The 138,948-nt window shown below is 59.6% G+C and overlaps 3 protein-coding genes across 4 annotated transcripts; 2 read left to right on the top strand and 1 right to left on the bottom strand.

The window, feature by feature from the left end:
• Positions 1 to 7,485: 7,485 nt before the first annotated feature.
• Positions 7,486 to 79,196, top strand: MYO7B (myosin VIIB; the record flags this gene model as incomplete). The annotated part of the gene is made up of 47 exons (XM_081095342.1): positions 7,486 to 7,503; positions 12,380 to 12,493; positions 13,202 to 13,354; positions 14,582 to 14,766; positions 17,966 to 18,087; positions 23,220 to 23,362; positions 24,133 to 24,246; positions 25,705 to 25,858; positions 27,699 to 27,775; positions 28,921 to 29,040; positions 29,292 to 29,434; positions 31,946 to 32,156; positions 32,809 to 32,944; positions 37,182 to 37,345; positions 40,352 to 40,489; positions 41,851 to 42,003; positions 42,291 to 42,389; positions 43,792 to 43,886; positions 52,292 to 52,376; positions 52,537 to 52,755; positions 54,495 to 54,662; positions 55,589 to 55,798; positions 55,935 to 56,060; positions 60,612 to 60,689; positions 60,822 to 60,949; positions 63,690 to 63,816; positions 65,438 to 65,557; positions 65,936 to 66,109; positions 66,964 to 67,191; positions 68,050 to 68,217; positions 70,083 to 70,188; positions 70,654 to 70,780; positions 71,720 to 71,886; positions 72,663 to 72,844; positions 73,261 to 73,391; positions 73,699 to 73,856; positions 73,984 to 74,143; positions 74,490 to 74,645; positions 75,242 to 75,347; positions 76,059 to 76,172; positions 76,399 to 76,486; positions 77,036 to 77,142; positions 77,505 to 77,690; positions 77,959 to 78,075; positions 78,234 to 78,317; positions 78,461 to 78,580; positions 78,906 to 79,196. The coding sequence occupies 47 exons, from the start codon at positions 7,486 to 7,488 to the stop codon at positions 79,002 to 79,004; spliced, it is 6,378 nt and encodes a 2,125-aa protein (XP_080951468.1). The 3' UTR covers positions 79,005 to 79,196.
• Positions 79,197 to 80,233: 1,037 nt separating this feature from the next.
• LIMS2 (LIM zinc finger domain containing 2) lies at positions 80,234 to 107,466 on the bottom strand. Of its 2 annotated transcripts, none has more exons than XM_081095706.1 (9): positions 107,385 to 107,466; positions 105,468 to 105,534; positions 104,975 to 105,095; positions 89,955 to 90,104; positions 86,556 to 86,706; positions 85,744 to 85,836; positions 85,208 to 85,256; positions 84,978 to 85,053; positions 80,234 to 80,791 (listed from the first exon to the last, which is right to left on the bottom strand). In XM_081095706.1, exons 2-9 carry the CDS (start codon positions 105,496 to 105,498, stop codon positions 80,659 to 80,661), a joined length of 804 nt encoding a protein of 267 aa, XP_080951832.1. In that variant the 5' UTR covers positions 105,499 to 105,534; positions 107,385 to 107,466; the 3' UTR covers positions 80,234 to 80,658. The 2 variants fall into 2 exon arrangements, with proteins under 2 accessions (XP_080951832.1, XP_080951831.1); XM_081095705.1 differs by lacking the exon at positions 107,385 to 107,466 and adding an exon at positions 106,957 to 107,087.
• Positions 100,303 to 101,331, top strand: GPR17 (G protein-coupled receptor 17; the record flags this gene model as incomplete). Its single annotated transcript, XM_081095475.1, has 1 exon — positions 100,303 to 101,331. Exon 1 carries the CDS (start codon positions 100,318 to 100,320, stop codon positions 101,329 to 101,331), a length of 1,014 nt encoding a protein of 337 aa, XP_080951601.1. The 5' UTR covers positions 100,303 to 100,317.
• Positions 107,467 to 138,948: the final 31,482 nt, after the last annotated feature.

A 138,948-nucleotide genomic window follows, 5' to 3' on the forward strand; every position in this document is an offset into this window, starting at 1 on the left:
ATGGTCACCATCAGAAAAACAGTATAGAGAAGGGGAGGAGAATTTTCCTAAAAGGAATCAGAGGGAGGCATGCCAGACAGAAAAAAAAACAAAACACAACAATTAGCATATCCCTCAGACACCAAGAGGCCAAGGCGAGGGAAAGGTCCTTAGGGCAGGATTGAAGGTGTCCCAGAGGCAAAAGGAAGGCAGGGAAATGAAGTCATTTAGAAGCCAAGGGGATGTGGGTAGGAAAGAGCACATGGTGAGCAAGAACAAGTGAAGCTATAGGACTGGACAACATTGGCCCTGGAGGGGTCAGTGTCATGTTTGTGGGTACAGGCATGTGACCCAGGGCTGGGAAGGCAAGAGGGGTGAGATAGTGGAGGCAGCATGATGGGCCAATGTTTTCTTTTTCCCCCCTCTCCTTTTCATTAAGTTTTTTTGGGTGACACAGGTTAACAAATTTACACGGGTTTCAGGTACACAATTTCATATCATCTGTGCACTGTGTGTGTGTTCACCACCCAAGTCAAGTCTTTGTCCATCACCATTTATCCCCCTGTACCCTCTTCCACATCCCCCCACCCATTCCCAGCAGTCACCACACTGTTGTCCATGTCCATGAGTTCTTTCCCTTTTATTCTTTCTTGCTCAATCCCTCCACTCGCCCCAAAACAGCCACCCCATGCACCCCAACAGCTGTCAGCCTGCTCTCTATCTGAGTCCGTCTCTATTTTGCTTGTTAGTTCACACTGTTCATTAGATTCCACAAAGGAGTGAAATCATATGGTACTTGCCACCTTTCTCTGACTGGCTTATACCACAGCTGTTTTATTCACTCATCTACTGATGGACACGGGCTGCTTCCAAATCTTAGCTATTGTAAATAACAGTGCAATGAACATAGGGGTGCATACATTCTTTTAAATTAGAATTTTGGGTTTATTTTGGTAAATTCCAAGAAATGGAATCAATGTGTCATAAGAGAGTTCCATTTTAAAATTTTTGAGGAAACTCCATGTTGCTTTCCACAGTGGCTACATCCCACCAACAGCACATGAAGGTTCCCTTTCCTCCACATCCTCATCAGCATTTGTTTGTTGATTTACTGATGATAGCCATTCTGACACGTGTGAGGTGACACCTCATTATGATATTAATTTGCATTTATCTAATGGTTAGTGATGTTGAGCATCTTTCATATGTCTACTGACCATCAGTTTGTCTTCTTTAGAGAAGTGTCTATTTAGGTCCTTTGCCCATTTTTTTAAATTGGATTGTTTGTTTTCTTGGTGTTGAGCTATATAAGTTCTTTATAAGTTTTGGATATTAACCTTTATCAGATGTATCATTGGCAAATATGTTCTCCCATTCAATGGGCCGTCTTTTCATTTTGTGGATGGTTTCCTTTGCTGAGCAGAAACTTTTTATTTTGATGGAGTCCCATTGTTTATTTGGGTCTTTTCTATTTTTTTTTTTTCTTGATGAGTCTGGCTAAAGGCTTGTTAATCTTGCTTATCTTTATAATGAAACAACTATTGATCTTTTGTATTTTTTAGGCTCTATTTTGTTTATTTCTGTTCTGATCTTTATTATTTCCTTCCTTCTGGTCACTTTAGACTCTGTTTGTTGTTCTTTTTCAAGTTCCTTTAATGTAAAGTCATTTTATTTTTTTGAGATTTTTCTTGTTTCTTGAGGTAGGCTTGTAATGCTGTGAATGTTCCCCCTAGGACTGCTTTCCTGGTGTCCCATAGATTTGGGGTTGTTATTTCTCATTTTCATTTATTTCAAAATGTCGTTATATTTATTCCCTGATCTCATTGTTTAGTAAAATGTTATTTAGCCTTCATGTCTTGTGTGTTTTTCAGGTTTTTTGTTTTTTCTTTGTGACTGATTTCTAGTTTCATAGCATTATGGTCAGAGAAAATGCTTGATATGATTTCAATCTTCTTAAATTTATTGAGACTTCTTTTGTGTCCTAACATGTGGCCTATCCTAGAAAATGTTTCATGTGCACCTGAAAAGAATGTGTATTCTGCTGCTTGAGGGTGAAATGCTCTGAAGATGGCAATGGAAACATCTGACGTAGTGAGTCATTTGAGGCTGCCATCTCCTTGTTGTGTTGCCTGGAAGATCTATCCACTGATGTCAATTGGGTGTTACCATCCTCTTGTTCGATCGCTCCCTTTATCATTATGTATCCTCTTTGTCTTTCACTACAGCCTTTGATTGAAAGCATGTTTTGTCGGATATAAGTATTACTACCCCAGGTTTTTTTCCTTTTCCATTTGCATGGAATGTCTTTTTCCATCTCTTTACTTTTAGTCTGTGTGTATCTTTAGTTCTGAAGTGGGTCTCTTGTAGACAGCATATATATGGGTCTTGTTTTCTTTTTTAAAAAAATATTTTATTGATTTTTTTTATAGAGAGGAAGGGAGAGGGATAGAGAGTTAGAAACATCGATGAGAGAGAAACATCGATCAGCTGCTTCCTGCACACCCCCTACTGGGGATGTGCCCGCAACCAAGGTACATGCCCTTGACCAGAATCGAACCTGGGACCCTTCCGTCCGCAGGCCAACACTCTATTCACTGAGCCAAACTGGTTAGGGCAAGGGTCTTGTTTTCTTAACCATTCAGCTACCATATGATTTTTTTTTATTGGAACATTTAAGCCATGTACATTTAAAGTGATTAATGATAGGAACATATTTATTGCCATTTATTCATCTTCTTCTAGAAGGCTCTTTAACATTTCTTACAATACTGGTTTGGTGGTAACAAACTCCTTTAACTTTTTTTTTTTTTGGTCTGGGAAGCTCTTTATTTTTCCTCCTTTTAAAAATGATGGCCTTACTGGGTAAACTAGTCTTGGTTGTAGGTCCTTGCTTTTTATCACTTTGAATTTTTCATGCCAATCCCTTCTGGCATGAAATGTTTCCATGGAAAAATCAGCTGACAGTCTTATGGGCGCTCCCTTGTAGGTAACTAACTGCCTTTCTCGTGCAGCTTTTAAGATGCTCTCTTAGTCTTTAATCTTTGCCATTTTCATTATGATATGTCTTGGTGTGGGCTTCTTTGGGTTGATCTTGTTTGGGACTCTCCACACTTCCTAGACTTGTGTGTCTTTTTTCTTCACCGAGTTAGGAAAGTTTTCAGTCATTTCTTCAAATAGGTTCTTAATTTCTTGTTCTCTCTTTTCCCTTTCTAGTACCCCTATGATGTGGATATTGTTATGCTTCATGTTGTCCCAAATGTCCCTTAAAATATTCATATATACATATTTTTTCTTTTTGCTGCTCTCATTGGGGGTTTCCCCCCTACTTTGTCTTTCAAATTGCCAATTTGATCTTCTGCTTCATCCAACCTACTGTTTATTCCTTCTAGTGTATTCTTCATTTCAGATATTGTATTATTAATTTATTGTCCTTTTTTATAATATCTACTAGAGGCCCGGTGCACAAAAATTTGTGCACTCGGTGGGGTGGGAGGGGGGGCACGGGGGGGAGTCTGGGACCCTTCAGGGGATGACCACCGGCTGGCTTAGGCCCACTCCCCAGGGGATTGGGCCTAAGATGGCAATCAGCTATCCCTCTGGCAGCCCGGCAGCCCTCGGAGGATGTCCACTTGCCAGCGGGGAGCAGGCCTAAGCTGCAGTCGAACATCCTTAGCGCTGCTGAGGAGGCAGGAGAGGCTCCCACCACCACCGCTGTACTGGCAGCCATCAGCCTGACTTGTGGTTGAGCAGAGCTCCTCCCATGTGAGAGCGACCTGACCACCAGAGGGCAGCTCCTGCATTGAGCGTCTGCCCCCTGGTGGTCAGTATGTGTCATAGTGACCAGTCATTCCCAGTCTTTCTGCTGTTAGGGTCAGTTTTCATATTACCCTTTTACTATATAGGATAGAGGCCTGGTGCATGGGTGGGGACTGGCTGGTTTGCCCTGAAGGATGTCCCAGATCAGGGTGGGGCTCCCGCTTGGGTGCCTGGCCAGCCTGGATGAGGCGATGATGGCTGTTTGCAGCTGGTCACACCCCCTTCAGGGTGGGGGTCCCCACTGGGGTGCCTGGCCAGTCTGGGTGAGGGGCTGAGGGCCGTTTTCAGGCTGGTGGGTGACTGAAGCTCCCAACCTTTCCTTTTTTACTTTTTTTTTTATTCTGGGATTTATTTACCTTCTATGGCTGTCACTGGAGCTGAGAGCTGGCTTTAGCTCTGAGGCTCAGCTCCAGCTCTGAGACCTTGGCTGCTGAAAGCAGGTATCTGGGTTTGTTTGGGTTCTATAATTGTAACACTGTTGCAGCTCCAGCTTGGCCAGCTCTGACGGCTGAAAGCTGGTTTCTGGGGTTTATTTAGCTTCTATAATTGCAACATTGTTACTTAGAGTGCAGCTCAGATGCCAGCAGCGGCAGGCGTGGAACATTGGCTTCCTCCGTCACTGGAGCAAGCAAGCCTCCTGTTCACTTCAGCTGCCTGGCTGCCCTGCCGGCCGCCATCTTGGTTGGCAGTTAATTTGCATATCTCACTGATTAGCCAATGGGAAGGGTAGCAAAGTTACGGTTAATTACCATGTTTCTCTGTTATTAGATAGGATGTCCATTTTAAGCTGTTAAGCATCCTTATAACCATTACTTTGAAATTTATATCTGATAAATTGTTTTCCTTCATTTCATTTAGCTCTTTTTCTGGGGAATTCTCTTGTTCTTTAATTTAGGGCCTGTTTCTTTATCTCCCCATTTTGGCTGTCTCTTTGTGTTTGTTTCTATGTATTAGGTAGATCTGCTATGACTCCCAGTCATGGTAGGGTGGCCTTATGTAGTAGGTGTCCTGTGGGATCCAGGGGAACAGTCTCCTTGATCTCCTGAGCTGGGTGCTCTCAGGATGTCCTTTGTGTGGGTTATATGAGCCCTCCTGTTAAAATTGCATCTTGATTGCTATTGGCCCACTTGTGCATGGGATTGACCCTCAGGCTGGCTGACTGTGAGGCTTAACCCCCAGCATGGCAGGCAAGCTGCTGTGCAAGTGCTGACCACACGGAGCAGAATCCGCCTCATCAGGGATGGTGCCTGCTGAGATCTCCCTGTGGATGTGCTGCTTGGGAAGCTTACTGGGTCCTGCTCTGTACTGTCTGAAGCTAGCCACTGGGTGTGTTGGTTCAGGGGCTCTTGGGAAGGACTCTGATGCAAGCCAATGTCATATGCTGCCTGTGGCTGACCCTGGGCACCTGAGTGGAGGTATCAGTGATCCACAGTTTGTGGCTGCCTCTTCTGGCTCTGGGTGCACACAGGAAGGACCAAGCTGTGCACCAAGGCTGACTTTTACCAGCACCGGGCTCAGGGTTGTTCAGCAAAAGACCCAAAGCACCCAGAGATCTGGCTCTACCTGCCTCCACCTGCTGGCTGCCTGTTAGGCTGTCATGGAAAGAGCTCCTGGCTGAACTTCTCAGCAGGGTGTAAAGTCCACAGGGTGAAGTGAGAGAAATTCTGGGGGGTGGGGCTATTGCTTCCCTCCATGCCGATGCCCTGTGGATGGGAGTGCTCTGCCCGGGAAGGATGGTGTCTCTGGTGTGAGGGAATGACTCCACATGGATCTGAGTGGCTGACCCTTCAGCTGTCTCCCCAGGGCCACAAACCCCAGACTCTTCTTCTGAAACTCTAGTCCGCTCTGCCCTCCTTCTGCTGAAGCCCAGGGTGAGTGGCTGTGAATGGAATTTTGTGCACTGGCCCTTTAAGAGGGTGCCTGTGTCTCTAGCCATCTCCACCTGGCAGACAGAAACCCTGCTTCTTTTCACAGCTGGATATCATGTGGCTGCTTCTTCCTGGCTCTCATGCACTGGGTTGGGGAGCCCATGTTGGGGTTTAGGCCCCACCCTTCTCAGGGGGAACTCCCCTCAGCTGAGATATTCCTCCTGCCCCTCAGCCGCTGCCTGTGGAGCCTGGCCAGCCCTTGCTGCCAATCTTGATGTGACTTCTGTAAATCCCTGGTTATGCGGCTTCTCTTCGGCTAGTCTTCGGTTGGTTATTGAGGATGATTTTTATATAATTTAGTTGTAATTCCAGTTTGATCCTGGGAAGGGGTTAGTGTAGCTTCTACCTACCCTGCTACCATCTTGGATCTTGGGCAACTTTTTCAAGCAACTCAGCTCTGGGGCAAAAACAAGAGGAGGACAGTAACTGGGAGGTGTCAATGAGGCCAAGAAAATTCATTTTAGAATAGACAAGGCCTGAATTTATCTCTCTGCGGGGAGGAAAGTCCAGAAGAGTGAGGATGAATGAAGTTGTGAGACCTGTATTAGCTATTTATTGCTGCATCACAAATTACTCCAACATTTTGCAGCTTAAACTACAAATATTTATTCTCTCACACAGTTTCTGAGGGTCACAAATCTAAGAGCAGCTTAGTTGTCATTTCTGGGCCGGGGACCCTCATGAGGTTTGTATAGTTTGCTTGGGCGGAACTTATGTTCTGAGGGTGCGGCAGCTGGAAGCCAAGGCCAAGGTGCTGGGAGGTTGTTTTGTGGAGGCCTCTTCCCGGCTTTCAGACAGCTGCCCGCTGGCTGCTTTGTGCGCATGTGGTCACCCCTCTATGCGTGCGCACCTCTGGTACCTCTTCCTTTTCTGTTGTATTAGGACCCACCCTAGCAGCTTTGCTTTAACTTCGTCACCTCTTTAAAGGCCTTGCCCCCAAATACAGTCCCATTCTGACAAGCGAAGGGTTAGGACTTCAACACAGGAATGTGGGGGGAGTAAAATTCAGACATAACAAGTTTCAGTGATGACCCCTTGCCTGGGGCTGGACGATCTGCTTCGGAGATCGCGATCATTGGCTGTGGACTCGAGACCTCGTTCCTCACCACATGGCCTTTGCTTAGGGCTGCCGATCCTCAGACACGGTAGCCGGGGCGTCTGCGCGAGAGCAGGGAGCACAGAGCCTGTCACTCCCAGCTTAGAAGCTGTGGTCACCGCTCCACCCTGATCACATTTGTCAGAAGTGGATCATTAAGTCCACACTCAAGGTGGGAGTCTCCGGGCCCCAGGCCCCAGACCCCAGACCCCAGGCACCAGGCCCCAGACCCCAGGCTCCAGGCTCCAGGCCCCAGACCCCAGGCTCCAGGCCCCAGGCCCCAGGCCCCAGGCTCCAGGCCCCAGACCCCAGGCACCAGGCCCCAGACCCCAGACCCCAGGCACCAGGCCCCAGACCCCAGGCTCCAGGCTCCAGGCTCCAGGCCCCAGACCCCAGGCTCCAGGCCCCAGGCCCCAGGCTCCAGGCCCCAGACCCCAGGCTCCAGGCTCTAGGCTCCAGGCCCCAGGCCCCAGGCCCCAGGCCCCAGGCTCCAGGCTCCAGGCTCCAGGCCCCAGATCCCTGGCCCGGCCAGGCATCCCACTGGCGCTGGCGGAAGACCACTGGGTCCTGCAGGGCGGTTGGGGCGGAGGACTGATGACCTGCCCTCTCTCTGCACAGGCTTTGAGCTCTGTCGGGCTGTCGCGGGCTGTCGCTGGCTGTCGCAGGATGTCGGCCTTCAGGCTGGTAAGCATTTCACCTGCTCCCCCCCCCCCCCCCCCCCCCCCGGCGGTGGTGGGGAGTCATTTCTCTGCCGGAAAGAAGGGAGGCGATGAGGCCCGGGAGAGATACAGGCCATCCGCGGCCTCAGCGGACCTCGCGTGCTTGGTCATCCCTCGCTGACATCCCGGCTTAACGTGTGGACGAGTCCGGGCGCAGCTGAGAGAGCTGCCGGAGAGAGGGCAGCGCCGGCCTCCCGCCAGGGCCTCCGCCAGCCCAGCCGGCCGCCTGCTGCCGGAGGCAGGAGCCCCCGGGAGAGGAGCTGGGGGCTGGGGACACTGGCACGCCCTGCGGGGGAGCTGGGGCAGGCCCGGCTCACTGGGAGGCTCCTGGGTGGGCGGGGAGCCCAGAGGAGAGCCCCCCACCGGGGAGCCAGAGTCTGCCATGTCCTCCTGGACACAGCCCCGCAGCAGCGGGGGTCTTGGCTGCGGGGTCCACGCGCTGCGAGAGGCAGCCCCCACGCTGGGCCTGGGGCTCCTGTGGCTGAGCCCTCAGTGACCCCGTCCCCCCTGGCGGCCGCTCGGTTTTCGGTTCTCGCTGGAGCTGCTTGGGGGAAGCACGCGGTCTCAGGTTCAGGTTCAAGGCGCGGCTGCTGGCGACCCCGTCACCAAGGCCAGGCGCCGGCAGCTGGGACGCAGGCCCCCGGGCGGGCGCGGGAACGGTGGGCCCGGGCCCTGCTGGCCACGGGGCTCACTTCAAGCAGAGTTTAGATCCGGGGCCTGTCCCCTCCACCCCAGCTCCCGGGGAGGAGCGGCACGGGCGCCTGCACCGCCTCCTGCCGCCCCGAGGCGGCTCGAGGGAGGCCTTGCTGAGCGCATTTCCCCGCGCCCCCCGCGCCCGCCCCGCGCCCCCCGCGCCCGCCCCGCGCCCGCCGCGCTCAGTGCCAGTGGCTCCTCCCCGTGCCCACGCCCCGGCCCGTGGGCGCGCTCACAGGTCCTCGCAGGCCAGGAGCCTGAAGCTCAGAGGCCTCGCGACCTGCCCAAGGTCATAGCCTCACGGAATGGGGTGCGGGGGGGGGGGGCGGCGGTAGAAGCAGGTGTCTGACTTCGGGGCTGTCTGTTCATTAGCCTGCTGGGCGGAATGGAGCCTGGACCACAGGAACCCGTCCCTCACGGCTCCGGGGCTGGAGGGGCGCGGTCAGGACACCCAGGGCTGGTGTGTGGGGAGACCGCACCACCTGGCTGCAGACTCCCGCCTCCTCCCTGTGCGACATGGCCTTCCTTCTGTGTGCTCAGAGAGAGGGAGAGAGAGAGAGAGAGAGAGAGAGAGAGAGAGAGAGAGAAAGGGAGGAAGACAGAGAGATCTGGTATCCCTTCCTCTTCTTATGAGGACCTGATCCTACTGGGTTAGGGCCCTCCTTTTGACCTCATTTAACTTGAATTACCTCTTTAAGGGCCCTGTGTCCAAATACAGTTACATTAGAGGTTAAGGCTCCAACATATCGATTTGGGGGTGATGCAGTTCAGTCCATAAAAGGTTTTAATATTTAATCTCAATTATTAAAAAAATTCAAGCACGCCCAATAACTACTTCATGGAAAGAGTTTTTTAAGCAATTAGCAGTGGACCCCCTCGGCCAGTGAACTTTCTAGTTTAATTAAGATGGGATTTGAGCCCTAACCTGTTTGGCTCAGTGGATAGAGCATCAGCCTGCAGACTCAAGGGTCCCAGGTTCGATTCCGGTCAAAGGCATGTACCTCGGTTGCGGGCACGTCCCCAGTGGGGAGCGTGCAGGTGGCAGCTGATCAATGTTTCTCTCTCATTGATGTTTCTGACTCTCTATCCCTCTCCCATCCTCTCTGTAAAAAATCAATAAAATATATTTTAAAAAAAAGATGGGATTTGAGTACATTCACATTGTGCAACAGATCTAAGAACTTCTTCATCTTGCAAAATTGAACCGCAATACCCATTGCACCTACTGTCCCCCCTCAGCCCTACCTGTTTTCTGTTTCCATGATGGTGACTCCTGTAGAAGCTCCAAACGAGTGGAATCATACAGTATTTTTCCTTTTGTGACTGGCTTATTTTGCTTGGCATAATGTCCTTGAGACCCACCCACACTGCAGCATCTGACAGGAACGCCTTTCTAAGCCTGCGTGATGTCACACTATGTGTACATGCCATGTGGCTTATCTGTGCAAACTGTCAAGGAACATTTGGTTGCTCCCACTTATTGACTATTGTGAATGATAAGGCCACAGTGAACATGGGTGACAACTATTAATTGAGATCCTGTTTTGAAATCTTTTGGATACACTCCTAAAAGTGGAATTGCTGGATCACGAGGTAGCTCTATTTTGGTTATTTAAGGAGCCCTCCGTACCGTGTTCCCCAGTAATGGCACCAATGTCGTTCCCACCACCAGAGCACCACGGTCCCACTTTCTCCACATCCTTACCGATGCGCGTTGTTTTCTGGGCTGTTGACAGCAGCCATTCTAACCGGTGGATTGCTCTTTTCTTGAGATCTTTGAAGCAGTTACTTGGCCCTCATATAGGATCTGAATTTGTCCTAAATTTTCTCCTTATACATGAACTGATCTTCTCATCTGCCTACCCTCCCCCCAAAATTATTTCTTTATTTCTAAAGTCAAATAACCGTTATTAGTATATGTCTCAATTTATTTTTCTTTGTCATTATTTCCTGGTAGCTGGTTTGTTTTCAATCTGTAGATTCAAGGCTTTAATTTCTGGAAAGTTTTCTTAAATTATATCTTTAAATAATCTTTCTCTTTCTTTTTCTAGTTTTTTTCTTTAGGCACTCCAATTACCTGTATTTTTGCTGTCTCCCATATCTATTCTTTTCTTCCTGATCCTAATCTTTTAAAAATTTCTTTGTCATTTTGCTCACTTTTCTTGTTCCTGTTGTTAACCTAAAAATAGAAGGCCAAAGTGAGACAAAACAAGCCTTTATTGAGATCAATAAGAATAGCTGTTCAGGAAGCACTGATTCGGGCAGAAGCCCAAACAGTGTTCTGATTAGGAGCCCAAGGCCAGGGTGTTTATGAGAGGGGAACAATTACATTGAGAGAAGAAAGCTTTTCTATTGGTGCAGATTAATTGGTATGTTTAAGTAATTGCATTTATCATGATGATTTCCATCTTATTCCATCGTTGCCATGAACTCTCTTCCTGCTTCGTTTCACAGCTTCACATGTAAGTCCACTCTGAGCTGCAGTGTGAGGCTGGGTCCAGGAGCAGGTCTGCTGGGTGGAGGCTGCTCGCTGTGTGGAAGGTTCTCCCCTCCACTGAGCTGCCTTTGCACCTGTGTCAGAGCAGCTGCCCTGGCTGGTGGCACTATTTTTGGATTCTCTATTTGTGTCTCTCCCTCCAATACTGTAGCAGTCTTGATTGCTGTGTCTAGATTATAAGCTGGACAGGGACCCTTCCTAATTTATTCTTATTTTCCTAAAGCATTTTAGGTAGTCAGAGTCCTTTCCATATATACTGTTTATCTGTGTCTACCAAAAAAATCAGGCTGGGGTTTTGATAGGAGTTGTGTTTAAACTCTAGGTCCGGAAAATTGACATCTTCTCTGTGTTGAGTCTGCCAATGTGTCTCTTCACGTTTGTAGGTCTTCCTTCATTTCCTTTGTCAGGATTTTATCTCTCATCACAGATCTGGTACAAGGGCTCTATAATTTATAGCTAAGTACTTCACTTTCTTTAGAATTTGTTAACCTAAAAACAAAAGGCCAAAGTTAACACAACAGCAGTTATTTGAGATTTTTTAAAATAGCTATTCAGGAAGCACTGATCCAGGCAGAAGCCCAGAGCGTGTTCTGACCAGGAGCCCAGGCCGGCGTGCGGACTGCTGAGAAGGGCCTTTCCGTGCCTGGCAGGAGGCTTTCCCGTGCGCAGACGCTCAGGGAGCGACGCCGGTTCTAGACCCCGTTTCACGCTCAGTCTGGGCCTCCTCCTGTCTGCTCCCTGGTGTCCCGCACACAGTTCTTCAGCTGCCAGGCTGCTGGGCCGCCCGCAGGCACGCTGCCCGCTTTCCCACCCAGAGGCCGGGCAGTGAGATGGGGGAGGCCGCTCCTCCAGGACGCCGCGCCTGCCTTGTCGAGTGGCTCCTTTTATGCTTTTGTTTGCACAGTCTTCTGTGGCGTCACCGCTTCCGCAGTGCTGGTCTGTCCCCTGGTGTGTTCCCAATGCTGTCATTTCTGACTGGGTTTACTTCTTTTCCTCCATCTGCCTTGGGCTCTGCCAGCCGAAGCTTTATCCTTTAAGTTGTCTCACCGCCTCAGTTTTTGCTGCTGGTCTGCACCCCAGTAAGTGTTTGGAAATCCAAATGAGCTACTTGGTCACAACTCCCCGCTGCTCTGCGGCAGTTCTGTTCTGTTTGCTCCTTCGTTTTTCCTGGTGTGACGCACCTGCTCCATCCCTCCTTGTGGATGTCAGCGTCCTTGCAGGCAGACCTCTGCTGTCCCTTTGCATTCCTCTTCTTTGAAGGGGTGAGCTTTTGTGGCTCACAGGGCGGTGTGTGTGGGCCAAGGCCGTGTTGCAGGCCAGCAGAAACCGAGTGAGGTTTTCGTCTTCACTTCCCCGAGCCAATGGGCTTGGTGCTTCCCGGCTGCTCCCAGGGCGAAGCCTGCGTCCTGCAAACCTGCTTGTCCTTCTCTCAGAACCCAGCTGGCCAGGGACACTTCTGCCGCACTTCCGCCACCGTCCTGGCCTGAGTGACCAGGAGGGGAGGGCGGGCGAGGGGGAGGAGCAGGAGGGTGCAGGGGAGACAGCCCCAGCCGCCTGGGAGCGCTCATGGAGGGGACACCCCAGGCAGGGAAGTCTTGAGCAGAAGGGAAGGTGGGGCAGGGCCCAGCCACAGCGCTCTCCCTCCTTCTAGGGTGACCATGTGTGGCTGAACCCCACCTCTGCCAGCAAAACCAGCATTGCCATCGGGGGCGTCATCAAAGAAACAAAGCCTGGCCGGACCTTGGTTGAAGATGACGAGGGCAAGGTCAGTGTGCCCTGCTCTCCCTCTCAGGGCTGCCCGGCTCTGAGCCCCTCTCCTCGTTGGAAGTTCCAGAGTCCAAGTGAGGCCTGGGTGGCGGGAAGCCTGCGGGGAGCCCGCCACCCACGGGACCGGGCTGGGCTGGCTCCGGACGGTTCTATAATGGAAAAGTGGGAGGTGGTTGGCAGATGGAAAACCAGGACAATTAGGGAGCAGGAAGAAGTGGGCCAGGCTGTGGTGGAGAGGAGGGCGGCAGGGGCGCTGAGCTGGAAAGATGGGGAGCTGAATCCGCAGCCTCCATGGGGCGGGTGGCGGGAGCGTGGCTTCCCAGCAGATCCCTGTGGCCCCTCCTAGGGAAGCGGGTCGCGTGTTAGCCGTTACCTCTCTGTTTGCAAGATGACGTTATGAAGTGAACAGCACTTTCACTCGCAGTTATTCCAGCAATCTGTGAGGCTCCCCGCTGCCGCCTGCCGTCACCCAATCACAGCTGCTCTGACCCTGGTCCGAAACTCACCCCTAGCCCCAGCTGCACACTGACCCTGCCCCAGGCCCGCGGGCCCCAGCCAGGCTGACCTGGTGCGGTCCCAGGTGTTTCCTGGCCTGGACGACAGGCTGACCTGCGGGAGCCAGTGGCGAGGCGGCTGGCCGGCTGAGAAGGTGGACAGGTCGTGGCCACGCGGAGGGTGCCTCAGGGTGGTCTGCCCTTCCTTCCAGGAACACTGGGTCCAAGCAGAGAACCTCGGCACCCTCAGTCCCATGCACCCCAACTCGGCCGAGGGTGTGGACGACATGATCCACCTGGGGGACCTGAATGAGGCGGGCATGGTGCACAACCTCCTGATCCGCTACCAGCAGCACAAGATCTACGTGAGTCCCCAAGCCGCGCGGGCTCCCCACGGGCTCCGTCCCCACGTGCTGGCTTCCGGGCGGAGAGAGACACAGCCGGGTCCATCCCCACGGCCCAGGTCTGCACCCTGCGGCCGGGGCAGGCACATGACCTTCCCCATCTCTGCTCCCTGACTGCAAGATGGTGATGAGGTTTCTGAGGGCACCGCGGAGCTCAATGGGTGCAGCAGAAGGTCTGCTCATGGCCCAGGGAGCCGAGGTCACGGCTGGCACCGTCGCCTGTGAGGCCCCTCCTCGGCTGTGCAGACAGTCCATGCGGCCAGCCTGGCTTCCGTCCAGGGAGCTTGTCACACCAGGAGGGGTGCACTGATGCAGGCCCTTTTCCCGGGTCTGGCATGGACAGAGGTCCACCCAGCAGGGCAGGCTTTCCCAGGACCAGCAGCGTCCCAAATCCACGCCAGCCCTGCCTGAGTGGGCGTGGCCGGGACGTCCCTGCACCCCTGGCCTGTCACAGGGAGATGTGGCTCACTGGGCTCTTCTTCTGGGATGCCCAGAAGAGTGGGGAGGGAGCAGGGCCATGAATGGGAGAGGGCCGAACAAAGACCAGGAGGTGGTCCTGGGGCGGGGCACGGGGCTCTTGAGCCCCTCTGCCTGAAGATATGTGGGAGCTCCTGGTCTGAGAGCAGGGGCGAGCTGCCTTCCCTCTGGCTGTCACCGTCCTCACAGGGGGCTGGCTTAGCCTCTCCGTTCCTAAAACAAAGGCTAAGACGGGATGGTCATGTGACTTGTAGAGGCAGCTGCCCTGTCCCACCCCCAGGGGGCGGGTAGGGCTCTTGGGGTTGCACATGAGCAAGTGGTCCTTAACGGGTCGCAGGGATTAGTGGGGGCTGACATGGCGGACCGCCTCACAGGGGCCCTGTGGGAGACGGGACACTACCTCATACGTCCAGCCCGTCTTTACCCAGCTTCTAACTACCCAGTAGGGCGGTAAACGTTAACAGTGGCCGCCTCACTCAGCCCTCCTGTGAATGCGCCCGCCTGGGAGCCCTCGCTCACTGCTCACCGTGAGCACCTGCCTCTTCAGAGGAAGGACTGAGCAGCTGAGTGTCTTGTTTCCTGGCCAGAATCAGACCCCTCCTCGCCACACCCTCCCCCCTGCCCCCCAGAGCCAGCTACTCCCAGGCCGGGTCAGGGCCCCGCAGTGCTAGCCCTCGGGCGGAGAGCACTGACCTCCTGCTCCTTCCCCAGACATACATGGGCTCCATCCTGGTGGCCGTGAACCCGTTCCAGTTGCTGCCCCTCTACACGCGGGAGCAGGTGCAGCTGTACTACAGCTGCCACATGGGCGAGCTGCCGCCGCATGTCTTCGCCATCGCCAACAGCTGCTACTTCAACATGAAGAGGAACAAGAGGGACCAGTGCTGCATTATCAGGTGGGCGGCCGCCGCGTTCCTGGGACAGGCCAGAGGGCCAGGCACTCCTCTGAGCGTCTTGTAAAGGACCCTCTCCCACAGACAGTGTGTGACTTGGGGCTCCATTCAGCTGCAGACATCCTCCCCCAAAGCCCATGAGCCCTCAGGCATCTGGCCCCTGCTGCCCCTCTGCCCTAAGTCCTTCCAAGCCTGTCTACCTGCCTGTCTTTCTCCCTCCCTCCCTCCCTCCCTCTCTTCCTCCCTTCCTTCTTTCTTTCTTTCCTCCCTCCTTTCCTTCCTTCCTTCCTTCCTTTTCCTTTCTCCAGAACCTGCTCTCCCAGGGCATCTCCAGGGCCTAGAGTGTCCCCACCCCCAGCGACTATTTCCTGAGACAGGACATAGGACGGATGGGATGGCTCATTGAGGAATGGAATGTAGTATAGGCATTTGGGGCTGTGGTCAAACAGGTGAGGTCTCACTAAAAACAACAGAACAACTCAGGGCAGGCCTCAGGTGAGCACAGGGCAGCAGCGGCTCCAGGCGGTAGCCCTCCAGGCACTGGGCTCAGAAGGGATGTGTCCCTCCAGTCCAGGACCCGACCTGATTCAGAGAGTCGTTGCCCACCTCTGCTTCCTGCACAGGCCCTCTGGCACCCAGGCAAGGGAGTGCGAGGGGACAGCAAGGTGGAGGGGGACTTGGCTCCAAGACACATTGCCTGGTGCTCTAGTGGTCTTTCACTCACTCACTCACTCACTCACTCATTCCCTCACTCATTCATTCACTACTCATTCATGCACTCACTCATCAGAGGTGCTGTTGTGCTCCACCTATGCCTCCCCATCCTAGGGTGGGGAGACCACAGCAAGGAAAGGGTCACAGTCCCTGCCTCAAGGAGCTTCCATCTTGGAGAAGGGAGACAGACAGGCAGACAATAAATAAGCAGGTGTTTCCAGCAGGTCATAGGAGCTTTGCCGAAAAGCACTGCAGGAAAATAGAAGAGAGAGACGGGACCCAGGCGGGAGGTGGAGGGGCAGACCAGTCAAGCTCTCAGGGGAGGAGAGGTTGGAGCAGCACCAGAACGAATCCGGTAGCACAGGCTCTCATGCTTCATGTTGCCAGCAACTCTCTGACAGACATGCTATTCCTGTTCTACTGTTGGAAACCTACAGCCAGGGAGGGTGAGACCCCTTTCCAGGGACACGCAACCATCAAGCAGGGGACCGAGACCCTGGGCTCTGGAAAGGAAACGGGGGGTGATGTCCACTTCCCCAGGGAGAGGGTTTCTGTGCCAGGAGCTTGTGTTCTTGTGCCAGAAAGGGGCCGGGCCTGAGCGGGTCTGCCTGGGGCCGGCCAGTAGCGTGTGGGCCTAGACTTCATGCGGGAAAGATTTCACAACCGGAGTCCAGGTGACTGCGAGGCAGCATTTAGAAAGCCCGGACAGTGGGACAGGGAGGGCTTAGCATAGAAGAAGCAACAGGGCGACCAGGCTGGGCTGCCCTCGGTCTCCAGGAAGTCTGAGAAGAGGGGGCCTTGGGAAGAAGCTCAGGGATTAGCCTGTGATGCGCTGCTGTTGTCCGTTGCTGCCCTGGCTGCAAGCCTCGTGAGGTCCCCTAGAGTTTAGGAGATGTTCACCTGTGGGGGAGATGCGGGAAGGAAAGGTGGGTGCTGTCCCTGGGGAGAGCTCTGGGTCCTTTGTCTTGAGGCTTTTATCTCTCTCTTGCAGGCGGGAATCTTAGGGGAGGTCCCAGGGGAGGGTCTTCATAGAATACTCATCGTTTCCAGGTGGGCTCCCCAGGGCATGGTCTCCACCGGGGGGTCAGTGCGAGGGCAGGGGGTCCTCAGTCAGCACAGCTGGTCCTGCTGTCACTCACCTGGTTTTGCTGTTTTTCTGCATCTGGAATGGAAGTACACTGAGGCCTCGATGTTACCTCTAGGGAGGGGCCTCCTGCATCTGCTGGGCATTGCTCTGCCGGCTGGTTCAGCTCTCTGCCTCAGTCTCCCTGGCCCACTCATGCTGGCTCAGTGGTCTGTCTCACTCTGACCTCCCTCAGGCTTTGCCAATCTGCCCCTAGACTGGGGGCAGAGGCCATGGCTGGCTGCGAGGCTCACAGCATCACCTTCACCCCCAGCACTCAGTGCCTAAAAGGAGGGTGGAGTACCAGACTCCCACCTTTTGCATGGACACTCAGCCAGTCAGTCAGACTGCCCCTGTCCTTGCCCCTGCCCCTGCCCCTGCCCCTGCCCCTGCCCCTTCCCCTGCTCCTGCCCCTCCCCCTGCCCCTCCCCCTGCCCCTGCCCCTGCCCCTTCCCCTGCTCCTGCCCCTCCTCCTGCCCCTCCCCCTGCCCCTGCCCCTCCCCCTGCCCCTGCTCCTGCCCCTCCCCCTGCCCCTCCCCCTGCCCCTGCCCCTGCCCCTGCCCCTGCTCCTGCCCCTCCCCCTGCCCCTCCCCCTCCCCCTGCCCCTGCCCCTGCCTCTCCATCTGATTTGGCCGGAGTTCTGGGAGCTGACTGATTTGACTGGCATAGCAAAACTTTTTTAAAAATTAATATTTTCAGATGAAACAATATTTGTCTGGGATTCGCTTCAAAATAGTACAAGAGGGGAAACAAAATCGGCCAGAGGCTGAAGCTGGAAACGGGATTGCGGGAGTTTATCGTCAAACTGCACCGTGCAGGGGCCCCTGGGCTCACAAAGTGGCAGCCGGGGCCCTGCCGCTGTCAGCAGACATCGCACCCCTCTGCTCCATTTGTAATGCCTGACAATGTCCACAGTAAAGAATAATTTACACAAACGTAACATCCCAGCCTTGGCCAGAGCAATAATATTAATCACTACAAATGTGAGTGTTTGCTATGTGCCAGACACAGTATATTTTCTGACTTCATTAAATGTCCTAAGTAATTTTAAAAACTAATTTTCATTTCTCACCACCATGAAATTAATATATATTCACTATGAACATTTTAGAAAAATTCAGGAAAATATTCTTGGGGAAAAAATTGCTGTGCCTGTGACCCTGGAACCGAATTGGGCCTGCCCGCAGGGCTCGCGGGGAGAGGGTGAAAGACGCTCCCCGTAACCGCGCAGCATGGGCGTCGCCCCCCGGGGCGAGGGCCTGGGGGGCTCTTTCAGGCTGCCCAGGAAGCAGGCCTGGGGGTGGCCAGAGAGTTGAGGGGCGGAAAATCTCCTTTTCTATCGACTAACCTCCTCTGTGTCTGCAGCGGCGAGTCCGGGGCCGGGAAGACGGAGACCACCAAGCTCGTCCTGCAGTTCCTGGCCACGGTCAGCGGCCAGCACTCCTGGATCGAGCAGCAGGTGCTGGAGGCCAACCCCATCCTGGAGGGTGAGCAGGCGCCCCCCGGCCTTTGCCCGGCCTCCCTGCAGGAGGAGCCTTCGTCGGCCAGGGGCCCTGGGGGAGGGCGGAGGGGGCACCCCCTTCCAGACTTCTGAGGACTCCTCAGGACACGAGAGATTGGGGCGGGAGAGAGTGTGGGGCCTCGAGGGAGCAGGAAGGGGAGAATGACGACCGTAGAAGCTTCTATTCAGTGTGTTTTCCTCAGGATCGAACAAGTCTTTCAAAAGGGGTCCAAGATGAAATGAACTTGGCCGTGCTGGGTATCGAGTTCGGGTGCTGGGGAAGCAGTCGCCAGCCCGGCTGGGCCTGTGGAGGTTTAGTGAGGGAGGAAGCAGGGTGCCCCCGACAAGCCCCGGGCCGGGGTGCCGCAGGAGCCTTGGGCGAGCAAAGGGCCGTGCAGGCCTGAGGGCAGCCAGCCCCACGGAGCTCTGGGTCAATGCCAGAGCAGGAGTCCTGCCCTGGGCGCGCCAGGCCCCGGCGCCACTCACTCAGCCTCTGGTGGGGGTGGCCGGAGCAGGCGACCTCAACCCCAAGGCTGTCATCCACTGGCCAAGAGGCGCCCTTCTTCTTTGTAACTGAGGTGTGGCTCACGTACAGTAGATATTCACCTTTTTGACGTTCAAACTCATACAATCATACGACCCCCATCATCATCATGATGTAGAATGCTCCCGTCAGCCCCACCTTCCCTCAGGCCCTTTGTCGTTCAGTCTCTCCCAGCCCAGCCCCTGGCAACCACTCAGAAGGTCGTGCAGTTAAAACCGTACAGTGTGTAGCCCTTGGGTCTGGTTGCTGTGTCAGCATCGCGCACCGGGACTGCCTCGCAGCGTTGCCTGCACTGAGTTACTCCTCTCGCTCCTCTCACGGCGGTGCCCAGCTCGCTCAGCGAGCCAAGGACCTCTGGGTTGTTCAGTTTTCAGTGATTATGAAGAAAGCCTCCTCCAGTAGCTGCATACAGGTTTTTGTGTGCATACAGGTTTTTGTGTGCATACAGGTTTTTGTGTAAACACATGTTTTTCTCTTAAATAAACATGCAGGTGTAAAATGGTTGGGTGGTAAGTGAGCACTTTAACTCTGTCAGGAGCTGCCCACAGCCGGTCGGCACTGGGTGCTGTCAGGAGGCGGTCTGCACGTGGGAGCAGAGCTCGCAGCCGGCTCTCACGCACTCCAGTGTGCGAACAGCGCCCTCGCTTTTCACCTGCTCGCTTCCCATCTGTGCAGCTTCTCTGGTGAAGTGTCTGTTCAAGTGTTTGGCCCATTTTTTGACTTAGTTGATTCCTTGTTTATGATTTTGTAAAAGTTAGCAACATGTTCTGGATACAAGCCCATTATAAGACAGGTGTTCTGCAGATACCCACCCTCCCCCGTCTGAGGTTTGTCCTTTCATTCTCTTAACAGTGTTTTTGTAGGGTAGACGTTTTAGATTTTGATAAAGTACAACTTTTCTTTTCTTTTATTGGTTATGCTTTTGGAGTTATATCTAGGAAATCTTTGCGTAACCGAGATTATCCTTTATGTTTTCTTTTAGATGTTGTGTAATTCTAGGTTTTACATTCAGGTGTATGATCCATTTTATGTTAATTTTTCTAGGGTGCAAGGTATAAGTTGAGTCTTTCTTTCTCTTTTCTTTCCTTCCTCTCTCCCTCCCTTAGTTCTTTCCTTCTTTCCCTATAGCTAGCCAATCATTTCAGCTCCATTTGTTGAAAAGACTATTCTTTCTCCATTGAATTGCTTTTGTACTTTTATCTAAAATCAGTTGATCATACACTGGATCTATTTCTGGATTCTCTATTCTTTTTTTAAAATTATTTATTGTTGAAAGTATTACAAATGTCCCTCATTTTCCCCCCATTGCCCGCCTCCACATGCCCCGCCCCAGGCCTTCACCACCCTATTGTCTGTGTCCATAGGTAATGCCTACATGCGTATGAGAAGTTTGGTTAATCACTTCCCATCACACCCGCCCCCCCCCCCCCCCCCGCTTCCCTCTGACATTTGTCAGTCTGTTCCATGTTTCCATGCCTCTGATTCTATTTTATTCATCAGTTTATTTTGTTCATTAGTTTCATTGTTCATTTTATTTTTAGGTTTAATTGTTGATAGATATATATTTATTGGCATTTTATTGTTCATATTTTTTATCTCTTCTTCTCTTTTTCCTTCTCCTTCTCCTTCTTCTCCTTCTTCTTCCTCCTCTTAAAGAATACCCTTTAGCATTTCATATAATACTAGTTGGGTGGTGATGAACTCCTTTAGCTTTTTCTTATCTGTGAAGCTCTTTATCTGACTCTCAATTCTAAATGATAGCTTTTCTGGGTAGAGTAATCTTGGTTGTAGGTCCTTGCTGTTCATTCCTTTGACTATTTCTTGCCACTCCCTTCTGGCCTGCAAAGTTTCTGTTGAGAAATTAGCTGACAGTCATATGGGTGTTTCTTTGTAGGTAACTAACTGCTTTTCTCTTGCTGCTTTTAAGATTCTCTCTTTGTCTTTATCCCTTAGCATTTTAATTATGATGTGTCTTGGTGTGGGGCTCTTTGGGTTCCTCCTGTTTGGGACTCTCTGTGCTTCCTGGACTTGTAAGTCTATTTCTTTCACCAGGTAGGGCAGTGGTTCTCAACCTTCCTAATGCCGCAACCCTTTAATACAGTTCCTCATGTTGTGATGACCCCCAACCATAAAATTATTTTCGTTGCTACTTCATAACTGTAATTTTGCTACTGTTATGAATTGTAATGTAAATATCTGATATGCAGGATGTATTTGCATTGTTACAAATTGAACACAATTAAAGCATAGTGATTAATCACAAAACAATATGTAATTATATATGTGTTTTCCGATGGTCTTAGGCAACCCCTGTGAAAGGGTCATTCAACCCCCAAAGGGGTCGCGACCCACAGGTTGAGAACCGCTGATGTAGGGGAACTTGTCTATTATTATTTCTTCAAATAGGTTTTCAATATCTTGCTCTCTCTCTTCTTCTTCTGGAACTCCCATAATGCGATTGTTGGTATGCTTGAAGTTGTCCCAGAGGCTCCTTACACTATTTTCATATTTTTAAATTCTTTTTTCTTTTTGCTCTTCTGATTGGGTGTTTTTGGCTTCCTCATATTCCAAATCATTAATTTGATTCTCAGACTCCTCTACTCCACTGTTGAATCCCTGTAAATTATTCTTTTTTTTTTTTTTAAATATATTTTTTATTGATTTTTCACAGAGAGGAAGGGAGAGAGAGAGAGTCAGAAACATCGATGAGAGAGAAACATCGATCAGCCGCCTCCTGCACATTTCCCACTGGGGATGTGCCCGCAGCCCAGGCACATGCCCTTGACCGGAATCGAACCTGGGACCCTTCAGTCCGCAGGCCGACACTCTATCCACTGTGCCAAACCGGTTTTGGCCCTGTAAATTATTCTTTTTAAAAAATATTTTTTTATTGATTTCAGAACGGGAGAGAGAGATAGAAACATCAATGATGAGAGAGAATCATGGATCGGCTGCCTTCTGCATGGCCCCTATTGGGGATCAAGCCCACAACCTGGGCATGTGCCCTTGACAGGAATCAAACCCTGAACCCTTCAGTCCACAGGCTGACGTTCTATCCACTGAGCCACACCAGTTGGGCTAAATTATTCTTTATTTCAGTTAGTGTATGCTTAATTTCTGACTGGCCCTTTTTCATGTCTTTGACATGCTCACTAAGATCCTTAAAAGTCTCATGAAGATTCTTGAGTGACCTTGTAACCATTGTTTTTAACTCTGTATTCAGTAGTTTGCTTGCTTTTATTTCTTTCATTTGTAACATGTTTCTTTGTCTTTGCATTTTGGCTGTTTCCCTGGGTTTGTTTCTATGTATTAGGTAGAGCTGCCATGTCTCCTGGAATTGGTAGCTTTGTATAGTAGGTGTCCTGTAGGGCCCAGTGGCTCAGCCTCCCCAGTCACCTGGGCTGGGTACACTAGGTGCACCCATGTGGGATGTGTGCACAGTCTTGTAGTTGAGCCTTGATTGCTGCTGGTGCCACTGGGAGGAATTGGCTTCCAGGCCAATTGGCTGTGAGGACCAGCTGGAACTACAGAAGGAGAGCTGCTGTGCAGGAGACACCCCTATGGAGCAGGACTTGCTTCAGTGGGACCATGGTGCTCACTGAGTCTGCCCCTTGAGTGTGTCACTTGTGGATGTGTAGGGTTGTAATTTGCTATCGTCTGAAACTGTCCACTGGGTTCACTGACCCTAGGGCCTCCAGAGAGGTGCAAAGTCAGCCACTATCTGGGGCCACCCAGCAGGAGCTACAGAGGGATCTGCAGATGGCTGTTATTTGCTATTTGTATTGGGATTAGAGGTGCCCAGGTGAGGCCCAGCTGTGAAGCAATGCAGGCTGGTGCTAGTGCTGGGTCTTAGGCCTTTTATTGATAGGTTTGGAGCATGTTGTCACCAGCTGCAGCTTGTTTGAGAGATTTTAGCAAAGTCTGAAGCCTGAGCCAGGACACGCCATACATATGGAAAAGCTGCTGTAAACAGGTTGGGTGGGGCTGCAAATTGAATGGGGCAGGGTCTCAGGGAACCCCTAAGGCAGAGCAAACAGTGTGCTCCAGGCTGATGGAGACTCAGATAAGGCTGCCAGTCAGCCCTGGGACAGGGTAGGTCCCAGCACAGCACAATGACCCCTGCAAGCACCCTATCTGGGAGATAGCCACCCCTGAGTTCCTTCCCTGATGGCAGACAATCCAGTTCCTCCCTGTATGTGTCTGGGTCCCCCAAAACCCCTGATGCTGGGGCTCAGAGGAAGCAAGTCTGAGTAAGCCTGGCATTCAAGGCTCTGTGCTAAGCCCATCTACTAGTGAGTTCTTTTTGTCTCCCACTGCCTTCCTCCTGGATCCTGTGCTCCAGCCAAAATCCCATTCTACAAGCACACTCCATGCTTTCTGACCTCCAAATCCGCACCTGCACTTTGCCTGCCTCTGAGCATACCCTTGGTTGCCACCACAGTCCAGTGCAATCCTGCCTAGTTTTCAATTCTGGGCTTCGCCACCTCCTCTGAGAAGCCTTCCCAGAAGACCCTGCTAAAAAGTTCATTTTCTCCTCTCTGCTCCCATCATGGGCACCATCCTCTGGCCCTTAGCCTTTGGAAACGCCAAGACAATCCGAAATGACAACTCAAGCCGCTTTGGGAAGTATATTGACATCTACTTCAACCCCAGTGGGGTAATCGAAAGTGCACGCATCGAGCAGTTTCTCCTGGAGAAGTCCCGGGTCTGCCGGCAGGTGAGGGCAATCTCTGTTTGCCCCAAATGGGGATTCAGGATTTGGGAGGCTTCCAGGAGGGGTCTCCTTCCATCGTTCTCACCCCTCCTTCCCTCTCCCCAGGGACCTCCTCAACGCTCCCATAGGTCTTAGTTGCTTCCCCGGAACCCTGGTCCTACCCTGAGATGGGCCAACGATCCCTAGAATCCTATATAATAAAGAGCTAATATGCTAATTAGACTGGATGGTGGAACAACCTTTCGGAATGACCATTGGTGGGGGATGGTGCCACAGGGCTGAGGCAGCGGGGTTGCAAGGGCCTACTCTTGCACGAATTTTGTGCATTGGGCCTCTAGTTGAATAATAATGGTCCTTGGCCAGTTTTCAAAAACAAGAAATGCAGGACTTTTTGTTCTGAATTTTCCATCCATATAATGTTCTCATTCATTGGTGCCTCCTCCTCCTCACCTTTACTGGAATTAATTCTGAGGCCGGCCAGTTGCCTGCTGAGGGCTGTACCCTGAGGTCATGCCCTGGCCTATGACTTCAGGGAGGGTGCATTCAGGGCTTTGAGGAAGTGCCTGAGGGAGGGCTGGAGGCAGGCTGGGCAGCCTTCATGCAGGGCTGCGGGAGCACCTTGGCCTCAAGGCCCAGGATGAGGGCAGCCAGCAGGCCTGCTGCACCTCGGTGAAGGGGGCCCACCTGGCTGAGGTTGCGGAGCAGCCGCCAGGCAGGCGGGATGATCGTCACAGTAGGAGACACTGCCGATTCAGGGGACTGCCTTCCCCCAGGCCCCGCAGGAGCGGAACTTCCACATCTTCTACTGCATGCTCCGGGGCATGCGCTCGGAGGAGAGGGGGCTGCTGCGCCTGGGCTCGCCCTCGGAGTACCGCTACCTGACCTCGGTGAGGCCCCACCCGCCCCGCCCCACTCTCCTCCTTGCCCCGCCTCACTCTCCTCCTTGCCCCGCCCCACTCTCCTCCTTGCCCCGCCCCCGCCCCACTCTCCTCCTTGCTCCGCCCCACCCGCCCCGCCCCACTCTCCTCCTTGCCCCGCCCCACTCTCCTCCTTGCTCCGCCCCACCCGCCCCGCCCCACTCTCCTCCTTGCCCCGCCCCACCCGCCCCGCCCCACTCTCCTCCTTGCTCCGCCCCACTCTCCTCCTTGCCCCGCCCCACTCTCCTCCTTGCCCTGCCCCACTCTCCTCCTTGCCCCGCCCCACTCTCCTCCTTGCCCCTCCCCCGCCCCACTCTCTTCCTGCTCTGTCCCCACCCCTGCACCCCTCCCACCCCTCGGCCCGCCCAGACTCTGGCAGCTCCCGGGGGAGGAAGGAGGTCTGGCGGGCGGGTGGGCGGGTCTTGGTTTCCCCTTCCTGGCTTGCCGAGGCTTCCTTATTCTCACCCAACTGACCTCCTGCCCCACCGGCTCACCTTCCTGTGGAACCAATGAGCAAAAAGGCTGGTCACCCAGCGGTCAGCTGTCTTCACCCCCTCCCGCCATCGCTCCAGACGCCATCCTGTGGGTGCCCCTAGACCGTGAACCCCAGGCGAGCAGCCTGCTTACACTTGTTCGGGCGGCATCCCATCTCTCACGTCCTCTCCCGTGCAGCCCCCCAGGCACTGCCTCTGGCCTTCAGCTCCTGCCTGGACCCTGGCAGGCCCCTGGGCCCCTCCTCTGACCTGGTGCACCGCCCACCCTGCAGACACAGGCCTGCTCAGTCACTCACCCTGCAGACCTCCCCAGGCCAGTCTGCGACCACAGCCCATGGCATGTTTCCAAGTCCCTCCGGATTCCACGGTCGTGGGACCTCTCCCTTCACCACCAACCCACCACCATGTGCCCTGGCTCCTGCCTCCCACCTCCACCCGGTCCGGCTGCTCTCTGCCTGGACATCCCTCTCCCCGGGCCCCTGGGAAGCTCAGCCCGTGGGGCAGCCAGAGGCTCCTCCTGGGGGCTCGCCTCCCTCGCCAGCGCACAGGCGCCGCCTGCCCTGCCCTTGGCGCCTGTGAGACGGCATCTGCCCCCGCCCCTCCGCCTCCAGCACAGCACAGAGCCCGGCACACAGAGCGCCGGCATCTGTCTGCTAAGTGGCCGCAGGGTCCTCCCGGGAGGGCGGCCAGGAGCCACTGTGGGTGGGGAGGCGGGCGGAAGGACTGGGCCGTGTGCCAGCCGCCGTGCGCTGGCCGCGCCTCTGGTTCAGCCTCTGGAGGGACTTGTGTGTTTGGGGCTTGGACGTCCCGTGGCCCCTCAGGGGGAGTCACTCCAGGGCCTGGGCTGAGTCCTCGAGGCTGCTCGCTGGTTGGCCCTACACGAAGGAGGGGGTGGGGGTGGCCCTGCCAGGAGCTGAGGTGCCCCATTCTGCAGGGGAACTGCACCTCCTGCGAGGGGCTGGACGATGCCAAGGACTACGCCCACGTGCGCTCCGCGCTGAAGATCCTCATGTTCTCCGATGCTGAGCACTGGGACCTCAGCAAGCTGCTGGCAGCCATTCTCCACCTGGGGAACGTGGAGTTCATGGGTAATGTTCCCCTCAAGCACCCCTGGGGAGGAAGAGTGGGGGGCAGGGAAAGAGAGAGAAAACCCCTCAGGGCTCTCCCCTGAAGAGCTGCCGAAGTCACGTGGTCTAACCCAGTCCGCAAAAAATACCTGGAAGTTTTAGCTATAATTTTGGAGGCCTTGTGGGGTTAGGGAAAAGATGTTGAAGATTAGGGCACTCCAAAGATGAAGACGCCATCAGTCAGCCCCCACACTTAGCTGGCACCCCAAAGAGCTCCCCCCGAGGTGTGGGTGAAGCAGGCACGGACTTGCAGACCAGCTAGTCGGCATCGGGTGTCCGGGGTGTGCCGGCCTGGACGCCGCCCGAGCCCCTGCGCAGAGGATGCAGAGAGAAGACCAGCATAGGCTGAGCCGGATCCTAATGAGACAGAGTGAGGGATCTCGGAGGGAAGGCGGGGAGGGGGGCGGAGCGGGTAGGTAATCAACCAAAGACCTTGCATATATGGACACAGACAATAGGGTGCTGAAGGCCTAGGGCAGGGGTGGGCGGGAGGAGGGCAAGGGGGGGAAAGGGGACGTATATAATACTTTCAACAATAAAGAATTATTTAAAATTTAAAAAGAAAAAGAATGGGCATAGGCAGTATGTGAAGAGATTATGGCTGGCTCAGAACTCATGACACCCCAGTTCACAGAGCCGTGGGAAAGGACAGACTTTAGTAAACGTCTGGAAAGCATGACCGTGGACCACTGCCTCTCACCCTGCAAGGACACCGACTCCGGGCGATGTGGCCGCCTGCGGCCTGCGGCCACACGGCCTTCTGCAGTGAGAGGGGTGCCGGGCGACCAGCGGGGCGTCAGGACACGGAGGCGTTTAAATGTGACGCTGAGGCACAAAGCGTAGATCGTTACACCACCTTACACAGAACTTAAAAGCAGGGCAAGCTGGATGCTGTTCAGGGATGTAGATCTAGTGGAAAAGTAAGGGAGGGGGGAGGGGGGAGGGCAGGCTCCAGGAGCTGGGAGGGCGGCTGCCTCTGGCGGAGAAGGCGTCCCAGGAAGGACCGACCGCGGGCGCTGTCACTTTGCAATGGCTGCACAGTGCTGACTTAATAATTACCCACTGTAGCATGCCTTAGCGTTCTATGCACTTTTTTATCTCTATGCTTTATTGTACAATTGTTTGTTTATGGCTAATCCTCACCCGAGGATATTTTTCCAATGGTTTTTAGAGAGAGTAGAAGGGAGGGGAGAGACAGAGAGAGAGAAACATCGATGTGAGAGAGACACATTAATTGGTTGCTTCCTGCATCCACCCCGACCAGGGCTGGGATCATGCCTGCAACTGCGGTACATACCCTTGGCTGGAATTCGAACCCAGGACCCTTCAGTCCATGGGCCAACGCTCTATCCACTGAGCCAAACCAGCCAGGACAATTGTACAATTTTTTAAAGTTAAAACACACACACACACACACACACACACACACACACACACAGAAGCAATACTCCCTATTCCCCCAATCTTGGCAGCCCTAAGGTAGAGGCTGACTCACAGAGGCAGACCCTGAGTTAGGGAGGCCTGCTCGCAAGTGCTGGCCCAGGTTTCTATGCACAGCAGTGAGTTAAGGGGCTGATGGCTCCTCTCCTCCTTAATGGACCCCTCTGCCCCCGCCCCGCCGCCCCGCCCAGCCCACCGAGCTTCTCCCCGAACAAACCTGGGTTTCTCCCCTTCCTTTTGGGCCGGGCCCTGATCTGAGGGGCAGAGCAGGAAGGGTGGCCTTGGGGGCACTGGCTCCTGGGGCCTGGACTGTCCGGCACTTGGGGTGCTTTGCCACTCAGCGGTCACCTTCTCCCTGCAGCTGCGGTCTTTGAGAACCTGGATTCCTCCGATGTGATGGAGACGCCTGCCTTCCCCACGGTGGCCACGTTCCTGGAGGTACCTGGCCTGGTGTCTGCCAGCTCCCAGGGGTCAGCTGACAGACCCCTGACCCCTGATTCCCATAACCCTTCCCAGGCTCTCAGCTCAACCCATGCACCTCTGCCATCGCAGGCCGGGGTGGGAGCAGAGGGCCGCAGTGTGAGCTCACCGTTAGCCACGTAGCAGAACGATGGCTCACTCTCCACCCGCTGGGCCACTGGACCCTTCCCCAGATCTTCCCCGGCTCCCACCGAACGCACCTGCCCGCAGCCTCGTCCCCAGGCTGCCCCGGAGCTGCTGCTCTGGAAAGGGAGGCATGCTGGCACCATTGGCCTCCGCAGACCCTGAGAAACGGAGCCTCAGCGCCTCGCTTCAGGAGGCAGCCGGCACGGGCAGGGAAATGCCTTTGCACTGGGGGATTGGGTCACTTCCACGCTGCACCCCACTGGCTGTTCTGGTGGGAAAGTAATGGAATCAGAAGAGAAAAGAAGGGAAGGAAGGCAGAAAAGAAGGGAGGGAGGGAGGGCGGGAGGGAGGGAGAGAGGGAGGAAAGAAGGGAGGGAGGGAGGGAGGGAGGGAGGGAGGGAGGGAGGGAGGGAGGGAGAAAAGATGGGAAGGAAGGCAGAAAAGAAGGAAGGCAGGGAGGGATGCAGGGAGGGAGGGAGGGAGGAAAAGGAGAAAAGCAGTCCCATTAGGCACATCTTGCTGCTCGTGTTCTTCATTTGGAGCAGAGTTCTTAGAAACATCGGGTATTTGCCGGCTTGGTCTCCCTGCCTGGGGGCAGGGCTCCCTCAGGCCTGCAGCCTCCAGGAGTGACGGGGTGGGGCATATCCCACTGCTGCCAAGGCCTTGCCGCAGAGCCCGCCCTGCCCTGGCTCTCCAAGGCCCACCTGGGGGTGGTAACTCCTTCCTGCGCCCCGGAGGCCAGCCCAGGGCTGGTCAGCCGAGCAGCTGGTCTGCTCAGGGCCCAGCTGGTGCACCTGAACGCTCACCAGGCCCTCCCAGGGTGCGACTCTGGTCCCCCGGGCCTGGCCCTAGTCACGGGCATTGCCCTCCCTCAGGCCTGGGGCATATGTGTCGGTCATGAGAGGAAACAAGACATGGCACAAGCATGTCGGAACCCTGGAGCCAGCCCTGCTCCCTCAGCTGCCCCCTCCTCCCAGGTGACGCAGCAGGCGCTCCGGGACTGTCTGGTCAAGCACTCCATCGCCATCCGCGGGGAGCTGGTCGCCAGGCCGCTGAGCACCACCCAGGCTGCCGACCGGAGGGACGCCCTCGTCAAGGTGCGGAGCAGAGGGAGGTGGAGAGCAGGACAGCGTGGGCCGTTGGCCAGTCCCGGCTCTTCTGGCACCCGCCCGCTGACTGTGCCCCCCCCCCCCCCCCCCCCCCGCCTCCCTGGGCGTGACCTCTTGCCTGTACAGCAGGGATGATGCCCTTCAGTAGGTCTGAGCGCAGCCTTTCCGGGTGAGTTTGGGGAAAGGAGCAACCTTCCTCCTGGGCCCACAGCCCATGGGCTGCACCCATGTCTCCTCAGGGCATCTATGGGCACCTCTTCCTGTGGATCGTCAAGAAGATCAACGCTGCGATTTTCACTCCCCCCGCCCAGGACCCGAAACATGTGCGAAGGGCCATTGGCCTCCTGGACATATTTGGCTTTGAAAATTTCCAGAACAATAGGTATGACAGGATGGTCTCTGCCCACCTGCTTTCAGGAAATGGACGATAAGCCCACTCCTCACTGACCACGCGAGCAGGCAGCCATTCCTCCCGCAGGGCTCCCCACTTCCAATCCCAGCGCAGGCTGAGCCCGCTGAGAAGGCGAGTCTTCCTGCAGGGAGCTGGTCTGTGTGCCCCCAGCACCCCCGTGCGTCCAGAGGAGGCACAGAGCGAGAGCACCCGAGAGCCAGGCAGTTGTCACCCCTCTGGGGCCATCTGCTCTCCTCATGAATCAGAGCAAGTAATCAGGTGGGGTTAGTGTGAAAATGAAAGTCAACGACATTGATTGGCTGGCACCTCCAGGTGCTCTGTCATGCTTGGTTAGGGTTAGGGTTAGGATTAAGGTTAGGGTTAGGGCTAGGACTAGGGCTAGGGCTAGCGTTAGGGTCATGATTAGGGTTAGGGCTAGAGTTAGGGTTAGGGCTATGGTTCGGGGTAGGGTTAGGATTAGTTTTAGGGTTAAGGTGAATATAAAGTCAAGGACATTGACTGGCTGGCACCTTCAGGTGCCCTATCATGCTCAGTAAGGTGAAGAGGGCTGTCCCTGCTGTTTTCGTTGGGCAGTGGAAAGGCAGGGCAGGCCTTCTCTGGCCAGGTCCCAGCAACCCTGAATGGAGGCTGAATGGAGCCAGGAGGCAGGTCAGAAGAGTACCCCCCAGTGGTGAAGTGATGAAGGCTGGGGGGAGGGGAGGCTGGGGTGTTGAAGGGCAAGGATAGCTGAGGCTCTGGCACATTAGCAAGTGAGAGAAGTGAGGAGCGAGCAGGAAGCACCTGTATGCAATCTACTAGCAGCTTCTCAGGCGAGCCTGGCTCATCATTGGCAGGGGGCGCCCAGGACTGGTCCCGCGAAGTGGGGCCTTGGGCTGTCAGAGCAGCCTGGACCGGCCCGGCCTTCACAGGCCCTGCCCCGGGCCCATCTCCACAGGAGCCTGAGGGCCCCTTGGTGAGCCGGAGTGTCAGACACAAGCCATTCCCCATGCGAGCCGCTGCGTGGCGGCTCCAGCCGGCTGTGCGGGCAGGGCAGCAGCATGGGCAAGGCTGGCCGAACCGCCCAGTGATGGGAGCTGAGAGGTGGCCAGGCTGTGGTTTCTGTCCTCAGGGGAGACAGTGGGCAAACCAAGCTGGAAACCTTCAGGAGCATGAGTAGTGGGTTGTGGGGGTCAGGCCATTGATGCAAGGAGCCCTCCCGGAAGGGGCCAAGGGGCCTTTGTGACAGGGCTGCAGTCTCAGCCTGGTGACCGGTCACTCAGCCATGCCCCCCACAAGTATCTATGGAGCCCGCTCTGAGCAAAGCGTGGGGAGTGGGGGACATGCCCACCTGTGCCCTCACCTCCTGGGTCAGCAGATGTGGAACAGCCAGTCCAGGTCTGATGAGGTTTTGCAGCGATCGGCAGCCATCCTGAGCAGGACGGCCTGTCTGAGACCGGGGATGCCGTTGGCCTGGGCGGGAGGCAGGAGAGGAGCGACTGCTAATGTGTGAGGACTTGGATGGGGATGGGGAAGCAGCCCGTGGAGAGGAGAGCGGCCCAGCCAGCCGGGGGCCACTCTGGGACAGAGGCAGGCTTCCTGCTGTGTCCCTGGGTCCTGCCCGGGGAGGGGTGAGCTGGGTCTGCAGGTCAGAAAGCTCCTGCTATAGCAGTGGTTCTCAACCTGTGGGTCGCGACCCCTTTGGGGGTCGAATGACCCTTTCACAGGGTCGCCTAAGACCATCGGAAAACACATATATAATTACATATTGTTTTTGTGATTAATCACTATGCTTTAATTATGTTCAATTTGTAACAATGAAATTGGGGGTCACCACAACATGAGGAACTGTATTAAAGGGCCGCGGCATTAGGAAGGTTGAGAACCACTGCTCTATAGCGAGTCCAAAAGGCCCGAGGGACCAGGGGGCAAGTCCAGAAGGACCGTGGGGTGCTCCCTGGAGCAGGGGAGGTGGCTGTGCCGCGGCAGCAGGAGTGGGAAGAGTCAGGGCGCTTGCAGGGCAGAGCGTGCCCAGCTGGATTGGAATGGGGAGGCGGTGGGCGGAGGGGTCAGCATGATTCCTGTTTGCTGACTGCCCCTCGAGGGGAGGGCAGGGGCGGGAGCCCAGCAGCCACTCCTGAGTCTGCAGACGCTCCCCTCATGCCCAGGCCCTTGCCATAAGCCGGGCTGTTACACTGGTTCCCGAGGACCATTTCCCTGTCAGGGTAGGCAGCCCTGGCACAGAGCCCATGGAGGGTGGTGAGGAGCCGAGGCAGGGGTGGATGGCATGCCTTCAGAGCTGCTCCTTCTGTTAGCGTGCTTGCCGCAGAGGGAGGTGAGGTGGGGGGCGGAGCAGAGAGGAGGGAGGGTGTGTGCCAGGTGCACACAGCTGGCTGGGAATGGGGATGTGTGTCTGTGGCGCACCCGTGGGCTCTGCGCAAATGCCGGGGAGTGTGCTCAGGGCTGCGCAGGGCAGAGCCAACGCCCTCCCTACCCCGCCCGCAGCTTCGAGCAGCTCTGCATCAACTTCGCCAACGAGCACCTGCAGCAGTTCTTTGTGCAGCACGTGTTCACCCTGGAGCAGGAGGAGTACCGCTCCGAGGGTGTGGCCTGGGACTTCGTGGGCTACACGGACAATCGGCCCACCCTGGACCTGCTGGCCCTGAAGCCCATGAGCATCATCTCCCTCCTGGACGAGGAGAGCCGCCTCCCACAGGTGCGCCCGGAGCCCGCCCTCTGGTGGAGACCCGCCCATCAGTCTCCTCGGCAGTTGGGAAACTCCCTGGGTGGCTCCTTTGCTCTGAAGTGGCTGGAACCTCTGCCAGGAATCAGCAAACCAGCTTCACTCACCTCCCAACCAGACCTGCTCTCCCTCCAGGCCCAGCTCGCTCGGCAACCTGCCCCCCTCCCCACAGAATGACCCACATCTCAGTCATTGGTCAGACTCAAGAGCGCCCCAGGGAGGTCTCCTGGGCACCCACGGGCAAGGCCGCGGCCGGACAGAGAAGGGAAACCCGCCTGTCCCTGGGGAGACCTGCCTGTCCCTGGGGAGACGCCTCTCAGATGCAGCCAGCAGGAGCTCTTCATCCAGAGAACGGGAAGCCAGGCTGGGCGCCTGGACTGTGGTGGGAAGGGTGGAGTCAGAGAGCTGGCCGTGGAGGGTGGCAGACCCAGTATCTGCCAGGGCTCTGCCTGGCTCATGTGACAAGCCCCGCCCCCTCAGTGTCAGTTTCCTGTCCATAGGAAGGCGGCGGGTCATTCTGAGCGGTTGCTTTGGCCAGTGGGAGGCCCTGAGCTCTGTGGGTGCCCCCGCTGCCCCTGTGGCTGGGCTCTGGACCTCAGCCCACAGGGTGTCTGCGTTCTCCCAGGGGACGGATGCCACCATGCTGCAAAAACTGAACAGTGTCCATGCCAACAACAAGGCCTTCCTGCAGCCCAAGAACATCCACGATGCCAGGTTCGGCATTGCCCACTTTGCTGGAGAGGTGTACTACCAGGCGGAAGGTAGGCTCGCTGCAGGCTCCCGGCTGCGCGCTCAGGAAGGCCCCGGGGGGCAGGCTGGGACCTTAGGTCATTCTGCAGAGCAATGGGAAAGAGGGGATTGAATGGGCCAGGCATGTTTTGTTTTGGTTGGGTTGTAATAGTCTATTGAGTTATAATTCACATACCATGCGATTCACCTATTTTTTATTTTTTATTTTTTGGTTTAAATATATGGTTTAAATATATAGAGAGGAAGGAAGGGAGAGGGGGAGAGAGAGATAGAAACATCAATGATGAGAGAGGATCATTGGCCGGCTGCCTCCTGCACGCTCTCACTGGAGCTTGTGCCCACACCCCAGGCCTGTGCCCTGACCAGGAACAGAATGCGACCTCCTCGTTCATAGGTCGATGCTCAACCCCTGAGCCACGCCGGCCGGCACGATTCACCCATTTTAAGCACACAACTCAATGGATTTTAGTATGTTCACCCCGAGTTGTGTAACTGTTGCCACAATTTAAAACATTTCATCACCCCAACAAGAAATCTCCCACTAGCAGTTATTCTGTGTTGCCCCCACCCCTCCCAGCCCCTGGCAGCCACCCCTCCCTCCCTGTGGGTTTGCCTGCTCATCGTATTTCGTACGGACAGAGCCGTGGTCTCTGTGGCTGGCGTCTGGCCCTGAGCACCGTGCTTCCAAGGCTGTCCGTGTGGGCAGGTGCCAGACGTTGTTGCTTCATATCGCAGCGTAACAGCCACGTGAACACGCCGTGTTTTGTTTATTCCTTCATCAGTTGGTGGACATTTGAGTTGCTCCACTTTTCGGCTATTTTGAATGATGCTGCTATGACCACTCATGTGCACGTTGCTATGTGGGCATATGTTTCCACTTCTTTGGGCCCTCTAGTTTAACTTTTTGTATAACCACCAAACTGTTTTCCAAAATGGCCCCCCATTTTACGTCCCCACCACCAACGTATGAGGGTTCCAGTTTCTCCGGGCCCTCGCCGACCCACGGCACCACCTGCGTTTGGTGATGGCCGTCCTGGGCTTAACGTGGTGTCTCAGGTGGTTTGGGTCTGTGCCTCGTGTTGCCTGGTGGTGTCGAGCATCTTTTCACGTGCTCATTGGCCTTTTGCATGTCATCCTTGGAGAAATCTCTCTCCAAATCCTTTGCCCATATTTTAATTGGGTTGTCCTTTTATTGTCAAGTTGTAAGAGTTTGTTATGTATTCTGAATATAAGTACCTTATCAGATATATAATTTGTAAATATTTAATTCTATGGGTTATCTTTTCACTTTCTTAATAGTGTTCTTTGAAGCACAAAATGTTAATTTTGATCAAGTCCAACTTACCTATTTTTTTTATTGATTGATTTTAGAGAAAGAGGAAGTGAGGGGGGGAGAGAGGGAGAGAGAGAGAGAGAGAGAGAGAAACATTGGTTTGTTGTTCCACTTGTTTATGCATTCATTGGCTGATTCTTGTATGTGCCCTGACTGGGGCTTGAACCCACAACCTTGGTGTTTCAGGACGACGCTCTAACCAACTGAGCTACCTCGTCAGGTTACCTATTTTCTTGTTGTTGCTCATGCTTTTGGTTTCATGGCTTAGAAACTACTGTCCAAACCAGGACTTCCCCTGCGTTTTCTTCTAAGAGTTTTTTAACGTTAGCTTTACATTCAGGCCTTTGATCCCTGTGAGTTCCTTGTTGTATAAGTTGAGATAGGATTGAGCAAGGTTCTGACTGAGAAAGCAGGGCCTGGGTGGGCCACCCTTGGGTGAGCCGAGAAGAGGGAGCCGTGTCCAGGGTGCAGCTGCGGCCGGAGAGCGCAGGCAGCACAGTGCAACTCTCGGCTCCGATGCAGGAACAAGGACGTGTCCGGCTGGGTAGCTGGAGCCTCACGGGCACACTGCTCAGTTGGAGAGCTGAGGTGGCACCTGCTCCCCGGCATCATTCCAGCTCTGAGGGCTGTGCCCCGCCAGGCTCCTGGGGCAGCCCCTCTCCCAGGCACTGAGCTCCCTCCCTCCCTCCCACCCTTAGCTCCTCCCCGAGGCCCCCCCCCCAGGCTGTGCAGGGATGCACGGAGCACCACACTAAAAGGTGGGGTGACTTAAAAAAAGGGCAGAGTGGGAGAGGAAAGTCGGGGTCCCGTTCATGCAGAGCCAACCCTCGGAGTCCCCGGAGCAGCCCCTCCAGGCCTGGCTTGCAGGGCAGCCTTGCCAGTGGGTCTGTGCCCACTGGAGAGCGAGCCCACTCTCCATGATGGGGGGGTGTCCTGTCCTCCGGGACCTGCCTTGCTGGTGGCCTGGGGCTGCCACAGGGAAGTCACGCCGACGGGCAGAGGTTAGGTCCTCACGTGTGGAGGCTGGAGTCCAAGATCGGTGTCAGGAGGGCAGCGCTCTCCGAGGCCCCTGCCTGCGGGTGGAAGCTGCTCCGCATCTTTCTGTCTGTGCGTCTGTCCGGCGCTGCTCTTCCTGCGGCTCTGCCCGGGGCTAGGAGCCACCGGAGCAGCTGCACTTCAACCTCCCCACCTCCGACCACTTTACCTCCACACGGAGTCACTCTGGTCCTGCGGTTAGGACTTCAACATGCGGGTTGTGGGGAGACACGACTCAGCCCACAACACTGGCCTCCCCAGGTTCTGGGCACTCAGTCGGAGCCCGGGCCCTGCAGGACCTCCTGAGCCCAGAGCAGGGCTGTGGACGGCCTGGGGGTCCCAGGCTCCCAGGTCCCCGTAGTGAGTTACACATGTGCTTGCTTCCTAAACATGTCTGCTACAACACACATATGCTCATACACACATGCTCACATAGTGCACACACGCGCGCGCACACACACACACAGCACACATATGCTCACACACAAATGCTCACACAGTGCACACAGGCAGCGCACACACATGCACACACACAGCACACACAAATGCTCACACACGTGCACACACACGTGCGTGCAGCACACATATGTTCACACACAAATGCTTACACAGAGACACACATGCAGCACACACGTGTGCACACACAGCACACAAATGCTCACACACAAATTCTCACACAGTGCACACACGCAGCACACACACATGCACACACACAGCACACACAAATGCTCACACACGTGCGCGCACACACGCACACATATGCTCACACACAAATGCTTACACACAGAGACACACGCACCACATGCACACACACAGCGCGTGCGCAGCACACACGCACGTGCACACAGCACACGTGCACACACGCAGCGCACCCACATGCACACACAGCACACACAAATGCTCACACACGTGCACACACACATGCGTGCAGCACACACACACATGCAGCACACAACACAGCTCACACACTCACTGCCTAAGGGAGCGTGCTCCCTCCCAGGCTGCACAGCCTAAAGGCTGACCTGACAGGGAGTAGCCTGCAAGCAGCTGGGGCAGTGAGAGGCCCGACGTCCTGGGAGCCAGGAGGCCAAGGCATTTAACTTCTTCCCTCCTCCATGTGGGTGCAGGAGAAGCAAAGTCGCTGCCACCCCGAGTTAGACCCCGAGGCCCCCAGGGGTTCTGTGGTCAGGCCTGACCGAGGGGACGTGCCCGCAGGGTGCGGACGGCGCAGCAGGTGCGGGTGACGGGGAGCGGTGCGGGCGCTCTGGCCCCTGCTGCCCGCGGCCTGGCCCCGGAAGCCGAGGCTGGGGGAGGAGACGGCAAGGCCTCAGAGCATCCCCGGCTGCACAAAGGGCCGAGAGGTCTGCGCAGGGCTGTGGGCCCGGAGAGCCGCCGGCGGGGACGGGGCGGGGCGGCGCTGGAGCTGGTCTGGGCACCGAGAGGGAGCTGCCGCCTGGGTGGGGAGGAAAGAGCGTCCCAGACGGCATGTGGGGCCAGGGCACGGCCGGGCCGAGGCCGGGTGACGGGGGCCAGGGCCGGGGGCAGAGAAGAGGAGGAAGTGCCCTGGGGGGCAGGGGCAGGGGCAGGGTCCGGTTGGGGTGACTGGGAAGGCCCTCGGCGGATGTGTGGCACAGAGCGGGGCGGCCGCCAGAGTGCGGACAGAGACCGGCCGCTGGGCCAGGGGCCTGGATGGGGTGGAGTTGTGGGGTGGGGTCACCTGTCCATGTGACCTGGCTTGGTGCCGGGTGCAGGCCTCCCGCTGGCCGCACACGAGAGGAGGCGGGGTGCAGGTGCCTCAGGCCCTGTGCCAGGCCCCCGCGCGCCCTCTCGTGGGCTCACAGTGCAGCTGAGCCGGTGGGTGGGCGCCCTGCTGCCCACAGGCTTCTTGGAGAAGAATCGAGACGTGCTGAGCACAGATATCCTCACCCTGGTCCACTCCTCCCAAAACAAGTTCCTGCGGGAAATCTTCAAGTTGGAGTCAGCGGACATCAAGATGGGCCGCGGGACTATCCGCCGGGGGCAGGCGGGGAGCCAGGTCCTCAAGGTGGGCCCCTGGCTCCCCTCCCGCCCCCTCTCCGCCCCCCTCCGCCCCTCTCCCCCCCTCTGCCCCCCTCCACCCTCATCCGCCCCCTTCACCCCTCTCCCCCCCTCTGCCCCCCTCCACCCCCACCTGCCCCCCTCCTCCCCTATCAGCCCCTCTGTCCTCCTCTGCACCCCTCTCCCCCCCTCTGCCCCCCTCCACCCCCATCCACCCCCTCCACCCTTCTCCCCCACTCTCTGCCCCCATCCACCCCAACCTGCCCCCTCCTCCCCTATCAGCCCCTCTCCCCCCCTATCAGCCCCTCTGTCCTCTGCACCCCTCTCCCCCCCTCTGCCCCCCTCCCCCCTATCAGCCCCTCTGTCCTCCTCTGCACCCCTCTGCCCCTCTCTGCCCCTCTGTCCTCCTCTGCACCCCTCCGCCCCTCTCTGCCCCTCTCCCCCATCCCCCCTCTCCTTGCACTTCCCTCTCACCCCTCTCTGCCCCCTCCACCCCCTCCGCCCCTCTCCTCCGCTCTCTGCCCCTCCACCCACCCTGCCCCTCTCCCCCCACTCCCACCCCCCTCTCCCCCTTCCATTCTTTTCTCCCCCTTCCCTCCTCTACCCCCTCTCCTCCTCTCTCCTCCCCTCTCCACTTCTCTCCGCCCCCCTCTCTCTGCCTGGGCCGCCTGTCAGGGCTCTCAGCCGCAGGGGAGGGAGGGACAGAGCGGGTGCCTGCTTCCAAGCATGGGCGGTCTTGCTAAGACACTTCTGCTTGTGTTAATATTGCTACGCGTCTCTATCAGCCTGTGTGTGTGTTCTGAGTGCTGTATGTATTGAGGGTGTGCATGGTTGTGTGTGGCTACTGTAGCATGGGTGTGCATGGGTGCGTGTGCATGTGGCATGCGTGTGGTGTGTGTGGGTGTGGATGTGTGTGTGTGTAGTGTGGCTGGTGAAAAATGAGTTCTTTTGTGGTGTCATGAGGAAAGAAGGTCAAAGGCACCGCATGGAAGAGTTAAAATGTGATGCAGGATTTTATTGTGAGTTCGGGGATGGAGAGCGTGGCCAGGCGCTACAGCACTGCCCTGACAGTCCTCCATCTCTCTTCTTGGTCAGGTAAAGGACCGGCACCATTCACATGCTCCAACCCGGACTCCTGACTTTCCCCAGCAAACTCTGGGGGGTTTCCTGTCCTCTCTCCAATCTGATGCCTTTCCCATGTTCCCAGGCGAGGTCCTGCCCTGTCTCCGCACCCTGACTCCCACGGAGCATGCCCACAAGTGCCATTACAGCAGCCCGCTCCTCTTGAGCATGTGCCCAGCGAGGAGTCTCCTCCTGTCGCTCTGGTACCAGACCGGGCCTCAGCACCCGGGGAGATGGTCCCATCCCTTCTGAGGATGAAGTCTCCTCTCTGGCAGTTCCCTGTAGTGTGTGAGCCTGTCTGGTGACAGTCAGCTGGTGGGAATGCTGCTGCCCTGCTCCCTGCTCCAGCTTCCCCGTTTAAGATGATCTAATCCCCTTTGCTTCCTTATGTTAATAACTAGCTCTCTTCCTCACGCTAGTAACTACCTACCTGTGCTGACAGTAGGAGATGGGGTGCACATGTGGTATATGTGTGAGCTTTGAGTGGTGTATGTTACACTGTATGGTGTATGTATGTGTGCTTGTGATATGTGTGTAGCATCTGTGGTGTGTGTGACTGAATGTGGGCGTTGTGTTTTGTGTGGTGTGTGTGGGGTGTGTGTGTATGTGTGTGGGAGGGGTGGGGGTGGCTGTTTCCAGGGAGAAGGGCAGAGCCCGGGTGCCCCCAGGGCAGCCTAGGATCCTGGAAGGGGGTTTGCCTCCCCTCTGCCTCCCCACAGCCAGGGCTGCTCCAGAAAAGCCCTGGAGGCTTCTGGTGAGGGCCCCCCTCCCACCGCAGGAGGCTGAGCCAGCTGATGGCTGAGGAGCTGAGAGAGCAGACAGAGGCCCTCTCTCCATGCCCCAATGAGCACTGGCCACATCACAGTGTCCTTGGCCTTTACCCCACCCCTGCCGGAGCTCCCGAGGCCTCAGGCCCATGGCCACCTGCAGTGCAGGCCCAGAGACACCCAGGAGCCCCGAGGCTGTGCACGAGCCACCCGGCCTGAGACAGTGAGCAAACTGGCCTTTGCAGCTGGCCGGGCACACTGCCCTGGCCCTCCATTTGGCCGGGCACACTGCCCTGGCCCTGCAGCTGGCCGAGCACACTGCGCTTGCCCTGCAGCTGGCCGAGCACACTGCCCTGGCCCTCCAGGTGCTACAGGTGGCCAGAGCAGGGCCTGGGTGTTTCAGGGAGCAGGTGGCTGTGGAGGAAAAGCTTATTGTTTTACAAACCAGGACAAGAGGAAAATGCTGCCCACTGTGGTTAAAGCCCAGTGACTGCATCCTCTCCTCAGAGGTGTCCAGGTGTGAAGACCTCTGCTCCAGACGGTGCAGTCTGGCAGCACACACCTGTGCTCAGGTGCACTGGGCCTTGGGAAGTTTGATGAAGGAGCATTGCCCACGATGGTATTGTACAAGACAACACTGCTCATGGCAAGGGGCTTGGGCCCTTACCCCTCTTGCGTCCATAAGTTACTACATTTATTTTAGAACGATACACATTAACTATAATGCATACAATGCATAGTATAAAACATTTTTTAAATATATAAAACCGGCGCAAAACTGGAACATGTAGGTGGGTGAGGCCAAAAAGTGAGCATCCCAGTTCTGACATCCTCTCCTCACCCTGGCACATCATCTTGTGCATCCCACTTGGGGGACCCCAACCCTAGACAGGAGGCAGGTGCCCCATCTTATCCCCCTCTGGGTCCTCATTATCCAATGGGGGTGCACACACTAGGCGCTTGGGAACCTGTGATGGACGGATGGATGGATGGATGGACGGATGGATGGATGGATACAGCCCACCCACCCGAGGGACCTTGGCGAAGCCGGGCTGTACTGTGGGTCAGCGGTGTTCCAGGTGGTGCTCCCCAGCCCGACTCAGACCCTGTGCTTCTGCCCACAGTCTGCAGACTCCAGCAGGCAGCCTGCCACCTTGGCAGGCCAGTTCAAGCAGTCCCTGGACCAGCTGATGAAAATCCTGACCAACTGCCAGCCCTCCTTCATCCGCTGCATCAAACCCAATGAGCACAAGAAGCCGCTGGTAATGAGGGAGGCTGGGCACAGGGCGGGGCAGCTAGGGCCCTATCATTCCCTCCCCCAGGGCCTGGACAGTATTCGAGCTGTCACCCGCCCCATAGACAGGACACAGGGTGAGGTGGCCAGTCCAGGCCATGCTCAGTCAGCGCAGGGCTGGACTGCGACTCAGCCCTGTGCTGGCCGCTGTGCACTTGGCCAGGGGCTTCCCTCTCCAGGCGGCTTCTCTTCTGGGAAGTTCGAATGGCCACTGCCTGCCTGCAGGGGGGAGGACGCACTGCCGCTGTCACATCCGCTGGGCGGGGTCAGGGGCTGCGGCCACGCCGGGGGGCCCTTGAGAGCGTGCTTCTCGCTTCTGCGTGGGGCGGGCGGGAGCCTGCTACCTGCCCACGGGCCCTTGGCCGTGGGCTTGGGAATCCCACCCGGAGGCTGCAAATACAGGACCCCCCAAACTAAAAGAGGCCGTCTGAAAGGAGAAACATCTTATAAGGGGGAAATGTTATATTAAATAAAGTGACCTTTTGAAAAGAAGAAAATTATTGAAGTTGAGGCTCTCCAGGCTCTCCAGAATGCATCCTCCAGGTCGGCAGTGCTCCAGGGCCAGGGCAGCGCCCTCTGCCCACACCCCCGGCCTCAGGAGGCGGGTGCCCTGTGGGTGTAGGGGGACCCCGGCTGCGGGGCCGGCAGGCTCAGGTTCCAACCCGAGCTCAGGACTGAGGAGTGGGGCCCTGGCCTCAGGCGCCCGGCCTTGAAGCTGGAGCTCAGCGCCCCCTGGGCTGTTGTGAAGACCCCATGAGAAACGCGAGATGGGGGGAGGGGGAACTTCCGTGTGGCCCTGACCCGCGAGCAGTTGCCTCTGGGAACCTCAGTTTCCAGGTAGGTAACTGCCTGCTAGTGGACTCCTCAGATTGGGGGGTGCCCCCAGTGCCCAGAGACTCCTGGGCTGGAAGGTTGGGGGGTGAGCGGAGCCCCCCACCCCCAGAGCCCCCCACCCCCATGCCATGGCCACCCCCGCAGGGAGAGCCAGCAGCTCTGAGTAGGAACTGGGTTGGGGCGCTGCTGGCAGGGGAGGCCGCGTTCCTGGGGGGCGCTGCTGAGGCGCTTAAACGGGGTGAATACAAACAGCTGTGCACCCGAGGGGAGGCGGCGCAACACCCCTGTTACCAACTGTGATCTCCTTGGAGACCTATAGACCCTCCAGCACGGACTGTTTCCCGACCTCCACCAAATATTCTCTCCAGAAGGGACTTCTAACCAAGCGCCGGCCCGCCGCTTTGGGGGGGGCCGACCTGGGGGGAGGCCGCCTTCAGAAGGGGGTCCATCTTGGGGGGAGGCCGCCCCTCATCCTCCCCTGGCCTCTGCCCGCAGCTCTTCGACCGCGAGCTGTGCCTGCAGCAGCTGCGCTACTCGGGGGCCCTGGAGACCGTGCGCGTCCGCCGGGCGGGCCTCCCGCTCCGCTACACCTTCGCGCAGTTCGCGGGGCGCTTCGGGGTCCTGCTGCCCAGCGCCACCCGCCGGCAGGTGTGTGCTGGGGCCGCCGCCTGTGGGCTCCCCAGCCCGTTCCCAGGGGTGCCCTGGCCCTCCCTGGGCTCCCACCCCCGCCCCTGGAGCCCTGGATGTGGGGGCTGCCCCCGGCTGGAAGGGGGGCTGACCTCCTGGTCGGAGTGTCTGCAGCCCATAGCCTGCGCTCCCATCTGGGGCATGTGGGGGCCACGCGGGCGGGGGAGCGGGAAGCCCTCCCTGTCCCCCCCCCCACCCACCCCCCGCCGGGCCCCTGCCCGCCCTCCAGCGCCTGCTTCTCCCCGCAGCTTCGGGACAAGTGCCGGCAGATGACGCTGCGCATCGCTGACACGTGGCTGGGGACAGACAGAGACTGGAAAGTAGGAAAGACCAAAATTTTCCTGAAGGTGAGACCCGGCCTGCAGCCTTGGCCTCGGAGCATAGGGCTACCATGGGGCTCCCGCTGCCCCCCCAGCTCTGCGTGTGGCCCCCTCAAAGGCGCCCAAGGTTGTAGAAAGCAGGGCTGGGGGTAGGGGAGGCCGGGGAGGCCGGGGAGCCCAGCTCGGCCTGAAGAAGCTCAGGAGGCTTCCAGAGGGGCACCGGCCAGGCCCCAGGAGAAGGAGCAGAGCAGGAGCGCCCAGGGCAGCCCCCTGGCCAAGTCCCAGCCCACCCGGGCCGTGCTGCCGGGAAGCTCTGCCTCCAGGGTGCTGAGCCCTGCCCAGCAGAGCTTGCTCTTGGGCAGGTGTGTGAAGCAGCCCCCCTCCCCCTCACCTGGGGGCCCAGCATCACAGAGGCAGCCTCGGTCCTGCTGCCTTCAGGCCTCGGGTCGCAGTGGGTCAGAGAGGCCCTGGAGGAAACCCCTGCCTTGGCTGGTGGGCAGCGGTCAGATAGGGAGGCCGCCGCAGCCATCCAAGCGCCCTCCCATCCCTGCCACCCTTCCCTGCCCCTCCACTGCCTCCTCCCCCTGAGCCCTGCTCGGCCCGCCCCAGGGCCTCCCGGGCGCCCTCTAGCAGCCCATTCACTACGCAGGTCTGTGCTGGGGCCTGGGGCACAGGCCTGAAGCAGGAAGCAGTGGCTTCCGATTCCCTTGGAGGGAAGGCCCTCCCCGGGGCGGGATACAGGAGTAAGAGGGTAACTGCTGGGAGGATGTGGGGGGCGGGCAGGAGAGGCCCTCCCCTCCACCTTCTTCCTCTCTGGCTGCTCCTTGAAGCCACCGCAGAGGTCTGGGCGCTCTGTGTCCCCAGCGCCCACTCAGGCACACGAGAGGCTCCTGCTGCTTGACCCGAGGCTGACGCAGGCCCCCGAGCCCTGGCCTCGCCCGCCCGGCCGCTGCCTAAGGCCAGCTGCTCTCCGTTCTACAAACAGTGCCTGCCACGGGGTCAGGGTGGCAGCGGGGCACAGGGTCAGGGGAGCGCAGGGAGAGGGAGAGCCGCCGCCCAGGGCTGACTCTCACACCTGAGTCCTACTCCAAGGCCGACGGGGAACGTTTTTCCATGGAGACTGGCAGGAGCCCATAACACAGCTGACTGCACCGTTCACATGAATTTGGGGAAATAAACCAACTTCCAGGAAACGTTGGCCCCTCTTGGGCTCTCCAGAGCAGGAATCAAGTCGGCCAGATTGAGTTCACAGCAAGAAGAGGTGGAGTGGGAGGTCCTTGGCTTGGGGCTGGGCCCTTTGGCAGCTTCCATCTCCGAGCCACATTCAGTCCACATGGCCCTTCCCCTGCATGGCCTCCCGGGAGCACAGCGACAAGCCTGAGGTGCGGGGTGAAGGGGGGCAGCCGCATGCGTGTCTGTCCCGTTGCAGGAGCATCAGGACGCTCTGCTGGAGGTGCAGAGGAGCCAGGCCCTGGAGACAGCCGCGGTCAGCATCCAGAGAGTCCTGCGGGGCTACAAGCACAGGTGACAGCCCTGCCCCCGCCCCCCGCCCGCACACCCGCCCATCACGTGCCCTGGGAAGACCTGCAGCCCCCAAACCAGGGACTCAGGTTCCTGCCCCCCGCCCCCCGCCCCCCGCCCGCACACCCGCCCATCACGTGCCCTGGGAAGACCTGCAGCCCCCAAACAAGGGACTCAGGTTCCTGCCCCCCTGCCCCTCAGGACCTCTGACAGGGACACTAGCCTGTGGTGCGGAGACGTCGGAGGCATTATCTGAATGCTCGCTTGTGGGCCATGTTTGGTGGGGGGGGTGGGGGGGACCCACTACATAAGCCAGAGTCAAATGAAGTGTCAGCTCTGGTCTCAACTATGTTTCGATGATCTCCTCCAATTGTCTTAGAGCAGTGGTCAGCAAACTCATTAGTCAACAGAGCCAAATATCAACGTACAACTATTGAAATTTATTTTGAGAGCCAAATTTTTTAAACATAAACTATATAGGTAGGTACACTGTTATTAACTTAATTAGGGTACTCCTAAGGCTTAGGAAGAGCCACACTCAAGGGGCCAAAGAGCCGCATGTGGCTCGCGAACCGCAGTTTGCCGACCACGGTCTTAGAGAATTTATGAGTTTGGGTTTATGAGGTGGTCAGTTTCGGAGGTAAGAAAAAAACTCTTTGACTCAGTTCCCTGGTCAGTAAGAAGGTAACACTTGAATTTCAGTTCAGGTTCAGCAAATCAGCAATATTACTGCCTTCCTCACCCTCACCATGTCCAGAAGGCTCTCCAGGCCCACAGAGCGGGTCTCTGTACTGTCCCGTCTGCTTATCACCAACATAGAAAGGACTGGAAACCCAGACATGATGCGAAAATGGGAGAACAGCCGACCCATGAGAACAGGGGCTGTGGACACCTTCGAGGAAGCTAATGAGGCAGGGACATGTGGCTCGGAAGCCAGACCCTGCTGACACTGGTCTCGTCAGCAGCCAGCATCAGGCCAAGCAGTTGTCAGCCAATGGTCATTGGTACCAATTCAACACCAACAGGCATTCCCCATGTTAAGTGTGGTGAAAGGAAACTTCATTCAGTGCCAACAGCGCAATTGTGATACAACACAGCTGTAGACCAGCACAGCTCAGCAGTGTTACCCCTCAATTATACAATCGCACGGCTCTGAGGCAGCCCTAGGGTGAGACCCCCCACCCCACCCCCACCCACCCACCCACCCTCTGGCTAGACAGCTCTGCTCAGCTCTCTGTTCCAGTGAAAATGCAGTTTGCAGTCTTGGTGTAAAGAGAAAGTGCACTCTCCCAACCAGAGGAGAGCTGACTTATAGAGAGAGAAGTCCCACCCCTGATCCCTGATTGGTCCATCCTCATGCAAATGAGGACTCCAAATCTCACAGTGCAAAAAGCACTGTCCAGGTCAGAATGTAGCCACCCTAATTAGTTAGTGAAGATGCTAATGAGGAAATAGCTGTGCAGCTCTGATTGGGCCAGGAAAGTCTCCTGCTGGCGAAATACAATCCCATGAACTACCAATACTTCATCAGAGGGGCTCAGCCAGCTGGAGCGCAACGCAAGCAGGCAGGAAGCTCAGTGCCAACTTCTCCCAGAGCGGGGCTGACAGAAGAGCCTCTGTTTAGCAATGACTGCTGGACTCGGCTGATCAGTTTGAGCCCAGTTAGCCACCAGGTGCCCTTCTCACAGGCAGGCTTATCCTTGGGGCCAACACAGGAGTGCACAGGCTGCCTTCCCAGAGCAGTCAGAGACAAGGAGGGGCAGCCCTTCTCACTTTTGGTGCATTTTCTTTACTTTAATACTTTTTAATTTTTCAATTACAGTGGATATGGAATATTATAATAGGACCAGATCTACAACTCAGTGATTAGACGCTTGCATAACTTACAAAGTGATCACCCCACTGAACCCAGTGCCCACCTGACACCATACGTAGTTATTAGAATATTAGTGACTGTATTCCCTAGGTTGTACTTCACACCCCCATGACTCTTCTGCTGCTACCAATCTGTACGTCCCAATCCCTCCACCTTCCACCCATCTCCCCACACCTCCCTCCCACCTGGCAACATCAGCATCTGCTCTGTTCCTAAGAATCTGTTTCTGTTCTGCTTGTGCATCTATATTGTCCTTTAGATTCCACATGTAAGTGAAATCATACGGCATTTGCCTTCCTCTCTCTGACCCACTTTACTGAGCACAGTACTCCCTAGGGCGACCCATGCTGTGCAGGTGCAAGATTTCATTCTTGTTCTGCCTGGGTCCTGTTTCATGGTGCATATGCAGCACGTCTTCTTTACCCGGTCATCTGCTGGTGGGCACTTGGGCTGCCTCCACAGCTTGCCTGTTATAAGTGATGCTGCAATGGGCAGATGAATGTCTTTGTTGTAGTGTCCTGGGATTCTTTGGATAAATACCCAGAAGTGGAGTTGCTGGGTCATTCTTTGTCTTGTTATTTAAAGTCTATTTTGCCTGATATAAGCATTGCTACCCCAGCTATTTGTTTGTTCCAATTTTCATGAAATATCGTTTTCCATCCCTTTATTTCAGTCTGGGTGTATCTTTCGAACTGAAGTGGGCCTCTTGTAGATAGCACATATCTTGTTTAGTGATCCCTTCAGCCACTGGATGTCTTTATTTTATTTTATTTTTTTAAAAATCTTCACCCAAAGACATGCTTAGAAGAAGGGAGAGAGAAAGAAACATTAATTGGTTGTCTTCTGTACATGCCCACAATGGGGATTGAACCTGCAACTTAGGTATGTGCCTGACCATGAATCAAACTGCAGCCTTTAGATGCACAGGATGATGCTCAAACATCCATTTAAATTTATTCATTTATTTTTTATATATTTTTATTAATTTCAGAGAGGAAGGGAGAGGAAGAGAGAGATAGAAACATCAATGATGAGAGAATCATTGATAGGCTGCCTCCTGCACGACCCCTACTGGGAACTGAGCCTGCAACCCGGGCATGTGCCCTTGACTGGAATCGAACCCGGGATCCTTGAGTCCGTAGGCCAACGCTCTATACACTGAGCCAAACCAGCCAGAGCCATCCATTCACATTTAAAGTAATCCTGTAAAATAAAAGGGTAATATGCAAACTGACCCTAACAGCAGAACAACTGGGAATGACTGGTCACTATGATGCACACTGACCACCAGGGGGCAGACGCTCAATACAGGAGCTGCCCCCTGGTGGTCAGTGCGCTCCCACAGGGGGAGCTCTGCTCAGCCACAAGCCAGGCTGATGGCTGCCAGTACAGCGGTGGTGGCGGGAGCCTCCTCTGCCTCCTCAGCAGCGCTAAGGATGTCTGACTGCAGCTTAGGCCTGCTCCCCGCTGGCAAGTGAATATCCCACGAGGGCTGCCAGGCTGCCAGAGGGATGTCTGACTGCCAGCTTGGGCCTGATCCCCCAGGGAGCAGGCCTAAGCCAGCAGGTGGACATCCTCGAGGGGTCCCAGACTGCAAGAGGGCATAGGCCGGGCTGAGGGACCCCCCTGAGTGCACAAATGTTTGTGCACCAGGCCTCTAGTTGTTGATAAATATGTATTTATTGCTATTTTAGTTTCATAGTTTAAAATTTTATTTTCTCCTTCTAAAAGAAGGCCCTTTAACATTTCTTGTAATACTGGTTTAGTGGTGATGAACTCCTTTAGCTTTTTCTTGTTTGGAAAGCTCTTTATCGTTCAATTCTAAATGACAGCTTTGCAAGGTAAAGCAATCTTGGTTGTAGTTCCTTTCTTTTTATCATTTTGAATATTTTTTTGGCAATTCTTTCTAGCCTACAAAGTTTCTGTTGAGAAATCAGCTGACAGTTTTATGGGAGCTCCCTTGTAGGTAACTAACTGCTACTTTTAAGATGCTGTCTTTAACTTCTGGCACTTTAATTATGATGTGTCTTGGTGTGGGCCTATTGGGTTCATCTTGTTTGATACTCTCTCACTTCCTGGACTTATATGTCTTTTTTTCTTCACCAGGTTAGTGAAGTTTTTCACCATTATTTTTTCAAATAGGTTTTCAATTTCTTTCTCTCTCTCTTCTCCTTTTCGCACTCCATGATGTGAATGTTGGTACACTTGAGGTTGTTCCAGAAACTCCTTATTCTAGCCTCAATTTTGGGGGTTCTTTTTTCTTTTTTAAGTATATTTTTATTGATTTCAGAGAGGAAGGGAGAGGGAGAGAGAGATAGAAACATCAATGATGAGAGAGAATCATTGATTGGCTGACTCCTGCACACCCCACCCTGGGGATCAAGCCTGCAACCCGGGCATGTGACCTGACTGGTAATCCAACCATGACCTCCTGGTTCATAAGTCGATGCTCAACCACTGAGCCACACTGGCTGGGCTGACTTCCTTTTGATTTTTGCTATTCTGATTGGGTGTTTTCTGCTTCCTATCTTCCAAATTACTGATTTGATTCTCTGATTTATCTATTCTATTGATTCCTTTTATGCATTCTTTATTTTAGTTATTATATTCTTCTTTTCTGGCTGGCTCTTTTTTATGTTTTCTATCTCCATTCTTATGTTTCCTATCTCTTTATGGAAGTTCTCACTAGTTACTCTTCCCCTAAGTTCATTGAGCATCCTTATAACCAGTGTTTTGAACTCTGCGTCTGATAGATTGCTTGTCTCCATTTTGTTTAGTTTTTTTCCTGAAGTTTTGTTCTGTTTTTCCATTTGGAACATGTTTCTTTGTCTCCTCATTTTGGCAGATGCCCTGAGTTTGTTTCTATGTATTAGGTAGAGCTGCTATGCCTCCTGGTCTTGGTAGAGTGGCCTTGTGGTGTTCTGTAGGCCCAGGGATGCAGCCTCCTTGGTCACTCAAGCTGGGCACTCCAGGTGGGCTGTTTGCACCCGTCTGTTACAGCTGAGCCTTGAATGCTGTTGGCATGTTAAGGGAGGTATTTACTCCCAGGCTGACTGGCTGCAAGGACTGGCCACAACCACAGCAGAGGATCTGCTGGGCAGGGGCTGACCCTGTAGAGCAGGACTCACGTTAGCAGGGCTCTGGTGCCCAATGAGTCTGTCTGAGAAGTATGTCACCCATGGCCCTAGCTTGTGTGCCTCAGTGGATAGAGCATCAGCCTGCGGATTAAAGGTTCTGATCAAGGTTGTGGGCTCGATCCCCAGTAAGGGGCGTGTAGGAAGCAGCCGATCAATCATTGATGTTTCCCTCTCTCTCTTTCCCTCTCCCTTTCTCTCTGAAATCAATAAAAATATTTTTTTTTTAAAGAAAATTATGTGTGTCACTCGTGGAGGAGGTTGGGTGAGGCTCTGGAGAAGCTGTCTTCTGGGTGAGCTGGCTCTGGGGCCTCCCAGGAGATGTAGTTTCAAGTCAACAGCTGCCTGTACCCTGCCTGGGCCACCTGGCAGGAGCTACAAAGCAATCTGCTTTGTGCTGGGCTTGGAGATGCCAGGGAAAGGCCAAGCTGTTAAAGAGGCTCTCTGTCCCTTTCTCCCTCTCCTCTCCTTCGGTATTTGCACTTATCCTGTTTGGAGTTTGCTCAGTTTCTTGAATCTGTAGGTTTATATCTCTTGCTAAATTTATGAACTTTTTGGCTATTATTACTTCTAGCACTTTTCCAGCAATGCCTCTTCCTTTTTTCCTTCCGGGACTCCAACGACACAAATATTAGGTCTTTTGTTACAGTTCCACTGGTGCCTGGTGCTCTGTTCCTTCTCTTTCCGTTGATTTCCTCTGTTTTTCAGGATGTATAATTTCTACTGCTATATCTTCAAGCTCACTGACTCTTTCCTCTCTTCTTTCCATTGTGTGCTGAGGTTCATTTTACTCATTGTGGTATTTTTAACTCTAAAATTTCAATTTGGTTCTACTTTATTTCTCCTGTTTCTTTCCTGAGACTTTCTATTTTATCATTAGTTTCAAGTGAGCATTGTTGGGCGTTTTTTATAATGGCTAATACCTCTGTCATCTCAGTGTTGGTCTCTGTGGATGGTCTTTTCTCATTCAAGTTGATATTTCCCTGGGTTTTGACATTTTGGGTATTATGTTATAAGAATTATGTGTCTTGTTTAGATATACACTTTTAGCTATCTTCCTCTGACACCATTCTGGCAGGGGAAGTGGGTGGCACCAGTTTGCTGTCTAATAGGGTGAGATCCAAGTCCTCCAAGAGCCTCCAGGGACTGCTGCTGGCTGGGAGCAGAGTCCTAGCTGCCCACAGGGCGTCCGCTGGCACCACTCTGGCTGAGAGGACATAAGTGCCTCATTACTGCCCCCAGTGCAGCCTCCACCGATCCCATAGGGAAAGGAGCAGCCTTGTTACTGCTGAGGGAGACGGAGCCTGATTCTCCACTGGGTCTCCTCTGACACAGCTCCCACATGGAGGGAGAGGGGCCCCCATTACCGCCACATGGTGGCGGGGGGCCAGGTCCCCCAGTGGTTTTCACTGACACTGTGGGGGAGGTCATTATGGCACACAGGATGGCTCCTACTCAGCCTTCTCGGACAGGCCCTGGTGAGGGTGGCGGCCTAGGCTCCCTCGGGCACTCTCTGGTGCGGGACCACAGCTGTTTCTGTGGTGCTTCCCTGGAGTGCACGGGTGTTACCTGACCGCTTCCTGTCTTGCTGACCTGCTTCTTTCTGGACCTTTTTGGTGGAAAACGAAGGCTTACCTTGGGGCTTCCTGCTCGTGCCATTGCCATTTCTGGATTGCTGACTCCTTCAGCTCCTAGGCTGGGGTATGTGAGGCGGAAAGAAACCCCCAGAAGTTACCTCTTATATTCTTCCTTGACTCGGAAGGGTCTCACTGGTCTACCATCTTCCCTTCTCAAAGGCTTCTTCTGTTTGCTTTCTATTCCTGTCCAGCGCTTTTAGATGCAGTCAGGAGGAGTGATAGGCAAAGGTGTGCCTCCTCCATTCCCTCAGGCACGACCCATTGGTGATGGGTGGTGTTATTGTTGTTATGGCCAATACAGCCAGAGAAGAGACTACTTTAAAAAGGCAGAAACCAGAGTTCTTCAACCCAACACTGTTGACACTAGGGAGTGTAGCTTTCTGTTGTGGGCTGTCCTGGGCATTGAGCAGCATCCCGGGCCTCCGCTCAGATGCTGACAGCACCTTGTCCCAGCCCATCACGCAGCCAAAACCCACTGCCATAGTGGGAAGGAGACGGGTTATTTTTAGATAATTCAGTTGTTTACTTTGACCTCATATTAGAATCATCTGTGTATATACATGCACCCAAATATTACATAGCTATGCATATATTCAACCACAATTCAGACTTAATTGGACTGGGTGGGCCACAGACATCAGTAAGTATTGACGTTCTCCAGATGGTATTTTCTTATCCCCCCCCAATTTTATTGAGATATAATTGACATGGAGGACTGTGTGAGTGATATGTCAGGAAATGAGTACCACAGTACGTGTAATTAGCATCCACCATTTCGTATAAATTTGAAAAATAGAAATAAATTTTTTCCTTGCGATAAGAACTGAGGACTGACTCTTAACGACTCACATGTACAGGTACAGTGCTGCTGCAGGTCCTGCTGTGCATTAGTCCACCCCTAACACTCCTCTGGGACCTGGGAGCCCGTAACCGCCCCTCCCCCCGCCCTCCCCCCCCGCAGATGATTTTAAATGTTTGAGATCTGCTGTTCTAAACCCAAGAAAATACCCTAACATTATCAGAAGTGATAAGAAAACAAAGCTAAGTGTGAAATAAAAGATACATCCGTGTGTGCCAGGTTCCCCCAGGGTGTCCCCCAGAGGCCCGCCCTCCCGCGCAGGGAGCAGGCGGGGAGCTGGGCCATGGCAGGCTCCCTCTGCTCGTCTGCCCACCGAGGAGCCACTCATGACACTGGGCTGCTTGCTGGCTGAGCCTGGCTCAGTGAGCAGGGGAGGGAGCGTTTTGCAGGAATAAAGTGTTGGCCACGCGTTTTATCCCCTCATAGATCTGGGGTGGGTGGGGGCGGGGGGATGTTCTGGATTATTCTAAAAGGTGGACTGCCCTCAGCCACAATGGCAGTTACGGGCAGTGGCTCTAAGTCCTGCCCTGCTCTTGGCTTACAGAAGAGGATTATTGTGTGGGTTTATCTTCCCCAAAAGTTCCTTAGACATCTTCCATTCAAAACCAGTTTTTAGCCTAACCGGTTTGGCTCAGTGGATAGAGCGTTGGCCTGCGGACTCAAGGGTCCCAGGTTCGATTCCCGTCAAGGGCATGTACCTTGGTTGCAGGCACATACTCAGTGGGGAGTGTGCAGGAAGCAGCTGATCGATGTTTCTCTCTCATTGATGTTTCTAACTCTCTATCCCTCTCCCTTCCTCTCTGTAAAAAATCAATAAAATATATTTTTAAAAAACCAGTTTTTACCCACAGACTTACACATGTCTGAGCTGTGCGCACCTCTGACCTGCAGTCTCCTTCTAGGCGGGAGTTTCTGCGGCAGCGGCAGGCGGCCGTGAGCCTGCAGGCCGCGTGGAGAGGCCGCCGCGCGCGACAGGACTTCAAGCTGGTAGGAGAGCTCAGGCGGGCCTGGGGGGGTGGGACACGACACAGACCGGAAAGGCTGTTCATCTGAGCCGAGAGCTGAGAGCCGCCATGGGAAGGCCATCCCTAGGCCGCCCGCCCCCTGGCCCAGCCCCTCGTGAGCGCGCATCTCTCTTGCTCCTCAGATCCTCTTGGGGTTCGAGCGCCTGCAGGCCATGGCCCGGAGCCACCTGCTGACCAGGCAGTACCAGGCCGCGCGGCAGAGGGTGGTCCAGCTGCAGGCGCGCTGCAGGGGCTACCTGGTGCGCCGGCAGGTCCAGGCCCGGAGGAGGGCCGTGGTGGTCATCCAGGCACACGCCAGGGGTATGGCCGCCCGGCGGAACTTTCGGCAGCAGAAAGCCAATGTAGGTGGTCACTGCCTCCGTAAGCAGGTGGGGACGGCTGGGCCCCATGGGGAGGACGGGCGGGAGGACGGGCGGGAGGAGTGAGCAGCAATGTTGGCCCCTCATCAGACAGTCCTGCCCCCTCCCTGTTCAGAGATAACTACAGCTGGCCTTCGTGCCACCCCACCCCAGGTCAGAACACCCACCCCCCCGGTCAGGACACCCCCGGGTCCGGACACCCCCTCCAGTCAGGACACCCCCACCCCCTGGGTCAGGACACCCCCTGGGTCACGACACCCCCTCCAGTCAGGGCACCCCCACCCCCTGGGTCAGGACACACAATGGGTCACGACACCCCCTCCAGTCAGGACACCCCCACCCCCTGGGTCAGGACACACCCTGGGTCAGGACACCCCTTCCAGTCAGGAAACCCCCTCCAGTCAGGGTCAGGACACTCCCCAGGTCAGGACACCCCTTCCAGTCAGGAAACCCCCTCCAGTCAGAACACCCCCCAGGTCAGGACACCCCCTGGGTCAGGACACCCCCTCCAGTCAGGACACCCCCCGCCCCCGGGTCAGGACACTCCCCGGGTCAGGACACCCCCTGGGTCACGACACCCCCTCCAGTCAGGACACCCCCACCCCCCCAGATCAGGACACCCCCCGGGTCAGGACACCCCCCCCAGGTCAGGACACCCCCTGGGTCAGGACACCCCCCGGGTCAGGACACCCCCCGCCCCCCGGGTCAGGACACTCCCCGGGTCAGGACACTTCCCCCGCCCGCCCACCCCGCCCCCCGTCAGGACACCCCCCGGGTCAGGACACTCCCCGGGTCAGGACACCCCCTGGGTCAGGACACCCCCTCCAGTCAGGACACCCCCCGCCCCCCGGGTCAGGACACCCCCCGGGTTAGGACACTTCCCCCGCCCGCCCACCCCGCCCCCCGTCAGGACACCCCCCGGGTTAGGACACTGACCCCGCCCGCCCACCCCGCCCCCCGTCAGGACACCCCCGGGTCAGGCAGCAGGACAGGCTTCTACTAGAACCTGGAGACCGAGCCCCCGAGCCCCTCTGTTTAGCCTTGGGGATCTTCCCAGCAGGGCTGTGGTCATCTGGAAGGTGCGGTGAGCTGGGGAGGCCCCAGTTCCTGGTTACGGTGCCGTGGCATGACAGCCCAGGGCCGAGAAATGCCAAGAGAAGCTTGGAGTGTCTGGGCAGGAGAGGCTGGCGGGCGGGGAGCGGGCAGTAGTGCCTGCTCCCATTTGCCCCAGAGGGCACCTGAGACCAAGCCTCCGTCCGCTGGACACTGAGGGGAAGGGGGTTAAGATGGAAATAGGCGCCCTGAGCAAATCGCTATTCCAGTGCCCAGGGCGAGGAAGGGCATGCACCCTCAGGTAGGCACAGCCTGCGTCCGCTCCAGGCGACCAGCAGGCACAAACCAGCTCGCCTGGCAGCGGCTGGGTGCTCTCTGAACAAAGACCAGGTAGGCTTGAGCCTCGGATTGAAGCGAGGTTCGGAGGCCCTGGATTTGAGGTGGTGCCTCGGGGAGCCTGTGGGTCAGGGACCAGCAGCAACCTCTGTCTCTGGACCTGCCCTCCACGGGGGCAGAGAGCCCGGCTCACCCAGTCACCAGCTGTGGACGTCTAGGACTTGAGAGGAACCTCACGGGTTTGGGTAGATGATGGCAGGAGCAGGGGATTTGGCTTCTTAAGGCGCTTGCCCAGCAGAGCCTGTGCTAACCTCCCCCTGGTGTGCACGCAGGGGCTGCCGGCCACCACCAACCAGCAGCCGGGCCCCAGGGCTCCAGCCGCCAGGAAGCGCAAGTCAATCTATGACACCGTCACCGACACCCAGATGGTGGAGCAAGTGTTTGGCTTCCTCCCATCCATGATCGGGGGGCAGGAGGGCCAGGCCCCCTCCCGCTTTGAGGTAAGATGGGCCCTGTGCTTCAAGGTCCAGCTGGGCCGGGCCAGGCCCACGCAGTCCAGACCTGTTGGTCTCTGGGCTCACTGAGAAGCAGACTCAGCAGGGAGCTGGCGGGTGGGAGCAGGAGTGTGCTCTGTGGTCCCGGGTGGACGTGCAGAGAAAGGGGAGAACGGGGCTCCAGGTTCCACCCTTCCCAGGTAAGCAGGCTCTTACCTGCCAGTGCCTTACTTCCTGGAGCCTTTCATATGCACACACAGCTCTCCCCTGAGGCCGACCCCTTCTCTCAGAGCACCTGGTGCTGTGCTCTGCAGTGTGACTGGGACCTGAGGCTGGGACTCGGGCTCGGAGGAAGCGTGTCTGAGGGGCAGTGCAGGGCGGGAGGCCAGCAGCTCCCAGGCGGTCCTGCTGCGCACCACACCTGCTCACGACCTAGGCACCCCCACTCATGCCCGTCCCCCACCACGCACATGCACACACATGCACACGTGCACACCGTACAGACACACCCATCTGATCAGTCGGGGCAGCTGGGGCGTCCTCACAGAGGACACCTGACTGAGGGCAGGCGGAGGGCGAGGAGTGGGAGTGTCCAGAGCAGCGGCCGCCAACCGTTCGGACCTCACGGACCGCCACTGGTCCACGTCACACTGGCTGGCGGCCGCTGGTCTAGAGAGCCAGCTCTGCAGGCGGGCGCGGAGGGCTCTCGGTGGCCGAGTTCACACCGAGGCCTGTGCTTCACACCAGGGGCCACCGGGGTGGGGCGGGGCGGGGAGGTCTCAGACGCAAGGGGCAGTGGGGAGCGGCACATGGCTCTGCACGGGTGCCCGGCCAGACACACCTTCTCGGCGCTCCCTGGCCTGAGATGCCGCCTCGGAAAGCACAGCCTGGAGAGGAAGGCTGATGCTGGTCCCTCCCCTCCTGGTCCCCAGGACCTGGAAACAAAGAGCCAGCAGCTGCCCGAGGTGGACCTGGACGCCGTCCCCGCGCTGGACGAGCCCGAGGACGACAGGGACGACCTGGCCGAGTACAGCTTCCCCAAGTTCGCGGCAACCTACTTCCAGAAGTCGGCCAGCCACACGCACGTGCGGAAGCCCCTGCGGTACCCGCTGCTCTACCACGAGGACGACGCCGACTGCTCGGTACGCAGCGCTCTGCTCCGGCGGCTCAGGGCCCGTGGCCTCAGCCTGCGCTGTGGTTCAGAGCAACGAGCAGGGGCAGGTCCTGGGGCCCGGCCGCGCGCTGGGCTCCAGCAGGCCTCTGTCTCCCTGTCCGCAGGCTGCCCTGGCTGTGTGGAGCATCATCCTGAGGTTCATGGGCGACCTCCCCGAGCCCGTGCTCTTCGCCAGGACGCGGCCGGCCCAGGATGCCGCGGGCAGGGAGGGCAGCGCCCGGCCTGCACAGGTACATGGGTGAGGGTGGTGGCAGCAAAGGGCAGACACCCTCCAGGCACCCACCAGCCCGTGGCCCCGGGGAGGCAAGGCACAGAGCCCCCCATCGGCTCACCCTTAAGCCCCACGGTCATTGCTGGGGCGGGTCCCAAGCTCCGGTCCTTGGGTTCCACTCAAACAGGACGCGAACGCTTGTAACAGCAATAACAGCAGACGTCCCCGACTGGCAGCGTGCCGTGTGCCAGCTGCTTCTCTCCAGCCAGTCTCAGGCGCCAGGCCTGCAAGGCAGGGGTTACCTGTTTACTTAGCAAAGAGCTGAGCAGGGAAGTGAGCCGCTGCCAAATCGCAGGGAATCGGGGGGGGGGCAGAGCTGGGCTTAGTGCGCTCACGACCAAGCTCTCGGCCAGCGCGCCACCGCCCTCTGACAGAAGGCGAACTGACAGAAGTCCTCCCTAAAGCCTAGTTCCATGATGTCATCTTAGATGAACCACCCAGACCGGCCACAGGAATCACCCAGCAGCCACAGCTCGCGGCCCGCCGGTGGCGGGAGCCCACGCCGCCCATGGTCAAGTCCTGGTGCAGACTGCAGAGAGCGCTAGGGGCACCTGCAGCCAGGGCGCCATGGCCAGAGGGGCCTGGAGTACATGGAGGTTGCCCAGGCGTGGGCTGTGCAGTGTCCCCATGACCTATCACTATAGCACAGCCCCCCGAAGCCAGCAGCCTGGGACAGACCCTTATCTCACACTTTCTGAGGACCAGGCGGTGAGCGAGGCAGGTCTGCGTGAGTCTCTCCTGAGGCTGCGTCATGTGGACAGGGCCGCCTCCTCTCCAGGCATCCCTGGGCTGCGGAGCTGCTTCCCAGAAGCCTCCCTCCCCACCCCCACCCCCACCCCATGGCTGTTGGCAGGAGCTTCGGTTCCTTGCCACCCAGGCTGCCTGAGCTCCTGGTGCTGCCACCTAGGGCTTCCTCCCCAGGCAGTGATGTGAGAGGCAGCCCGCAGTCAGCTGGGTGCCTGGTCTTGGAAGTCACACACCATGGGCGGCAGGACGGCAGGAGGCCAGCGTCCCTGGGCCGCCTGTGGGGCTGGCGCCCTGGGGGCGACCTGGGCAGTCCCACCACGGCCTGGGAACGCAGCAGGCTCGCTTCTCAGTCAGACCTCACGTTTTCATTTAAAAGTCCGTTCTTCACTCAATGAATTGATTTTGCACTTCTGTCAAGAATCGGTGGTGCAAATCTGTGGGTTTCTTTCTGTGTCTCTCTTCTGTTCTATGGGTCGATGTGCCCCCTATGCTGTCCTGTCGGCTGTAGGCATACACCGTCTTGAAGCTGCGCACACTGACTCCTCCTGCCCATTATTCTCTTTCAAAATGATTTTGCTATTCTAGGTCCCTTGCCTATCCATATACAGCTTAGAGCAGTGATGGCGAACCTATGACACGCGTGTCACAGGTGACACGCAAACTCATCTTTTTGGTTGATTTTTCTTTGTTAAATGGCATTTAAATATATAAAATAAATATCAAAAATATAAATCTTTGTTTTTAAGTTAGGGTTTTTCAAAATGCTGACACGCTGAGCTCAAAAGGTTCGCCATCACTGGCTTGGTATAATCTTGCCCGTGTCCACAGAAGTTGCCTTGCTGGTGTTCTGATGGGAGTTCTGTTGTATATCAGTCTGAGGAGAATTGACATCTCTGCTCTGCTGAGTCTCCCAGCCCACGAGCTCTATGTATTTGAATCTTCTTTGATTTCTTTCACCAATGTTTTGTAGTTTTCAGTGCATATGCCCTACATGTGTGTTTTTTTAAAATATTTGCACATAAGAAAAGGGTAATATGCAAATTGACCGAACAGCAGAATGACCCGTCGCTATGACGTGCACTGACCACCAGGGCCAGATGCTCAATGCAGGAGCTGCCCCCTGGTGGTCAGTGTGCTCCCACAGGGAGCTCAGCCACCAGCCAGGCTGATGCCTCCACCTCAGCGCTAAGGATGTCCCACTGCGGCCTAGGCCAGCTCCCTAAGCCATCCGTCAAACATCTCCCAAGGGCTCCCAGACTGAGAAAGGGTCTAGGCCAGGCTGAGGGACCCCCCCCCCACCTCCAGTGCACAAATGTCGTGCACCAGGCCTCTAGTATTTTATATATATCTCCTATCTAACAAAGGAGTGATATGCAAATTGACCATCACTCCAACACACAAGATGGCCGCCCCATGTGGACACAAGATGTCCAGCAGGGGAGGGCAGTTGTGGGCGATCAGGCCAGCAGGGGGAGGCAGTTGGAAGGGACCAGGCCTGAAAGGGAGGGCAGTTGGGGGCAATCGGGCCTGCAGAGGAGGGCAGGTAGGGGTGACCAGGCTGGCAGGGGAGGGCAGTTAGGGGTGACCAGGCCGGCAGGGGAGCAGACAGACGTTGATCAGGCTGGCTGGGGAATGGTTAGGGGTGATCAGGCTGGCAGGCAGAAGCAGTTAGGGGCAATCAGGCAGGCAGGCAGGTGAGCGGTTGAGAGCCAGCAGTTCCAGTGGTATAGGGGCCTAAACGGGCAGTCAGACATCTCTCGAGGGGTCCCAGATTGGAGAGGGTGCAGGCTGGGCTGAGGGACACACCTTCCTCCACAACCCCCCCCCCCCCACACACACACACACACACAGGAATTTCGTGCACTGGGCCTCTAGTATATATATATATAGTAAACCCTAGATATTTTCAGACCTTAGCATATTAGCCTTTTATATATATAAACAGGTTATTTTTGTTGTTGTTGTTATTAATTCACTGTCATTTTTAACTAATTTTAGCGAATAGGCCATATGTTGGAAAAAACACTGCAGTAATTTCACCGACATAAGTAAATATTACATATCTACAGCTCTAGTCTACATATTTAAATCCAGGAGTCATTGCTCTTAAACAGTGTTCAGGGATGATAAGCATGTGATCACACGGCATCGTGCTCAGTAACTGGTTCTGTTGTCTGTGGAGTGACTTCAGCAGTTTTAACTCGTGTTGGCCCACATCCCCATGTGCACTAAGCCACGCCCATCCCCCAGCCGTGTGCTTTTGCATTTACTGGATCTATTCAGTATAAATTTAAAATGACAGTAAAACATACAGAAAACTTTTCTGTGAAATTAAACTTTTCATACATAATTATAATCACACAAATGTGTCTATATAAGTAAAAACAGGTAAACTAATTTGTCAACTTTTTAATGTATGCATTTGGAAAACCTACTGTATTATGTAACAGACTTTCAACTTTGATGGACATACCCTCGCTCAACTTAGTCCATTACATCGAGGTTTTACTGTATATATATATGTTTGTGTGTGTATATATATCTGTATATATATATACTGTATATATATGTGTATATATAGCTATAGATGATAGATATAGATGATATAGAGATAGAGATATTTAAAGGAGAGAAAGAAACATTAATTGGTTGCCTCCTGCACATGCCCCAATTGGGGATCGAACCTGCAACCTGGGTATATGACCTGACCAAGAATCAAACCCAACACCGTTTGGTTTATAGGAGAATGCTCCGGCCAGGGCTAATTGGCACCATAGTTTTAATTTTGACATTGGCATGTTCATTGCTAGCACAGAAAAATATAATTTATCTGTGAATTGACTTTGTATCTTACAACATTGTTGAACTTGCTTATTTTTTTAAATATATTTTTTATTGATTTCAGAGAGGAAGGGAGAGGGAGAGAGAGAAACATCAATGATGGAGAGAATCACTGATCGGCTGCCTCCTGCACCTCTCCCCACACTGGGGATCAAGCCCACACCCCGGGCATGTGCCCTGACCGGGAATCAAACCGTGACTTCCAGGTCATGGTTGACGCTGAACCACTGAGCCACACTGGCTGGCTGAATGTGCTTACTTTCTATAGACTTCTTGGCGTTTTCCATGTAGACAGTCATGTCATCTGCACCGAGGGACAGCTGGTGTGGCACATTCTATCTCTGTGGCAAACCCACTTCCCCAGCCAGAAGCCGGTGCCCAGTCCGGGAAGGGCTGACCTGCCCAAGCCCAGTCCTCATTGGGCTCTACTTTTGGCAGAGACTTCTCAAGGCGCCATCGAGACCAGGTGTGACCTTTGCCTGAGGAGACAGCGGGTCCCCATGGCCTCACAACCAAGATTCTTTTGCTGCCCTGGCAGGGCCCCCCCTTGCCGTGGGCAGAGCATGTCCAGTTCATTTGCCCAATTTTCACTGAGGATGAGCATGGCCTGGGCCGTCGGGCCTGGGCTCTGACCCAGCCCCATCGCAGAGGGCTCTACTGGTGACAGGCTCAAGCTCTGGAGTCGACAAGGTCCTGACCCTCCCGGGGCTCAGGCCTGGTGTCCTCGCCAGGAGAGAGGATTTTGCTGAGCACATGTAAGTGTTGCCAAACTCAGCGGAGATGAGGGACTGCATGGCGCGTTGTAAACCAAGTAGGAAATGGCTGGAGAGAGACACTCGCCCCAGCCTAGGAGGCTGTCAGGTCAGGAGCTGCCTGAGGTGCTGCCCAGCTCACTCCACTCACAGACTCTCTCCCTGCACAGAGGCCCAGCCTCAGGGACAGAAGGACCAAGGACATCTCCTCCATGAAGCTGAAGCGCTCCTCCCCGATCACGGGCCAGGTGCGCCCAGGGCCGGGCTCCCGGCTCTGCACCCACAGGGTCCCAGGCTCTGCTTCCCCAGCCCCCTCGAGCCCCGGCCCCTCCCTCGCCATGGGAGAGTGACAGCTGTCCTGATGCCCTCTTGATTTCCAGGTGGCGAGCCAACTGAATATTGGAGAGGAGGCATTTGAGTCTGAGGGCTCCCTCTCCGACCGACCCATGTCCAACCTGGAGAAGGTGCACTTCATTGTGAGCCGCGCCCTCCTGCAGCCCAGCCTCAGGTCAGTCCCACTCTCACCTCAGCCCCTTTCAGAACACTGACCCCTCACCTCACTGCCTCTCAGCCCCTCGCCACAGCCTCCTTCTCTGCTCACTACCTGCAAGGCCCTCCCTGCTCTCTGCTCCCTGCCCTGCGGCCTGCACACCGGGTCTCAGCACAGCAGGCATGATCCCATCAAGGGCTCTTTACTTGCTCTGAGGAAGATCCCCTGGGAAAGCCTGAGGGACACTAACCAGGCAACTCTTCCAACGTAGCTGGTTCTATTGCTGGTTCTCTCATCTGACTCCTCGCTGGCCACGCCCCCTCCAGGATGGCAGCCAGTCTAAGCTGCATCCCAATGAGAGGCACTGTGGGCCCCTCAGATAACCCTGCAGGCACTTTGATGCATCGCTGGCCTCCAGGTGGGGCTGACACACTCTCGGTGACCCCTGGAGATCCCACACCACTCCGTCCCCTGATGAAACACACCACAGCCTCTTGCTGCTGGCTCTTCTGGAGCAATGGGCTGCCCGCTCCTGTGGGGTCTCAACACCTGAAGCTCACCTCCTTCAGAGACATTCCCAGTGTTCGATGTGCTCTCCGCCCCCTGGCCATCAGGGCGGCTTGTGCACGCCTCACAGGGGTAGGCAGACAGCCTCCGTCTGCATTGGCAAGCTCCTGGGCCCCTCATGCCCGCTCGTTTGGGCGAGTGGAGACAGGCCAGAGATCTCTCTACTCCCACGAAGTCCCTTCCAGCAGCAGCCTGTTAAGTGTCTCATTTCGCTGATGCAGGCTGCGCGGGCAGAGGGCTGAGCCGGTGCTGCATCTGTTAGTAGATCCCAGGGGATGTGCCTCTTTAGAGCAGTGGTTCTCAACCTTCCTAACGCCGCGACCCTTAATACAGCTCCTCACGTTGTGGTGACCCCCAACCATAACATTATTTTCGTTGCTACTTCATAACTGTCATTTTGCTACTGTTATGAATCGTCATGTAAATATCTGATATGCAGGATGTATTTTCATTGTTACAAATTGAACATAATTAAAGAAAGCATAGTGATTCATCACAAAAACAATATGTCATTATATATGTGTTTTCCGATGGTCTTAGGCGACCCCTGTGAAAGGGTCGTTCGACCCCCAAAGGTTGAGAACCGCTGCTTTAGAACGTTGTGTGTTGTCATCTGTTTGTCTTTGGCTCTGAGATCTTAGCCAAATTCTGAGACAAAGCAAATGTTCTACCCACATCCAGTCACACTCGAGTAACTATTTATAGTGCCTGCTCACAGCCAGGGCCGGCGCCGAGGCCTGGGGTGCAGAGATGACCGTGGATCGCTCTGTCCTCAAGGAGGGACCCTTCCGCTGGGGAGCATGGGCGGACCCGGAGGCCGCAGTAGCTGCTTGTGCTAAGATAGGGGTCCACTGAGGGTGCCAAGAGTAGTGGTGACGCCTCCTAGGCAGGGGCAGGGCCGTGGGAAGAAAGGGTGTCTCACCAGAGAGACGGAGGGTGAACAGGGTCACGGAACTCGGAAACAGCCCCCAGGTTGGGCATGCCAAGTGGTTTATCCCCGCTGGGAACGGAGTTCGAATTTAATCATAGAGGCAGTAGCGATAAGTTCTGAGGAAGAGAAGACCATGGCCATATTTGGCTTCCAGAAAGTTCTCCCTGGCAATGACATGGAGAGACGGGCTTGGGAGTAGGAGTCCAGGAGAGGGCTGCGACAGAGGCAGAGCGAACTGATGAGAGATGGCCCGGAAGCAGCAGCTAAGAGGAGGGGACAGAGAACACATCTGGGAGACAGAGGGTAGGAGGTGGTGGCTGGTGGAGGAGACTGGGATGGCTCCCAGATTCCCCACTGGGCGAATGGCTGGCGTGTTGCCTGTGGAGACCTGAGAGAGAGATGAGCCAGGGCTGAGTTTACTCAGTCACGAGAGTAGATGGGGCACATCTCTTCCCAACTCTGTGTTCAATGGCATCAGGTTGGTAGCTTGAAATGAACATCGGTAGGAATATGTAGCCACAGCACTGGGCCAACGCATGAATCAGGGCTCCCCAGAAGAGCTGGCTGCTGCACACCAGCGCCCGCTGGGTGCGGGACCCATGCTGGCCTCGGACCTGTGAGGCTGGAGGGGGTGGGACACTGTAGTGAGGATGGAGCTCGATAAAGGGGCAGGATCAGGAGAGGCCCTCCCGCGGGGAAGGCAGAGAAGCCTGTGAGGCTGTGGGAGCGGGCACTGGTCAGGAGGGAGGAGTGGGGTTCTCCTGCGAGTCCCATCTCCTCTGCAGTAGGGGGCGGGCACCTGCGTGCAGGCAGGGGAGGATGCCAGCGCAGGAGAAGGTGTGAAGTAGCTGTGACGCTGGGGAAAGGAGAGGTCAGGTCAGGCAAAGGTCTGGGTGGCCGAGGCCAGCACTGTGGCTGGAGACCCTGGGGCCCTCCGTGCCCCACACGAGAAGGCCAGGGCATTGTGGGCAGAGCGGGTGAGGGAGGGGCAAAGCCTGAGGGGATGAGATGCCCGACAAGGAGGACAAGGCTATAGCCTTGATGAGCCAGGAAAGGGCTAACGTGAGTGGGCAGAGCCCCGTGCAGACGGGGGTGCTATCTCCGGAGATGACGGGTCCAGGTCGGCCAGGGAGGCAGCTGGAGGCGAGGAGGCTGGAGGCCCCTCGGCCATGGCCACATGTAGGGGCGCAGCAGGAGCTGTGTACCCCTCCCCTGCCCCTGCTGCTCTGAGCCAGCCTACAGCCTGTGTCTGTCTTTCAGGGACGAGATTTACTGCCAGATCTGCAAGCAGCTGTCGGGGAACTTGAAAACCAGCAGCCTGGCCCGGGGCTGGATCCTGCTTAGCCTCTGTCTGGGCTGCTTCCCACCCTCTGAGAGGTTCATGAAGGTGGGCACGACCAGGGCAGGGCTGGGTGGGGGTGGGCACGACCAGGGCAGGGCTGGGTGGGGGTGGGCAGGACCAGGGCAGGGCTGGGTGGGGGTGGGCACGACTAGGGCAGGGCTGGGTGGGGGTGAGCACGACCAGGGCAGGGCTGGGTGGGGGTGGGCAGGACCAGGGCAGGGCTGGGTGGGGGTGGGCACGACCAGGGCAGAGCTGGGTGGGGGTGGGCAGGACCAGGGCAGGGCTGGGTGGGGGGGTGGGCAGGACCAGGGCAGGGTATGTGAGAGGATGCGTTGGCCCTGGGCCATGGAGCATTCCAGAAATCCTGGGCTATGGCCCTGTTCTTCTGCTTCTACTGGCCAGGATGGTCAGTGCCCATGCTTCTCGGCCTCAGTTTCCCCTTATGTAAGAGAGGGCGCCAGACCTGGCTTTCCAGCCCCTGCTTAGGGTCTGCAGTTCACTTGGTCACAGCACCAGGACGGCTCCTCTGAGGAGACGATGAGAGGGTAGATGCAAAGAGGAGGAGCAGGAGGAGCAGGCGGAGCGTCTCCGGGTCCCTAGAACTGAAAACGGAAGGGCCAGGCGGAGCAGGTCGAGGCGCTGGGCTCCCTGGCTTGTGCCTTTGGTTCATCTCACAAACGTCATATGGAGGAAAGGCAGAGAGTCTAAGTCATCCCAGACCCAGAGGCACCTTCCGCGACTGCCCCTGGCCTTTGTGGTGTGCCAGTGTCGGCCTGCCGTCGCACAGGCGCCGCCTCGCTGTCTTGCGTGTCCCTTGGGGACAGCAGGAGGTGTGCTGCCCACCGTCTGCCCCGGGCACTAGGGCCCCCAACACCAGGGAACTCCCAGCTGCATCGCCTCACAACGTCTCTGAAAAGGTTTTCAACACATTTTACCAAACGTGTTTTGAACTTCAAGTCTCCTGTGGGTTTCACCATCTCCGCACGTGCCTTTCCGTGCTCCCGCTTCCCTAAGCGCCAGCTGGAAGGCCCCCACGGCGGCTGCCTGGAGAGCGTGCAGCTTGTGGATGGCACCGGGGCCCACCTTCCAATTGCTTGTCACCATGAGCACCATGGCCAGTGCGGCTCGGCTGGCCGAGCGCATCCTGTGCACAGAGAGTCGCCGGTGCCACTCCTGGTCAGGGCACGTGCCTGGGCTGCAGGTTCCGTCCCCCGTCGGGGCACATGCGGAAGGCAACTGATCTCTCTCTCTCTCTCACTCTCTCTCCCTCCCTCTCTCTTTCCCTTCCTCTCTCTAAGATGCCTTTAGGAGAGGTGTGAATCATTGGGCCAAGAGTGTGCACATTTTAAAATTAGGTACTATTTAAAACATTGACAAATTGATCCTAAGAAATGTCCAATTTATCTTCCTTCTCATAAGAACACGCTTTGTCAACGCTGAGTATTGTCATTTTAAAATTCACAATTTTCCCAGCTTTATTGGGATATCATTGGCGTGACCCCAGGAGTCCAGGGTGCACAGTGAGTGCTTGCATGTTGGCGGGCATCGCAGTGGTCGCCCGGCCAGGCCCACACCCTCGCCTCACAGGCGGGAATGACTGCGGCGCTGGGACCCATCTCGGCGGGAAGTAGACAGTGACCTGGCCCTGTCCCTTCCTCGCCCGCAGTATCTGCTGAACTTCATCGGCGAAGGGCCAGCCGGCTACGGGCCCTTCTGTGCCGAGCGCCTGAGACGCACCTACGCCAACGGGGTTCGCACGGAGCCCCCCACTTGGCTGGAGCTGCAGGTAGGGGCCTGCTGGAGTGGGAGATGGTCAGGGTGGTGTCAGCCCCTGCGGCTCTTCTAGCCCAGGTTTGGGGTGCCTTCTTTGGTCCTGCCAGCAGGAAGCATGTTCTCAGGCTCTTCCACCCACTTGGGGAGCTTCTGAGCCGCAGCCCCTGGGAGCCTCCCGGTGAGGCACGTTCCTGGGCCCCACTGGTTGGCGCTGACATGGGGGTGCTCTGGGTGCTTTCCTGACGGAGGCGACGGTCGCTGTCGTCCTTGGGGGTGTGGGCCGCACCGTCAGTGCCCCGTGCTCTCAGGGGGGTCCTGCAGACCTGGGCGCCGGAGCTCCGCAGGCAGCAGAGTGGCCCTGGAGCCAAGGGACTGCCTCGCCTTCCCCCAGGCGGTCAAGTCCAGGAAGCACATCCCGGTGCACGTCGTCCTGGCGACTGGGCAGAGCCTGACCGTCACAGTGGACTCGGCCTCAACCTCGCAGGAAGTCTGCCTGCACATTGCCCGCCAGCAGGGCCTCCGGGACCACCTGGGTTTTTCCCTCCAGGTCGCCGTGTACGACAAGGTGCTGGGCAGCCCCCCACCCCCCACCAGGCCCCCAGGCCAGCTCAGCCCATGAGCCACACAGCCCGGCCACTGCTCTTCCTCCCAGTGGCCAAGACAGAGGTACACACACTTACACACTCACTCACACATTCGCAGATATGCAGTCAGTCACACATGCACACACACACACACGCGCACACACACATTCTTATACACATACTCACACCCAAATGCACATACACTCTTATATGCACACACTCACACACATACACTTATACATACATACACACTCACACAAAGAGAAACACTCGCATGCACACATTCTTTCATACACTTACACATATCCACTCACAGATATACACATACACCCACTCTGTCATGCACACTCTCTCACACACATGCATGCACACACACTAACACACATGAATGCACACTCACACACATGCCCATGGCAGCCCTCGGCCCAGTGCCCCCAGCACGTCTTGCCAGCCCCTCACCTGAGCGGCCCCCACATAGCCAACCCCAGGCACCCACAGGTCCCACCCACCCTCACTGTGGGGACAATGCCCATGCAACAGATGCGAGGGCCCCACGGCCACCTCCACCAGACCCACATCCTCAACCACCCAAATGCCCAGTCTTGGCTTCCCTCGTGCCAACCAGCGAGTTCAGTGCACCACCCTTGTCGTGGCAGCGGCGGTACCAGCCCTGCCTCCCCTGGGGGCCAGGGGGAGGAGGAAGGGAGTGACAGGCGAGCCAGGTCCCTGTGCGGAGGGTCCCCAGGGTCCCCTGGAGCCCACAGTGGGTGGCTGAGAGCAGGCATCCCCTGGTGCCTGTGCACAGCGCCCTGACCCCATGCCCTTCTGGCCTCAGTTCTGGTCCCTGGGCAGTGGGCGCGACCATGTGATGGATGCCATTGGCCAGTGCGAGCAGCTGGCGCGGGAGAGGGGCGAGAGCGAGCGCCAGTCGCCCTGGCGCCTCTACTTCCGGAAGGAGTTCTTCAGCCCCTGGCACGACCCCCAGGAGGATGCCGTCAGCACCGAGCTCATCTACCGCCAAGTCCTCCACGGCGTCTGGTCCAGCGAGTACAGCTTTGAGAGGGTGAGGGGCTCCCCCGGGGCTGGGGCTGGCAGTCCCCGGGGCTGCTGGCGGCCTGGCTTCAGGGCGCTCCCGCCAGCCTCCAAATCCTCTTCCCTCGCACCAGGTGAGCTGGCGCCTCCTCCCAGCAGCTGGCAGGGAAGCCCCCATCAGCCCAGGCCTCGCTCAGGGCAGCTGTTGGTGGGGTGGCAGGGCCGGCTTCGAGGTCATGGCTTGGTCTCGGCCCTGGTTGAGCGCCCCCTGCCTCCTCGAGCAGCATGGCCTGGGCTCTCAGGCCCTCGTCCAGGAGAGCAGAGGCGCCTGAGCTTCGTAGGCCCGGAGCATCGCGGGAAGGAGGGTGCGCCAGAGGGCGGAGGGCCCGAGCCCCTGTGCGGTCACCCCTCCAGCCGTCAGGGAGGAAGGGGCAGTGGGCAGGGAGCCAGGGCTGGCCAGGCCCTGAGGGCAGCAGCTGCAGGAGGGCAGGGGGACTGGCCTCATGGGCACTGGAGCCAGGACTGAGCCTGGGCCTCAGACCCCCCCCCCCCCCGAGTGCTCGCAGAAGCCCTTCAGGGTGGCCCTGGCCACCTGTGACCGGGAGGCCTGGGTGAGACCGGGTACAGGCCTGGCCCGCATGCACCCCCGCAGTGATGTCAGGGTTCCGCCCAGGCCTCCACCCTCGGGGCTCCCTGAGGGCTGGAGAGGAGCCCCCTGGCCCCAAGGGCACAGGGTGGGTGCACCGCTGGGTGGGGAAGGGCAAGTTCTGTCCAGAGGAGGGTCAGGCCTGGCAGCTGCTCCTGCTCCTGGTCGGCCTGAGTGCCGGCCATCGCTGCTGGGGGTTGGGGTTACAGCTTGCCCCTCACCAGCATGTCTGTCCGGCTGCAGGAGGAAGAGCTGGTGGAGCTGCTGGCCCGGCACTGCTACGTGCAGCTCGGCGCCTCCGTGGGGAGGGAGGCCGTGCAGGGACTGCTGCCCAGTTGCGTGCCCCCCAAGCTGTACCGGACCAAGCCCCCGGAGCAGTGGGCTAGCCTCGTCACCGCCGCCCTCGCCCAGGTCAGCCTGCGGCCTGGCTCTCCCTTGGGGGTGGGGCTGGGGGAGGCCCACCCTCTGGGCACAGGAACTTGAACTTGCGAGTGAGCACAGCTCTGGGGCCTCAGGTCTACCCAGGCCCTTTCCGTCAGCGCTGGTCACAGGCCCGGCCCACGCGCCGCCTCCTTTTGAGTTGGCATCGTGGGTCTGGATGGCTCATTCCACTGGTCTCCACCGCAGCGTCTGTCAGGGTCCGGCCTTCGGGCACAGAAGGGCCCTGCCCGGCTCTGCCCTGGCCCAGTCTTTCCGGCTCCCTGGGCCCTGGGTGCTTGGGGCCTGCATTAATCCTTCCACCCCACCCTCCCTGGCACATGGGCTGACACAGGGAGGGAGGCCCGCCCCACCCAGGGGCTCCCATGGCAGAAGCCACCCAAGTTCAGAGAAGGGCACTGCAGATGACTCCGTCTCATGCTGCCCTCGACGGCGGCCTGAGGTGGGTGGTGGCAGGGTCCTGGGTGCCTCTGGTTTGGGAAATGCTATTGCTCTGCCCTGCTCGTGGGGGCAGTGAAAGGCCCTGGCGCGTCCTGTAGCAGGAAGCCTGGCTGCTGGGCCGTGCCAGGCACTCGCGTTCCTCGGACAGGCATTTGGGGAGCAGAGCCCCTCTTGGGTGTGGATTTGCTCCTCGGCCTGAGTGAATGGGTTTGCAAGAGGCGTGGGCTTTTCAGGGCTCGGGGGAGAGGGAGGGGCCCAAGGCCACGGAACCTAAGGGACCATGTAAGTAGTGGCTTCGTAACTTAGGACGGGAAGTTACGGGGAGGGTACAGAATTGGGAAATTTCCCCTTACCCCTTTTTTTCCAAAGTGAATGTAGTTTCACTGATTTTTTTTCATTAAACTCTTAAAGTGTACATTACCCAATAAATCAGAAAATACAGACAAGCAGGAGAGAAAAGTGAAACCATCCTGAGGTGATCATGCTTAACATTGTGATACACATCCCATCCTTCCAGACTCCTTTATCGACATACACAACCGAGATGTGAACACGATGAGCGGGAAATACGCCTTTTAAAAGGAGAAAGCGCATGTTCTATGACTTCTCCACCTGCTTCCTCGCCTGGCCGCGCAGCCGGCAGTTTCCTGACTTTAGGTCCATCTCAATGGCCGCATGCTGTGCACTAATGCATCACTTTTCTGATGCCTATTGATGAGTGTTAAGGTCATTTCCCGTTTTTCACGTTAAGCACGAGGGAACCACTTTGCAGATACAACCTCCACTCACTCGGTGTACTCATCAGGTTAAATCCCGGAAGAGGGGCCTGGAGTGTCTCTCTGAGCGTGTGGCCGCGGCCAGGCTCTCCAACGTGGACACCCGTCATGTTCCCCAACATGTGTGACCACTTTTTAAAGCAGGAACAAGGGAAATATTTTATTCAACAAACAGTAAAGAGAGTGCTCCGTAGGCACACAGAGCAGTGGAGACGGAGGAAAGGGGAGGGGGAGGGACAGCAGGAGAGAGGGGGAGGTGCTCCCCAAACATGCGAGAGGAGAAAGACAGAAAGACAGGCACCGAGGACGGAGGGGGACTCCAAGACAGGCCCTGCCCAGAGCCAGGTCCGACCGCGAGGCACGCGTTGGCCAGCGCGCAGCCAGGAGCCCGCGGACACTGCAGGGCCCTTGGCCTTCCCAGAGGCAGCCGTCCCTCGGTCCGTCCGGACGCTAAAGAGGAGGAAAGCCCGCCTCCTTTTTCCAAACCAGCTGTGGAGGGTCCTCCCCAGGGCGGTGAACTGAGGCTGCCTCCGCCCCAGCCTCCCCACCGAGCGCGTGTTTGCTGAGGGGGTGCCGCGTGAGGGAGCCGAGGGTGATGGTGCTGACTCCGTGTCTGAGCAGGTGCCGCACACCCAGAAGCAGGCGGTGCAGGAGCAGGTGGTGGGCGCCGCCCGCCTGCAGTGGCCGCTGCTCTTCTCCAGACTCTTCGAAGTCACCACCTTCTCAGGTGCGGGCAGGGTGCGGGTGGGCTTGGGCAGGTGCGGGCGGGGGGCGAGGGCAGGTGTGGGCGGGGGGGGGGGGGTCGCGGGCAGGTGCAGGCGGGGCGCGGGCAGGTGTGGGGGGGGTCGCGGGCAGGTGTGGGGGGGGCGAGGGCAGGTGTGGGCGGGGGGGGGTCGCGGGCAGGTGCAGGCGGGGCGCGGGCAGGTGTGGGGGGGGTCGCGGGCAGGTGTGGGGGGGGCGAGGGCAGGTGTGGGCGGGGGGGGGTCGCGGGCAGGTGCAGGCGGGGGGCGAGGGCAGGTGTGGGGGGGGGTCGCGGGCAGGTGCAGGCGGGGTGCGGGCAGGTGTGGGCGGGGGGGGGTCGCGGGCAGGTGCAGGCGGGGGGCGAGGGCAGGTGTGGGCGTGGGGGAGTCGCGGGCAGGTGCAGGTGGGGATGCCGCTCAGGGCCAGTGAGCTTCACACCCGTCCCCGCCAGGCCCCCGGCTGCCCAGGACGCCGCTGGTCGTGGCTGTGAACTGGAAGGGGCTGTTCTTCCTGGACCAGCGGGAGCGGCCGCTCCTGGAGCTCTCCTTCCCGGAGATCATGAGTCTGGTCACCAACAGGTGGGTGCCGAGGGCTGCCCAGGCCCGCTCCTCGAGCTCGGGCCTTGGGGCTTGGGGAGAGGCGGCGGGAGGGAGGCGCTGCCCCGGGGAGCCCGCCGAGTGCGGGTGTGGGTGTGGGTGCGGGTGCGGGTGTGGGTGCGGGTGCGGGTGTGGGTGCGGGTGCAGGCTGCCGTGTACAGAGAGGAAGCGCCAACCGCTGAGCAGCCCTCAGCCTCTCCTCACCCCCGTCCTCCTGGGAAGGGCAGGCCACCGTGCACCTTGGGGTGCGTTCCTTGCAGGCTCCCTCCCGACGGGTCACGTGGAAGGTGCAGGCCATCTGGGCGAGCAATCGAGGGAGGGGGCTGGGTGCGTGCCAGGTCACAGAGCAACACTAGGGCGGCCTTGCAGGCCAGCTGGCCTCAGCCCCGCCCCGCTCTCCATGGCTCTTGTCTCCTGAGAAGGCCTCCGCCTCTGGGACGGCCGGCCTGGGCCTGCAGAGCCCTCATGGAAGCTCCCAGGGGGGCGTAGCCATCGTCATTGTTACAGTGGCTACAGGGCACACACTGGCCACCACTTCCTGAGGCTGACCACGCTGGGCACATCCCCATGTGCTGGGTCCTCACGGCACTGCCGGCCTGCACATGAGTAAACAGGCATGTGGCTCGCAGCTCCTGCTGGGCTCCTGCAGTGCCCTGGGCATCTGCACACTGGCCGCCTCGTGACCTGCCCAGAGCTGAGCCCTCATGCCAGGGGTTGGCACCACCACTGCCTCTGGGGCCCTAGGGGCCCTGAGCTCTCACCGTCATTTGCCCACCACACAGCGGTGCCGGGGTTGGACCAGCCCTGGCCCTGCCAGTGGCCCGGACAAACCCTTCTGTGTCCTCATGTGTAACTCAGGGTGCTGCAGGGCTGGGTGGGGAGGGCAGAGGAGGCCTTTGGTCACGGGGTCCTCACCCTCAGGGAGGCCCGGGGCGGGCAGAGGCTGCTGCTCTCCACGCTGCACGAGGAGGAGTACGAGTTCGTGTCGCCCAGCAGCGTGGCCATCGCCGAGCTGGTGGCCGTGTTTCTGGAGGGCCTGAAGGAGCGGTCCGTGTTCGCCATGGCCCTGGAGGACCAGAAGGCCACAGGTGCCTGGGCGCGGTGCGGGTGGGGGCAGCCCTGCGGCATGGGGCGGGCGCAGGGACTGGAGCGGAGAGTGGAGAGAGGACCACGAGACCCTGAGGGGTAGCTTCGGTCAAAGCCCTGCCTTCCCCAGAATGAGGGGTTCACGGCGACTGCGCCCTCCGAGGCACCTGGCAGGGCTGCTCCCCGCAGAACACGGCCATTAGCCTGAGCTCCAGCACCGCCCAGCGGGCTGCTGGCCGATTCCACAGACGGAGCCAGAGGCCAGCGGCCAGCGGCCAAAGCAGGGAGGCAGCTTGTGCAGGGTCAGCCCTAGGAGGGGGATCCGTGCAGCTCCTGGGAGAGCAGAGGGGCTGTGGCTGCCCGGCCTGGAGGCAGGGCTCGCTGGGAGGGGAGGGGAGAACTTGCACCCAATCGTCCCCCACCCCCCAGGGAAGGGGGCTGTTCTCTCACGCTACAGATGAGGGTCACACGGCATCTAGGCTGGCATGGTGATGCCAGTGGGCCTCTCCCCCTTGTCCACGCGCCCCTTGCCTTGCAGGCCAGGGCTCCAGGTCAGGCCTCTGAGCAGGTCTCCCAGAGTGGGGCCGTGGTCAGAGCCCCCAGCCCTGCCCGCCTGTCGGGCCCTCCAGGGCCCAGGGTCTGGGAGTCCCACCCCGTCCCGTCAGAGCGGCCTTGGCTCTCAGCTCTGCCGCAGCTTCCTCACCTCGGCAAAGCCAGAGCCGCCTCCGCGGAGCCATGGGTCAGCGGGCGTTCTCCTCTGTGTGTGACCGATGCGCAGGCGACGCCGCCCTCCTGCCCTTCAAGAAGGGGGATTTGCTGATCCTGACCAAGAGCCAGGGGCCGCTGGCGGCTGAGGACTGGGTCCCGGGCCAGAATGACAGGACAGGCAGGACGGGGCTGGTGCTCGCCGCCTGCCTCTACGCCATCCCCACGCTCACCAAGCCCTCGGCACAGCTGCTGGTAACCTGTCTGACCGGGTCCTAGCTCGGGGCCTGCCTCCCCGCCCCCCCCCCCCCCCCCCGCCCTGAGCCAGCCCCAGGGAGGCAGACCCGTAGGCACCCACGCCCGTGCCTGCAATACCAGGCTGAGCACACAGGGACCCCGCCCAGGAGCACTGGGCGAATGACCAGTGGATGGCGATAAAGCCCCGGGCGGCGGCTGTGGCTGGGCGTGAGGGCAGGCAGCAGGAGAGAGGCCCCAGGAGAGGCGCCCTCCTGAGGGAGGTGGCGGCGGGGGGTGGTCCTGGGCCCCGTCACACAGCGTGCCAGCAGCTCCGTGGTCCCACCCTCCCAAGGCACGGAGACAGCAGGTCAGGCGGAGCCCAGGGGGGGTCTTGTGGGCGCGGCTCCGGGGCACCCACGCCTGTGCCCCCCCAGAGCTTGCTGGCGATGTCACCAGAGAAGCGGAAGCTGGCAGCCCAGGCCAGGCCGCCTGCAGAAGCCACGCCTGAGGAGCCGGCGCCCGAGAAGCTGCACACCCTGGAGGAGTTCTCCTCCTCGTTTTTCAGGTGCCAACCCCGCCACCAGGGCTCCCTGAGGCCGCGGGGGCCACAGAGGCAGGGGGTGTCCCTGGTCTCCCCAGGCAGGGAGGCGGCCCTCGGCTCCTACCACCACCTGGGGCGGAGTGCTGTGGGCATCCCCGCGGGACCCCACTGGGGCGGGGCCCCCCCCTGCCACCCCCCTCTCCCCCCACCCCCCCCCCGCCACCTCCCACCCCCCCCCCCCCCCCCCGCACCAGGCAGCAGGCAGGTGGGGCGGCCCCAGAGGAGCAGGGTGAGGAGGGGAGGAGGGCCTCACGCCGCTCTGTCCTGCCAGGGCCCCGGAGAAGGAGACGGTCAGCAGAGCCATGGCCCCCCTGGCCCGGGCCCGGGGCCACCTGTGGGCTCACAGCCCGGAGCCCCTGCGGCAGCCTCTGCTCCGGCGCACCCACGCCACCGCGGAGTTGCGGGACGCCGCCTGCCAGATCTTCATCGATATCCTTCCCCAGCACTGCCCCGCTGCGGGCCCCCCAGGGGCTGGGTCACACAGGGCGGGGCGGCCTGCAGCCTCGTGGGGCGGGCTCGGGCAGGTGCCCACCAGCCAGCCTATTCTCCCTGACAGCCACACGCATCCTCAGGTACATGGGCGACTACCCGTCCAGGCAGGCCTGGGCCTCGCTGGAGCTCACCGACCAGATCTTCGCGGGGGCCCTCCAGGAGGCCGCTCTGCAGGACGAGGTCTACTGTCAGATCCTGAAGCAGCTGACGCACAATACCAAGAGGTCCGTGGCCGGGCCATGCCAGGCCCTCCATCCTCACCCGCTCCCAAAGGCCGTGCCCACTGTTCAGAGGGGGAGGGGGCAGCTCACGGCGGCCACACGCCCTGCCAGGCACTCCAAGCAGCCACGGCCTGTCCTGCACACTTCCTGGGGTGGTCATAGCAAGGGGCCTCGGCCCTGCCCGGTGCCTCCCTGGGCCTCTAACCCTCAGCACACTCCTCCACAAAATGGGCACAGTAGCACCTCTGCCAGCGCCTGGGTGTGAAGGCCTTCTTGGCATCAGGCAGCGGGGCCATGGGCGCCGGCAGCTGGTCCCGGAGGGTCCAAACTGAGGGCTCTGTGGCCACAGGTACAGCGAGGAGCGGGGCTGGCAGCTGCTGTGGCTCTGCACCGGCCTCTTCCCGCCCGGCAAGGCGCTGCTGCCCCACGTGCAGAAGTTCCTGGACACCAGAAGGGGACGGCTCCTGGCCCCGGACTGCAGCCGCCGCGTCCAGCGGGCCCTGAGGTATGCCTGCCAGCGCCCAGGCCGCCCAGAGTCCAGCGGTGCAGATGTGGGTGTCGGTGGGAGGCAGGCCCCGGCCCCAGCTACTGGGGAGGAAGCGGGAGGCCGCGGGCAGACTCAGTCCTGGCCATGAGCTCCCTGTCCAGGGCATGGAGGGCAACACCTAGAGGCCTCGGGTGACCTGGATACCCAAGCCACCACCTTCCCGCCCGGGTCAGAGGCCACCCCTGCCGCCCCCCACCCAGCCGTCCAACAGCACAGCTTCCCCTGGCTCTGTCTCAGAGCAGTCCCACTGGGAGATTAGGGAGAGGCTGGCCAGGCGAGCAGCTGTGACCATGAGCCGTGACCACGGTGCCCGCAGAGCGGCCCACGGGAGGCCCTGGCCCCCAGGTCACTCCAGTGATTGTCCCGGGCCTCCCGCCTCCTCAGAGCCTTGGGTCACAGGGAGGTGCGTCCAGCTGGCCCTGCGCCTCCCCTGGGCCCGGGTGAGCGCCCTGGGCAGGGCCACTGGGCACTTCTTGTCTGTGCTGGCAGAGCTGAGTAGGTAGTTGGCTGGTCAGGGTGAGAGGACGCCGTGCAGTGTGCCCCTCCTGCTCTAGGACGGGCCCCCGGAAGCAGCCCCCCCACCAGGTGGAGGTGGAGGCGGCCGAGCAGAATGTCTCCCGCATCTGCCACAAGGTCTTCCTTCCCAACCACACCAGCCAGGTGAGCCCGCCCAGAGCAGCGGCCTTGGTCACCCGAGGAGTGGTGACCCCCAGAAACTGTCTGCCCCACGGCACTGGCGCCCTGCCACCACGAACAGTGCTGCACCCTGGGTGCTCTGGGCCCGTGCAGGGAGGCGCCCCCCAGAGGGGCTGCTAGTGAGTGCGAAGCCGGCTTCCCAGAGGCAAGGGGGCAAGAGAGAGGGCAGGCGAGGCCTGGGGCTGGGCTTGCAGCCCTGAGGCGGGCAGAGGCCCCCATGGAAAGGCCCACAGTCTGGCTGCTGGGCTCTCAAGGCAAGTTCAAAGGCTGCACATCTGAGGCCCAGACAGCAGACTGTGCACTAAACCACCTGCCACCTCCCCGTTTGCAGAAGGGAGGCTTGCCCTTCTCAGGCCAGGGTATGTCCAGCCCACGTTAAGGAGGAGCAGCGGGGCCCTGGGAGCTGAGCCTGTCCCAGGGAGGAGCAGCGGGGCCCTGGGAGCTGAGCCTGTCCCAGGGAGGAGCAGCGGGGCCCTGGGAGCTGAGCCTGTCCCAGGGAGGAGCAGCGGGGCCCTGGGAGCTGAGTCTGTCCCAGGGAGGAGCAGCGGGGCCCTGGGAGCTGAGTCTGTCCCAGGGAGGAGCAGCGGGGCCCTGGGAGCTGAGCCTGTCCCAGGGAGGAGCAGCGGGCGGAGCCCTGGGAGCTGAGCCTGTGCTGAGACGCCACCTCTGCCCCAGATGCTGGAGGTGGGCGCCCACACTCGGGTGCGGGACGTGTGTGCGGGCGTGGCCAGCAAGCTGCAGCTGGCCTCCTGGGAGGGCTGCAGTCTCTTCATCAAGATTGCAGACAAGGTACTGCTGGCAGCTGCCCGGAGGGGGGAGGAGAATGTGGGCAAGGGAGGCAGCCCCACTGTGCTGGCTGGTGCCCCCCTACCCCCCCCCCCCCCTCCACATCTGAAGGGCTATGAGGACTATGGGGGTGGACTCGCAGAGCCCGCCGTGGCCATGCCCCCAGGAGAGCCCTCCCAGGAAGCCCCTTCCTGTGAAGTGCACCCTTTGCCTCCTCCCCCGCACCCAGGTCATCAGCCAGAAGGAGGGAGACTTCTTCTTTGACTCTCTGCGGCAGGTGTCTGACTGGGTGAAGAAAAGCAAGCCCCAGAAGGAAGGTGGGTCTGCGGGCAGGCGGGCTGCTCTGGGATGAAGGGCAGGAGGCCTGTCTGCCCCGTGGCCAGGTCGGAAGGCTCCCCTGGCACCTCCGGCATGGCCATGCCCATCCATGTATCCCCCCTTATGACCCTCACGTCATGGGGCTGGCCAGGCCGGGGGGCGGGGGGTGGTTAGGGCCCTGCCCCGGGAGCTCCGTGGCGCAGCCCGCAGCCCGGGCAGGGACAGGCTAGAGGCGGGCCCAGGACAGATGGAGGGTGCGGGCGTGAGGTTGGACAGGGGCCTGATGCACACAGGGCGGCCCAGGGACCTTTCTGGAGAGGCTGGCTTCTCGCTGGTCTGGGAGGAGGAGGCGCGGGGGCCGGGGCAGGAGGGGGGCCTTTCAAGCAGAGGAGGCGGCAGGAGCAAGCCCCCTGCGACACGGCATGGGGTGTCCAGGAGAGCGAGCTGGGCAGGGGTGGGGCGGCCGTGGGCCCGGCCGTGGGAGGGTGGGCATGGCGCAGAGCCTGGCCAGCGGGAGTGCTCCGGTGCTCACTGCTGCCCCCGCCCAGGGGCCCCGCTGACGCTCCCCTACCAGGTCTACTTCATGCGCAAACTGTGGCTCAGCGTGGCCCCGGGGAAGGACGTGCATGCAGACACCGTGCTCCACTACCACCAGGTGCCCGGAGGCCCCCGGGGGCACCCTCACTCCCGCCCACACCCACTCTGAAGGGAGGAAGGCCCGTGAGGTCCCGTGATGGCCAGGCCACCCCTTGAGCCTGTGTGGACAGCAACCGTGCCAGCACCCGCAGCACCGCTGGGGGCACGCAGCCCGAGGGCACTGGCCCTTGTCCTGAGGGCCGACTGCAGGGAGGCCACTGTGTCCACCGCGGGATGGCAGGTCTCTGCCCGCCTCGTCGGGCTCGCTGCCCGGAGGAGGCCTCGCCCACAGACCTTAGCTTCCTGCTGCTCCGTCCGGCGGGGGTGGGCGGGCCCCTGACCAGGGGGGGCGGCAGCCTGAGGCCCGCCTGTCCCTCGCAGGAGCTGCCCAAGTACCTGCGCGGGTTCCACAAGTGCTCGCGGGAGGACGCGGTCCAGCTGGCAGGCCTCATCTGCAAGGCCCAGTTCGACAGTGACCCGGCCCAGCTGGCGAACATCCCCAAGGTCCTGGGGGAGCTGGTGCCTGAGAACCTCACACGCCTGATGTCCCCGGAGGAATGGAGAAAGGTCCCTCCGGCTGCTGGCCTGGGCGGGCGGCGCACATCCCTGGGGTGGAGGGTGGGCTGGGTCTGAGTGCATCCGCCTCCCCGTGCCCACTCCCCAGGGGCTAAGCACTCTGCCCCCACCCCCCCCCGCCTCCCCCCCACCCCCACCCCCACCCCCACCCCCCGCCTCAGGCTCTCAGGTGCCGCTCGGACCGGACCGAGGCCTCTGGGCCCACGTGGAGCCAGACGCGCAGGCGCCCCCCGGGCCTCACTGGCCTCCTCTCTCGCAGAGCATCCTCCTGGCCTACGACCAGCACAGGGACAAGACGGTGGAGGAGGCCAAGGTGGCCTTCCTGAAGTGGATCTGCCGCTGGCCCACCTTCGGGTCTGCCTTCTTCGAGGTGAAGGTAGGTCTCGCCCGTGCCTGCCCGTGCTTGCCGCGAAGTCCCACCCCAGCTCTGGCCCAGCCACCTGAGCGCCCCAAACACACACCTTGGAGCCAAGCTGGTCGCCAGGTTGGACGGGGCACGTGTGGCTGGGCTGTGACCACCGTGCTCCTCCCCAGCAAACCTCGGAGCCCTCCTACCCGGACATCATCCTCATCGCCATCAACCGGCACGGGGTCCTGCTCATCCACCCCAAGAGCAAGGTAGCAGAGGCCCCGGACCAGGGGCTGTGGCCACCTGCCCTCCGCCCGCCCCCTGGCACCAGGGACTCTGGAGGACCCCGGGCAGCAGCTCTGACTGAGACCTAGGCTTCAGCTGACCTTTGCCAACGCCCACTCTCACCCAGGAGCTGCTCACCACCTACCCGCTCACCAAGATCGCCAGCTGGAGCAGCGGCAGCACCTACTTCCACATGGTGCTGGGGAGCCTGGGCCGGGGCAGCCGCCTGCTGTGCGAGACCTCGCTGGTGAGCCAGGCCTGGGGCCTCCTGGGACCCGTCCCTTCTCCGGCCCAAACACAGGACCCAGAGGCACCGGGACCGGGTCCCCTCCCCCACTCCTTGGCCACCAGGCGTTACTCACTATGGAGGCCGACCACGGGCACGGCCAGGAGCGAGGCCTGGGAGCGCCAGGAGGAGTGCCTGGGGCTGGAGCAGGCCGGGCGGGGCTGTGGCTCTGGGCCTCTCCAGCCTCACCTCCTGGCTCAGGGCATCCCTGAGGCAGGAGCTGGCACTGCCAGGCCTGGTCAAGCCCCTCCCTGGACCCACAGCCTCTGCCCCCTTCCTCTGCCAGGGCTACAAGATGGACGACCTGCTGACCTCATACGTGCAGCAGCTCCTGAGTGCCGTGGCCAAGCAGCGAGGCCCAGCCTCGGCCCCAGCCAGGCCCTAGCCCGGGTCCTTTCATGCCGCCCTCTCCCAAAACACACACTCCACACCCCTCGGCAGGCACTCCGGCAGGACCTTCCCCAGGGTGCTGACCATGGGCCAAAGGAGAGCCCAGGGCGGGCAGGGTGCCAGGCCTCCAGGCTGTGGATGGCTTGGACAGTCCCCACGAATGTTCAATAAAAACTCCTGGAGCAGCGGGTGTGTCCGTGAGGGGAGGGGCGGGCCAGGTGGGCAGGGCCTCTTCCAGGGAAAGCAGTGGCTTCTCCAAGGACACCAGTGACAGCTCCGGACCACTGTCCTCCAAGAACAGCTTTGCTGGTTCCCCGCCCTTCTCCCTCCCTCCCTCCCTCCCTCTGCTTCCAGGGAGAGCCTGCTCCCCACCCCCCTCCTTCCCTGCTGGGATGAATGGGACACTGAGGGCTGCCAGGAGGCCAGGGAGAGGGAGTGCTGTGGCTGAGACCAGCCTCGCCCGCCCGGGAGGCCTGCTCCACCCCTGCACTGGCAGCCCCACCCACCACCCACCACCCACCAGGCCATCCTGCAGCCCCGCTGGGTCCGGGTGCCCCCTGGCTGCTGGACCTGCTGCTGCAAGTGTTCCACAGCCCGAAGCAGAGTGTCCAGGGGGCCACGCCCCCTCCAGACCCACCACAAACCACAGCCAGGTTGTGTGAATGAGCTTTATTCACTGTGTGCGTGGGAGCCACACCGTGAGGTGTGCCCGGGAGCGGGGGGGGGGGGGGGGGGGGGGACTGCAGTGACCACAGGGGAGCTTGGGAGCCTTGGTGGCCCAGGCCTGGGTGGGGTGGTCCAGACCAGCTTCCAGGAAGCTGAATGGGGCGGGGAAGGGGGTGGGGGACCTGCTAGCCTAGGCTGGCTCGGGGCTCCCACCCGCTGAGGGAGTGCGTGGCTGAGGCGTGGCTCACAGGGGTCTCCTTTCACGTGGCCCTGGTGTGCACAACAGGCCACTCTGGGGCCAAGGGCCCCCTGTGGGGGTGGCACAGGCCTGCCAGGCGGGCTGGGGGCAGGGCCACTCCTGGTCAGGGGGTGGGCACAGGCCTGGCACACTCACCCCAGCACTGCTGAGGAGGAAGAGGACCCACTGCAAGGGGACAGGGAGGCTGGGGGAGTGCTGACCCAGAGGGGGTGGGGGGGAGGGGGCGGGGGGGGGCGGGGGGGAGGGGGAGTGCTGACCCAGAAGGGGCGGGGGTGGGCAGCGGGGAGGGGGAGTGCTGACCCAGAGGCGGGGGGAGGGGGGGAGGGGGAGTGCTGACCCAGAGGGGGCGGGGGGGGGAGGGGTAGTGCTGACCCAGAGAGGGCAGGGGGGACTGGGAGGAGGGAGAGGGGCAGTGCTGACAGGGGAGGGGGGAGGGGCAGTGCTGACAGGGGGAGGAGGGAGGGGGAGTGGTGACAGGGGAGGGGGAGGGGCAGTGCTGACAGGGGGAAAAGGGAGGGGGAGTGGTGACAGGGGAGGGGGAGGGGCAGTGCTGACAGGGGAAAAGGGAGGGGGAGTGGTGACAGGGGAGGGGGAGGGGCAGTGCTGACCCAGAGGGGCAGGGGGGGCTGGGGGGAGGGGGAGGAGGGGGAGAGGCAGTGCTGACAGGGGAGGGGGAGGGGCAAGCCCAGCAGGAAGCAGGGAGGGGAGGCTGAGAGGAGGCCTCCTAGGGGGAGCTGGGGCGGGTCTTGCGGGCAGCGAGGTCCGACAGCTTCTTCAGCCTCTTCTTCAGCTCCAGGGGGAAGTGCTCATAGCACCTCTTACACACGGGCTTCATGTCAAACTCCACAAACTTGTTCCTGGGGAGCGAGCGTGGCAGGAGAGCCGGGTCCCCAGCCCGAGGAGCAGCCGCCTCCCCAGCCCAGGTGAGCGTCCAGGCAAGGGCACCTGGTGACAGTGGCCTCCTCCTCCCTCTCCTCCTAAAGGTTCCTCTCGGACCAGGACCCTCAGAACTTCTGGCTCCCTGTTCTCAGGCACATGGGCTCCTCACAGGCCCTCCTCCTCCCAAAGTGCCCCTCCTCCTCCTCCCACAGTGCCCCTCCTCCTCCTCCCACAGTGCCCCTCCTCCTCCTCCCCCCACAGTGCCCCTCCTCCTCCTCCCACAGTGCCCCTCCTCCTCACACAGTGCTCCTCCTCCTCCTCCTCACATAGTGCTCCTCCTCCTCCTCCCACAGTGCTCCTCCTCCTCCTCCTCACACAGTGCTCCTCCTCCTCCTCCTCCCACAGTGCCCCTCCTCCTCCTCACACAGTGCCCCTCCTCCTCCTCCCACAGTACCCCTCCTCCTCACACAGTGCTCCTCCTCCTCCTCCTCCCACAGTGCTCCTCCTCCTCCTCCTCACACAGTGCTCAACCTCCTCCTCCTCCCACAGTGCCCCTCCTCCTCCTCCCACAGTGCCCCTCCTCCTCCTCCTCACACAGTGCCCCTCCTCCTCCTCACACAGTGCTCCTCCTCCTCCTCCTCACATAGTGCTCCTCCTCCTCCTCCCACAGTGTTCCTCCTCCTCCTCCTCCCACAGTGCTCCTCCTCCTCCTCCTCACACAGTGCTCAACCTCCTCCTCCTCCCACAGTGCCCCTCCTCCTCCTCCCACAGTGCCCCTCCTCCTCCTCCTCACACAGTGCCCCTCCTCCTCCTCCCACAGTGCTCCTCCTCCTCCTCCTCACACAGTGCTCCTCCTCCTCCTCCCACAGTGCCCCTCCTCCTCCTCCTCCCACAGTGCCCCTCCTCCTCCTCCCACAGTGCTCCTCCTCCTCCTCCTCACACAGTGCCCCTCCTCCTCCTCCCACAGTGCCCCTCCACCTCCTCCCCACAGTGCCCCTCCTCCTCCTCTTCCACAGTGCTCCTCCTCCTCCTCCTCACATAGTGCTCCTCCTCCTCCCACAGTGCTCCTCCTCCTCCTCCTCCCACAGTGCCCCTCCTCCTCCTCCTCCCACAGTGCTCCTCCTCCTCCTCCCACAGTGCCCCTCCTCCTCCTCCTCACACAGTGCCCCTCCTCCTCCTCCTCACATAGTGCTCCTCCTCCTCCCACAGTGCTCCTCCTCCTCCTCCCACAGTGCCCCTCCTCCTCCTCCTCCCACAGTGCTCCTCCTCCTCCTCCCACAGTGCCCCTCCTCCTCCTCCTCTCACAGTGCTCCTCCTCCTCCTCCCACATAGTGCTCCTCCTCCTCCCACAGTGCTCCTCCTCCTCCTCCCACAGTGCCCGTCCTCCTCCTCACACAGTGCCCCTCCTCCTCCTCACACAGTGCCCCTCCTCCTCCTCACACAGTGCCCCTCCTCCTCCTCACACAGTGCCCCTCCTCCTCCTCCCACAGTGCTCCTCCTCCCACAGTGCCCGTCCTCCTCCTCCCACAGTGCTCCTCCTCCCACAGTGCCCATCCTCCTCCTCACACAGTGCCCCTCCTCCTCCTCCCACAGTGCTCCTCCTCCTCCTCACACAGTGCCCCTCCTCCTCCTCACACAGTGCCCCTCCTCCTCCTCCCACAGTGCCCCTCCTCCTCCTCCTCCCACAGTGCTCCTCTTCCTCCCACAGTGCCCCTCCTCCTCCTCCTCCCACAGTGCTCCTCTTCCTCCCACAGTGCCCCTCCTCCTCCTCCTCCCACAGTGCCCCTCCTCCTCCTCCTCCCACAGTGCTCCTCCTCCTCCCACAATGCCCCTCCTCCTCCTCCTCCCACAGTGCTCCTCCTCCTCCTCCTCCCACAGTACCCCTCCTCCTCACACAGTGCCCCTCCTCCTCCTCCCACAATGCCCCTCCTCCTCCTCCTCCCACAGTGCTCCTCCTCCTCCTCCTCACACAGTGCCCCTCCTCCTTCTCACACAGTGCCCCTCCTCCTCCTCCTCACACAGTGCCCCTCCTCCTCCTCACACAGTGCCCCTCCTCCTCCTCCTCACACAGTGCTCCCTCCTCCCACAGTGCCCCTCCTCCTCCTCCTCCCACAGTGCTCCTCCTCCTCCTCCTCCCACAGTGCAGTGCCCCTCCTCCTTCTCACACAGTGCCCCTCCTCCTCCTCCTCCCACAGTGCCCCTCCTCCTTCTCACACAGTGCCCCTCCTCCTCCTCCTCACACAGTGCTCCTCCTCCTCCTCCCACAGTGCCCCCTCCTCCTCCTCCTCACACAGTGCCCCTCCTCCTCCTCCTCCCACAGTGCCCCTCCTCCTCCTCCTCACACAGTGCCCCTCCTCCTCCTCCCACAGTGCCCCTCCTCCTCCTCCTCCCACAGTGCTCCTCCTCCTCCTCCTCCCACAGTGCCCCTCCTCCTCCTCACACAGTGCTCCTCCTCCTTCTCACACAGTGCCCCTCCTCCTCCTCCTCCCACAGTGCCCCTCCTCCTTCTCACACAGTGCCCCTACTCCTCCTCCTCACACAGTGCTCCTCCTCCTCCTCCTCACACAGTGCCCCTCCTCCTCCTCCCACAGTGCCCCTCCTCCTCCTCCCACAGTGCTCCTCCTCATCCTCCTCCCACAGTGCCCCTCCTCCTTCTCACACAGTGCCCCTCCTCCTCCTCCTCACACAGTGCTCCTCCTCCTCCTCCTCACACAGTGCCCCTCCTCCTCCTCCCACAGTGCTCCTCCTCATCCTCCTCCCACAGTGCCCCTCCTCCTTCTCACACAGTGCCCCTCCTCCTCCTCCTCCCACAGTGCCCCTCCTCCTCCTCCTCACACAGTGCCCCTCCTCCTCCTCCCACAGTGCCCCTCCTCCTCCTCCCACAGTGCTCCTCCTCATCCTCCTCACACAGTGCCCCTCCTCCTCCTCCCACAGTGCCCCTCCTCCTCCTCCCACAGTGCTCCTCCTCCTCCTCCCACAGTGCCCCTCCTCCTCCTCCCACAGTGCCCCTCCTCCTCCTCCCACAGTGCCCCTCCTCCTCCTCCCACAGTGCCCCTCCACCTCCTCCTCACACAGTGCCCCTCCTCCTCCTCCCACAGTGCCCCTCCTCCTCCTCCCACAGTGCCCCTCCTCCTCCTCCCACAGTGCCCCTCCACCTCCTCCTCACACAGTGCCCCTCCTCCTCCTCCTCCCACAGTGCTCCTCCTCCTCCTCCTCACACAGTGCCCCTCCTCCTCCTCCCACAGTGCTCCTCCTCATCCTCCTCCCACAGTGCCCCTCCTCCTTCTCACACAGTGCCCCTCCTCCTCCTCCTCCCACAGTGCCCCTCCTCCTCCTCCTCACACAGTGCCCCTCCTCCTCCTCCCACAGTGCCCCTCCTCCTCCTCCCACAGTGCTCCTCCTCCTCCTCCCACAGTGCCCCTCCTCCTCCTCCCACAGTGCCCCTCCTCCTCCTCCCACAGTGCCCCTCCTCCTCCTCCCACAGTGCCCCTCCTCCTCCTCCCACAGTGCCCCTCCTCCTCCTCCCACAGTGCCCCTCCTCCTCCTCCCACAGTGCCCCTCCTCCTCCTCCCACAGTGCCCCTCCTCCTCCTCCCACAGTGCCCCTCCTCCTCCTCCCACAGTGCCCCTCCTCCTCCTCCCACAGTGCTCCTCCTCCTCCTCCCACAGTGCCCCTCCTCCTCCTCCCACAGTGCTCCTCCTCCTCCTCCCACAGTGCCCCTCCTCCTCCTCCCACAGTGCCCCTCCTCCTCCTCCCACAGTGCCCCTCCTCCTCCTCCCACAGTGCCCCTCCTCCTCCTCCCACAGTGCTCCTCCTCCTCCTCCCACAGTGCCCCTCCTCCTCCTCCCACAGTGCCCCTCCTCCTCCTCCCACAGTGCCCCTCCTCCTCCTCCCACAGTGCCCCTCCACCTCCTCCTCACACAGTGCCCCTCCTCCTCCTCCCACAGTGCCCCTCCTCCTCCTCCCACAGTGCCCCTCCTCCTCCTCCCACAGTGCCCCTCCACCTCCTCCTCACACAGTGCCCCTCCTCCTCCTCCTCCCACAGTGCTCCTCCTCATCCTCCTCACACAGTGCCCCTCCTCCTCCTCACACAGTGCCCAGGAGAGGCCTAAGGAGAGGCAGAGCCCCGCCCATGCACCCGGCACTTGGGGCCACAGCACTTACTTGAGGGTGAGTTTGCTGTGGCAGGCGGAGCAGGAGAAGCAGCTGGCACACCAGGCCTTGTTGAGGGCTGACAGCACTGTGAGGGCAGAGGGCCAGGCTCAGCAGCCTCTCCCAGGCCACCCAGGCCCAGCTCAGAGGGGGGCAGCTGGCCCACAGCTGCAGGACCCACAGCCCAGAGGGACAGCAGGGAAGAGGGCGGGGGTGGGGGGGCACGTGGGCAGAAGCCTTACCGTCACCCTCGATCACATGGCTGCAGCTGTAGCAGACGTCCCCAAAGAGCTGTGGACCAGGCAGATGTCACACACACAGGCAGTGGTGTCCCGCCCAGGGCCAGGGGATGCGATGGCTCTTCCCCCCAAAGCTCTCAGCCTCCACCTGGGGCTCTGGGCCCTCCTGCCAGGATACAGCCTCGCGCCTCCGGCGAGGGCACCCCTGGCCGATCAGAATCGCCCCTGGGAAGGACCCCAATGCCTCTTGGCTCCTCTGCTGTCCTGAAGGTGTGGCCAGGCTTCTCACCAGAGCAGCCGGCAGCTTGCCGGGCAAGGCGGGAGCAGGAGGGGATGGCACAGGGCACAGGCCTGGCTGCAGGGGCCGCTTCTCCAGTGAGGACGGGCAGAGAGGGCCGTGGGTCTGAGCCGCGCCGAGGCTGCCCTCCCGCCCGCCAGCCCGCCTGCAGCCTTCCAGCAGCCTCCCTGCCCTCCCAGCCCAGCCCCAGCCCCAGGGCAGGCCTGTCCTCCAAGTCTGCACCTTGCGGGCCGCGCCTCACCTGGCTGTAGTGGGTCTCGCAATAGGCCAGCCCCTTCCTCTCGTAGTGCCGGTGCCCACGGAACGGCTTCTCGCACTTGGCACAGACAAAGTGCTGGGGAGAGAGGGGCAGGCAGCTCAGGCCACAGCAGTGACCCGAGACAGGACCAGGGGGCGGAGCGCCTTGCTGGGGTCCCAGGTTCGGGGCAAGGGGGCTGCTCCCTCCAGGGACCGCCCCTGGGTCAGAGACCCCAGGCCTCCCCTAATGCCCAGTGAGGGATCCGCACAGCCCATCCCCCCTGGGCCTGCTCCATCCCAGCAACCTCGTCCCCAGGTCGGGGGCTGGGCCTGCGTGTGCTGTTGTAGGGGCTGCTCTGTTATTTGCATGGAGCCCCTGGGGAGGCTCCTTTCCTTGGCTGAGGATCCAGCCAGCCCAGGCTGGGTCAGACCGCCCTCAGGCACGTCCCAAAGATGCCACCAGGCAGAGCTTCAGGCAGAGCGGGCCCGGCCGGGGCCCAGGCAGTGCTGCCAACATAGAGCCACAGTGCAGGGCGTCCTCCGGGTGCCGGGGGGGCACCTGGGGCCCCAGCAGGCACACTCAGCGTCTGGGCCCACGGGGCTGCAGACAGCCCGTGACGTCAGCCACAATCCCTCATCCCAGGACCCCGGAGTCTTCTAGAAGGCCACCATGGAAGGGGGAGGGAGGGAGGGGTCCCCATGCACACAGAAGAGCTGGCGCCAGGCAGGATGCGGAGGGAAGGTGCAGGCTGATGCCTCCACTCGGCCTGGGGGGGACTGGCCGAGAGCGGGCACCCTCCCCCGCAGCTTGCTCACCTCCACATGCCACTGCTTGCCCAGCGCATTGACCACACGGCCCTCGATGGGCCGGCGGCAGGCTCCGCAGATGGGGACTCCCATCTTGTCGTGGCACGGCAGGCAGTAGAGCTCTCCCTTCAGCTCCCGAGCCTCAGCGGTCAGCTCCTTCCTAAAGGCAGCCAGAGCCGTGAGGCCCCGCCCGCCCCAGGGTCCACCTGTATGAGCCCCTGAGGCCCCCCTGTATGAGCCCTGAGGCCCACCTGTATGAGCCCTGAGACCCCCTGTATGAGCCCTGAGGCCCACCTGTATGAGCCCCTGAGGCCCACCTGTATGAGCCCCTGAGGCCCACCTGTAACAGCCCTGAGGCCCCCCTGTATGAGCCCCTGAGGTCCACCTGTATGAGCCCCTGAGGCCCCCCTGTATGAGCCCCTGAGGTCCACCTGTATGAGCCCTGAGGCCCCCCTGTATGAGCCCCTGAGGCCCACCTGTATGAGCCCCTGAGGCCCACCTGTATGAGCCCTGAGGCCCCCCTGTATGAGCCCTGAGGCCCCCCTGTATGAGCCCCTGAGGCCCCCCTGTATGAGCCCTGAGGCCCACCTGTATGAGCCCTGAGGCCCCCCTGTATGAGCCCTGAGGCCCCCCTGTATGAGCCCCTGAGGCCCCCCTGTATGAGCCCCTGAGGCCCCCCTGTATGAGCCACTGAGGCCCCCCTGTATGAGCCCCTGAGGCCCCCCTGTATGAGCCCCTGAGGCCCACCTGTATGAGCCCTGAGGCCCCCCTGTATGAGCCCCTGAGGCCCACCTGTATGAGCCCTGAGGCCCCCCTGTATGAGCCACTGAGGCCCACCTGTATGAGCCCCTGAGGTCCACCTGTATGAGCCCCTGAGGCCCACCTGTATGAGCCCTGAGGCCCCCCTGTATGAGCCCTGAGGCCCCCCTGTATGAGCCCCTGAGGCCCCCCTGTATGAGCCCTGAGGCCCATCTGTATGAGCCCCTGAGGCCCCCCTGTATGAGCCCCTGAGGCCCCCCTGTATGAGCCCTGAGGCCCCCCTGTATGAGCCCCTGAGGCCCACCTGTATGAGCCCCTGAGGCCCACCTGTATGAGCCCTGAGGCCCCCCTGTATGAGCCCTGAGGCCCCCCTGTATGAGCCCCTGAGGCCCCCCTGTATGATCCCTGAGGCCCCCCTGTATGAGCCCCTGAGGCCCATCTGTATGAGCCCCTGAGGCCCACCTGTATGAGCCCCTGAGGCCCCCCTGTATGAGCCCTGAGGCCCCCCTGTATGAGCCCCTGAGGCCCACCTGTATGAGCCCTGACGCCCACCTGTATGAGCCCTGAGGCCCATCTGTATGAGCCCCTGAGCCCCATCTGTATGAGCCCCTGAGGCCCACCTGTATGAGCCCCTGAGGCCCCCCTGTATGAGCCCTGAGGCCCACCTGTATGAGCCCTGAGGCCCCCCTGTATGAGCCCCTGAGGCCCATCTGTATGAGCCCTGAGGCCCCCCTGTATGAGCCCCTGAGGCCCACCTGTATGAGCCCTGACGCCCACCTGTATGAGCCCTGAGGCCCATCTGTATGAGCCCTGAGGCCCACCTGTATGAGCCCCTGAGGCCCATCTGTATGAGCCCTGAGGCCCACCTGTATGAGCCCCTGAGGCCCACCTGTATGAGCCCTGAGGCCCCCCTGTATGAGCCCCTGAGGCCCACCTGTATGAGCCCCTGAGGCCCATCTGTATGAGCCACTGAGGCCCCCCTGTATGAGCCCCTGAGGCCCACCTGTATGAGCCCTGAGGCCCCCCTGTATGAGCCCCTGAGGCCCATCTGTATGAGCCACTGAGGCCCCCCTGTATGAGCCCCTGAGGCCCCCCTGTATGAGCCCTGAGGCCCCCCTGTATGAGCCCCTGAGGCCCCCCTGTATGAGCCCCTGAGGCCCACCTGTATGAGCCCTGAGGCCCACCTGTATGAGCCCCTGAGGCCCCCCTGTATGAGCCCCTGAGGCCCACTTGTATGAGCCCCTGAGGCCCCCCTGTATGAGCCCTGAGGCCCCCCTGTATGAGCCCCTGAGGCCCCCCTGTATGAGCCCCTGAGGCCCACTTGTATGAGCCCCTGAGGCCCCCCTGTATGAGCCCTGAGGCCCCCCTGTATGAGCCCCTGAGGCCCCCCTGTATGAGCCCCTGAGGCCCACTTGTATGAGCCCCTGAGGCCCCCCTGTATGAGCCCTGAGGCCCACCTGTATGAGCCCCTGAGGCCCCCCTGTATGAGCCCCTGAGGCCCACTTGTATGAGCCCCTGAGGCCCCCCTGTATGAGCCCTGAGGCACATCTGTATGAGCCCTGAGGCACATCTGTATGAGCCCCTGAGGCCCATCTGTATGAGCCACTGAGGCCCCCCTGTATGAGCCCCTGAGGCCCCTCTGTATGAGCCCTGAGGCCCCCCTGTATGAGCCCCTGAGGCCCATCTGTATGAGCCACTGAGGCCCCCCTGTATGAGCCCCTGAGGCCCCGCTGTATGAGCCCTGAGGCCCCCCTGTATGAGCCCCTGAGGCCCACCTGTATGAGCCACTGAGGCCCACCTGTATAAGCCCCTGAGGCCCACCTGTATGAGCCACTGAGGCCCCCCTGTATGAGCCCCTGAGGCCCACCTGTATGAGCCACTGAGGCCCACCTGTATAAGCCCCTGAGGCCCACCTGTATGAGCCACTGAGGCCCCCCTGTATGAGCCACTGAGGCCCACCTGTATGAGCCCCTGAAGCCCACTTGTATGAGCCCCTGAGGCCCACCTGTATGAGCCACTGAGGCCCACCTGTATGAGCCCCTGAGGCCCACCTGTATGAGCCCCTGAGGCCCACCTGTATGAGCCCTGAGGCCCCCCTGTATGAGCCCCTGAGGCCCATCTGTATGAGCCCTGAGGCCCCCCTGTATGAGCCCCTGAGGCCCACCTGTATGAGCCCTGAGGCCCCCCTGTATGAGCCCCTGAGGCCCATCTGTATGAGCCCTGAGGCCCCCCTGTATGAGCCCTTGAGGCCCACCTGTATGAGCCCCTGAGGCCCACCTGTATAAGCCCTGAGGTCCACCTGTAACAGCCCTGAGGCCCACCTGTATGAGCCCCTGAGGCCCCCGCCCTCCCCAGGGCCCACCTGCAGGAGCCCTGGCAGTACCAGCCCAAGGGGCAGCACCTGGGCAGGCAGCTCCGGGACCTCGGGCTCGGGCACAGCATGTGCAGAGGGCAGCTGACCTCGCTGCCAAGTCCCAGCAGCGCGTTCTCAGGCCCCTCTGCACCTCTCGCAGCCTCTCTTCCCTCTCCACCTCTCTCCACCAGCAGCACCCGCCTCACCTGCCCCTTGCCTTTGAGTCTCTGCTGTCAGCCCCATTCGGGGCCCAGGCGTCCACTCCTCGGCCTGCCTCTGCCCACCACGCCCAGTACCTGCAGTGGGTGCAGCTGAAGTGGTCCGGGTGGTAGGCGTCACTCCTGAACATGAGGGGCTGCTCCTCGATGACCAGGTGGCACCGCTGGCAGACATGCTTGCCCAGGCCCTTGGCCTTCTCCCGGCTGTGGCAAGGCCGGCACAGGTGTCTGTGGGCAATGACAGGCCTTGGGAGATGCCCACCCCCTCCTCTCAGAAGCCAGCCACCTCCTGAAGCAGAGCCCCCTCCTGCCCCCCTAGCCCCCCACCCCCTCCCCCTCCCCACTCCCCACCTCCCCCCACCTCGCACCCCTCCCCTCCCCACCGTGGCCAGGGCCCGCGTTCAGGACGGAGCAGCGAACATGAGGGTTCTTCTCTCCCCGTCTCTTGCGCCCAGGACATTGTGTGGACAAGAGTAGACATTTCACTGACTTCTGCTAAAAAATTAGTTTATTTTTGAGAAGCTCTCCCACTGCAGACACAGCTGACTCTCATAGCCAGTTAGCCTGGAGGTCAAATCACCCCTGGTATTACTGACAACAATCAAGGCTTAACTACAAGACTGCGCACAAAGACCACTAGGGGGTGCACCAAGAAAAGATAAAAAAATGTGGAGACAAAGAAACAGGACGCAGATGTCAGAAATGGAAGATACAGAGCTCAAAACCACACTTTTAAGGTCTCTCAAGAACTGTCTAGAAGCTGCCGATAAACTTAGTAAGGCCCTCGAAAAGACTGGTGAGACCGCCGATAAATGTAGTGAGATCCTCAAGAAATCTAATGAGACCCTCAATGTTGTGATAAAGAACCAACTAGAAATTAAGCATACACTGACTGAAATAAAGAATATTATACAGACTCCCAACAGCAGACCAGAGTAGCGCAAGAATCAAGTCAAAGATTCGAAATGCGAAGAAGCAAAAAACACCCAACTGGTAAAGCAAAATGAAAAAAGAATCCGAAAATACGAAGATAGTGTAAGGAGCCTCTGGGACAGCTTCAAGCGTACCAACATCAGAATTATAGGGGTGCCAGAAGAAGAGAGAGAGCAAGATATTGAAAACCTATTTGAAGAAATAATGACAGAAAACTTCCCCCACGTGGTGAAAGAAATAGACTTACAAGTCCAGGAAGCGCAGAGAACCCCAAACAAAAGGAATCCAAAGAGGACCACACCAAGACACATCATAATTAAAATGCCAAGAGCAAAAGACAAAGAGAGAATCTTAAAAGCAGCAAGAGAAAGAAACTCAGTTACCTACAAGGGAGTACCCATACGACTGTCAGCTGATTTCTCAACAGAAACTTTGCAGGCCAGAAGGGAATGGCAAGAAATAGTCAAAGTGATGAATACCAAGAACCTACAACCAAGATTACTTTATCCAGCAAAGCTATCATTCAGAACTGAAGGTCAGATAAAGAGCTTCACAGGTAAGAAAAAGCTAAAGGAGTTCATCACCACCAAACCAGTATTATATGAAATGCTGAAAGGTATCCTTTAAGAAGAGGAAGAAGAAGAAAAAGGTAAAGATACAAATTATGAACAACAAATATGCATCTATCAACAAGTGAATCTAAGAATCAAGTGAATAAATAATCCGATGAACAGAATGAACTGGTGATTATAATAGAATCAGGGACATAGAAAGGGGATGGACTGACTATTCTTGTGGGGGAAAGGGGTGTGGGAGATTCGGAAAGAGACTGGACTAAAATCGTGCACCTATGGAAGAGGACAGTGGGTGGGGAGTGAGGGCGGAGGGTGGGGCGGGAACTGGGAGGAGGGGAGTTATGGGGGGAAAAAAGAGGAACAAATATAATAATCTGAACAATAAAGATTTAATTAAAAAATAAAAATAAAAATAAATAAAAATAAAAATAAAAAAATAAAAAATAAAAGAAAAAAAAATTAGTTTATTTTTCAAATGTCTCCAACAGGCATGAGGGTTACATGGTCACTGTCAGCCACACCCCGCATGTCCGGCAGAGCGGCCAGGAGGGGCCGCCACAGGGTCAGCGCATCTGCAGGCTCCCTGTGAGAGGAGCCGAGGTGCCAGCGGAGGCACCACCCGGGAGATGTCACCACAGGCTCCTCCGTGAAGCCTTGGGGTCCTGGTGCTGCCCCCGCCCTGGGCAGCGGCTGTGGCTGCCACGGAGATAAACCAGCCTGGCTCTGCTTCCCTGGCCTCGGGGTGCCGGGTCCCCAGGCCAAGATGTCCAGAGGCCCAGTGCACCCCTCCTCCCCACCGGCTTCCATCTGCACGCGCCTGAGGCACGTGCCCCCTTCCAGGCTTCCGATCCCGGGGTGCCCCTGGTCATCGAGGGCTGCCCCTCATGCGCAGGCCCCTTTGTGGGCAGGGCAGGAGTCCAGTGCAGACGGCTCTGGGCAGGTGGGTGGGCAGGTCCAGGGGCAGGGCCTGCTCCTCTGGGTCTGGGCTCGATGCTGTGCAGCACTGCTCTCTGCCCTGGTCTCTGTCCTAGCTCCCGGTGGGCGTGAATGGCAGGGGCTCAAGTGAGTGCCCGCAGCCACTGGCTCAGCGGCCGAGGCTCCAGGCCGTGCTGCCTGGGGCAGCAGCTCCAGAGGAGCCTGTGGCAGGGGCGTGAATGCAGGCAGAGGCAGGAGCGGGCGGGCATCCCTCCCGTGGCAGCACGGCCAGACCAAGGCTGGGAGCTGCTCGGCCTGCGACCCTGGCGCTCTGCCCGTCCACAGCCTTCGGCCTTCAGCTCTGTGACTAAAGTTTTGCCCCTTTCAGGCCCCAGATCCTTGAAGCTTTCCTCAGCTCACTTTCACCCAGCCCCCCGGCCCCTGCCGTCGCAGGCCTGGGCAAGACCACTCTCTCGACGCATGCAGCTGGCCCTGCCCACCATGCCTGCTGCCTCCCACACGCAGACTGGTGGGTTCTTTTATCATTAGAACAACATTCAACCCAAACGGGGTAATTTTTTTCCCACAGCTACAGAAATTAGCACAACTCCCCACAACTCTGTTGCAGTGACCTCAACGACTCTGTGGGCAGTCACCCCAACCACAGAGATGCCCTGCTCAGGGCAGCCAGCCAACACCCTCATCTCGAACCAGTGTGAACCAGCTCTTCCGGAGCACCTCCCGGGCATGGCGGGCGCACCGGTCCCACACCGGAGCCCAGCTCTCCTGTCGGAACCCCAGATGAACAATGCGTTTCTGCAGGCCTGACCCCTGAAGACCTGAAGGCGGCCTGGAGAGTATTTATCCAGATGGAATGAAGATGGAGCCCAAGAATTCCAGCATCGAGGTGCAACAGTAAAGCAGGACAAAGCGTGCGCGTGTGCACACACACACACACACACACACACAGCGACGTGCTGGAGTCACACACGCTGGGGTTCAAGTCCTGCCCTCCACTTCCTGGTGGCTTGTAGCTGGCGAGCTCCCCCGCCTCCTGAGCTGCGTAGGTCTGCAGGGGCAGCCATCCCCACGCGGGGCAGGGCCCGCGACCAGCAGGCTAAGGCAGTACAAGTTTAAGGTAGCTACTCCACAAGGTGGCTACAAACATATCTCACATTTTAAGTAAAACACTTAAAAGTCTTCTGAAATTAAAAATGGTAGCTTGGTGCCCGGCCCTGGGCATGGAAAGATGGAGGAACAGCCCTGCGTGAGGGTCCCAGCCTGAGCCCCAGGAGGTCTTGGGGGCCGTGGGCGGTGGGCAGCCTCCGGGAGGGAAGCCCGCGTGGCCGGGCCGGCTGAGCCGCCCGTGGTGCAGACAGCGCCATTATCAGGCTGCTGCAGCTGGCCCGGCGAGACAAAGGCCGTGGCTGATGCCCAAACGGAGCCTAATGATCCGGGAAAGACACAGGGACCCCACACCAGGTGTCCTGAAAAGATCCCCTCATTCAGCAAACAAGTTCCCCAGCCTCCCCCCTCCCCATTCGCGAGGCCCCTCCACTGTCTCCCATGCAGGCTTGGGAGCCTGAGCCAGTTGCCATGGCAGCCAGACCCTCCCCGCACCCCCCCAGTGGTAGGAAATTGTCCCCTTCTGAAACGTCTAGTTGTGTCTGTCAGTCCCAGCAGCCCCGCACCCGCCCGCACCACGCGGCAGCTTCCAGAGCAGGCACACTCGGCCTCTGTGATGCTCGGGCCCAGCTGGGGCGAGGCCCGGGGACACACTGGCTACTCACAACCCCGCGGCAGCAGGGCCTAGGAGGGCCCAGCACAAGGGACCCTTGGGGATGAAGCGGCCTTTGAGAGGCAGAGGGGCCGCCACCTCCCCTCCTCTCCTTAAATAGCTGGCCTCCCGCCGCCTGCAGGAGCTCAGCAACCAGCCTTCCTGTCTCCACCTGCCACCAGCCTGAGAGGTAAGGGTGGGCGGGCGGGCGGGCAGCGTGGGGTCCCCGAGGTGCCTCTGTGATGGTGGTGGGACCTTCTTACGAAGGCACCCTGTCTAACCAGAGCGGCCCCTGGCAGTGTCCCTGCCCACGCAGCTCACAGACCCACAGCTGTGACGGGACACCCAGCGCCTCACCACGGGGCCACTGTGCACGGCACAAGCCAGGTGAGGCAGCCACAGGGAGAGGGGCCGGCCCCCTGCCTGCCCAGACCGCACTGCGGCCTCCTGCGAGGGCCACGCCTGCCCATCGCTCACCTTCCCCACAGCCCTGCCGCCCTGTGACCACTCCAGGCCTCGGCCTCACCCCTGAGCAGGGCACGCGGAGAGCTGAATGCAGACCATCCTGCATAAATCCATATCAAACTCCTAGTGGGGAGGGACAGGGTAACAAGCCTGAAAGCATTTTGAAACCACGTCTCTGTCTAGAGCCACACGCACACAGCCCTCAGCAGGTAGCAGGCTGAGGGCTCTGGGCAGGAAACAGAGCCAGGCGCTGGCATGGCCACCAGGGCCCCGCGGCCTGTGCCGTCATGCAAGGCCCACGCTCAGATGAGCGCTGCTGTCACCATCTTCAGAGTCCTACTTTTTCAACAAGGACCCTGCATTTCATGTTGCGCTGAGCCCCCGAAGTTTTGTCACTGGCTCTGGGGCCAGGCCCCACACCGCCGGAGGCGAGGAGACAGGTCCCTGCAGGCAGACAGCCAGCGACGCCCAGCTCTGGCCGCAGGGCGTGTGCCCATCCCAGCAGCAAGGCCTGTGGTGCCGGGTGTCCCTGCTGAGTCTGACCTCCAACTCCCAGGCTAATGCCCAGCCCAGGGACCTTGGGCAATTTCGCCGACTCAAGGCTCAGATTTCTACTCTGCAGAACAAGTCCCTGAGGCGGGCCTCTGAGGACTGTGCCCACAGACAGACAGCCAGGAGCAGTCCTCCGGGAGGCCTGCTGGGCGTGGCCGGGAGGTGTGAAGGCTGACACCGGGAGGGTGCCCAGCTTCCCCTCAGCAGCCCTCCCTCATCCCTGGGCTCCAAAGGCCCCACTCACATGGCCCCAGCCTCTCCCCCAGCATCCCTGCCTCCCTGACAACAGGTCACACACACTTGGAAACAGCAGGAAAACCATCTCCAAATGCAAACTTCAGGCATCCTGCAGATCTCCGGAGCCAGAGATCAGTGGGTGGGGAACAACACGGTGACTTCCAAAACTAAAAAATGTGATGTAATTGGCAATAACTCCCTCCGTCCCTTGAGGCCATCAGCAGCCCCTGCTCCCTGCTGCTGCCTCACACTGTCCCTGGGCCTCTGCCTCCTCCTCACACTGTCCCTGGGACTGTCCTTCCTCCTCCTCACACTGTCCCTGGGCCTCTCCCTCCTCCTCACACTGTCCCTGGGCCGCTCCCTCCTCCTCACACTGTCCCTGGGCCTCTCCCTCCTCCTCACACTGTCCCTGGGACTGTCCTTCCTCCTCACACTGTCCCTGGGCCTCTCCCTCCTCCTCACACTGTCCCTGGGCCTCTCCCTCCTCCTCACACTGTCCCTGGGACTGTGCTTCCTCCTCCTCACACTGTCCCTGGGCCTCTCCCTCCTCCTCACACTGTCCCTGGGACTGTCCTTCCTCCTCCTCACACTGTCCCTGGGACTGTCCTTCCTCTTCACACTGTCCCTGGGACTGTCCTTCCTCCTCCTCACACTGTCCCTGGGACTGTCCTTCCTCTTCACACTGTCCCTGGGACTGTCCTTCCTCCTCCTCACACTGTCCCTGGGACTGTCCTTCCTCCTCCTCACACTGTCCCTGGGACTGTCCTTCCTCCTCCTCACACTGTCCCTGGGCCGCTCCCTCCTCCTCACACTGTCCCTGGGCCTCTCCCTCCTCTTCACACTGTCCCTGGGCCTCTCCCTCCTCCTCACACTGTCCCTGGGACTGTCCTTCCTCCTCCTCACACTGTCCCTGGGCCTCTCCCTCCTCCTCACACTGTCCCTGGGCCTCTCCCTCCTCCTCCTCACACTGTCCCTGGGACTGTCCATCCTCCTCCTCACACTGTCCCTGGGCCACTCCCTCCTCCTCCTCACACTGTCCCTGGGACTGTCCTTCCTCCTCCTCACACTGTCCCTGGGCCACTCCCTCCTCCTCACACTGTCCCTGGGCCGCTCCCTCCTCCTCCTCACACTGTCCCTGGGACTGTCCTTCCTCCTCCTCACACTGTCCCTGGGCCACTCCCTCCTCCTCCTCACACTGTCCCTGGGACTGTCCTTCCTCCTCCTCACACTGTCCCTGGGCCTCTCCCTCCTCCTCACACTGTCCCTGGGACTCTCCCTCCTCCTCACACTGTCCCTGGGCCTCTCCCTCCTCCTCACACTGTCCCTGGGACTCTCCCTCCTCCTCACACTGTCCCTGGGACTGTCCTTCCTCCTCCTCACACTGTCCCTGGGCCGCTCCCTCCTCCTCACACTGTCCCTGGGACTGTCCTTCCTCCTCCTCACACTGTCCCTGGGCCGCTCCCTCCTCCTCACACTGTCCCTGGGACTCTCCCTCCTCCTCACACTGTCCCTGGGACTGTCCTTCCTCCTCCTCACACTGTCCCTGGGACTCTCCCTCCTCCTCACACTGTCCCTGGGACTGTCCTTCCTCCTCCTCACACTGTCCCTGGGCCTCTCCCTCCTCCTCACACTGTCCCTGGGCCGCTCCCTCCTCCTCACACTGTCCCTGGGACTGTCCTTCCTCCTCCTCACACTGTCCCTGGGCCTCTCCCTCCTCCTCACACTGTCCCTGGGACTGTCCTTCCTCCTCCTCACACTGTCCCTGGGCCGCTCCCTCCTCCTCACACTGTCCCTGGGACTCTCCCTCCTCCTCACACTGTCCCTGGGACTGTCCTTCCTCCTCCTCACACTGTCCCTGGGCCGCTCCCTCCTCCTCACACTGTCCCTGGGCCTCTGCCTCCTCCTCACACTGTCCCTGGGCCGCTCCCTCCTCCTCACACTGTCCCTGGGACTCTCCCTCCTCCTCACACTGTCCCTGGGACTGTCCTTCCTCCTCCTCACACTGTCCCTGGGCCTCTGCCTCCTCCTCACACTGTCCCTGGGACTGTCCTTCCTCCTCCTCACACTGTCCCTGGGCCGCTCCCTCCTCCTCACATTGTCCCTGGGCCTCTCCCTCCTCCTCACACTGTCCCTGGGACTGTCCTTCCTCCTCCTCACACTGTCCCTGGGCCGCTCCCTCCTCCTCCTCACACTGTCCCTGGGCCTCTCCCTCCTCCTCACACTGTCCCTGGGCCTCTCCCTCCTCCTCACACTGTCCCTGGGCCGCTCCCTCCTCCTCCTCACACTGTCCCTGGGCCACTCCCTCCTCCTCACACTGTCCCTGGGCCGCTCCCTCCTCCTCCTCACACTGTCCCTGGGCCTCTGCCTCCTCCTCACACTGTCCCTGGGCCTCTCCCTCCTCCTCACACTGTCCCTGGGCCTCTCCCTCCTCCTCACACTGTCCCTGGGACTGTCCTTCCTCCTCCTCACACTGTCCCTGGGCCTCTCCCTCCTCCTCACACTGTCCCTGGGCCTCTCCCTCCTCCTCACACTGTCCCTGGGACTCTCCCTCCTCCTCACACTGTCCCTGGGCCGCTCCCTCCTCCTCACACTGTCCCTGGGACTGTCCTTCCTCCTCCTCACACTGTCCCTGGGACTCTCCCTCCTCCTCACACTGTCCCTGGGACTGTCCTTCCTCCTCCTCCTCACACTGTCCCTGGGCCTCTCCCTCCTCCTCACACTGTCCCTGGGCCTCTCCCTCCTCCTCACACTGTCCCTGGGACTGTCCTTCCTCCTCCTCACACTGTCCCTGGGACTCTCCCTCCTCCTCACACTGTCCCTGGGACTGTCCTTCCTCCTCCTCACACTGTCCCTGGGCCGCTCCCTCCTCCTCACACTGTCCCTGGGACTGTCCTTCCTCCTCCTCACACTGTCCCTGGGACTCTCCCTCCTCCTCACACTGTCCCTGGGACTGTCCTTCCTCCTCCTCACACTGTCCCTGGGCCTCTCCCTCCTCCTCACACTGTCCCTGGGCCTCTCCCTCCTCCTCACACTGTCCCTGGGACTGTGCTTCCTCCTCCTCACACTGTCCCTGGGCCTCTCCCTCCTCCTCACACTGTCCCTGGGACTGTCCTTCCTCCTCCTCACACTGTCCCTGGGCCTCTCCCTCCTCCTCACACTGTCCCTGGGCCGCTCCCTCCTCCTCACACTGTCCCTGGGACTCTCCCTCCTCCTCACACTGTCCCTGGGACTGTCCTTCCTCCTCCTCACACTGTCCCTGGGACTGTCCTTCCTCCTCCTCACACTGTCCCTGGGACTCTCCCTCCTCCTCACACTGTCCCTGGGACTGTCCTTCCTCCTCCTCACACTGTCCCTGGGACTGTCCTTCCTCCTCCTCACACTGTCCCTGGGACTCTCCCTCCTCCTCACACTGTCCCTGGGCCGCTCCCTCCTCCTCACACTGTCCCTGGGCCTCTCCCTCCTCCTCACACTGTCCCTGGGACTGTCCTTCCTCCTCCTCACACTGTCCCTGGGCCTCTCCCTCCTCCTCACACTGTCCCTGGGCCTCTCCCTCCTCCTCACACTGTCCCTGGGCCTCTCCCTCCTCCTCACACTGTCCCTGGGACTGTCCTTCCTCCTCCTCACACTGTCCCTGGGCCGCTCCCTCCTCCTCACATTGTCCCTGGGCCACTCCCTGCTTCTCACTCATATTGTCCCTGGGCCACTGGCCAGGGCCCAGCCTCTCTGTGAGACCAGAGCTCAGGAGCCCCTCGTGTTGAGGCGGCTCGATGAGAAAAGTCAGGCTGAGCCAGCACCCCACAACCTGGACCGTTCCTGCACCAGCTCCCTCCCCTCAAGGGGCTGCTGTGCTAACCGAGCCAGGGCCATGCCCCTGTGGCACAGCCGCTCCTCCTGCCAGCCCGGTCGCAGGCATTAGAAGGACTTGCTCCAGGTCCGGGCTGCTCAGCAGTCAGGCTCAGCCAGGAGAGCAGCCCGCCCTCCGGCTGCTGGGAGGTGCTTCTGCGCAGAGCCCCTCTCTTGCCCTGCAGTCCCACCCCCAGGCCAGGAGCCTCTGGGAGAACTCGCGAGCACCCCAGGGCACGAGCAGCAGGGGCCGGGCCTCCTGGACCTCCCCCTGCACCTCCTGCTGCACCTCCCCCTCCAGTCCTGGGAGGGGGTCGGGTGTTTGGGTGGGACCTACCTTTTGAGCAGCCCAATATCAAAACAGGTGCATGTTACCCTGTCTGTGGGGGAGAGAACCAGGCTTGCAAGCTGCAAAACAGCTGCCGCCAAGGCTGGCCCTAGCCTCCGTGTGGGTGCGGCAGGCAGTGAGGCCTGCAGACAAGTGTGCTCCCGGCCTGACCTCTCGGGGTCCCGGGACACAGAATGCAGGCCTCTGGCCCCTGGGACACAGCCCACACTGCGTTGCTAGTGACCCTCCTCTATGGCAGGCACCGGAGCTGTGGTCAGGGGCTGGCAGGAGAGAAGGCACAAGCGGCCACACTCCACACCACTGCCCTGGGGGAAGTGCCCAGGCTGCAGGTGGGTGCCTGGGGGGCTGGACTCAGGGAGCAGGATCCACCTGGCCCCGCCAGAGCTGGAGGGGAGCCAGCAGGGCTCCACACATGAGGCTTTTGGGAGCAGGTCACCTACTTCCCTGCCCACCAGGAATGGGGCTCAGGGCCCAGGTACCACCCTGCCCTCAGACAGCACACCCGAGGACCCCTCCCAGTCCCCCCGCCTCCAGAGCCTCAGACACACTGGTTCGCTCCCCACCCCCCAGGGCTGACTCTGCCCCCTGCCCCGCCCCCAGCAGAGCCTTCGCACAGGCAGGTGCAACCCACAGCAGCCAGAAAGCTCCAGGCCTGGTTCTGTTGTGCTTCTTGGTGACGGTCAGAAAGCCCGTGGCAGATGGACCAGGTGCCCCCAGGCCCCCACGCAGGGCGGCGCGCTACCAGGCCGTCCTCTCTTCCTCCAGGCTCCTCCGGGCTCTGCCTCCAGCCGAAGCATGAATGGCCTCAAGGGGGCCTCCGGTCTGGCAACCAACGCTTCCCTGGCGGCGGCGGATCAGTGTGGCCAGGAGACGCAGCTGGAGAACGCGCTCTTAGCCTCCTTCTACCTCCTGGATTTCCTCCTGGCTTTTGTGGGCAATGCCCTGGCCTTGTGGCTTTTCCTCCGGGACCGCCGGGCAGGCACCCCTGCCGACGTGTTCCTGCTGCACCTGGCCGTGGCAGACCTGTCCTGCGTGCTGGTCCTGCCCACGCGCCTGGTCTACCACTTCTCGGGGGGCCACTGGCCGTTCGGGGAGATCCCATGCCGCCTCACCGGCTTCTTCTTCTACCTCAACATGTACGCCAGCATCTACTTCCTCACCTGCATCAGCGCCGACCGCTTCCTGGCCATTGTGCACCCCGTCAAGTCCCTCAAGCTCCGCAGGCCCCTCTATGCTCACCTGGCCTGCGCCGTCCTCTGGGTGGTGGTGGCCGTGGCCATGGCCCCACTGCTGGTGAGCCCACAGACCGTGAGGACCAACCACACAGTCGTCTGCCTGCAACTGTACCGGGAGAAGGCCTCCCCCCACGCGCTCGTGTCCCTGGCTGTGGCCTTCACCTTCCCGTTCGTCACCACGGTCACCTGCTACCTGCTGATCATCCACAGCCTGCGGCAGGGCCCACGCGTGGAGACGCGCCTCAAGAGCAAGGCGGTCCGTACCATCGCCCTGGTGCTGGCCATCTTCCTGGTCTGCTTCCTGCCCTACCACGTGCACCGGTTCGTCTACCTGCTGCACCACCGCAGCCCCCCGTCCTGCGCCGCCCGGCGCGCCCTGGCCCTGGGGAACAGGGTCACCTCCTGCCTCACCAGCCTCAACGGGGCCCTGGACCCCATCATGTACTTTTTTGTGGCCGAGAAGTTCCGCAACACCCTGTGCAACCTGCTCTGCGGCCCAGGGCTCTCCGGGCCGCCCCCTAGCCTGGAAGGGAGGACCAATGAGAGCTCGATGAGCGCCAGGTCAGAGCTGTAGCCCAGGCCAGAGCTGTACCCCACGTCAGAGCTGTACCCCAGGTCAGAGCTGTACCCCACGTCAGAGCTGTAGCCCAGGCCTGAGCTGTACCCCACGTCAGAGCTGTACCCCACGTCAGAGCTGTACCCCAGGTCAGAGCTGTACCCCAGGCCAGAGCTATACCCCACATCAGAGCTGTACCCCAGGCCAGAGCTGTACCCCAGGTCAGAGCTGTACCCCAGGCCAGAGCTGTACCCCACGTCAGAGCTGTACCCCAGGTCAGAGCTGTACCCCACGTCAGAGCTCTAGCCCAGGCCAGAGCTGTACCCCAGGCCAGAGCTGTACCCCACGTCAGAGCTGTACCCCACATCAGAGCTGTACCCCACGTCAGAGCTGTACCCCAGGCCAGGGCTGTACCCCAGGTCAGAGCTGTATCCCAGGCCAGAGCTGTACCCCAGGCCAGAGCTGTAACCCAGGCCAGAGGTGTACTCCACGTCAGAGCTGTACCCCAGGCCAGAGCTGTAACCCAGGCCAGAGCTGTACCCCAGGCCAGAGCTGTACCCCACGTCAGAGCTGTACCCCAGGCCAGAGCTGTACCCCAGGTCAGAGCTGTACCCCAGGCCAGAGCTGTACCCCACGTCAGAGCTGTACCCCAGGCCAGAGCTGTACCCTAGGCCAGAGCTGTACCCCACGTCAGAGCTGTACCCCAGGCCAGAGCTGTACCCCAGGTCAGAGCTGTACCCCAGGCCAGAGCTGTACCCCAGGCCAGAGCTGTACCCTAGGTCAGAGCTGTACCCCAGGCCAGAGCTGTACCCCAGGTCAGAGCTGTACCCCAGGCCAGAGCTGTACCCCAGGTCAGAGCTGTGAGCTCCTCCCCAGCCACACGCTGAGGAAAGACAGGGAATCCGCAGATCACTCCCGTCCCTCCCAGGTCAGACCTCATCACCTAGAGCTGGTTCTGTGGTTCTGTCTCACCCGATGCACGAACCCTAAAATAGGAGAACCCTCTGCAGGTCGCCCCTGCGGCCCGCGGGCCCAGCGCCAGGATCTCAGCGATGTCACTGCAGCAGGAGGCCGGCAGGAGGCCGGGAGGGCCCAGGGGCCCAGCTTTCCTCAGCGCTCGGCTCCTGCCCTCTCAGATACAGTGGCAGCTCCGCAGGGAGGGCCCCTGGCCGCTGGGGCTGGGAGCGCAGGGGAGGGGAGGGCAGGAGGCGGGCGATGTGCAAGGTGCCTTGGTTCCCTTGGCCCGCACCTTTGCCAGATGACCCCTGAGTCTAGGAGCCACAAACTATAAATTGTAGCTGATCACTAAGTACATCTCAGGCTGGCGCCGGCGACATCCAGCAAGCATGGCCTGTGGGCACCCCTTCCGATCCTCCTGCTGGAACCCACATGGGGGCGGGGGGTGGGGGGGAGGGGGGTCTGTCAACCCCAGCTTTGCAGCAGCTGCCCACGGAGTCCCGGCAGCGCAGACTAGCGGACAGCAGCCAGGGAGCTGGCCTCCACCAAGCAGACCTGCAGGGCTGCCTCAGCCCGCTGCCTCCGGACCTCTCCCTGCGGCCTGGCCAGGCTCGGAGCAGCTCCACTTCCTGTGGCGGGTGCTGCCCTGCCAGTCCTCTCTGTGCGTCACTCTGCTGATTATAAACTCACTGCCTGACGGTTCTGAAGGCCACTGTGTTTGGTTAAAGCAACACCCTCCCCAGAACATCTCTCTTCAATCCGAGAATGGCTACCTGGGGCGAAGGGAGCAGAGACGGGGTGGCCTGTGCTCTGAACACCCACAATATGCCCGCCCCACACAGACCCAGGGTTCCACACTGTGGTCTTCAGAGTGAGTGCCAGCCAGGCTGGGCGGGCCCCATTTGTTACAGCAAAACTACTTTACTTGCGAATCACATCATACATTTCCTGTCCAGGTTTTCCCAGGAAGCAGTGCAGCCGGGCCCGTGCGAGTATGTCTTGGGAGGGGGCAGGATGTGCTCAGGCATACACTGGCAGCAGGGATACACTGGCAGCGGGCACACACCCAGCAGGGGGCATACACCCGGCACGGGGCACACACCCGGCAGCGGGCACACACCCGGCAGCAGGCACACACCCGGCAGCGGGCACACACCCGGCAGCGGGCACACACCCGGCAGGGGGCATACACCCAGCAGCGGGCACACACCCGGCAACGGGCACACACCCGGCAGCAGGCACACACCCAGCAGCGGGCACACACCCGGCAGCGGGCACACACCCGGCAGGGGGCATACACCCGGCAGCGGGCACACACCCGGCAGGGGGCATACACCCGGCAGCGGGCACACACCCGGCAACGGGCACACACCCGGCAGCAGGCACACACCCAGCAGCGGGCACACACCCGGAAGGGGGCATACACCCGGAAGGGGGCATACACCCGGCAGCAGGCACACACCCGGCAGCGGGCACACACCCGGAAGGGGGCACACACCCGGCAGCGGGCACACACCCGGAAGGGGGCACACACCCAGCAGCAGGCACACACCTGGCAGCGGCCCGGCCCAGATTGCACAGGACACCAGGCACTGCCTGCCCCACAGCCTCTCATTGACCCCTGACTCCTGCTGAGTGCCCTGGGGACACGGGGACACAGGCAGCACGGGGCAGGCAGAGCCAAGCTCGCGACAGCTGTGCGGGAGGCGGGGGGGGGGGGGGGGGAGTTCTGGTCAGAGAGCGAGATGGGAACCAGCACCCACACAGGAGAAGGCGGGGATCCGTGGGCGGGGTAGGGGGGCGGAGGCGGGCACCGCGGCAGGTGGCTCTTCACTGGGACAGCCCAGCGCAGGAGAAGGTGGGTGGTGACCCGCTCACTGGGTTGCCTGGGTGACAGACACCAGTGGAGGCAGCAGTGGCCCAGCAGCGGGCACAGGGAGGACCGGGTGGGAGGTGCACATACAGCCTTTGGGGCGGACCTGAGAGCCCAGTGCAGAGCCCCAGGCGCCAGCAGGAGGTGGAGCCCCTGGAGGGGACCCCAGTGCATGTCCAAGAGAGGAGGCGCTTTAGCCGGAGAGAGGGCGCCTCGGAGAAGCCACAGAGGCCAGCAGCAACCTCTGGGTCTGGCAATGGGGTGCCCTGGACCCCAAGGAGGCTGAGACCGTGGAGAGCAGATGGGAGGAGCCAGTATGTGCACCAGGGAGGGCTGCAGAGAACCAAGAGCGCATTTTGGACCTTGGGGGCCACCCAGCCTGAGGAAGGAAGGAAGGGAGGAAGGGAGGGAGGGAGGGAGGGAGGAAGCCTCAAGCCTTCTCAAGAGGGTACAGGGTGAGCAGAGACATGGCCAGGCTGCAGGGCACAGATGCTGGGCAGCCAGGTGCCCCAGGGCCTGGCCCTCGCAGAGGTGGGTGGAGGCCACCTGAGGGCGGGTGGGGGTGGAGACAGTGGGAGGAGGAGGGGAAGTGGAAAGGAAACTCTTCTCAGACCTGGAGTTGGGCTGCAAGGAGGCCTAGCTGAGCCCAGGAGACTGGGGGCCCTGAATATAGGAATGGTGGCCAGGCCTGCTCTCCAGAAGCCCAGCCGGGGCCAGAGGGCAGCAGAGGCTGGTGCCAGCCTTGCGTGCGGGGCCAGGAGGTGGTCATCTGACTGCACACTCCTGAGTCTGCCAGCTCCCGCTCGGCACCTTCCTCCCTGCCCAGCTCACCTGCCCGCGTTCTTCACGAAGCCCAGGTCAGCCAGCTCCACTCCACACAGCTGGCAGCGGAAGCAGCCCGGGTGCCAGCTGCCGTTCATGGCCTTGATGACGCGGCCAATGATGAACTCACCTGAAAGAGGAAGGTCCCTGCTGGCCAGGGCCAGGCCTTTCCCTCCCCCACCCCCCCCAGCCCAGCCCCAAGCCCAGTCCACACGGGTCCTACGGCCCCGTCCAGCCCCTGGGGAGGTAATGCCTGCAGGGGCCTGAAGGCCGGTGCTCAGAGAAACAGGGCTGGGCAGGCAGGGAGAGGTCTGGACCCTGGCTGCACAGGGACCCTGGCCGCAGGGGGACCCTGGCCACACAGGGACCCTGGCTGCACGGGGACCCTGGCCACACGGGGACCCTGGCCACACAGGGACCCTGGCCACACGGGGACCCTGGCCACACGGGGACCCTGGCAGCAGGGGGACCCTGGCCCACCGGCCGGTCCACCCTTACGCACCACAGGAGCCGCAGCACGGAGCAAACAGCATCTGGAAGTCGTGTTCGCAGTATTTCCGGCCTTCAAACTGCAAATGGGCGCAGAGCCAGCGTCATCCTATGTGCACGGCGCTCTGTCTGGTCAGAGCCTGCCTCAGGCAGACGAGCACCCACTCTGCTACCCTCCCGGGGGCACCACCCTCCCCAGAGAGGCTTCCTGCAGGGAGTGTGAACAGCGGAGGGACAGGTGGGGGCTGAGAGGAGGCTGCAGAGGGGGAGCAGCCTCGAGGCCTGGAGGCCGGGGTGCGGAGGGCGGCCTCGGCCTGCTGTCTGCCGCAGCGACCGCCCTGGGGTCCTGGCGCCTGCCCCGGCTGGGGGCGCAGGCTGGGAAGGCTGGGCAGGTTGGCATTGCATGTGTCACTTTGCCCCATGCCCTGTGTTCTCTCTGTGTGAGACGTCCATTTCCCAGAGGCCACAGGGAAGGAATACAGGAAGGTGGGGCTGGAGAGAGAGCCCCAGTCCCAGGCAGCAGGCACCAGTCTCCCACCTTCTGTCTGGGCCCGAGCACCTGGCACAGACCCGCAGGGTATATGTTCACTCAGGGTGAATATTTCCTGAGCACCTACTATGCGCCAGGCTTTGTTCCAGACACAGGGCCCCCACTCCCACTGCCGTACAGCTGGCTCGCCTTTCCCAAAGGCGCCAGGCAGACCCGGGGCGCCCATCAGCCCTCCGTCAGCTCTGCCTGGGAGTCTACGGGCAGCCCGCGCAGGGCGGCTGCAGGGCAGTGCTGATCAGCGGCTCCGGTGCACACATTCCACCAGGCGTACCGGGCACGGAGCTGAGCCGCCCTTCACACCGCGCCAGCCACACTGGTGCCCAGAAATAACTTCAAAGGCACAGGTGACAGTAAAATGTACTAAAATAGGAAGTGGTGGGTTTTGAGTTTTTTTACCTTTGTTTTTAGTAAAATTTATCTCATTGTACATTTACATAATTTAATTTTTAATCACTCTAACAACCAACTTGCAAGATTAATGAAAACTTAACAATGTGCTCTTGTGAGTAAGGTTGCCAGTCTAGCCATCTTCCCTGCATCTGGGTTACCGTGAAAGCCAGCCTCCACCCCCTGCACCCCCAGCCTCCACCCCCTGCACCCCCAGCCTCCACCACCTGCGCTCCCAGCCTCCACCGCCTACTCCCCCAGCCTCCACCGCCTGCACCCCCAACCTCCACCCACTGCACCCCCAGCCTCCACCCACTGCACCCCCAGCCTCCACCGCCCGTTCCCCCAGCCTCCACCGCCTGCTCCCCCATGAAGTCTCTCCTCAGCCCAGCAGCCTGTGGTCCCTTCCCAACGTGGGACAGATGGATTCCTGGGCTCCACACCCTGCATGGCTCCTGCCTCGCCCACAGTGAAATCCTAAGGCCCACGAAGGCCCACCGAGTCAAACCACTCTGTCCCTGCCCTCACCCCACTAATCCCTCCGCTCTGCTTCCTTCACACTCACCTGCCACTGCTCCTCAAGCCGCCTCTCCGACCTCAGGGCCTTTGCACTTGCTGTGCCCGGCTGAGTGCTCTTCCTGCCGCTGTGTGTGGGCTCCCTCCCCTCCTCCCCTCCTCCGGGGCTGCTCCCCCTTCCTGCCCACCCCGCCCAGCCAGGGCGCTCAGCACCTTCCCTCGGACAGACACCCAGTCACCGGGTTTGCTGTCTGATCCCAAGAGAGGGGCGGTGCGCAGAGCAGGGGTTTGCCCAGGGAACGGGAGGAGGTGACCCTCCTCGAAGCCCTGCACCGGGCGTGTCCAGTCTCCCAGGTGGGCCCGGCCCCAAGCGCCACCTGCGTTTCTGTGCTGGCGGGAGCACAGCCCGGCCAGGCTGGGTGGTGGCCCCTGTGTCCCTGGTCAGGGCTGGGCTCCCAGAGGCGGGGAGCCGCTCACCTCGTAGAAGAGCCCGTCGGGGAAGGGCCGGAAGCACTGGGCGCACACGAAGCAGCGCTCGTGGTACAGCTCGCCGCCGCTGTGCACGATGCGCTCGGCCGGGCCGAAGCGGGCCTGGCAGCGCAGGCAGGCCGCCGTGGCCAAGGCGTCCGACAGGTTGCTGGGGAGGAGAGGGGAGGTCAGGATGGGAGGCCGACATGGGCGAGAGGGCGCCCTGGACGCCTCCTTCAGGGGGCAGCATGGCTCTGACTCAGGAACACGTGGTCAGGACCAACCCCCGCGGCCACCCTTCCCGGCCACCCACACACCCACAGCAACGCCCGGCGCACGGCTGCAGCGGCACCACCATTCTCAGGGCAGAAAGGGCCGCAGGGGGTGGAGGCCAAGCCCCCTGCCTCCACACCCCCTGCAGCCCCACGGCAGCTCCCAGAGGGTCAGGTCCAGGGGGCCTCTGCCAGGCTGCCTGCCCCTCCCTCTCTGGGCCAGACTCCCAGCTGGGAAACAGAATCGGGCTGGCTGCGCCCCCGTTCTGTGCCAGTTACACATGTGTGAGTGCGCACACACACACACACACACACACACACACACACGCTAAGTACTCGGCACTTAGTACACACACTAAGCCCTACGCAGGGTGGGGCTGTGGCTGTCCGTGTCACTGACATGGTCCCCAGGCTGCTCAGTCCTCATGCTGGGCCATCTCTTGGAGTGTCAGTGGTCACCTCAGCTCCTTCTTGTGCCTCCTGTCACCCCTTCTCAGGGAACCAGAGGGTGTCTCAGGTAGAGAACACCACCCAGTCTCATTTAAACCCCCAAGGCCACCTGCCTTCTGAGTGAGACTTAAGGCTCAGAGAGGTTAAGTGGCTTGCCCAAGCTCACACAGCAGATCTGATCCCACATTGGTTGGACTTCAATGGCTTTTTCCTCTGCACCATGAACTAGTTTCACATTGTCTGCCTCCCAAAAACCTGCAATCCCCTGCCCTGGAAGTGACGGTGTGAGTCTTTGGGGCAGGCCAGGGCAGGGAGCAAGCCTCACCCACGGGGGTGACTGCTGCCCTCGGGGGGGGGGGGGGGGGCGGGGGGGCGGCTTCCATCTGAGGAAGGGCAATCCCAGCTGCACGGTGGGAAAGGGGCCTCTAAGCCAGGCCCCTGACTGCCCCTGTCCTGAGTCCGGGCTCTCTGACTGGGCCCCGCCCTGAGGCCTGGCCCGGAGGAACAGGTCGCCCGCCCATGCCAGCCCTGCCACCTCCCACACCCTGGTGCTGTGCCTTTCCTGGGAGGGAGCAAACACGCTTTCCCGCAGCGTCAGTGCCAATGTTGGGGGTGCTGCCTGGGAAGTGAGTCAGGCTCAGCGAGGAGAGGCAGACTGCCGTCTTGTGTGAGAACTCTCTCCAGCCTGTTCCACCTCCCAGGACACTAGCCCCCACACCCTGCACCGCATCGTGTGGAGAGAATTCTTAGTGAGCGCCCCCGTGCCCCGCCACCCCCCCACCCCACCCCACCCTACCCCACCCCCGCCGCCAGGAGGCCCAGGGGCGGCGGGAGCAGCGCTGTCTCCAGGGGTCCTGGCACAGGATGTGGATGCGGGTCTTACAGGGAGGGAGGGTCGGGCGGCTGCCACACAACCCAGATGGAGGCTGGGCTGGGAGTCCAGGGGAACCACGTGGGGAAACCATACGGCGGGGCAGGCGGGGTGGCAGGAGGGCTCAGCGAGCCTGGACGCCTGCCCTCAGACACGCTTAGGGACCGAAGCCCCTCTGATGTCCATATCTAGGCTGCAGGGCAAGGAAGCAGGAGTGGCAGGAGGAGTCAGGAAGAGCCCACCTGCCCACCCCACTCCCACCTCTGCGCCCCCACTTCCTGCTGGTCCCCACAGGTGCCAGACAGGGCAGAGGCTGGTGCGGTGGGGCAGGGCACAGGCCGGGTTTCCTGGCCGGAACGTAAAACCCTGCACTCCCCAGCACACACCCAGGTGCCGCTGCAGGCAGGCTCAGGAGGTGCTGGGAGTCAGGCATCAACAGGAAGGCCTGGCCCCTGGGCCTGCAATCCCACCTAAAAGAGCCAATAAATGAACCCAAAAAGGTGCTCAGTTGCGCCCCAGCTTTGGGATTGCCCCTGCAGGAAGAAAGTGAGCCCCCTCTCCCCACACACCCACTCTCCGCCTGCCCTCCAGGGCCCACTGCCCAGGGCTGGGGGCCTGCGCCTTCGTGTCTCCATGCCCCTCCAACAGAGGCTGGCCTGCCTGGTCTGTGTCCAGTTCCCCGGCTAGCTCCCTGGGCACCGGGGTCCCGGGTGCTCTGCCTGCCGCTGCGTGCCTCGCACACCCCTGCACAGGCCGTGTCCTGCCCCTGCTGGCTGCCCCAGCCCAACTCTCGGCCGGCAGCACCCCTCAAGGCACTCCTGTGGCTGCTTTCCACGCCACCTGCTCAGGAACAAACAGCACCCCAAGCCCCGGGCAAAGGCAGAGGGAGGGCAGACGTACCTAGCAAAGGAGCCACAGCACTGCCAGCTATCACCGGGGCACTCTGAGCTCACCCCCACATCGAACCCAACAGACCTGGAAAAGGTACCTGCTTCTCTGGCCTCATTTCCTTATTTGCAAACAGGCGCATCAGAGCAACAGTTACTGCCTGTCAGGGTGAGTGGGGACTCCGTGGCCTGCAGCGTGTGGGCACAGAGCCCGCAGGCTGAGTGCTGGACAGAGAGCTGCTGTTTCAGGAATTCTGGGAGCATACATCCCAGCCAAGAAAGGAGAACACAGTCTCCCCAGTGATCCCCAGGAAGGCACCAGCGCCCACCCTGCCGCACAATGCACAGGATGCAGAGGGCACACCCCAGAGCTGGGGGAGAGCGTGGCCTCTTGCACCCCTTCTCCAACCCCCCCAGAACCCCAAATGCTCTCCATCTTGACTGCCAACATAACTGTGGGCTTGTGCCAGATGTCCCTGAGTGGCAAGAGGTCCCTGAGCTGGATAATGACGTTCAGCCTGGGGTGGGAGCCCTCGCTGTACCAGGTCTTTGTGAAGGGCGACTGCTGGCTCCGGAGGAGGAAACTGAAGCCCAGAAAGGGCCAGTAACCTCCTGACCCCAGCTCTCTCCCGTCCCCTCGGCTCCCGGTGGCCTCACACAGGCAGGGACATTGAAGACTGTTTTTCAATAATCTCAGACCTCCCCTCCAGCCGCCACCACCTGAGCCTAGAAAGACGGTGTTGGCTTGGGGGACAGGCAGCGGCAGCCACAGGGGTCTGTTCACGTCAGCGGTGTGTGCGCTCTGCCGGCCCGGCTGCGGTCGGGCGCAGGTGCCGGCTGGTGTGTGGCCCACAGCACAGTCCTCTCTGGACCTCAGCTGCATCATCTGTAAAATGGGCTGGCAGCAGCTACCTCCAGGTTGTTGGGGGTAAAGTGCCAGCACAACCCACAGCGGCTCCATAACTGGCAGCCGTCGCCTCCCTTCCCTCCTCTGCCCAGGCACTGTGCCAGGTGCGGGCAGGGGATCCACGCGGCACGGCCTGGGCCTCTGCCCTGCCGCGGCCTGGCTGCGGGAGGCCGCTGGCTCACGCCTGACCGGGCGTTCACACAGAGCCAGCCCACACCCCGGCCCGGAGCCACTGCGGCCTTGGGCGCGGCGCACACAGCATTTCCGCGTGAGAAGCATCCACACCTGTACGGTCCCTGGGACGTCACGGCCTCTTTGCTCCAGCAGCCCCATCTGCCTAAGCAGGTGCACTCCAAACACATCGCAACGACCGCAGAGGCCCCCGCAAGGGAGCGGCCCCTAAACGCAGCCGGCAGCAGGCAGTCCCCTGCAGCTCAGCGCCACGCCCACCTCGCCATCCCTGGGGCATCTACACTGTGCTTCGGGCCTCCTGTGCCCTGGCCGCACTGCCCACACACCACTCACTCCACAGACACCCAGGTGCACGGAGGCGAAAATGGGAGGCCCCCTCTCCTCAGAGGCCTCACCAGGCCTGCGAGCAGGAGCCCTGTCCCCCACAGGTCCTTGCTGGGCTGCAGTGCAGGTGCAGGTGCAGGTGCAGGCTGGCCTCCCGCTCCCCTCAGTGCCGCTGGGCAGCCTCTGAGCCCCGCCCCTGACAGGCTGATGGCTCCCAGCGCCACCGTGAGCACCCCAGGCCTGGGCTGCTTCCTCCCTGGGCCCTGGCGTCCCCCACCTCCTCTGGGGCCCCACCTGTGGCTCCATGCACGGCCCCAGCGCGGCCCCTCCTGCTCTCCCTCCCCTTCCATTGCTGCTTCCAGCCAGAGGCCCTGGGCACCCGACCCCACGCCCCCGCAGCCTCCAGCCCGGGCAACTCCTCTCCGCGGAGCGAGGTCCGCACTGGCTCGCAGTCCACCCGCAGCCGGCTCCGCCACCTGGACGTGCTGGCCGCGGGCCGGCGGGTTGCCCACGCGTTTTGCTCATCCGTAAAGTGGCGATAAGACGACCCCCGCCTGAAGTAGTGATGGGGTTTCACAGAAACTACCCTGAACCCCATCTCAGCGCCCTGCCCCAGAATGTGGTCCAGCCCTGGACTGAAGGGCCCGCAGGGGTGGGGGAAAGGCCGCAGCCGCAGCCTCGGGACACGGACCGGCGGGCGCGCCGCCACCTACCCGGGCGCGGCAGCGGGTGGGCTCTGCTGGTGCCGGCGGCGCAGGTACAGCCCCGACGCAGCGAGCGCGCCCAGGCGGGCGGCCATGGCAGCTCCTCCCCGGGGCCACTCGGACTCCAGCCCGGAGCAGCCACCGGACCGGAGAGGCGGGCCGACCGACGGGACTGCCGCGCAGAGCCGCCCGCCCCGCTCACGTTGCACCGTGACCTCCGAAGGGCGCAGAGTCCGTGCAAACAGAACGGGCATTGTCCCCGGGCGGCGCGGTGGAAGCGAGGCGGGCGGGGCGCGGGGATCCCAGAAGCGCTGGCGGAGGCCCGGGCCGGCAGATGCGGCTGCCTGGGCCCCTGCACAGGCCGAGGAGGGGCGGACCGGCTGCCCCCGGCAAGCCCAGCGCAAACGTCCCGCTTCCTTCCCTCTCCTGCCACCCGAGGCCGCAAACACCACCCGGGAGACCCCGAGGACAGCCGGCCCTGGATCCAGCCAACGAGCACCAGCATCGAAGGGGTCCAGTTGCCGAAAGCCAGGCGGCAGCCTCCACCGAGGGCAGCGGCCGGCCAGGGAGGTGCCGGAGGCAGCCTTACACCTTTTCATCCAAAGAGCTGGCTGCGCTCCGGTCAGCACCTGGCCGCGGTCCCTGCTGGCCCCGGGCCCCTGGTCAGCATGAAGTCATAACCCAAAGCATCACAGAAATCTGAACCCGGAAGCATCTGGTCCAAGAAAACCCTGAACCCTGGTGAGAACAGGGAGCTTCGTGGTGTTTTAACTTAGCCCATCTGGTCCCTAAATCCCAACTCCATGGCTGCCTTGAAAATAACAATCCACATCCCCAGCGCCCTCCCTAAGGGAGAATGGACCAGCTAGGAAGAGCTCCATGTGGTTAATTGGGCCCAAGTGAATAACAAGAGTCCAGCAGCCATTGTTCCCAGAGGCACCCTGCCCACCAGGGAAAAGCCTGGCCGAGCTGCCCACGGCCACCCTTGTCAGAGCTCCTTGGATCGAAATTCCACCGAAGCACTTAGGCCTGCCCCGTCCAATCAGAGGTGCACACACTATATCTTCATTTGCATCTTTGCTGACCAATCAGAATGGGTGGAGCCAATCAAGCAGGACAGTGCTTTTTGGACCAATCAAACTGTACACATTTAATTCTTCGTTTGCATAAAAATGGGCCAGTCAGGGATGGGCTGGGGTCCTCTCTCTATCAGCCAACCTCCCTCTGTGTCAGGGGAGAACCTGGGCTGTTCCATGCCAAGCTGCTTCACAACTGAGCTGTTTTCACAGAATAAAGTCTCTCTTGTACCACATCCCCGTTGGCATTGAATTGGTGGCAGTGACCTTCAGTTGAGACCAGTCATGAGGGAGCAGACAGAGCCAGAGCGCTTTCAAAGTTTCATCCCAAAGAGGAGTTATGGCTGCCCCTGCCCGCCCTGTGTGGGAGACCCTGGGAAGGCATGTCTTCTTGCGGCCTCACGCGCACATGCCCAGGGCTCAGCCTCTCCTCCTGCTTTTTCAGTGCATTACTATTATTGCTACAACAGCAGCCATTGTCACCGGCAACAGAGAGCTGTTGGGAAAATAACAAATGAACCAAAAAACTTAAAAAAGGAAAATGGAGAAATGAGATGTGCTTAGAGCAGGGGTGGGCAAACTTTTTGACTCGAGGGCCACAATGGGTTCTTAAACTGGACCAGAGGCCGGAACAAAAGCATGGATGGAGTGTTTGTGTGAACTAATATAAATTCAAAGTAAACATCATTACATAAAAGGGTATGGTCTTTTTTATTATTATTTCAATAGTTTTATTCATTTCAAACATTTTAACAAGAATGTAAACACTAATTATTATAATTTGAAACTTCAAAAAATGGAGGAATCATAGCACAATAACATACCTTATATTGAAGATGGCAAAGGCAAAATGAAATTGCCTAACAAAGGAAAGGTACAAAAGCCTTTCAAATTAAACTTAAATATAATAAAATAATTTAAAACTAAAACAAATAGAAAAGAACAAAATGTGTAAACAGTAAATTAAACATTTTCTTTAGTGCAACTTCCAAATCATGCCCGGGACGTAGATGTAGATGGCAATGTAGACTGGGTTGAAAGGTTTTTGGTCTTTAAAACACCAACTTCAGTGGGAACAGTGTTGTTGGTCTCCTTTTTAGCTGATGCATCAAAGTCTGGAGTTAGTTTTGTTGTGGCTATTCTCAGGATAGACCTGAGGTGTTCGTCAGTTAAGCTGGATCTGTGAGGGGCTTTGTTGATGTTCATGACGCTAAATGTCTGCTCACAAACATAGGTTGACCCAAACAGCACCAGTATCTTCTGTGCCATCCTCCGGATGTTTGGAAAAGTGGCTTCATTAAGTGAAGCATAAAAGTCTCTTAGTTCAAGAGAGCTGAATTTCTCCTTTAGGACAAAGTCAGACTGAAGATCGATGAGTTCCAGTTGCACTCTTCTGGTGCTGTTTCAGGGTTTTGTGACAAAGGACAGGCCACCAGTTGAAGTGACTGGTCAATTTTTTCAACATCAGAAAACCGACGACAGAATTCTGCATGCAGGTCATCCAGTGATTTGCTGTATTTCTTCACGTTTTGGATGGTCTCCTTCTGTGTGGCTAGTGTGGCAAAATGAGTGAAGACTTTGTCTGAAATTTGTCTGGAAAAGAAAATCAGCTTCGATTTAAAGGCTTTCACATTAGTGTACATGTCATGTACATACTGATCTTTTCCCTGTAGCTTCACATTTAGCTCATTCAAATGTGAAAATATATCTACAGCAAATGCAAAGTCACACAGCCAATTCTTGTCACTCAGCTCAGTAAATTCGTCAGACTTCCCCTTTAATTTCAAAATGCACCAATCTCTTCTTTGAGCTCCCACACTCATTGGAAAACTTTGCCCAAACTCAACCAGCGGACACGAGAGGGTAAAGTAAGTCGTGGTGATCCCCATCAGTTTCCTCCAGAAACTTAATAAACTGACGGTGCCGAAGTCCCTTTGCTCTAATGAAATTAACAAGCTTTACAACTGGATTAACAACATGATTAAGTTGTAATATAGACTTGCACAATGATTCCTGGTGAATAATACAGTGAAGAAAAATAACATCTTGGTTAGGGTTCTCCTCTTTCACTTTATCCTGAATTCTTTTTAGCAGTCCAACATTTTTTCCATTTAAATTTGGAGATCCATCTGTCGTGACATTAGCAAGTTTACTCCATGGTAGCTTCATTTTCTCGATGACAGTAGACACCCGTCATACAAGTCCTCTCCCCGTGTTTTTCCTTTCAGTGGCTCCATGGCTAAAAACTCCTCCGTAATTTCAAAATTGTCACTAATCCCTCGGATAAAAATTAAGAGCTGAGCAGTGTCCTTTACGTCATTACTTTCATCCAATGCTAGTGAATAAAACTTAAAGAACTCTGCCTTACTATTTAACTTGCTGGCCAAGTCTTCATCAATCAGTTCCACTCGAGGAGTCACTGTCCTGCGCGATAAGCTGAGTTTTTCAAACTTGCCTTTTCTCTCTGGACACAAGAAACCTGCTGTCTCTATCATACATTCTTTCAAAAACTCGCCTTCAGAGAGAGGTTTGCTAGCTTTTGCTAATTTGAATGATAGCATAAAACTTGCTTTGGTAGTTGTCTCTTGAATTGCAGTTTGTCTGTGAAAGACATTTTGCTGAGCGTGTAATTTAGCCATCAACCTCTGTGCAGTAGCCTCCCGTTCTTGAGGTGACTGCTTGCTAGCATAGTTGCCATGCTTTGTGGCAAAGTGACGGCTGAGATTGTACTCTTTGAAGACTGCAAGTGTTTCCTGGCATATCAGACATCCCGGCATTGATCGGACTTCGGTGAAAAAATATTTTGTTGTCAACTCCCTCTTAAACACTCGGCATTCTCTGTCCACTTTCCTTTTCTTTGGTCCACTCATGTTTAATACTGGGCTAAAACCAACAGTACCGTTCTCTTATTAAATTCTTTACTAAAATAAGACAGTAAAGTATAAAAACAAGTGATTAAATTTGCTCTACTATAACATTTTTGGTCTTCTAAAAAATATATATATAACAAAATCATCTGAAAAAGTTCAGACATGGGACAGAGGCACACCCTGACCATGGAGAACAACCCCTTTCCTCCATAGGAAACCTGTGTATCTTTCACACAGGCCCTTTGTTTATGTTAACACACATAGCTGCACATTGCTGTGTCTTCCAGACACACTTGTATGGGAGGTGCTAGGGCAGTGCAAAACATGGGTAACCAGTAGTTACCACTAGCACTTCCGTTACTGGCAAAAAACAGCCGCAGTGCACATAGTGTGAAAGAGCCCATTATCAATGTCAGATTGCATCCACTGGACTCTATAAAAACAACCAAGTGCCACTTTTAAATGCCCATTGCAACAGTTTTTCTTATTAAAAGCTGGAAATGGCAGGATATTATTTATATATATATATATATATATATATATATATATATATATATATACCCCTACTGTGACAGCCTGGCAGAGCATTACAAAGGAGAAAACCCAGCATCTGGTGATGTCCATAAGTACAAGACTTCAGGCTGTCATTACCAGGAAAGGGTTTCATCCAAGTATTAGATATGAACATTTGATTTTCAGTTTTTCATTTGTCCAATTACTTCTGAAAACCTGAAATTAAGCGATTTTGTAATAAAATCTTTAGTTCATCACATTTCTATACACTCTTTTTGTTCAACCCACTGAATGAGGGTTCGTTCACACTAGCCGTGCTGCCGTCGCAGTGTGGTGCAGTACTGCAATGCAGCGCAGCTAGGGTTAATGCAGGGTACACAGGTTTCCATCATGTTTGCGTTGATGCTAATGTGCAGTGGTGCATGTTAACACAAATGCCCTGTAGCACGCATTTTTACAGCTGGAAGTCTTTGTTGTTTTATTAACAAGTCATTGTGATGTCCAGAATGTGGGAACAGGAAAAAATTGTGTTTGAGTAGAGCTCTTAATCTTACCTCAGAAAGGCTCTGATACTGTGCTCTCCAGGGGCGTGTCTCCCTACATCACCACGATAAGGTGTCTACGCATTCCCAGGGTGATGTCGGGAGACGCGTCCGCAGGCATTACAAGGAGCCTCTGGAAGATTGAGAGGTTGTTCCTTCTACTGAATGGGCGGATATAAATCCACCCACTCAGAAGAAGGAGCTGCGGCCGTGTTTCCCGACGTTGCCATGTTAACACTGCTGCTGGCGAAGGAGCGGAGGGGAGAGCAAGAGAACCCTCCGCTCTTCCAGCTCCGCGGGCCGGATGGAACAGCCGAACGGGCCGGATCCGGCCCGCGGGCCGTAGTTTGCCCACGGCTGGCTTAGAGGCTCTGAAAAGAGCTGGCATATTCCTGGGAATCCAGAAAACCATGAAAACACGCAGGGCTGTGTGCATGCTTGGGAGAGACCTCGCTCTGGCTGGCCCGGGCTGTGGAGGCGGCAGAGCCGGCAAAGGCAGAGCTGTACACTGCCTGGTTGAATACTGACGCTGTGCCTAGCAGGCACTCAGGGGCCTCGTGAAGGCTGCGAGGTTACTGACTTCACTCGTCCTCAGCTGACCACTAAACTAACTGAGCAGAGACTTCAGTGGGCGCCAGTGACAGACATACAGACTTTAGAGCAGCCGTGGGCAAACTACGGCCCGCGCGCCGGATCCGGCCAATTCGGCTGTTCTATCGGGCCCGCGGGGCCGAAAGAGCGGAGGGTTCTCTTGCTCTCCCCTCCGCTCCTTCACCAGCAGCAGTGTTAACATGTATTAGTTCACACAAACACTCCATCCATGCTTTTGTTCCGGCCTCCGGTCCAGTTTAAGAACCCATTGTGGCCCTCGAGTCAGAAAGTGTGCCCACGCCTGCTCTAGAGACTAGTTCAGAAAATCACTGAGCACAGACAGCTGACAGCAGCATAAGCCCTGGTGTGGTGAGAATCTGACTGCCAGAGTCCCTGATTTATATTATTTGCAATGTCCAGTTCTCTGCAAGAGTTATGAGACATGCAAAGAAACAAAAAAGTGTGGCTTATATACAGGAAAAAAGAGCAAGCAACAGAAACTGTCCCGGATGGAGCCCAAATGGAGAACATTAATAAATAGAAATTATAAAATGGAACCAAATAGAAATTCTGGGGTTGAAAAGAAATACTAAAGAGAGACCTTCAGGATGAAGTGAAAAGACACTAGACAATAATTGAATCCACATGAAGAAATGAAGATCAGTAAATTCTACATTTATATAGTAAAGCTAATTATACAGAAAAATACAAAAGGCAGTATAAATGTAGTTTTGGTTTGTAAGCCTTTTTCTACATCTGATTTAAAGACAGCTGCATAATGAAATAATTTAACACAAAAGAAGGAGATAGTATAGGAATTGAGAAACAGAAAAGATATGACATTTTTAAAAAGAGCAAATAGCAGATGTAAACCCTGGAATCTTATCATTACATTAAATGTAAATGAGTTTAATTCTCCAATGGAAAGTCAGAGATCAAATAAGATTTTTTTTTCAAAACATGACCTAATTATATCCTTTTTACAAGGATATCTTTGTTACACTTTTTTTTTAAATTGATTTCAGAGAGGAAGGAAGAGGTAGAGAGAGTGAGAAACATTAATGATAATAAATAATCATTGATCGGCTGCCTCCTGCATGACCCACACTGAGGATCAAGCCCGCAACCCATGCATGTGCCCTGACCGAGAATCAAACTGTGACCTCCTGGTTCATAGGCCGATGCTCAACCACTGAGCCACCCTGGCCAGGTGATCCTTGTTTCACTTTAGATGCAATAACACAAACAGTTTGAAAATAGAAGAATGGAAAAGTTATACCATAAACAGCAATCAAAAGAGAACTGGGGAAGCAAGTCAGAGAGATCTTACACAGGGGGGCAGGCAGGACCAAGGGAGGTGAGAGTGTGAGCAAAAGAGTGAGGGTGAGAGAGTGAGTGAGGTGTGAGGGTGAGAGTGTGAGCAAGAGAGTCAGGGTGAGAGTGTGAGTGAGGTGTGATGGCGAGAGTGTGAGCGAGGTGTGTGGGTGAGTGTGAGTGAGGTGTGAGGCTGAGAGTGTGAGAGATGTGTGTGGGTGAGTGTGAGTGAGGCGTGAGGCTGAGAGTGTGAGCGAGGTGTGTGGGTGAGAGTGTGAGTGAGGTGTGTGGGTGAGAGTGTGAGTGAGGTGTGTGGGTGAGAGTGTGAGCGAAGTGTGAGAGTGTGAGCGAGGTGTGAGGGTGAGAATGTGAGCAAGAGAGTGAGGGTGAGAGTGTGAGTGAGGTGTGAGGGTGAGAGTGTGAGTGAGGTGTGAGGGTGAGAGTGTGAGTGAGGTGTGAGGGTGAGAGTGTGAGCGAGGTGTGAGGGTGAGAGTGTGAGTGAGGCATGAGGGTGACAGACGGATAACCACTGATGAAATTGAAGCAGTAATCAGAAAAACTCCCGGCAAACAAAAGTCCTAGAACAGATGGCTTCACGGGAGAGTTCTACCAAATACTCAAAAAAGAACTAACACCTACCCTTAAACTATTAAAAAAAAATTAAAGGGAAAGTAACATTTCCAACCTATTTTTACAAAGCCAGAACTATCCTAATTGCAAAACAGATAAAGACACTACAAAGAAAGGAAATTACAGGCCAACATCCCCAATGAACATAAAGGTTAATATCCTCAACAAAATATTAGCAAATCAGATTCAGCATTACATTACAAAGGTCATATACCATGACCAAGTGGGATCTATTCCAGAGATGCGAGGTACAAATTTCACAAGTCAACAAACGTGATGCATCACATAAACAAAATGAAGGATAAAAATCACATGGTCACATCAATAGACACAAAAAAAGCATTTGACAAAATCCAGCACCCATTTTTGATAAAAACTCTAAGTAAAGTGGGAATAGAGGCGACATACCTCAACATGATAAAGGCCATTTATGACAAACCTACAGCCAACATCATACTCAATGGGCAAGAACTAAAACCATTTCCCCTAAGAACAAAAACAAGACAGAATTTCCACTCTCACCACTCTTATTCAACATAGTCCTGGAAGTCCTAGCCATAGCGATCAGACAAGAAGAAAATATAAAAGGAGGAAGGAAAATTATCATTATTCACAGATGACATGATATTGTACATAGAAAATCCTAAAGATTCCACCAAAAAAAATGACTAATAAATGAATTCAACAAAGTAGCAGGATACAAAATCAACATCCAGAAATCGATGGCATTTTTTCATACCAATAATGAAATATCAGAATGAGGAACTAAACAAATAATCCCATTTACCATTGCAACAACAACAACAAAAGGTACCTAGGAACAAACATAAGCAAGGAAGTAAGAGACCTGTATTCAGAAAACTATAGCACTGAAAAAGAAATAGAGGAAGATAAAAAACAAGTGGAAGCATACACTGTGTTCATGGATCAGAAGAATTAAAATCATTAAAATGTCCATACTACCCAAAGCAATCTATAGATTCAATGCAATCCTATTAAAATAACTGCATACTTCACAGATATAGAACAAATACTCCAAAAAGTTATATGGAATGAAAAAAGACCCTGCCGAAACCGGTTTGGCTCAGTGGATAGAGCGTCGGCCTGTGGACTGAAGGGTCCCAGGTTCGATTCCGGTCAAGGGCATGTACCTGGGTTGCGGGCATATCCCCAGTAGGAGATGTGCAGGAGGCAGCTGATCGATGTTTCTCTCTCATCGATGTTTCTAACCCTCTATCTCTCTCCCTTCCTCTCTGTAAAAAATCAATAAAATATTAAAAAAAAGAAAAAGAAAAAGAAAAAAGACCCTGAATAGATGCAGCAATCTTGAGAAAGAAGAACAAAGTTGCAAGGATCACAAAACCAGAAATCAAACTATACTACAGAGCCATTATAATCAAAACAATCTGGTACTGGCGCAAGAACAGGCATATTAATCAATGGAACATAACATAGACCCCAGAAACTGACCCAAGCCATTATGGTCAATTAGTATTTGGCAAAGGAGGCAAAAGCATACAATGGAGTTCAGATGGTCTCTTCAATAAATGATATTGAGGAAATTGGACAGGTGCGTGCAGAAAATGAAAATAGACCTCCAATTTACACCACACACAAGAATAAACTCAAAATGGATAAAAGACTTAAATGTAACTTGTAAAACCATAAAAATCCTAGGCAGCAAAATCTCAGACATCTCTTGTGGTAGAATTTTTGCCAAAATATCTCCTAAGGCAAGAGAAGCAAAGGAAAATGTAAATAAGCAAAAGAAACCATCATCAAGATGATGTGGGAGAACATATTTGGGAATAATACATTTGATAAAGGGTTAATTTCCAAAATATATAAAGAACTCACACAGCTCAACAAAAGGAAGACAGACAATCCAATTTAGAAATGGGCAAAGGACCTAAGTAGACACTTCTCCAAAGAGGACATACAGATGGCCAAGAGACATATGAAAAATGTTCAACGTAATAATAATCATCAGAGAGATGCAAATTAAAACCACCAAGAGATATCATCTCACACATGTCAGAATGGCTACCATCAATAAACCAACAACCAACAAGTGCTGGCGAGGAGTGGAGAAAAGGGAACCCTCATGCATTGCTCATAGAGTGCAGACTGGTGCAGCCACTATGGAAAACAGTATGGGGTTGCCTCAAAAAATTAAAAATAGAACTGCCATTTGACCCAGAGATCCTACTTCTAGGACTATACAAGGACAACAAAAGATGGTCTCTTCAACAAACAGTATTGAGAAATCAGAAAGGATATATGCACCCCTATGTCCATAGCAGCGTTATTTACAATAGCTAAAATCTGGAAACAGCCCAAGTGCCCACCAGCAGATGAGTGGATAAAAAAGCTGTGGAACATTTACACCGTGGAATACTGTGCAGCAGCAAAAAAGAAGGCTCTCTTACCCTTTGAGACAGCATGGAGGGACCTGGAGAGTATTATGGTATATGAAATAAGCCAGTCAGAGAAAGACAAGTATCACGTGATCTCACTTATTTGTGGAATCTAATGAACAAAATAAGTTGACCAACAAAATAAGTTCAGAGGCATGGAGACAAGGAACACACTTACGTATCTCAGAGGGGAGGAGGGTGGACAGGAAGAGATTAACCAAAGAACTTATATACTTATATTCCTAGCCCATGGGCACAGACAATAGTGTGGTGAAGGCCTGGGGTGGGGTAGGGGCTCAGTGGAGGGGGATGGGGGTAATGGGGGGGCATCTGTAACACTGCAGCAATAATTTTTTTTAAAGAGAGAATAGGAGCCCTAGCCAGTTTGGCTCAGTGGCTAGAACGTCCGCCCGTGGACTGAATGGCCAGGATTTGATTCCAGTCCAGGGCGCATGCCTCAGTTGCAGGCTCCATACGCCCTGGTCAGGATGCGTGCAGGAGGCAACCAATTGATGTCTCTCTCACAGCGATGTTTCTCTCTGTGTGTCTCTCTCCCTCCCTTCCACTCTTTCTAAAAGTCAGTGGAAAAATATCCACAGGTGAGGACTAACAAAAAAACAAAAAGAGAGAGAGAATTAGAGTGACTATATTAATATAAGACAAAATAGACTTTAAGATAAAAAATTGTTATAAGAGCAAAGAAAGACATTTCATAATGATGAAAAGTCAAACCTTCAAACAAAACAACAACTCTCAACATGTATGCATGTACCAACCCTAAAGCAAACACTGAGAGAGCTGAGAGAAAAATAGAGAACTTAGCAATGACGGCTGGAGACGTCGGTGCCCCACTTTCTATAATGGAGAGGCCATTATACAGAAGCTCCAACGGATACAGAAGGCAGGGACACGGAAAAGCAACAAGACTTAGCCAACAGCCGCGGGAAACGCACCCACAGTGGCAGAATATGCCTCTCACGTGCACGTGGGACATTCTCCAGGACAAAACACGTTAGACCAGAAAATAAGCCTCAACGAATTAAAAAGAACTGAGAGCACAGAAGACCTATCTGAGACCATGATCACAAACAATTACAAACCAATAGAAGAAAATCTAGCAAATTCACAGAAACATAGAAATTAACCCATATACTCCTAAGGAGCCAATGAGATGAAGAACACAGGAGCCCTGGCTGGGGTGCTAAGTGGTTAGAGCATCCGTCCATGGAATGAAGGGTCGTGGGTTCAATTCCCAATCAAGGACACGTGCCTGGGTTGCAGGTTTGGTCTGTGCCCCAGTCGGAGGCGCACACGGGAAGCAACCAGTCAATATGTTTCTCTCACATCGCTGTCTCTCCCCCCTCCCCCCAACCCCTCTCTCTCTTCCACTCTCTCTAAAAATCAATGAAAAAAATATCCTCTGGTGGGGATCGACAAAAATAAGAAGAAAACAAGGTAATTTAGGAAATACTTTGAGATGAATGAAATGAAAACACAACATACCAAAATGTATAGGGTGCAACCCAAGCATTGCTCAGAGGGAAATGTACAGCTATAGATGCCTGCATTAATAAAGAAGAAAGATCTCAAGTCAATTATTCTCCCCGCTTAAGAAAATAAAAACAGATGAGTAAAGTAAACTCAAAGCAACCATATGGCAGAAATAATAAAGATTAGAGTGGAAATAAATGAAATAGAGGTTAGAGAAAATAAACAAAACCAAAAGTTGGTTCTTTGATAAGATCAACAAAACTAATAAACCTTTAGTTAACAGACAAAGAAAAAAGAAAAGAGAATATTCAGCCCTAGCTGGTTTGGCTCAGTGGATAGAGCATTGGCCTGCGAACTGAAGGGTCCGGGTTCGACTCAAGAAGAAATATAAAATCCTAATAGACCAGTAACAACTAAAGAGACGGTAGTAATAAAAAATAAAAAACTTCCAACAAAGAAGAGTCCAGGACCAGAGAGCAGTTTTATTGGGGAATTTTACCTAATGTTTAAGTAGAATTAAGACCAGTCCTTCACAAAATGTTCGAAAAAGCCAGCCAGGAGGAAACACTTCCCAACTCATTCAATGGGGCCAGTATTACCTGATACGAAAACCAAACAGAGATATCACAAGAAAACTACAGATCAATATCCCTTATGAATACAAATCCAAACGTTCTCCATAAAACTGAATGGAACAGTCTATAAAACGTATGAGAGCCCTGGCCAGTTTGGCTCAGTGGATACAGTGTCAGCCTGTGGACCGAAGGGTCCCAGGTTCGATTCCTGTCAAGGGCACATGCCGGGGTTGCAGGCTTCATCCCCAGAAGGAGGTGTGCAGGAGGCAGCCAATCAGTGATTCTCTCTCATCATTGATGTTTCTATCTCTCTTTCCTTCTCTTTTCCTCTCTGAAATCAATACAAATATATTTTTTAAAATATATAAATGTATAAAGTATTGTATATCATGACCAAATGATATTTAACCCAGAAATATAAAGTTGGTTTAACATCCAAAAATCAATGTAATACACCCTATCAATAGAATAATGGGAAAACATCACATGAAATGCAGAGAATACTCTTCACAAAAGCTAACACTTTCATGATTAAAAAAACAAAAAAAACAAAAAACAACAGCACTTAACAAACTGGGAATGGAAGGGAACTTTTTCAACCTGATAAAAACCAACATTAACATCAGAGCTGCTTCCACTGCGGGCTGGACCCCTGGGCCGGACCCCCTGGCGCTGAAGACAGCCTCAAATGAGTGAACATTCCACCTTCTTCCCTCAGAAATTTGATTTTGAATGATTTTGTTTTCCTAGTTTAAATCAATGTGAACACAGATTTGGTTTTACATACATACATCCATCCTGTCATCTCAGTGAGATGGAGACAGTCACCTAATGTTAAGTATGTATCTCATTAAGATATGCATCTTAAGTCATCTCATAAATATCCATCACCAAAAATTTACAAATCTGAATGAACAGAACAAGGAGGAGAGTTAAGGTGCCTCCCACTGACCCTTCTCCCAACTTGGAAATGACTCCTTCTGAGGATAAGTAGGATCAGCAAGCGAGGAATGGAGCATGGAGGGACAGAAGTCCGGTGGGGGTGGGGATGGGGATGGGGTTGGGGATGGGGATGGGGATGGAGATGGAGATGGGGTTGGGGATGGGGATGGGGGTGGGGATGGAGATGGGGATAGGGATGGGGTGGGGTGGGGATGGGGATGGGGATGGGGATGGGGATGGGGTTGGGGATGGGGATGGGGATGGAGATGGAGATGGGGATAGGGATGGGGCGGGGGTGGGGATGGAGATGGGGATAGGGATGGGGTGGGGGTGGGGATGGAGATGGGGATAGGGATGGGGATGGGGGTAGGGATGGGGATGGGGATGGGGCGGGGGTGGGGATGGAGATGGGGATAGGGATGGGGTGGGGGTGGGGATGGAGATGGGGATAGGGATGGGGTGGGGGTGGGGATGGAGATGGGGATAGGGATGGGGTGGGGATGGAGATGGGGATAGGGATGGGGTGGGGGTGGGGATGGAGATGGGGATAGGGATGGGGTGGGGGTGGGGATGGAGATGGGGATAGGGATGGGGTGGGGATGGAGATGGGGATAGGGATGGGGCGGGGGTGGGGATGGAGATGGGGATAGGGATGGGGTGGGGGTGGGGATGGAGATGGGGATAGGGATGGGGCGGGGTGGGGATGGAGATGGGGATAGGGATGGGGTGGGGGTGGGGATGGAGATGGGGATAGGGATGGGGTGGGGGTGGAGATGGGGATAGGGATGGGGTGGGGGTGGGGATGGAGATGGGGATAGGGATGGGGTGGGGGTGGGGATGGAGATGGGGATAGGGATGGGGTGGGGATGGAGATGGGGATAGGGATGGGGCGGGGGTGGGGATGGAGATGGGGATAGGGATGGGGTGGGGATGGAGATGGGGATAGGGATGGGGTGGGGGTGGAGATGGGGATAGGGATGGGGTGGGGGTGGAGATGGGGATAGGGATGGGGCGGGGGTGGGGATGGGGATAGGGATGGGGTGGGGATGGAGATGGGGATAGGGATGGGGTGGGGGTGGAGATGGGGATAGGGATGGGGTGGGGGTGGGGATGGAGATGGGGATAGGGATGGGGTGGGGGTGGGGATGGAGATGGGGATAGGGATGGGGTGGGGATGGAGATGGGGATAGGGATGGGGTGGGGATGGAGATGGGGATAGGGATGGGGTGGGGGTGGAGATGGGGATAGGGATGGGGTGGGGATGGAGATGGGGATAGGGATGGGGTGGGGATGGAGATGGGGATAGGGATGGGGTGGGGATGGAGATGGGGATAGGGATGGGGTGGGGGTGGAGATGGGGATAGGGATGGGGTGGGGGTGGGGATGGAGATGGGGATAGGGATGGGGTGGGGGTGGGGATGGAGATGGGGATAGGGATGGGGTGGGGATGGAGATGGGGATAGGGATGGGGCGGGGCTGGGGATGGAGATGGGGATAGGGATGGGGTGGGGGTGGGGATGGAGATGGGGATAGGGATGGGGTGGGGGTGGGGATGGAGATGGGGATAGGGATGGGGTGGGGATGGAGATGGGGATAGGGATGGGGTGGGGGTGGGGATGGAGATGGGGATAGGGATGGGGTGGGGGTGGGGATGGAGATGGGGATAGGGATGGGTATGGGGGTAGGGATGGAGATGGGGATAGGGATGGGGTGGGGGTGGGGATGGGGATGGGGATGGGGGTGGGGATGGGGATGGGGATGGAGATGGGGATGAGGATGGGAATGGGGGTGGGGATGGAGATGGGGATAGGGATGGGGTGGGGGTGGGGATGGAGATGGGGATAGGGATGGGGTGGTGGTGGGGATGGAGATGGGGATAGGGATGGGGATGGGGGTGGGGATGGAGATGGGGATAGGGATGGGGATGGCGGTAGGGATGGAGATGGGGATAGGGATGGGGTGGGGTGGGGATGGGGATGGGGATGGGGGTGGGGATGGGGATGGGGATGGAAATGGGGTGGGGGTGGGGATGGGGATGGGGATGGGGGTGGGGATGGGGATGGGGATGGAGATGGGGATAGGGATGGGGTGGGGGTGGGGATGGGGATGGGGATGGGGGTGGGGATGGGGATGGGGATGGAAATGGGGTGGGGGTGGGGATGGGGATGGGGATGGGGTGGGGATGGGGATGGGGATGGGAATGGGGTGGGGATGGGGGTGGGGGTGGGGGTGGGGGTGGGGATGGGGTGGGGATGGGGGTGGGGATGGAGGCAGGACAGCCACTGGCCCAGAAGCCTGCCCCCCCCACAACTGTGCAGCACCCCGCCCTCCACCCTCCAGGACCAGCTCGCAAATGCTGGCTCTTAAATTTGCAGGAATTTTTCAACCCAGTTTACATGAGGTTGGTAGCTTGATGGGAGCCGAGTTGAAGTAATCACAGATGGAGCTGTGCGCTACAAAGCGGGCCCCCACCCCTCACTGCACTCCCCCCGCCAGGGGAAGGGGACAGTCAATACCAAAACAGAAGAAAAGGGCGGAGCCCAGCCTGGCGGCCGGGTGGTTCTGCCTCACCCCTCATCTGCTCACACTTGGCTGGGCCCCTGACTCCATCACAGCCCGTGCGCTGTGCTGGGGGCTCTGGCTGCCCCCTGGTGAGCTCCTGGGGGAGCCCCCCTCCCCCCACTCCCGAGGGAGGTGAGTGGTTGAGAGCACGTGGCGGTGGGACTGCCACTGCCAGGCTGGTCCCTGGGCAGGTGTGACCTGCCTGGGCCTTAATGTCCTCCCTGTGGAGCAGCAGTGGAGCCCGGGACCTAATGGGACAGACGCGGTGTCTGTGGAGTCCGAGGCCACTGAGCTACTGCCGGGCGCTGGGCTCCACGCCCCGCAGAAGCCCCTCTGCGCGCGCGCACAGGCACACACACACACACACACACGCATACGCACACACACGCACGCACACACACACACGCACACACAGGCACACACACACACGCACACGCGCACACACACGCACACACAGGCACACACATGCACACGCACACGCACACACAGGCACACACACACACGCATACGCACACACACACACACACGCACACACACACACGCACACGCACACGCGCACACACACGCACACACAGGCACACACATACACACGCACACGCACACACAGGCACACATGCACGCACACGCGCACACGCACATGCACACACACACGCGCACACACACGCACACACAGGCACACACATGCACACGCACACGCACACACAGGCGCGCGCACACACACACACACGCACACACACACGCACGCACTGCACGTCCATGCGCAAGGCTCTGCCCCAGCTCGGCCCACACCGCCTCCCCTGTGGCCACAGCCCCTCAAATGCCTCCTGGCCCCACCGACCCTGTGTCCACTCCCCCGCCAGCCACAGCCCTGTCCATGCCGCCTCCGGTCCGAGTCCATGCCCGCCCCGGCTGCTGCCGCACAGCAGCGTCCCCCGTGGGAACCGTGCGCCTCCATTAGGGTCTCTGTGCGCCGAGCAGAGGGAGCCAGCGCCGGCGAGGAGACGGCCGCGGGCAGCTTCGTCCGCATTTGGAACCGCGCGGGAGTGAGGCGGCGGCGGGGGGCAGGGTGGCCCGGCCCCTGCGGGGTCTGAGCGCCAGGCCTTGGGCTCAGCAGCTGTGGCGGGAGGGCGTCCCCGCAGGCGGCCCGCGGGGAAGTTCTGCTCCGATCCCGGCGGTCCCGTCCTCCCCGCTCGCCGCCCGGGAGCCGCCCCACGGCTCCTCCCTCTCCCTCCACTCGGCCCCAGGGAGCCGCCTGCGTGCATCGCCCTCGCGGCCGTCAGCGGGTCCCCACGGCCCCCCGCCTGCCGGCTCCAGCGGGTGGGGCAGGGGGCCCTGAGCGCGCAGTGAGCGCTGTTGGCACCGCTCAGCCCGGGTCCGAGCGAGCCGCGGCCTGGAGGGCGCGGGGCCGACCCAGCGGACCGTCCCTTCTGCGACGGGCCACCCGCCCACGGCCCGGCGCGCGGAGGGGGCGGCGGGAGGCGCACGGACCGCGGGCAGGCGCCGGCGCTCTGACCAGGAAAGCCCAGCGGCTTCCCGCGGTCGCTCGGCCTCGGTGTCAGTGGATGGCCGCGTCCTCAGGCCCGGGGTGCGGGGCCCGGGGTGCGGGGCAGAGGGCCCACGCCCAGGCCCCCTGGTCTGCGTGCTCCTGGCTCCCCGTTTCACTCTCTCCCTTTGCCTCCCGCCCTGCGGTTGCGGGGGCGCCGCCGGCCGGGTCGGGGAACAGGGCTGCTGGGGGTCCTGGGCCCTAAAGCCCCCGGCGGAGCCTGGCAGTGCCCAGAGGTGGGCGCCCTGCGGGCCCCGGGCACCCGGACTGCTCCCCGCGGCGCTTCCACTCCCCGCGCCGCCCCAGCCCCGTCCCCAGCGCCACGGCTGCTCTGTCCCCCTGGCGCCGGGCCAGGCCTCACGGCTCCGTCACCTTCGCGCGGGGGCAGCGGGAGGGCGGGGGTGGAAAGAGGGGGCAGCAGGGCGGCCCGGGGTTCCTGCCCCCTCCCCCCCAGCCTGGGCTCGGCGCGGACCCTTCCCCCCTCGCCGACCGCGGGAGGCCTCCCCAGGACCACGCAGCGGAGTGGGGGTGCGGGTCGGGGAGCGGGTGTCCTTCCGGGGGCGCGAGCCGGGCCCGCGGCGAGAGCGGAGAGCGCCCCATCCCGCGGGGAGGGGTCGGGAGGGCCGGCTCCACCTGCCGCGGCCGCGGGGTCCCCTCTCCTGCGGGCGCTGCCCCGGGTCCGCCCGCCCCACAGGCGCCCGCGGGGTTACCTTCCCGTCATGGTGGCCGCAGCCAGAGGGTCCCGCCGCCGCCGCCCGCAGGTCCTGGCCCCGGAGACGCCCCGGGACGGCGCTCCGCCCGCAGAGCAGGGCGGGGGACAGGGGGACGGGGGGACAGTGGGGGGGAGGGGGCCCACGAGGGGCGTGGGGGGCGAGGAGCGCGGGGCGGCGGGGGCGCGCAGCGCGGTCTGGGACTCAGGACCCGAGCCTGCGGGTGCGGTCCGGTCCCCGGGAGCCCGGCGGCAGCAGCACGTCCCGAATTCCGGGCATAGCTTTCCTTTTAAAGGGAGTGAAGTTCAAATAAACAAGAGCCAGTTCCCGGCGGACCCGCCCGGCGCTCCCTTCCGCTGCCCGGTGGCTGGAGCCGGACTCTGCGGGGAGAACAGGCCAGGCGGAGAGGGCGGAGCAGAGAGCAGCCCCTGCGGCCCCAACCCGCTGTCCCCTGCCCACCGTCCCCTCCCCGCTGTCCCCTGCCCGCTGTCCCCTCCCCGCTGTCCCCTCCCGGCTGTCCCCTCCCCGCTGTCCCCTCCCCGCTGTCCCCTCCCCGCTGTCCCCTCCCGGCTGTCCCCTGCCCGCTGTCCCCTCCCGGCTGTCCCCTCCCCGCTGTCCCCTCCCCGCTGTCCCCTCCCCGCTGTCCCCTCCCGGCTGTCCCCTGCCCGCTGTCCCCTCCCGGCTGTCCCCTCCCCGCTGTCCCCTGCCCGCTGTCCCCTCCCCGCTGTCCCCTCCCCGCTGTCCCCTGCCCGCTGTCCCCTGCCCGCTGTCCCCTCCCGGCTGTCCCCTCCCCGCTGTCCCCTGCCCGCTGTCCCCTCCCCGCTGTCCCCTCCCCGCTGTCCCCTCCCCGCTGTCCCCTCCCCGCTGTCCCCTCCCCGCTGTCCCCTCCCGGCTGTCCCCTCCCCGCTGTCCCCTGCCCGCTGTCCCCTCCCCGCTGTCCCCTCCCGGCTGTCCCCTCCCCGCTGTCCCCTCCCCGCTGTCCCCTCCCCGCTGTCCCCTCCCCGCTGTCCCCTGCCCGCTGTCCCCTGCCCGCTGTCCCCTCCCGGCTGTCCCCTCCCCGCTGTCCCCTGCCCGCTGTCCCCTCCCCGCTGTCCCCTCCCCGCTGTCCCCTCCCCGCTGTCCCCTCCCGGCTGTCCCCTCCCCGCTGTCCCCTGCCCGCTGTCCCCTCCCCGCTGTCCCCTCCCCGCTGTCCCCTCCCCGCTGTCCCCTGCCCGCTGTCCCCTCCCGGCTGTCCCCTGCCCGCTGTCCCCTCCCCGCTGTCCCCTCCCCGCTGTCCCCTCCCGGCTGTCCCCTCCCCGCTGTCCCCTCCCGGCTGTCCCCTCCCCGCTGTCCCCTCCCCGCTGTCCCCTCCCCGCTGTCCCCTGCCCGCTGTCCCCTGCCCGCTGTCCCCTCCCGGCTGTCCCCTCCCCGCTGTCCCCTCCCCGCTGTCCCCTCCCGGCTGTCCCCTGCCCGCTGTCCCCTGCCCGCTGTCCCCTCCCCGCTGTCCCCTCCCGGCTGTCCCCTCCCCGCTGTCCCCTCCCGGCTGTCCCCTGCCCGCTGTCCCCTGCCCGCTGTCCCCTCCCCGCTGTCCCCTCCCGGCTGTCCCCTCCCCGCTGTCCCCTCCCCGCTGTCCCCTCCCGGCTGTCCCCTCCCCGCTGTCCCCTGCCCGCTGTCCCCTCCCCGCTGTCCCCTCCCGGCTGTCCCCTCCCCGCTGTCCCCTGCCCGCTGTCCCCTCCCCGCTGTCCCCTCCCCGCTGTCCCCTCCCGGCTGTCCCCTGCCCGCTGTCCCCTGCCCGCTGTCCCCTCCCCGCTGTCCCCTCCCGGCTGTCCCCTCCCCGCTGTCCCCTCCCCGCTGTCCCCTCCCGGCTGTCCCCTCCCCGCTGTCCCCTGCCCGCTGTCCCCTCCCCGCTGTCCCCTCCCGGCTGTCCCCTGCCCGCTGTCCCCTCCCCGCTGTCCCCTGCCCGCTGTCCCCTCCCCGCTGTCCCCTCCCGGCTGTCCCCTCCCCGCTGTCCCCTCCCCGCTGTCCCCTCCCCGCTGTCCCCTGCCCGCTGTCCCCTGCCCGCTGTCCCCTCCCGGCTGTCCCCTCCCGCTGTCCCCTGCCCGCTGTCCCCTCCCCGCTGTCCCCTCCCGGCTGTCCCCTCCCGGCTGTCCCCTCCCCGCTGTCCCCTGCCCGCTGTCCCCTCCCCGCTGTCCCCTCCCGGCTGTCCCCTCCCCGCTGTCCCCTCCCCGCTGTCCCCTCCCGGCTGTCCCCTGCCCGCTGTCCCCTCCCCGCTGTCCCCTCCCGGCTGTCCCCTCCCCGCTGTCCCCTCCCGGCTGTCCCCTCCCCGCTGTCCCCTCCCCGCTGTCCCCTCCCGCTGTCCCCTCCCCGCTGTCCCCTCCCGGCTGTCCCCTCCCCGCTGTCCCCTGCCCGCTGTCCCCTCCCGGCTGTCCCCTCCCCGCTGTCCCCTGCCCGCTGTCCCCTCCCGGCTGTCCCCTGCCCGCTGTCCCCTGCCCGCTGTCCCCTCCCCGCTGTCCCCTGCCCGCTGTCCCCTCCCGGCTGTCCCCTGCCCGCTGTCCCCTGCCCGCTGTCCCCTCCCCGCTGTCCCCTCCCCGCTGTCCCCTCCCGGCTGTCCCCTGCCCGCTGTCCCCTGCCCGCTGTCCCCTCCCCGCTGTCCCCTCCCGGCTGTCCCCTCCCCGCTGTCCCCTCCCCGCTGTCCCCTCCCGGCTGTCCCCTCCCCGCTGTCCCCTGCCCGCTGTCCCCTCCCCGCTGTCCCCTCCCGGCTGTCCCCTCCCCGCTGTCCCCTGCCCGCTGTCCCCTCCCCGCTGTCCCCTCCCCGCTGTCCCCTCCCCGCTGTCCCCTCCCGGCTGTCCCCTGCCCGCTGTCCCCTGCCCGCTGTCCCCTCCCCGCTGTCCCCTCCCGGCTGTCCCCTCCCCGCTGTCCCCTCCCCGCTGTCCCCTCCCGGCTGTCCCCTCCCCGCTGTCCCCTGCCCGCTGTCCCCTCCCCGCTGTCCCCTCCCGGCTGTCCCCTGCCCGCTGTCCCCTCCCCGCTGTCCCCTGCCCGCTGTCCCCTCCCCGCTGTCCCCTGCCCACTGTCCCCTCCCCGCTGTCCCCTCCCGGCTGTCCCCTGCCCGCTGTCCCCTGCCCGCTGTCCCCTCCCCGCTGTCCCCTCCCGGCTGTCCCCTGCCCGCTGTCCCCTGCCCGCTGTCCCCTCCCCGCTGTCCCCTCCCGGCTGTCCCCTCCCCGCTGTCCCCTCCCCGCTGTCCCCTCCCGGCTGTCCCCTCCCCGCTGTCCCCTGCCCGCTGTCCCCTCCCCGCTGTCCCCTCCCGGCTGTCCCCTGCCCGCTGTCCCCTCCCGGCTGTCCCCTGCCCGCTGTCCCCTCCCCGCTGTCCCCTGCCCACTGTCCCCTCCCCGCTGTCCCCTCCCGGCTGTCCCCTGCCCGCTGTCCCCTGCCCGCTGTCCCCTGCCCGCTGTCCCCTCCCCGCTGTCCCCTGCCCGCTGTCCCCTCCCCGCTGTCCCCTGCCCGCTGTCCCCTCCCCGCTGTCCCCTCCCGGCTGTCCCCTCCCCGCTGTCCCCTCCCCGCTGTCCCCTCCCGGCTGTCCCCTCCCCGCTGTCCCCTCCCGGCTGTCCCCTCCCCGCTGTCCCCTCCCCGCTGTCCCCTGCCCGCTGTCCCCTCCCCGCTGTCCCCTCCCGGCTGTCCCCTCCCCGCTGTCCCCTCCCGGCTGTCCCCTCCCCGCTGTCCCCTCCCCGCTGTCCCCTGCCCGCTGTCCCCTCCCCGCTGTCCCCTCCCCGCTGTCCCCTCCCGGCTGTCCCCTCCCCGCTGTCCCCTCCCCGCTGTCCCCTGCCCGCTGTCCCCTCCCCGCTGTCCCCTCCCGGCTGTCCCCTCCCCGCTGTCCCCTCCCCGCTGTCCCCTCCCGGCTGTCCCCTGCCCGCTGTCCCCTCCCCGCTGTCCCCTCCCGGCTGTCCCCTCCCCGCTGTCCCCTCCCGGCTGTCCCCTCCCCGCTGTCCCCTCCCCGCTGTCCCCTCCCCGCTGTCCCCTCCCGGCTGTCCCCTCCCCGCTGTCCCCTCCCCGCTGTCCCCTCCCGGCTGTCCCCTCCCCGCTGTCCCCTCCCCGCTGTCCCCTGCCCGCTGTCCCCTCCCCGCTGTCCCCTCCCGGCTGTCCCCTCCCCGCTGTCCCCTCCCGGCTGTCCCCTCCCCGCTGTCCCCTCCCCGCTGTCCCCTGCCCGCTGTCCCCTCCCCGCTGTCCCCTCCCGGCTGTCCCCTCCCCGCTGTCCCCTGCCCGCTGTCCCCTCCCCGCTGTCCCCTCCCGGCTGTCCCCTCCCGGCTGTCCCCTCCCCGCTGTCCCCTGCCCGCTGTCCCCTCCCCGCTGTCCCCTCCCGGCTGTCCCCTCCCCGCTGTCCCCTCCCCGCTGTCCCCTCCCGGCTGTCCCCTGCCCGCTGTCCCCTCCCCGCTGTCCCCTCCCGGCTGTCCCCTCCCGGCTGTCCCCTCCCGGCTGTCCCCTCCCCGCTGTCCCCTCCCCGCTGTCCCCTCCCCGCTGTCCCCTCCCCGCTGTCCCCTCCCGGCTGTCCCCTCCCCGCTGTCCCCTCCCCGCTGTCCCCTCCCCGCTGTCCCCTCCCCGCTGTCCCCTCCCCGCTGTCCCCTCCCGGCTGTCCCCTCCCCGCTGTCCCCTCCCCGCTGTCCCCTCCCCGCTGTCCCCTCCCCGCTGTCCCCTCCCGGCTGTCCCCTGCCCGCTGTCCCCTCCCCGCTGTCCCCTCCCCGCTGTCCCCTGCCCGCTGTCCCCTCCCCGCTGTCCCCTCCCGGCTGTCCCCTCCCCGCTGTCCCCTGCCCGCTGTCCCCTGCCCACTGTCCCCTGCCCGCTGTCCCCTCCCCGCTGTCCCCTCCCCGCTGTCCCCTCCCGGCTGTCCCCTCCCCGCTGTCCCCTCCCCGCTGTCCCCTGCCCGCTGTCCCCTCCCCGCTGTCCCCTGCCCACTGTCCCCTCCCCGCTGTCCCCTGCCCGCTGTCCCCTGCCCGCTGTCCCCTCCCGGCTGTCCCCTGCCCGCTGTCCCCTCCCCGCTGTCCCCTCCCCGCTGTCCCCTCCCCGCTGTCCCCTGCCCACTGTCCCCTCCCCGCTGTCCCCTCCCGGCTGTCCCCTCCCCGCTGTCCCCTCCCCGCTGTCCCCTCCCGGCTGTCCCCTGCCCGCTGTCCCCTCCCGGCTGTCCCCTGCCCGCTGTCCCCTCCCGGCTGTCCCCTGCCCGCTGTCCCCTCCCGGCTGTCCCCTGCCCGCTGTCCCCTCCCGGCTGTCCCCTGCCCGCTGTCCCCTCCCGGCTGTCCCCTGCCCGCTGTCCCCTCCCGGCTGTCCCCTGCCCGCTGTCCCCTCCCGGCTGTCCCCTGCCCGCTGTCCCCTCCCCGCTGTCCCCTCCCCGCTGTCCCCTCCCCGCTGTCCCCTGCCCACTGTCCCCTCCCCGCTGTCCCCTCCCGGCTGTCCCCTCCCCGCTGTCCCCTCCCCGCTGTCCCCTCCCCGCTGTCCCCTCCCCGCTGTCCCCTGCCCACTGTCCCCTCCCCGCTGTCCCCTCCCGGCTGTCCCCTGCCCGCTGTCCCCTCCCCGCTGTCCCCTGCCCACTGTCCCCTCCCGGCTGTCCCCTCCCCGCTGTCCCCTCCCCGCTGTCCCCTCCCCGCTGTCCCCTCCCCGCTGTCCCCTCCCCGCTGTCCCCTCCCGGCTGTCCCCTCCCCGCTGTCCCCTGCCCACTGTCCCCTCCCGGCTGTCCCCTCCCCGCTGTCCCCTCCCCGCTGTCCCCTCCCCGCTGTCCCCTCCCCGCTGTCCCCTCCCCGCTGTCCCCTCCCGGCTGTCCCCTCCCCGCTGTCCCCTGCCCACTGTCCCCTCCCGGCTGTCCCCTCCCCGCTGTCCCCTCCCCGCTGTCCCCTCCCGGCTGTCCCCTCCCCGCTGTCCCCTCCCCGCTGTCCCCTCCCCGCTGTCCCCTCCCCGCTGTCCCCTCCCGGCTGTCCCCTCCCCGCTGTCCCCTGCCCACTGTCCCCTCCCGGCTGTCCCCTCCCCGCTGTCCCCTCCCCGCTGTCCCCTCCCCGCTGTCCCCTCCCCGCTGTCCCCTCCCGGCTGTCCCCTCCCCGCTGTCCCCTGCCCACTGTCCCCTCCCGGCTGTCCCCTCCCCGCTGTCCCCTCCCCGCTGTCCCCTCCCGGCTGTCCCCTCCCCGCTGTCCCCTCCCCGCTGTCCCCTGCCCGCTGTCCCCTGCCTGCTGTCCCCTCCCCGCTGTCCCCTCCCCGCTGTCCCCTCCCCGCTGTCCCCTCCCGGCTGTCCCCTCCCCGCTGTCCCCTCCCGGCTGTCCCCTGCCCGCTGTCCCCTGCCCGCTGTCCCCTCGGGCACAGGGCTCACTAAAGCCTTCATTCCTCAGACTCCCAGGCGGGGATGCTCGGGCCCACGCAGCGAGCCCCCACCCCATGGCGGGTCCCTGGTGCCCTTGGAGGTCCCAGCCTGTCTGCACACTTAGGTGCCAGGGCAGTAACAATTTCAGTGACATCTCTGAGCAAACCCTCACCTTGAGGCGCTTTGCATGAAACACACCCTGGGGAAGGGAGAACCAAGGACTGTAAGCGGAACGTAAACAGGCCACTCGACTAGGCAGGCGCGGCGTCCTGGAGGAGCGGCCTCCCCCATCTCACTGCCCGGCCTCTGGGTGGGAAAGCGGGCAGCGTGCCTGCGGGCGGCCCAGCAGCCTGGCAGCCGAAGAACTGTGTGCGGGACACCAGGGAGCAGACAGGAGGAGGCCCAGACTGAGCGTGAAACGGGGTCTAGAACCGGCGTCGCTCCCTGAGCGTCTGCGCAAGGGAAAGCCTCCTGCCAGGCACGGAAAGGCCCTTCTCAGCAGTCCGCACGCCGGCCTGGGCTCCTGGTCAGAACACGCTCTGGGCTTCTGCCTGAGCTTCGCGGGTAAGCGCTTGCCTCTCACGGTGGAGGCCTTTTATTTTCCGGTGCACACCTTTCTGTGATGAGGTGCTATTGACAAGCCGTTAAAGTGACCTGGAAATTAATATAAAACCACTTAGGGAATCTGTTCTGAGAAAAGTACTAAACAAAACAAAAACCCCCCTCCACCTGGGGGCGGGGAGGGGGGGGACGCACACGGCTCATGGCTGGAAGCAGCCGTTATCCAGGGCAGGGCCGGCGCTGTGCGTGTCCAGGCCTGGCAATAAACACTCTAGGAGTGGCCACGCAAAGCAGCAGCCACACCCAGAAGCTAGCAGCGGCTACAGGTAGCCACACCTGCGGGGGGGGGGGGGGGGGGCGGGGCCGCAGCGCCTGCCTGGAAATGCTGGGTTTGCACTGTCGGTTCTTCCTGCAGCTGCGCCTTCGCTGGCCTGCTGTCCTGCCACTGACTGCCTGGACGGCTGCTGAAGCCTGCCGTCTGGGTGATTCCTTGGTTCACCTGCCTGGTGCGGGAGAAACGCTTTCCACAATGTGTACACCTAGGAACAGGCATGCGGGGCTGCCCGGCCAGGCGGCTAACTGAACACTAGCGTCCTGTGAGAAGGAAAAGGAGGAGGCAGAACACCCAGGGGCCTGTTCCGCCCTTGAGGGGACCCCAGGCCTACAGGAGAGCCCCACTGTGTGGCTGCTGTGGCCAAGCCAGAGCCCCTGCTCACCCCCACCAGCCTGCCTTGGTCCCGAGCCATACAGCGAGGGCAGGGTGGCAGCTGTGGGCATCGCTCAGCCCCCTGGAGAGACCAGGCTCCCTGGCATGGGCCAGCCCCCCAGGGGGCAGCCAGAGGTCAGATTTGTGGAAAAGGGCAGAAGCTGCCTGGCAGTGGTTACTCATACATTCCCTCCCTCCTCACCCATCCATACAAGAGTATCTGTGCTGCGGCCCTGGGCAGGTCCGGCACAGGCAGGACATGGCCACGCCAGCTGGTGCCGGACAGATAGCAAATAGCGAACAAGCCCATGAACATGACTTTTCAGACGGGACAAGCACTGGGAAGAAAAGGGTGTGTGGGACTTCAGAGAGGAGAAGCAGAAGGTGCTGAAGGGTGGCACGGAGTGAAGGACACACTATGGGAGAAGAGCCGGCAAAGAACAGCTTGCACAGTGGCCCTGGGGAGCCCCTTAGAGAGCTCCGGTCAGGGGAGGGCAGTGTGTCTGGGGCGCAGGGGGAGGGTGGGCAAGTCTGAGCAAGCACAGACCCAGTGCCCAGGCACCAGCAGGACGGTGCTCCCCCGAGTGACAGCACCCAGAGAAGCGCTCGCCTGGCCGGTCCAATCCACGTGGGGCCTGGACAGGAAAGCCAGCCCTTGGGGGGCCACAGGGGCAGGCATGAGGGGACTTGGGGACAATGGTTATATTCTATATTTTAATAGGGGTTTGAGTCACACAGGTGTATGCATTTGTCATAACTCATGAAATATATGGCTAAGAATTGTATATTTCAATGTACGTACATTTTGCCTCAAAAGAAAAAAACCTGCCAGTGGTTGAATGTCACCTCCTGGTCAGGGCACATGCCCGGGGTGCGGGCTCGATCCCAGTGGGGAGCGGGCAGGAGGCAGCCGATCCATGATAATCTCTCATCATTGATGTTTCTCTCTCTCCCTCTCCCTTCCTCTCTGAAACCAATAAAAAAAAAATTTTTTTTAATCCTCTGAACAAACGCTGAACCCCAGTTAATGATGTGCACACGGAGTCCTTCAGCAGGAAGGCGCTGTGCCTGCGACTTACCGTGAAAGGCATCTTAGAAATCAGGTGATGGACAGAGGGGCGGCGGAAGGAAAGATGTGCACAGCACGTTACCGGGAGACCCTGAGTGGGTATCTGAGTGTCCGACTGGAGCGGCGGGAGCGTCCCTGGCGGGGTGGGGCCTTGCGGAGAGTCAGAGGCCTGGGGGCCCTGAGGGGACCTGGCACGCCCAGGGAAATGGCCGCTGGGGGGCAGCCCTGCGGGCAGGTGTGGATGTGGGAGGTCTGGAGCAGACAGAATTTCAACCCTGGGTTCAGGAGGTCAGGGTGCCTGTGCAGAACCAGGAAGCCTCCCAGGGTGACAGGTCCGGGCAGTGAGGGGGGCAGCCAGGGGTGAGGGGAGGGAGCCCAGGTGTCAGAGAAGCCCTGAGGACCCGTGGCCCCAGGTTTGCAAGCTGCTGCAGTGCAGAGAGCAGGGGCCTGGCTCCTGCCAGCCGCTGGCCCATGGGGGGCGCGGGGGGGAGGGGGTTAGTCCACGGAGGGTGCGCAGGGCCTGTACACTCACTGCGCCCCTGGA

This window comes from Myotis nattereri (genome assembly GCF_964212035.1).
Source record: "Myotis nattereri genome assembly, chromosome: 7".
NCBI classification, from domain to species: Eukaryota; Metazoa; Chordata; class Mammalia; order Chiroptera; family Vespertilionidae; genus Myotis; species Myotis nattereri.

Excerpts from the sequence above, each read along its gene's own strand:
- LIMS2 (XM_081095706.1), bottom strand. The coding sequence starts at position 105,498 with ATGCTGTTTGCTCCGTGCTGCGGCTCCTGTG. Across the intron at positions 90,105-104,974 it reads TTCGTGAAGAACGCGGGCAG|ACACCTGTGCCGGCCTTGCC; the intron begins GTGAGCTGGGCA and ends CATTGCCCACAG. Across the intron at positions 85,054-85,207 it reads CCATGTGATCGAGGGTGACG|TGCTGTCAGCCCTCAACAAG; the intron begins GTAAGGCTTCTG and ends CTGCCCTCACAG.